The 144,179-nt window shown below is 39.2% G+C and overlaps 1 protein-coding gene across 2 annotated transcripts; it reads left to right on the forward strand.

Moving 5' to 3' along the window:
* Nucleotides 1-32,390: 32,390 nt before the first annotated feature.
* On the forward strand, nucleotides 32,391-117,291 carry LOC117419667 (muscarinic acetylcholine receptor M2-like). 2 transcript variants are annotated; one of them, XM_034032656.3, is made up of 2 exons: nucleotides 32,391-32,810; nucleotides 114,138-117,291. In XM_034032656.3, the coding sequence occupies exon 2, from the start codon at nucleotides 114,200-114,202 to the stop codon at nucleotides 115,676-115,678; it is 1,479 nt and encodes a 492-aa protein (XP_033888547.1). In that variant the 5' UTR covers nucleotides 32,391-32,810; nucleotides 114,138-114,199; the 3' UTR covers nucleotides 115,679-117,291. The 2 variants fall into 2 exon arrangements, with proteins under 2 accessions (XP_033888547.1, XP_033888546.1); XM_034032655.3 differs by lacking the exon at nucleotides 32,391-32,810 and adding an exon at nucleotides 37,648-38,149.
* The last annotated feature ends 26,888 nt before the right edge of the window (nucleotides 117,292-144,179 follow it).

The following is a 144,179-nucleotide window of genomic DNA, read 5'->3' on the forward strand; positions in this document are numbered from 1 at the left end:
TGTACAGGTGGTTTGTAATTGTGCACAATTTAGCACTGTACCACTGACTAACATAAATAAAAACTGACAGTATACATTTGTATTTTGTGCTAATTGTCTAGGCTGCCAAGTTTTGTTGTAAAAAGAAAGTGCTAAATTAAAAAGAGAGTGTGCTAGGTGTTCATTTGATTTTACTACTGTACTGTATATATTTGTGTTCATACTGTAATGTGTAGCCTACCCAAAACACATTAGTGTTATTTCAGCACAATGATTTATACATTTAAAATACAATGAGCACTATAAATGTATGTGTGTGCAATTTTATTGTATTTTTTTTAAACCCAACACCTCTTAATGTCAGAAAACATGTCCAGTTTAGAGAGGGACTACTGTATGGTTTTGAAAATATTTTTTGATAGAAACATATTTTTTAAAGTGGGGATGCTGAAAGCCATTGAACAAAACTGTAACCCCTGTATATGATGGAAGCCATGCCGCACCGCCAGCACCCCTAGTTCCAGCGCCCCTGCATGTATAGACGTTATCCTTCGGGACCCTCTGCTGCAGCAAACCACAGCTCAACTCCCGCTATTTATTTGAACAATGTCACATGACTCTCACAATATATAATGATAGAGATCTTGCTAAGAAGATGCAACAGATATTTAAAAGAGTATATAGTGGCTGTCTTCATTAACATATTTACTCTTAGTACATATGACAAAATGTTTACTTTGTTAAGTGTGGCAGCAAAAATGCAAATTGCAGTCTGTTTGTGTTGCGACTGGCCCATCTTAGTAAACTTACCCCTTAGTGTGCGCCATAATATGCCAAGTATCACAAGCGATAATTAATAAAATTGCAATAGTAAATACGGAAATCAGTAAAGTGCACACTAATTGCAATTATGGTGCACCATAATGTTTAGTGCCCTTTCGTAAATGAGGCCCTTAGACACTTTTGGGAGTGTTGACAATAACTGATTACCTTTATTTGTTTTACTTCTTGGACATAGCTAACAAAATAATTGCATCAAATCTAATGTAACATGTATTATCCTCAGTTTGTAGATGCCAAACATCTTTTCTATTCTTTTCCATGCTGTACTTCCTGTTGAAGGCACACATCTGACACAGGTGAGTAGCTTCTGGGAGCTTGATTCCTTATAGAAAAAAACATATTTTGTGTTATTTAGGCAATCATGGTGTTTCCATGCAAGTTTTTTTTTTAACTCGAGACATTTACACGAGAAATGTTTCCGTTCACTCAGTTTATTTTACTCGAGTAAACCGGGCTTTTCACCCGACGTCATGCAAATGAATGGGAAAGGTGGGGGTTGATATGTAAGAACATAAGAAAGTTTACAAACGAGAGGAGGCCATTCAGCCCATCTTGCTCGTTTGGTTGTTAGTAGCTTATTGATCCCAGAATCTCATCAAGCAGCTTCTTGAAGGATCCCAGGGTGTCAGCTTCAACAACATTACTGGGGAGTTGGTTCCAGACCCTCACAATTCTCTTAGTAAATTCGCTATGCGTAAAGTGCTTGTGCTGTTTTTGAAGATTATTAGTGAAATTTTGTGAAAATGTGGTTTCCATGCACAGAGAACTGGTACACAAGTGAATCTAAGCTGCTGTAATAAAGCAAAATACCCTGTGCCTGGTTGGTTAATAATGTGTTTTACTGATCTTGCCCAAATTGTTTTTCAAATGTCATTAGTGGGGTGTCATGTCGTTAGTAGTGAATACTGTTTCAACTAAAATTTATCTTACAACTCATTAATTAAAAATGAACTCGGAGGTATAAAATGAAACTGACCAACAGGTATTGCAGATCACCGTGGCTGAAAACCATATATATTTAAATAAAAAGGTGCTGAGTTAAAATACCACCCCTTTTTAAATAATTAACAGGTAAACTGTCATAAATGGGAGAAGGTATTGAAATAATGGCAAAACGGTTGCTAAAAATATGAGTAAAGGAAACTGCTTTCTGCAGTCAGATTTTCTTTCCAAGAATTCTTCAGTACCATGGTACCATTTCAATGCCTGAATGCTTTTGTACTGTATCACTGTGCAATGTTCCAGAGGTGATGGGGGAATCTGCAATTGTTTCAATTGTACAAATAGGCTGACTCACCCACCAGGCTTCAAAAGGAACCATTCATCTACGTCCCTTCTAAAATGTATCTGTATGTACCAATTACTTAGAACGGATAGCAGATCAATAACAAAAAAGTCACCTTTTAAGAAGTTTTTCATGTGGGTTCATTAGTATGTTTTTTAGAGAGAGGGGAAAAAGCACCCAATAAAAGTTGTCAAAGGTGAAATGTTTTGTAATCTTTTTTTTTATTTGACATTGTTTTCCCTGAAGAACAATTTATAGTAACACGCCTGGGACATAATGCTTCATTGACTACAAAATATATATTTTTATTATAACTTGGGTGGTAGTGGAGTTTAAGCAAAGTCAATTAAACAGATTGTTACTGCAGTCTAAGGCCTCATCATCATAAATTCATATGGAATTGGATTTGCCTGATTTAAATGTACTAAACTACATTTAACTGAGTACATTATGAAATGACACCAACTTTGCCAATTTGACAGTGTTCTTTTAATAATTAGTTACTCCTGTCTTCCTGTGTTTAAAGTGATTGTTGTTAATAAAACATTTCCTCAACTCTTACACTTTCTGTACTTCTGTTCATTTTGTAGGTCTTAAATGTCCAGTTTTGAAAGAAACACATGTGAAATAAATAATAATATAATAATATTTTAAAACAAACTGTTCTTTCAGTTAGTGTTGCACTTCCTTGATCATTTCAGCAGGAGTGTGAAATAGTCCCCTTACCTTTACTGGCTTCTTTCCTGTCATTAGCCAACCAGCTGCTTCCCCTGTATTGACTGACATGCTTTCATCCAATAACAGGCTTTGACACCGAAGACACTGCTGAGACTAAATGAAACAGATAAACCACGAATAAGGTATAGAAACTGAAAAGTTTTTTTTTAACCTAAAGTAGTAACATATATCACAACTTGTGTGTTTGCTATAACATGTGTGACAGGGTAAGGAGTTCCCTGTCCACTGTTTGTGGAATTATATTTTGCTGTAAAACCCAGAATGGGCACTAGTGGTCAAAAGTTTGTCAAAATCTTTGTTTATGGAGCTGTTAACAAGTGGATTAGCCACTGCTGAGAGTACTTCCATTTTAGTTTAGCAATCAGTGGCCCAGCTGTGTCAATAGTATAAAAAGCTTGGAGGTGCAGAGCCACGTCTCTCGTTTTGTTTGGGGAAAGCAAATGCTGTGAGCTTTGCTGTTTTATCTACTGTTCAAACTACGTATACTTAATGAGTAGGGAGTATTCTACAGACAGAGTATCAAAAACGTGTATTTATTATTTGTTCTGAGTGATTAATATTCATTTATTCTGTTTATTTCAAAGAGGTAAAGGGAGTAGCCCTCCGCTGATAGTTAGGAAGGCTTTTGTTTAGTTGGTTTTGTTTAATTACATGTATTTGGAGTTGGGAGTTTTCCCATATTTTTGTTAAATTTCCTTCAACACTGAGGGGTAGGTGTACTAAGATGGGCCAGTTGCAGTGCAAACATACCGCAATTTGCATTTTCGTTGCGACATTTTGTCGTATGTACTAAGAGAAAATATGTTAATGAAAAGAGCTGCAATATACTCATTTAAATATTTGTTGCATCTTCTTAGCAAGATCTCTAGCACTGCGAGAGTCGTGTGGCATTGTTCAAATAAATAGTGTTGTGGTTTGCTGCAGCAGAGGGTGTCTGAAGGATAACATCTATCCAGGCAAGGGTGCAAGAATCAAAATAACATTGTTTTTGTTAAATGTAAATGTACAATGCCTTCTGTTTCGCCTATATTTTTCCTATTTTAATACTGTTATATAATATATAAGAAAAGAACATCAGATTCTATAGTGGGCCCCCCACCTTCACCCCCCAAAAGCTTTTCATAATCATACAGTAGCCCCTCGCTAAACCGGACATGTTTGTCTAACATAAGGAGGTGTCGGGTTTAAAAACAATACAATAAAATTGCATACACATACATTTATAGTGCTCAAAATGTGCTTTCAAAAGTTTTGTAACAAATTGATGAAATTGTAAGTGTCGCAATTGCCGACAGCTTTAGTACATCTCATTATAATACTTGAGAACACTATCTCCACCCCATTTTTGCGAACTTATGCATTTATGAAAATTACATATTCATCTAAGGTTGCCAATAGCATTGCACTTCTTTAGTACGTTTCACCCTAGACTTCCAACTCGTTAGCGACTATTGTGACAGCCGCAACACTTTAGTGCATCTACCTCTGAGTGTGTTCAATAAAACCACTGCAGGTTCTAAAAATGATGGTGTCATTAATCTGCCTCTCACCTGCACTGCTTATAGCCCAGAGAGAGGTATTGTCCTCAGTACACCAATAGGGGCAAAGTTTGACACATATTTCAAAACTGCACATTTCAGACCTGTTGAGCTAATGGAAGTGCAAATCAGACAAGAGTTATGAAATAATTTTGTGAACTACAATTACTTTAAGGATTTGCTATTGCCATTATTACAAGAATCCTGGAACTGTTCTAAACTACACAGGTACTGTATATGACTGAAGGAATGTGAAATGTAATCAGTTTGTGATTCATTAAAACACTACCACGTGACATATTATAGTTTGCACTATAGCCACAAAAGTCCTTAACAACAACATCATATTTATAGCAATGATAGATATTCATAGCAACAGTATATATTCATAGCACTGGCACTTACCTCTGACATGCTCATGCCTGGCCACGGAACTTTCACAAACACTATGACAGAAGAGCTTCAACTAATTTTTAAACAAACAAGACCTATATTTCTGCAATATCTCCAGAAGCCGAATGTAGATAAAGTTGTGCTGCATGTGAGGTGTCTCCAAAGTTTATTACACACCAACTTTTTCATCTGCCAGAACTGACGTTTGTGCAGAGCTCCCAGTTAGCAGGAAAATGCATATGCATTTCAACAGAAAATCATTTGAGATGGTAATACTAGCAACTATTCGTTTTTATCGTTATTACTCAATGGGTCAAAAAATGAACTGGCAGATGTAACTTTTTGACAATTGTTTGTGATAAGAAGACACACACTATACATAGATGGCCTATTATTAAGGGGACAGTGATATTATTTTACCTATAAACAATGTGGTATCTACAAATGATATTTAAAAAATGAAAATGTGATCTTTGTTACACCATCATAGCATTGCTGGGATTTCTATCAGGAATCTTTTAGAAGAGTGGTGCACAACTCAGGCCCTCTAGATCCTTTACAGTGTTACAATCAGACCCTGGAGCACCAACACAATATCATTTTAAACTTTGCCTTAAACCTCAAACTAAATCCTAGTGACAAAATCACTTTTAAAGTAACAGATATACTATTCAGACCAGGGGCGCTGGAACTAGGGGTGCTGGGGGTGCGGCAGCACCTAAGTGCTAGGTTCAGATCAATCATATGTTATGAAATACAGCAGAACCCCAGAGTTACGAACACCAAACAACAAACGGACCGGTCTACCGAACACCCCACTTTCAACCAGAAGTATGCAATCACTTACCCATGAGTGCAATTCAACCACACAGGCACTCCTATAAGTGGCATGCTGGTCACGGAGAAGGCAAAATTACTGTACCAACAAATGCATCCAGAAAGGTGAGGCAGATTTCAAAGCAAGTGCAGGCAATTTGTTTTTGTTACAGTTACGATTTCAGGTAACTCAAATGTTCCACAAACTAGCAGCTCAAGCACACATCTCTGCTTCATTGGGCTGCTAGTTCAATCATCCCACTGCTTCCATTGAAATATATATACATTTGTATTTTATTTTATTGATTTATTTTCTTAGACATTCATTTTGATGTTTTGCACACTGGTGGATAGCTGAGATCTTGTCCTCCTGCAACTTACATGAAAAGATTAAGATATATAAAGTAAAATGAATGCAAAGATTTTAGAAGTACATGCTTACTTAAGCTTTATCATGCTTAACTGCACTTTGTTATGCTTTTACTAAGCAAACTTGTATAAGGGTCCTAGCATGATGCATACCTACAAATGGAAAAACAAACAGATAATCCTGCTTTCACTTACAAGGCGGTTTAGCGGAACCTAAACAATGTTCAATGTGAAATGAATGTGCCTAGAATATCCACTAAAAACTACTTTAGGGACTAAGGGGGGAGGTGGCCGAAAAGGCCATGTGTGCTGCGCACAAGGGAGAGCCACCAGGCATGTGTGGCGGAGTGTCCCGCCCCTATATATTTATTTATTTATTATTTGTATTTTTGTTTGCGGTGCAGTTCAAAGCGCCGCGTATTTGTTGTTGTTTTTATATTTTAAAAACCTTGTGAGGATGCGTGGCTGATCAGCTACTGATTATTTAACTAGCTGACAGTCACACATCCTTACTAAACTCATGCAGACTGTGGCCGATGGGTAATAAGATAATTAACAGCTAGTTAACCCCTCGGCCAGAATATAAGAACCTGCAGCTGTCCGTGCTGCGGGGAGAGTGTACAGAAGCGAGTACGGGGAGCGGAGAGAGCGAGGAGAATAAAATAAACAACTGCTAAGTATCGTGCTGGGTTAAAACCAGCACGCTTATTTGTTTCTATTTGTTTGGCCAACGTGCCTTTTTGTTTTGTGTTTTGTTGTTTGTTTAAATCTTTTCTTTTGTTTTATGATTTAATAAATACGCTGAGCGCAGTAGCATTCAGCTCCACCATTCCATCCATTGCCTTTTGTTTACTGTTACTTCCTGGTCCGTGACATCACGATACACGCCACTCAACAGCATCTCGGTCACACTCGGTCAGTGAAGACTCGCTTGAGAAACAAACGAAACTGGACCCACGACTTTTACCAACTGCTGTAAGAAAGGTGCCTATACTATTAAACTAAACTGTTTTTTAACTGTTTTTTGGGTATTATGAAAAAAATATGATTTACGAATGCTATTTGAAAAATAATAAAAAACAGATGAATGTGTTGTTCTGGAAAACTGCATTGCTGGTTGTCACCTGCTGCCGAGGGATTTAAAATTCAAACCACGACTTCAGAGTAATGAGGTAACTACCTTGGTATGTGAACGTATTACTACTGGATTAAATCTGGTAGTCATGCAAGAAGCTCTGCTGCAGCGAGAGACCGCGCCAAGACTTGAACCTGAAGGGTTGCTGAGAGACTGTGAGGGACAGAGAGAGGCTGAGAGAAAGGGGCCTGAGCTGCAAAACAGTTGAAATAATTCAGAGTCTGAAGAGTGGGAAAAAGACTGATAGAGTGGGTGCTCGAGGAAAAAGGAAGGCTGAAGGGGCTCCTGAGTGGCGCATCCGGTAAAGGCACTCCACGTGGAGTGCAGGATGCACCCTATAGCCTGGAGATCGCCAGTTAGAGTCCAGGCTCTTCCACTGCCAACTGTGGATGGGAGTTCCCAGGGGGCGGCGCACAATTGGCCGAGCGCTGCCCGGATGGGGAGGGCATAGGTTGGCCAGGGTGTCCTCGGCTCACTGCTCACTAGTGACCCCTGTAGACTGGCCAGGTGCCTCTGGGCCTGCCAGTAAGTTGCACAGAGCTGTGTGGTCCTCCGACGTTGTAGCTACGAGGTGGCTGCATGGCGGGCCTGCAGAGTGAAAAGAAGCGGACAGCTGAAGGACGCACGTGTCCATCATCTTCTCTCTCGAATCAGCGTGTGGGTGGCAGCGGTGAGCCGAATTGAAATAAAAAAATAATTGGGCTTTCCAAACTGGAGAGAAAATGAGAAAAAATAATTGCCGATACCAAATTAAAAAAAAGAAAAAGGAAGGCTGTTTGACAGTGAGTTAAACGACAGCTGGTGAAGGAGTAGTGTGTTTTATTATTTTGGTGTGAACCAGCCCGAACAGGGATTTGTTGTTGCATCGGTTTGCTGACAAATAAACCGGTACTGTTGCAACCCCACCTTGTCTCCGGTGTCCTGCTTCACTCAAACGTGACGAACGCTCAAACGTTTTTTCCCTTTGAAAAGTGAACAGTGTCTTGCTAGGTTATTATATTTATTTTTAGCTAAATATTATAATCAAGATGACTTTCTACTCGCAAAGTTTGTTGTGAAGGAAACCAAAAACCACACAATGGTTTCTTTGGCTACAGATGGTTTAACAATTAACCGGATCCTTGCTAATAAAACAGACTTAACATTTATACTCGTCTCTTGAAAAATGACTTGAGCTTGTAAATATGTTAACCCTTTTCCTCATCTTTCATCCTTCATAAATTCTTGATACGTGGGTTTGACTGCTTTTTATTTCTGTATTTAAAATTGTATACACTGTATGGATTTATTTATTCATTAAAATAATATGAATCATATTGCCATTTAAGGTCATACTGGAGGCGATCTAATTAACTCGTCATTGTCAGTCAGAAGAAATTTAAGGGTATATGCGAAGATCGAATTCACAATTGAGGGAAGAAAATCCATTCTACAACATTTTTTTGGTACCGACAGGAAAAAGGAAAATAATTAGAATGGATAATACATGACAGCATTGCAGACCGTCTCACGGCCAGGTTGTCCACTAAGAAAAATGGGGAAAAAAATGTAATGGCACTCTTGTAGTAACTGATATAGAAGACTCAGATGCTGGCAACTACTGTGCTTATTGGAAATCTCAAGTTGTTTCTTCTATAGGAAATCATCAGTCAAAAACCTTGGGTTTAACAGAATCCACAGCTGCCATGTGCTGCAGTTGAAATGGATGTTGAAAAATGTAGATATACATCTGTTTGTGTTCATTTTATTTTTTCCTTGGAGTTTGGGGTGCACAATAAATAACTATTCTTTAAGTGTCAGGAATCCAAGGTCCCTTTTTAAATATACAACAAATATTTTAAAAAAGTTCCCTACTTTGTAACATTTTACAGTCACTTGGCTGTTCAATTTGTGTGCGATGAAATTTCATGACAAAATGGGTTGACGCTATTGTACAATTTACCTCAATTCAACAGCCATTGGTACGTGTTTGCTAAAAAGCAACAGGTGTTATGCCAAATAATGTCTTCTGAAGACAATAGTCTAATTTGTAGCCAGTGCTCATGCAAATTTATTTGCACATGCCTAGTTTATGTTCTGTGTCAACTTCAATGTCTTCGTCTTATTTCAATGGTTTTGCATTAAAATTTAATGATAGAAAGGTCAACACAAGAGCCGGTTTCTCTGGAAGATGTGTGACACTATTCTGCTCCGCTACAGTAGTAAATGCACTAATTATCAGTACAATGTTCTCTGATCTTACAAAGCAAAGCAAAACAAATTACATGTCCAATGATCACGGTTCTACAATATATTGCACATTATTACTTTATTATTAAAATTGCGCTGGAGTGACAAATACGGCTTGGAGACACTATTTGGCAGGGACAGTATTTGGCATAACACCTGGCATCAGGGAAGGGACTCTGTGAAAAAGCAAATATCCTCTCCTGCAGTATTCATATTGCTTTGATATAAAAATGACACTGGCAGGGCGAAAGCCTTAATGTACAGTGTGTGTGTTGGGAATATAGGGTTGGCAGGGAGGGGGTTAAAATCCTCCCTGTGGCTGGAGCCTTGTTTGAATGATTAATGATTAATGATTAATTAGGCTCCAGCCACATGGTATTTAAAGAAGGGAAAATCCTTTGTTTGGGGTTTGGTGTGGAGGTGAGTGTAACCAGTGCTGAACTGTGCTGTGCTGTGGATACACTGTGTATTTGTCAGTGAAGGCAAATGCTCAAGCCTGGCATCAGTGTTTGTACAGTAGTGTTTTGTTTAAACCTTTTATTTTGGTCACCGTGCCTGTTTGTTTGTGTATTTTTGTTGATTAAACGTGCACACCCAGCGCTTAAACTGCAGCTTCCAAGCCTCTGAGTCTCATTCCTGATGCTATCCTGCTACATTTGGTGTCAGTAGTGGGAAGGTGCCCCCTAGAGACTCAGAGCAGGACTGCAGTTTAAAAAAAAAACAAAAAAACACTCACACACCATGGACCTCAATAAGGACTGGCATGAGGAGCAACAGCAGTGGGAAGCTGAAGGGGCTCTGTGGTGCTAAGCCTGCAGGGAGTTTGGGCACCTCAAGGAAGAGTGCCCCTATGAAGACCCCTACTTCATGTGGCATATCATAAGGACAAGGTCGAGTCCCCTGATGAGTGGCTCCGCCTAAAGGCCCAAGACCAGCTGTCAGCCCAAAAGCCAGAGACGGGCCCCTCTGCCTCCCAAGCCAACACGGCTTTGGACACTATCCTTGCAGGCGTGGATGACAAAAGGGGAGGAACCATTGCCGCCTCCAGTGCCAAAGGGGGAGGAGCCGTTGCCGTCTCCAGTGTCAAAGGGGGAGGAGCCGTTGCCGTCTCCAGTGCCAAAGGGAGAGGAGCCGTTGCCATCTCCAGTGCCAAAGGGGGAGGAGCCGTTGCCGTCTCCAGTGCCAAAGGGGGAGGAGCTGTTGCCGCCTCCAGTGCCAAAGGGGGAGGAGCCGTTGGCGTCTCCAGTGTCAAAGGGGGAGGAGCCGTTGCCGTCTCCAGTGCCAAAGGGGGAGGAGCCACTGCCGTCTCCAGTTCCAAAGGGGGAGGAGCTGTTGCCGTCTCCAGTGCCAAAGGGGGAGGAGCCACTGTCGTCTCCAGCTGCACGTCCAGAGGGTCCAGCGTCATATTCTTTATGTACATTACTATGGTCTGCAAGTTCCTGTTCTTGATGCCATTGCACCCTAATACTACTACTGTTCATGAGGAAAAATAAGTTATCATTTGTGTTATATTTGCAGAATCATAATGAGTAGTTTGTATCACCTTCAGTATTACAATAAAGTTTGATATGTGTATCAATACAAACTCATAGGGCTAAATTCTATTTACTTCAATTCGTCATTAGCACCATTTTTTCAGAAATGTAAAACGCACCCAGTAAATATACCAAACCAGAAATAAACAACTAAGACTTTTAATTAATTGACTCGAATTAAGTATTAAGTTGTTTCTTATTCATTTGAGGTTAAATTGCTGTATTTTCCGTTAAAAGAATTGCGCTGATGACGATTTAGCTTTGAGAATCTAGCCTGTAGTACAGTATTAACCGCTTGCACTATAAAAATGCGCTCTCAATCCTATATAATCATTGCGTGTACATTACCCTGATGCATTTAAACTTTTAAAATCTCTATTTTATTTTCTAAATTGTTTTCTGTAAATTGATCAGAACCTGAAATGAAAAATGCTTCACAAATGTTGTTAAATGTAGGGTACAATAAACCACCCTGCCCTTCTCAGAAGATGACATCATCTGCTGTAAACTTTTATAATAGTTGATTCACAAAGGTCGGTTACACATGCAGGCTAGGGAACAATATGTATTGTTTATTTCAAAGTTATGCTCATTACGTGGTCAAGTAAGTTTAGTGTAGTGGTAAGCTAATAATAATGTTATGAGTAACATACAATACAATACAAAAACGTTTTACAATATCAATCCTCTTTTCACAGATTAACGCTTAATCTGTCAACGTCCCCACTCACACCCGAGGACACACCCTGGATCTGCTCATTACCAGGGGCCTTGATATCGCTAATCTCTCCGTTTTAGATATCTCTCTCTCTGACCATTTCTTAATCACTGCTAATATTAATCTCTCTTATCCTTCCTCCGCAACTGACACTGTTATCTCCTTCCGTCCCAAGAATCTGCTGAATCTTCTGAAACTCTCAGAATGTCTCTGCATCCCATCTAATGGGTACTCCATTGACGATGCGGTGACCCTCTACAACGCCACCCTTACGCATATCATCGACACCGTTGCCCCGTCAAGAAAGATCGAAACTGCCCATGGTACACCCTCGAAGTTCAAGTGCTTAAGTCTGCCTGTCGCAAGCTTGAGCACAAGTGGAGGTTGTCTGGACTAACAGTTCACAGAGAGATCTGGACCGACCATCTCGCGAGCTATGGGCAAGATACTTTGTTAGGGTGAAATACTTCTCTGAAATCTTAACTATGGAACACGGTAAACCCAATGTTCTCTTTAAGACCATTGACCAAATCTCACATCCAGCCACCGACAGATCCAACTCCCGTTCATCCTCCTCTCTTACCTGTCATGATTTCTCCTCTTTCTTTCGGCACAAAATCGACAACATCTATTCTACGCTTGCCCACCACAAACCCAGTTTACTACTTGACCACCTTGACGCTCCTCCGGTTGCCCCTCCTGCCCTCTCTCCTCTCTCCATTGCTGACTAACCTTGTCTGTCTCTGTGCTTCTGATCTTGCTCCCTCCATTATGCACACTCTCAACCTGTCTCTGGACTCTGGCTTGGTTCCTGTCTTTCCCTCCCAGATGCAGAGATACTTTGTCAAGCATTTGTCTCCTCTCGACTCGACTATTCAAACTATATAGTAGTTTCCCGGCACGCACCATAAACCGACTGCAGCTAGTTCAGAATGTCGCTGCCAGGATCCTTACCAGATGTAAAAAATGTGATCACATCACCCCGTCTTACCAACTCACCTATAATGCCCTTCATCACACAGGTCCCGAGTACCTCCTCAACCTGCTGACCCACTATGTCCCTGCCTGCAAGCTGAGGTCCTCCGACTCTGGCCTGCTTGTTTTCCCCAAGCAAAAGTGCACCACACTTGGAGAACGCTTGTTTAGCTTCATGGCTCAGACTCTTTGGAACTCTGTCCCAGCTTTGGTGTGTGATGCTCCCACCGTCGCTCAATTTAAATCAACTCTCAAACCAACCTGTTCTCTCTTGCTTCCCATGCTCTTTAAGCCTGATATTTGCTATTTGCTGCTGTGTTGCTGCTACTATTTCATGTATTACGCTACTATCATGTGTTATGCACTTTCCATTGTATTTAATGTAAGATGCTTTTTTTTTTTTTTACTGTATAGCATGTATTATGCATTTCTCTGTATTTAAAGCATTATGGATTTTCTTGTTGTTATAATATATATATATATATATATATATATATATATATATATATATATATATATACTCTCTACATATGTATTGTAAAGGGCATTCACAGCCTGCAGCTGACAGAGCTCTGCCTGTGGACAGCCGAGGGGCAGGGGAGTGGGGCATGTGGGGTATTGTGTAATTGTACTGTATTTGTGTCCATAGTTTTTCATTATTGCTGTATTTTATTGCTCTGTTCCCTCCAATGTTTAGTTCAAGAGATTGATAATGTGGCACTGCTATTGTTGCGTTTTGGGGTGTGTGTCATCCTGGGAGCCAGTGTAGCTCTCCGAGGTGGGGAGGAGCTGCCTGTGAGTGCTGGGAAGGTGTGAGTGATTCTGAAACCACTCTGTTGGATGGTACTTGCCTGCTTGTAATACAGTCAGCACTCGGATATCCATTACCCTTATACACGTCAGTTGCACTTTATCGCCCTTGTATTAAGAATAAAATCAATCCCCATTATATATATATATATATATATATATATATATATATATATATATATATATATACTATAACAATTAATGCACTTACCCGTCACATGCGATTTTCTGACTCAGTCACCAGCTTTCTGATACAAAGCCCATCTCTTCAATGTTACAGTTTATCTGAATATACGTCACAGCCCAAGTGTTTTTTTTTTTTATTCTCTCTAATGCCAAATCAGTCTGTCTTACATTGTGCAGTTTCACCTGACGAACGAGACAAGCTAGGGTAATGTAACAGTTAATCATTAAAAAGTTTGATATACTGTAATGTATTTTATTTTTTATCTGTGATCTTTTGTTGCTTTTGTGTATTTTCATCTGCAAGTGAACTGTGACATTAGGGCCTTATCGAACACTATATTCTGCAATTTTGAATCCTGATTTGGGATAATGTTTTAATTCTGGAAACTTTTTTTTTATCTTTCGGTTTTGCTAAACTGCATTGCCTTTTACGTTTTATGCAGTTCTGTGCATGGATAACATTTAGATTTTATTTTGCTGTTAGGTTGTTAATGGGAAATTATACATACAATAGTACCGGATTTAAAAGTATGTACCGTATTACAGTTAATGTGTTGCCTCTAGGTTTGGCAAGTGATATTTTCATATCGTTTTGAATTAAAATACCACTTCTGTTGAAAATATAGTACTGTACCAACAAAACCAATACATTACACCCAAATGGAAGCCTACTTATTTTAAAACACAGCCCTTTCAGATATGTATTTTTGATAAAACGGACAAGGGTTGGAACAGATGTGCGTCACATGCGTTTAACCGTCACTGAAGTCAAAATTTTATAGGGTCGGATATGTGTGTGCTGACTGTAAAGAGCTTTTGAACCTACCAGTGCCTGCTGTCTCTCTCTGGTATAAGGAAACTATTCTTTGGAAAGCAAGCACACACACGTGTGTATAGATGTTTGAGACCGATGCTCTCGCAATGTTGGTTCGGTTAAAGTTGCTTTTAGAAAACGGCCCCCAGGCCTGCTTATAATTGGTGTGTGTGAGGGTTCCACATGAGAATGTTGAATCAGAATTGATTGTTGCATCTCACAATTATACATAGATGAGCATAAGCACAACTTTTACATTATGCAAAGTGCATAATCATGGTCCCAGGATGTGTTGATATCAAGTCCACAGCACTTTTAGGGATACGTATTGCATCTAGTACACAGTCTACCAATACAAGACCTGTATGAAGGGCCATTGCAATAGTCTACAGCAGCATGCAGGAAACCACAGGTCACCTAGCTCCTGGTCCCACAGGTGTTGACACTGAAGGTGAAGAGAGCCCTGGTTGAGTCAAACTCTTTGGGTTTGCAGGTCTTGTCCAGCAGGGTGGTCTTGCTGGGTTCCACTACTGGTATGGGCTCCATGGTCACAGCCACCACTGTCATCACACCATTAGGCATGCACACTGAATAGAATAAACCCTGAGAATGGAGTGAAGTTGAACCATGATGCATTCAATGAGAACTTGCTGCATGAGCCAATTCAAGATTGCCACACCAATCATGTCCTAACTGGCCTCTAGCCAAGTCTTGCAGCACCCTGCAGAATTAACTAGTTTTGCTTCAGTCAAATTAAGCCTGCTGACTACTATTACGTTAACACATGAAATTACATGGCACTTTGTAACCTGTCCCATCCCCCCCATATACTTAGCTGACAAATATGATATTTCAAAATCCAATACTGTACTACGCCTTATTTTATTACTCAATCCTAAAATTCTAGATAATGCAGAACAACTGGCCATTGCTGTAGATTTGTCTCGAAGACCAGTCTTTGTTCGAAAATGTGATCATGCTATGGTGCAGGCTTAATGGTAGAAGCCTTCACTAATAGGAGTAGAGAAATCACCTAGCTAATGCCAGTTGCTTGTCTGCAGACCTCAAGAGGCCAGGCAGAACATTTAGAAGTTGGTTAAGTAGTATTACGGATTGTTGCACTGAAACTGCAAGCAATGTGATCAGTGGAATATTCTCCATAGCAATTGAGAAGGAGTCGGGTATACAGCTAAAGCGTATGTTACAGAGCTTGCTTATAGTCAACAAATGTATACTGGCAAGGCATGGAAGCAGGGAGGTGCAGTGCACCAAGACAGAAAGTCAAGCCCACTTTGTGGAGCTTCTTACCTAGCAGCTGCTTTGTAGGAAATTGGCAATGCTGTACAGATGACAGCACTGCCGCGAGTGTCCCGATATTCATTAGGGTCAGTTCTACTCTTATAGAGAGGTCACAGAGAGAGATATCCTGGAAAGAGGAGACAAGTGACGCTGTGCGTTGAAAACCCCTTAGATAGCCATCCCAGTTTGAAGCACACCAATTGACAGAGGAGCAGGCTTTCCAACCTAGTCATGCTAGGATAACTGCAGATTCAACAAGACTGAGGTTTACTCAAATACCAATACACCCAAACAAAAAGAAGTCTCAAACCCAGGACTAGAGAATGTAATCCTACAAAACACCCAGTTCAGCCTATAGGGAGTCACTGCTAAATAGAAGGCATTCCTAGTGCCCCCCAGAAACTGAAGAGCAGCACCTCTAGAATAAACTTGGTCCGGTTGCTCAGAGGTTAGCTGGTGTTTGTCAATGTACAGAGGTGGTCCATGTTCCCACGGGTCACTTCAAAGACTATGCTCTTTTCAGTGCAAGAGCCCTTGATCAAAGGAAGTACTGGGGAGGCAAGAGAAGAGTTAAGATCCTGAAGTTATGCCAATAAAATCAACTTCACCTTCAGTAATGCTATCAGGCATTGACAGTTCAGTCTTTAGCAGAGTGCTGTCAGTCTCCTTCTCTGGGCAGCAGTGCACAAAATGAAATTTATAATTAAAGTTCAGGAGGAGGGGCATGCACCAATCTCCGCATCACCAAATTGAATCGTTCAATTTACACGTCTGCAATTAACTCCTGCTAGCATTATAAATCCCCTTTCCACTTACCCCTTGTATGCGTTTTGATTCATTTGTAATCATTCAGTCATGGACAACATTTTGGATTACTGCGTTTCGTCAGACGACGAATTGTTTGCTTATTCCCCGGATCAGAAATCCCTTCCTTCGATTCAACCAGCTCCTCCCGTGTCAGGAGTATCCACCCAAAGGCAACTGCGATCCGCAGTTGTTTCAACACCAGCATTTTCAACACCAGCATTTTCAGCCCAGATGTCTGCTTCCGCATCTCTTTCATCGAATCCTTCACCTGTTCGCCGCCGCAGCGCTAGATCAGCACATCATTCTGATCAATCTACTGTTCGCCGTAGCTCCCGCCTATATACCAGAGTGGCTCCACCTTCAGACATCAAAAACTGGACAATCCCAAAGCTTCAACAGTTTCTCCGCAATAAAAATATTCCTTTCAAATCGACAGCACGTAAGGAACAATTATTTAACTTGTATTTATCTACTCTTCAGGTTTCCCCTCGTCGCAGTCGTTATGACGAAACATCGGATCGTCGCTTTCCAGTTCCCTCCACCGCTCCCTCTGAATCAGCCTCCCAAAGCACCGCCTCCACTTCCCGAAGACCCAGCGGGCGGAGCTACCGCAGCAGCCGTCCATCAAAGTCTCACACAGCAGCACCTGGGCAAGTGAGTACTGAGACCTATTTACAGTCAGAAGCAGCTGCTCCCGCGATCCGTCCCGGGTTTTCAGTGTCTGCTGCGGGTGTTCTACAGGCCCCTGCCTTGCCTTCAACTATAACCTCCCAGGTTATTCTCCTCAGTCCAGACGTCCAGCAAGCCCCGACAGTCACTTCTAGGACCAATTCAGATGTCCAGCAGGCCCCCTCAGTGGCCCCTTTTTTGTCTAATTCAGGTGTCCAGCAGGCCCCTGCAGCCACTCTGGCCGCTGTGAGCATCCAGCAGGCCCCCACAGTGGTTCCTTCTCTGTCCAATGCAGGCGTTCAGCAAGCCCCTGCATACTTGTCTTCTGCCTTTCCAACTTTGGGTGTCCAGCAGGCCCCCACAGCCCCTTCCTTACCTTTTGCGGGCGTCCAGCAGGCCCCCGCCTTTCTGTCCAATCTTTCCTCTATCCCAGCATGCCCTTTCTCCTCCACAGGCTAGCAACAGGCCCCTCCTTTTCTTCTTTCTATGCCCAGTTCCCAGCAAACCCACACAGCAGGCTCCTCACTTCCATCTCAGCCAGGCCCAGCACTTTTTTCCTCTTCTTTCCCCTCAGTTATGGGCGTCCAGCAGGCCCCCATAACTGCACCCTCCTCTTTCACTCCCTCAGCAGGTAGAGCTCCCCAGTTTCCCCCAGCTGTCCAGTTTCTTAATAACCACCCTTTACTTCCTCCCTCAGCAAGTTCTGGTTTTTCTTTAAACAATGCCGTTGCGTTGCCTCCTCCTGAAAACTCCCTGATCTTCAACCCCAAGCCAGTCTCGCTTTCCTTGCGCCATCAGATTTTAGCATGTGCAGATATTAACTTGGTTTCCCTCCTTACAAATACCCTAGATTCAGCCAGTACCAGGGTGGTTCAGTGCACAGATCTTTCAGTTACCCTCAAAACTTCTGACCCCCGCTTATTCAAAACTCTCACCATTTCTGAATTTATCCTAGCTTTCAGTCATTTTAGAGATATCATCTGTGAATTCTATCCTGACCGGCGCCGTGAGCTGGATGATTACATGTCAATTATTCTAGACCTTTCTGTTAGATTTGGAGGATCACACTTCTTCGAATATCACAAAGCCTTTTCCGCAAAAGCCGCTGCTCGTCTCCAGCAATGGAACCAAAGGATTTACTGGGGAGCCTTGGATCAAGATTTATATTCTCGTTTTTTCACTGGTCTTCGGCTGTTGGCATGCTCCTTATGTAACTCCACCGCCCACCCCACCATTTCCTGCTCCCTTACTGCCCCTCAGCCCCCTCCCCTTCTGTCCCTGTCTCGCAATCCCTCTGTTTCATTCATTCCTTCCAGGTCTAGGGACGGACGAGGCCGTGGTATTACTTTTTCTGGCGGCTGTCAGATTTGCAATAATTTCAATGAAGAAGCCTGCTCCTTTTCTTCCTGCAATTTCCTCCACATCTGCAGCCACTGTGGGGAAGCACACTCACGATCTGTCTGTCCCCCCGCAAACCCCTCTTTAAAAACCAAACCTTCCATTGCCAATGTTCCAAAATGACTGCTAAAATTTCTTTCTACACCTGTCAACACTCAAGCCCTGGCCACAGAGTTAATCAAGCACCCTGACCCATCTTTTGTCTCCTATCTTATTAACGGTCTCACTAAAGGGTTTTCCACTGGTCTCTTTTCCTTTCCAACCTCTTCCATCTATTGCAATAATCTCCAATCTGCCATTTCTGATGCTGACACTGTCGACATTCTACTAAAGAAAGAGTTGGAAAATCAATTCATGATAGGGCCCTTTGAATCTCCTCCTTTTCCCGTATTTCGCATCAACCCCCTTGGCATTGCAATAAGAAAATATTCTGGCAAAAAGAGACTGATAATTGACCTTTCTGCTCCTCATAACTCCTCTACTCCAAGCATCAACAGTTTAATTCCCCATGAAGATTTTTCACTACAATATGCAACAATTGACCATGCAATTTCATTAATTAAAGTTGCCGGGAGAAATGCATGGTTGTCCAAGGCCGACATCTCAAATGCATTTAAAATCATGCCCATAGATCCGGCTCTATGGCACCTCTTTGGAGTACAGTGGCGTTCCAATTTCTTTTTTTCGGTTCGTCTGATTTTCGGCTGTAGGAGCAGCCCCAAGATTTTTAACACTCTGTCAGAAGCCCTGTGCTGGATTCTTCTAAACAACTACCACATTCCCTTCCTGCTGCATCTCCTGGACGACTTTCTCCTCATTGATTTTCCTCACGCTCCTCCTGCCCAGAACATCACCATTCTCAGATCTGTGTTTTCTAATCTAGGTGTCCCCCTAGCATCAGAAAAAACTTTGGGTCCTCTCACTTCCATCGAGTTTCTAGGCATCACTCTGGACTCGCAATATTTTTCAGCTTCACTACCTCAGGAAAAAATAGATCGCATCATATCTATCATTTCTACTTTCCGTGTAGGCCCTCCTCCTACCAAACGTGATCTTCTGTCCCTACTAGGCCATCTGAATTATGCCATGCGGATAATTCCTCAAGGAAGAGCTTTCATCTCCTATCTTCTCCAATTAATCCCATCTGTCAATTCTCTCCATGATGTTATATGTCTAGACTCTTGCTCCCCGAAGATATTCAACTCTTTACAGATGCAGCTCCTTCCCTCGGCTTTGGAGGATACTACAAGGGGAAATGGTTTTCGGCTACATGGCCCAAAGAATTCAGCATCATTCCCTTGTCTGAACAGTCCTCGTCATTGTACGAAATCTATCCGGTGGCCGTAGCCGTATTTCTTTGGGGGTCCACTTGGGCCAAAAAGTCTATCCTCATACACTCAGATAATTTAGCTACAGTCCAAATCATAAATAAAGGTCGCTCCTCTTCTTCCCCTTTAATGAAAATATTCAGAAGAATTACCTGGTTATCTGTCTGCCACCAGTTCATTCTTAGAGACCAACATGTTCCGGGCCACCTAAACCTAATTGCTGACTCTCTTTCTCGTTTACAATTTCAGAAATTCAGATCGCTTGCTCCAGAAGCCGACCTGCTGCCAACTCCAGATCCTCCCTATTCAGACCTGATATTCCCGTGAACCATCCTCTCTATCCTCTGGTCCTTCAAGCTCAAGAGACGGCTCTTCTCTGTATTGTTCCCCGCACCCTGCAGATGTACTGGTCAGCTTGGAATTGTTTTAAACATTTCCATTCTATATTTAATATTCCTTTTCCTTGTTTTTCAATCCAGGTAGTTTCATCCTTCATTATTTCCCTTCAAAGCAGAGCTATAAGAGTATCTTCTATCAAAGTATCAATTGCTGGTATTCAGTTTTTTCACAAACTCATGTTTGGTTTCCCTAGTTCGACAATTGGTAACTCTCAGATTTCATTAATTTTGAAAGGGCTTCAAAAGTCAGAGTCACCTTCCCCCCAAACCCACCTACCTATCACTTTTGACATACTTTCCCAGTGCATCAGCTTTATTCGTTCCGGTTAGTCATCTCAGTTTTTAGACAAAACTCTTGAAGCTCTGTTCCTCCTAGCTTTTTTGGGGTTTCTGAGGTGCTCAGAGTTTACAGCAAACTCTTATAAATTTAACCCTCAGATCCACCCGTGCATTTCTGACTTGTCCATACTCTCCTCCGATGCACTTGCTTTTTTGCTCAAAAGAAGTAAAACCGATCAGGAAGGAAAGGGATCCCTAATTTATCTGTTTAAATTAAAATCCCATGTCAGCCCCTATGAATCCCTTCTCTCTTTTTTTCAACTCCGCCTTTCTCAGGGTGCCACAGCTTCCGACCCTTTATTCATTAATGAAAACGGAGCTGTTGTTACTCGGCATTGGTTCATTTTCCACCTTCACCAGATCCTTTCCAGAGCCGGATTCTCAGCCAAACAGTTCTCTGGTCATTCATTCAGGATCGGGGCAGCTTCTTCAGCTTCTCTTCACGGAGTTCCAGACTGCATTATTAAGCAGCTAGGTCGCTGGTCTTCTGGGGCTTATCAAGGTTACATTAAGACAAACATTGCAGATCTTAAAAATGTTTTTTCTAAGATATGTGCTTAGTACCAGTAACCCTGTTTTAGGGCTTGTCCTTTAGTGAGCTAATACTCCTACTTGTGGCATTGAGACCGGCTTGTTCTTTTGGGGTCTCTGCCTCGTCCTCACGGCCAGGCGTGAGTCCTCAATCCAAGTTAGGTTTGATGCCAAATTAATGTTTTCTACGGAAATGTTTTTGTTTACAGCCATCGCATACATCGCATTTCTTTTAAATAAATATTTTAAATCAAATAAATTTGTGTGATTGGTGTTTTGTCCCGAATTACTGAATGAACATAATTTCTCTCAAACAATAAGTGCCAATAGGGGTGCATGTCTGTTAGTGTGGTAGATGTATGCAAATCCCAAGAAACGGTGACAGTATGCTAGCTTGCAGCAGACATTTTCTGGAGGTTAACAGCTTGTAAACTAAATTAAAAAATGTGGAGAGGCCTTCATGACGGAATACCAATTCCCTGGGTGGGCATAAAACCAGTTCACCAATCCTTTGATTAGGAGACTTGGTCTAATCAGTCAGTGTTCAGCGACACTTCCCAGCTCCAATACTTACCGACATCCTTAATCTGACACACAATGGTTGCAGGGTGGAAATAAGGCTCATTCTTAAGGATGATGTTAAAGGTGTACTTGATATTCAAGGTAAACTCCCTGACACAATTGCCAATATACTGCCAGAGAAGAACAAAAGGTGTAAGAAGCGAGAACTGTCAGCAACTGTGCTACAGGATAGACCGGTATAGATTGGGTCTTGCGCAATGAGTCACCTTTGCACTGACGCACAGTACTGCATGCACCTATCTGATTAATCACAGGGGCGGTTGCACTAATGAGAAAGAAAAAAAGGGATCGGAACTGGGATCACTTGAGCCGGATCATGCAAAGGTGTTTTACTAAGAGAATCTGGATATGGCTCTCGCTCCACTGATCCGTAAACCTGATCCGATCTTGGAGCTGCACACGTCGTAACGAGAGAAACTAACCAATGAGAAGCGAACATACGTGACGCGTAGTTTAAAGACCCCGGCTGTCAAATTTGTATGCAGATCACATAATTAATTTTATGAAGAGATGGACAAAATTGCATTAATTAAATGTAAATCTAGGTTAATGTATCCAAATATTTTATGTCAACAAGAAAACTTACATGGTAGCGTGGTGTTATTTACTGATGTCATTGCACTGAGGTTTCTAACGGTCTGGCTACCTGAAGTTTAATTTCCTATTAAACTGAAATAGTAAACTTAATGGTACAGCAAAATGACTTTTGTGCTTTTGAAATTTTATATACAGTATATATATATATATATATATATATATATATATATATATATATATATATATACACACACACACACACACACACACACACATACAAAAACAATGTTACCTTGTGCAAATAAATACATAAATAAAAATGTAATAATTTACCAAGCACGCTTTACATAATTATTACACCAAATTAAATCACAATATGTTTCTCATTTAAAATTATTTGGGGTGTTTAAATACACTGCACAGACTCCCACATCGATTTGTATTTTGTTACTGAAAGTTTATCAATTTTCCAAAAACTTGAGGCCATGTTTTACTAAACTTAATACATAAACAATTACTATAACAGACATTATTGTAATATAATGCCTACAGCACAATATATTCCTAATAGAGTTGAGTTCTTACGTGTAAACAGGAACACGTTTAAAGTCTGGAACTCACTGTCTGTAGTGTGTAAACAGTTTGTCAGATAATTTGTCAACACCTAATATGTACCGGTTAGTAAATGCACATCTCTGTGATTTATTTGTCTGTTAGAGGCAACTGAATGAAATGATTCCAATATATATTTTTGCTGATCAAAAAATAAATAAATAAATAAAACAAAGCTTTAAAAAAATATGAAGTTAATTATTTATTTAGAATTGGTTACATTTTTTGACATGTAGGTATTTGGTTTGTTTAGCAGTGTGTGTTTAAATTGTATCACTTTTTTTTTTTTAATGAACATTATTATAATAAGGCCTAATCTGCAATAGGACGTGATGCAAACATGCACTGTGCATACAAAAAAGACGGGATGTCCTGTTTTAACCTGTTTCAGTTTACTATATATATATAAATCACCCAGCACATTTATGTATTTAAAGCAAGAGAAAGGATTGCGCACGCTAAAAGCAGTAAACCTAATTTTGCCAATCATGCAACACATGCTGTCGCCTAAATTTCTCCATTTTAAAACATTCGATCAATCTCTGATCCAACTCATACCTTCAGTTATTTGGTGAGTTTGACTGTTTTCAAAGTAAAGTACTTTATTTCATCATTAGTCAATTAAAAGGTGGGTTGCATTTTTTTTTTTTTACATTTAAAGGGTGAGTCATCAGGTGGAAAAGGTTGAAAACCACTGAGTTAAAGGACCAATTATGGCAGTAGTTTCACATGGCCTCTGGACCATCGCAAGATTATACCCAAGCTTTAGATCTTACTCTTGGTACAGGCAGCAAAAGTGTCCACCAATAGCAGCATCCACCTTTGCTTGTAGAAGACAGTTGCCCGGATTGCATTTCTGATTCTGGCATGCTATAGGGCAAGCGGAAGAGGATCCTAGTGCAGGTAGAGTTGATCAAGAGTTACTTACTGCAGGGAGAGCAGCTTGTCAGTCTTCATCCCTTCCTGAGAAAGGACTGGCACATTTTTCCTTACAGATATCTAAAGATGACAAGGGGGATAATGTTACACAAAGCCATTTAGGTTCAGACCTCCCTATAGTTTAAAGATTATCTTAGAGCCTGTCACTCTTTACTAGAGAAGTAGATGGCTAGATCAGCTGAGAGTAAACCTGTTAGATATATTGGGCTCAAGTCACAACGAGTTAGAATTAAACCATGCAGTAAAAAGTCTGCTGAGAATTTGATACAAGCTTCTGAAGGAGTACGATGTAGAACCAGCTCCTGCAATGTGCTTAACTATACAGTGACAAATCCAGGGATTAGCAGCACTTCACCCCTATTAAAGTCACTGCACGCTGGGTGTGTATTTGAAGTCAAGCATGATGTCTAAAGTTATATAGAAATGCATTAGGACAGGGGTTTTCATTCGGAGGGAGGGGGTGGGAAGAGAAACACACAACTCAATACAAAAACGGAATTCTTGAACTATTTCACATTATCACTAAACTGCCGTGCATTAACGTTTCATTTGTTTAGCAGGTCAAAGGTTTCAATTATCATCCACTTCTACAAATGAGTAATTTAGCTACAGTGGAATTCCACTTCAATTAGGGTGGGTGAAGTCTGGAAATGTTGCCTACGGAGAGCTCCAGTTGCTGCTCATGAACTTGAATACCAATCTGTGAAGCACAATCTTTCTGCAGTTTACAAGTATAAATGCTCCGGTAAACAAATCACAATCATTTTGACACGCATTTTAGTAACACCAGAAGTGGCAGGTTGCATTTCTTTTCTGTGTTTGGTAGAGGACTGTACATCCAGATTCTGTGTATTCTTTCTAGAAGAAAAAAAGAAAGAAAAAATAAATAAAAAAAACAGCAATTGGATATTTACAGTGCACACTATTTTGGATTTGTAATCCAAATAAATCCAGGACGTAGGTTTCCGAAGAGATTCCCCCAGTAGTCTATTCTGTGCATCCAGCGACTTGTAATTTAATTACTGTTTGGTATTCTGTCCTAAACCAGTTTCAATTGGAACATGTTGACAAATTAATAAAAGGGGAACATTTGTTGAATTTGATTATTATATGTTTTATTGTGATTGGTACCATTCAGTGGAGCAAAAAGTGTAAATATAAAAACCACTGCATTAGGATAATGGACCAAAGGGTGAGGCATGTAATATAGCTAGTGGGACTGCAGGTCAAACCCAGGACTGGAGAGGTCTTACCTCCATGTAGTTCTCTTCACAGACGATTTCGCGGGGGTACCACTGCTTGGCCATGCTGCAGGTCATAGTGAATGGGTAGCAAGTCTCTCTGCTGAACTGGTTGATGTGAACGAAATGGAACCTCAAGCCAAACTCTGAAAAAAAGAAAGCCATTAGGTTTACAAGGCAACATTTTCGCTTGTAATAATGGTGGCATACATACGGCACAGGACTCACCTTGCTGGAGACATGACAAGCAAGGAAAGAAGCTCTGAATATCAGGTCGCAGAGGATATTAACGGAGTAGAGAAATCCACAGGATGCGGCGTATCTATCGTCCAGAGGGTGAATGCCATTGTTATCTAAAACAAAGACGTTTAATTGTATGTTGAGGCATCCTGCAAATAATTACAAGTTATTGTCACCGATCAAATAAGATTTTACTAATGGTATCAAAGTGGAAATTCCCTCCAATTAGGAAGCTTATTTTAGTCGTCATCCAGAAGTATCGGCCCCGACACTCATTAACAAAGGTTCCTGTGGGCAAAGAGGCGAGAGACTTATTCTCCCTTTCAATAGTTAGATAACTAGACTTTATTCAATACATAACTAACCAGTTCACAATCGAGTAGTTTTTACAATTAATGCCGAACACAACGTTGGTTGTACAGGCAGATACAGTGCGCTTTTCAAAGCAAGACCGTGCTTGGGCAGAGACAACTTGTAACATTTGGGTCATCCACCAAAGCGGTACGATTTGGACTTTGACATTTTTAGATTTTTTACCAAAATAAATAATTATTCTGAACTCCCCATGACATGAAGGACATATTTAACCTCCAAGAAAACATATTTTCCCATCTCAGGCATCAAAGCCCTATTATTATCAGCCATTTTCTTGTGATATGGACACCATTTGTCTTCAACCCCGTTACGGACACTATGGAAGTTGTCTGAATATGATTTTAAAAGATTCTTGTAATAAAATCAACATTTTCTTATTAATCATATGTCCCTCAAACGAATTCAATAATTGCAAATATAAAATTCATATAAAATCTCACACTTTTGCTATACTAAAGCCTCAAATTGACACTTTGTGTGTCAGCAGCCTCATCATTTTTTATCAAAAGTATGGTTTCACTTCAGAATTTGAACTAAAATCAACATTCTCATGATTGCTCTAAGCATTTCAGACTGAGCTCAACAAACATTGAATTCATATTCCATACCCTTCCAACATTTAATGTAACAGGGTTGAGATTAGGGTAACGGTGTTGAAGATGGTAACGGGGTTGAAGAGACAAATAGGGTTTCCATATAAATTGGTTTTGTTTACTCTCAAATTCACTCAAAGATGTTCTACAAACATTGTATTTCTTATATATAACCATGTAATGAGGACAATAGAGAGATCAATTTGAATTAAACTGAGTTTTATTAACCCAACTGCAGTAAAAAAAAACAAAACAAACAAAAACATAGCAGACATTAATAACAGGTCATCAGAACAGGTCAACAAGTTAGAACAGGTCATCAGAATTGTCTGCACATGGAGACACTCAGGAGCACTATGGTGCTGGTCTCACAGGTAGGTACATACTTTTAGTGTGTGTGTGTCTTGCTTCATGGCGTTCATCCCGAAAGTCTGTCCCACGCCTCTTTCAAGATCTCTACGTGGCGGGATGTCACAGGCTGTGGGGGTGGAATGATTTCAAGGACATCATCAAACAGGTACCAGAGGATGTCATCACGAACAGGCCAGAAGAATCTGTTTGATCCAACGCCATGCATACACTTTACTTGGACATGCATTTCATCTGTGTTAAGGATGATGCCTGGATATAGGTTTTCATCGTATCTGAGCATACACCACTGCCCAAGCAGCCCTGGACTTCCCCACTGGATTTCCTTCACTGGTTGTGGCTTTCCTTCACTGGCTGGCTGTGGCGCAGCAGTTGGAACCTTCCTGCTGAAACTGAAATGCAGTGTGTTGAAGCACTTGCAGTCGAGTTGCTTCTGTGTTGAGCACATGCAGCTGACATCACGCTATATCAGCTCTCTTGGAGCAAGAGTAATCACCTGGTGGATCCTCATTGTTGATGGCACTGCTGGTATCTGGGTTGGCATCTTCTCCAATGCGTTCTCTACGTTCTCACTCTTCACAAAGAACAATTTCACTGTTGTGTTTGTCTCAGTCAGGGCCTTGAAGAGCTCATGTGCATCAGGGATATCACGGCCCTTAGCCACCAACATGTCAGCTGTTCTTTTTAAGGTTCCCCCAACACCATCAGGAGCCCCTTTTTGCCATGATTTGACTTGAAAAAATTCCAGTGCCAGCCTTGAAACCTCTTCTGTCCAATTCCGTGCTGAAAAGGAAGAAGTTGCCTCTTTGCTTGTATTGTGTACAGGGGTCATCACTAAAAAAGTGCAGCACAGTCACTTACGGATGTGTGGCCTGAAGGTAATCCAGCACTGGATCCAGGTGTTACCATATTGCTGGAGGGCCTTTGTGCCTGGAGGGGGAGATGGTGCTGAAGCATATGGGCTCTGGTTTTTCACCTATGTACAACACCCCGTATGCAGAGTGGCCTGCTGGTGTGAGGCCCCAAAGTGGACAGCTTGTATCTCAGAGCTGTATTTACAGGTGTAGTTTTCTGAAAAGTCTACATGGATCAAGGCCTCATCCACTGACATGCATTCCTTCAGCTCTCTGCAGTAGGCATACTGCTGTTTAATGTTGAGCAAGTGTCTTTTAAACCTGTGCAAGTAGGTGTGGAGTAACAGGGTTGAGTGTGACGGGGTTGAGTTTTTTGGCTCAAAATGGCCACTGCTCCTCATGTGGTGAAGAACAGGAGACCACATGGCATGCATGAAATTAAGAAATTGCATATATTTTTGCAATAAAAAAGTTTTGATAAGTAATAGTTTTCTATCTCTATTTCATGTAACAGAGTTGAGTTGTTGAGCTCGACGGCCCCAATCTAACAATAAAAATCTATGAAATATAGATATAAAATAATGTGATAACTTGCCTGTCTTTGCACCATGTTGTTCAGAAGACTTCTATGATGTAGCTTCCAGTTGAAGATGTCACATAAGGATAAGTTCACTGTTTTTATGGGGGGAGATTGGTTGGCGTAACTGGGTTGAGGGTAGACTGAGGTACGCAACTAAATATTGTGATTTTAATCAATAATCATGCATTTATATGGAAAAAATACATTCTCAGCAAAAGAGCACAAATAGATGTTTAGATCAATGGCAAAATGTATGCATTATTTGGCATTTTTATTAGTCATATTCTAAGTACAAATTCAGTGAAGGCCACGGAGGACATGACACAATGCTTGGTGTCAGTTGAAAACAAGATATTTTCTGATATTAAAGATGAAATTAATGTAATATATCTTCCACTTCATTACAGGGGACAGTTCAATTTATATAAAAAAGCTTTTAAAATTAGATTTTGGTGACCCAGTACTTAAAATATACTTAAAAAGGTCAGAGGGACTCAAATCGTACCGGTTTCATGGAACGACCCACTTCAGACCATAAACGTCCCGTTTAAGCAATTCAAGTGTCACCTACAACAGAACATGTAAGAATTAAATAAACAGCACTTACCTGGTGGCGCTTGAGCCTTCACATCCAAAGGTAACAACATACACAATGCAACTCTCTAGGAGGGAATGAAATAGAAATGCATACAATAAAAATATGTTACCCAATGACACATGCTGTATCCTACATAAACTCGGGTGCACTAAGACACCGCGCGCCTCATGGTGGTCAAGTCTCAAGGTTTACCCGTGAAACTCACGGTTTTTCACAATTTTTTCACGGCCGTGCAATGGAGTCTCACGTTTGTGCATAAGTTTGCGAGGCTGCGAAACCCTTTATACAAGATACAGCGGTAAATCCAGTACAACTGTTCAAACGTATTATTTCATTTATTTATTTATTCATGTTTATTTTATTTAAAAATTCCTGTAGAATTGCCTTGTTGTCTCAAACGGACGGTTTGTCTAGGCGAGCCTTCTATGTTTCTGTACAGAGCACGTCATTACTCGGATAGAGAGACTGTCAGACTGTCACCGCGTCTCGTTCACGCAGAAATAAAAGAGAAATGGACATCAATGGGAATGCAATTATTAAAGTCGAAAAATATAATGTTCTTTATGATGGCAGTGTCAGTGGTTATAAAGACAATACAAAGAAAGACGCCATATGGTAAGAAATAACAGAACAATTGGAAATTGATGGTACGTCTATCTGTTTATTTCACTTTAATTTTGATCAAAATGACGGGGCGAGCGCCACACACTGGTTTCGTATTTCTGTAAAATGACACTTCTTTGTTTTAATTATGTTGACCAAAGATAATAATAATCACATTCACTGAAGATTTTATTTAAAATAAAGTATATTAAAACTAATTATCAGGTATTTACAAAGAAATGTGTAGCTGTATTATTTTTGAATGATTTACATGTTAAACCAGATCACATATAAACATTCACTGTTAAATGTCATTTTTTTTAGTGTGTGGTGTACCCAGACTGTTTCTTTGTTTTATTTGTTTTATTTCGTCTCCACAAAAGGAGAAAAAGCAGACAGTATTTTCATTTCAATACTAGCTACAGTTTTTTTTTGTTTTGTTTATGATACCCATCCTTCGTGCCAAAGCCAGCAACCAACCCACAAGAAACAGTTTGTGTTTTTAAGAAACCGATATACTCGCTTGCTAGAGTCGGACTGGTTAAGTAAAGCCGCCAAAATTAGCTTGCACCCAATCGGGGCGGCAGCACCTGATTTTAATAATCAGTTTATTGTAATTATCTTAATTATTGACAAACAGGAGCGTGTTCATCATTCGCATCCCCCGAGGCAAAGCCTGTGAATGTTGGGCAAAAGAGTTTTGATTACAACGGTATTTAATAATATAAATACACATAATAGAGTAGGCCTACACCTAATAATGCTGTATAGCTAAATAGAGTGAAATAGACTCTGCAATTTAGACAGTTTTACTATTTGATAGTGATGGGAAAAGTGAAGCGTCGTGAATTACACTGAACCCTTTGAATCATTGCCAAAAGGTTCACTGATCCGAATCACATGCAGCGCTTCATACTTTAGTGCCACCTAATGGTAGATCTGCACAACCCAATGTATTTAAAGTTAAGGCATTACCAAAATATAACGAAACGACATTGTGGACAACTACACCATTATTTTACAGAAAAGGCAATAACCGTTAACATATTTTTGATACACATTATATTAAGCAATTATTAATGCTCTCAGTTACTGCATCTTTTGAAGTGCTGGTTCACTAAATGGTAAGGCATCTTGATCTCTTTGGAGTGCTTCGTAATCCATTGGCAGTAATTTAAAAATGTAAAATTAATATTGTAACGCCCCAAACGCTCCACGGCATAAAAGACTGTAGTGTTTTTAATGTAAGTTGAGCGTACTCAAAACACTCTGCTGCGCTTTGAATACACGTTCAACACCCCCTTTCAAGACCACAACACGTCCTCAAACACAATCAAATCAATAAACAGTTTAATTCTAATACGTAATTCTAAAACAGCTAGCTTGAAAGAAGGCCATCCGTTAGCCATAGATCCCAATGTACTGTATTCGTGTGTTTGTGTGTGTGTGTGTGTGTGTGTGTGTGTGTGTGTGTTTCTGGGTGTAGTTTTTTTTCTTTAATGTGTATATAGTTAAATTTGGTTATTATATATATATATATATATATATATATATATATATAGAGAGAGAGAGAGAGAGAGAGAGAGAGAGAGAGAGAGAGAGAGAGAGAGAGATATTTGTTTGCTTATTTCAACTCTCCTTATTGTGATATACAGTACGTTTGCACAGTTACAGTTTCTATTAGTAAATTGTTATGTTTGTTTATTCAGTTAGCTTTAGCTAAAAAACGTTTGAGGAAAATCCAAATGTAATACCATAACTGTAAAAATCAACGTAAATGTACTGTGGTGTCCTGAGTGATATGTTGTTCTGAACGTAGAAGTAGAAGTAGAATTAGTGTTATGAACGTGGCCTGAGTGTTTTGAAAGTGACTAGTAGAGTGGTTTGAACGTACGTTGAAAACACTCCCCAGGCGATGGTATCATTCCTGGACTCGTTGTCTGTCTTGTTTGTTTGCCTTGTCCTATATTGTCCTATCTGTTACATGTATTCCAAGGGAACGGGTCACGCCGTTAGAGCGGGGAAAGGGTGTGTGTGTGTGTGTGTGTGTGTGTGTGAGAGAGAGTGCTGCGTTAGGGTTAGAGGTAAAAAAACAACTCTGCCCCCCCAAGCCCATCTGTTTGCCGTCCCTTCGCCTCCCGTCTTCCAGGATCCTAGAGTCACCACTGAATGGAACACAAGTCACTGTCTTTGAACTGGATACATGATACACTAAAAGGCATTATTCTCTGGTAAGGTTAAGGTATTTTATATTGGTATGGTATCACAGTATGTATCGAAAAAACAGTATGTATCAAAAAAATACTGTTCACGGAGGAACTGTGCATTCACAGCAGGTTTGGTCAAAAGGCTAAACTCCCTTAATTCTCCGTGTGTCTGATATGATTATTTAAAGAACATCAACTCACGGTCCTTCTTCATATTGACGGTGACTAGCAATGATCTTTTTCTCTCTCGTTGTCGCTCTCTATCGTCCTCTCTCTCTCTCTCTTCTCTCTCTCTCTCTCGCACTTTAGTATTAAACCATTGTAATTGTTTAATACTAAAGTGTGTTCAAATCTTAAAGCTTTACAGCGAAATTTATTGTAAAGGTTCTGGCACGGCGTCTTGAGAGAACAAATTTGGAATACACTAACCATTTAGCATTACTAATAAACCAACAAACACATACGTACGCTGTAGCCTATATACATACAAAACTGTAAGAATTCTAATAGTCAGTGGTCAGGTACACGAGAAGAGGGTATATAGAAATGACTGGATATCATTCAATACAGATTAAAAGTCAATTACTTTTTTATTTTTAATGAATTATGCAAGCAATAGATCAACCAACCCGATCACAATGCCAATAAATAAATCAAATATCGAATACCACTGTGGCCCTGTTGTATCCACTTGACTTTAATGGATCTCGTGACTGTCCATGTGTGTCGTTTCGTTTGACAACGAGAGGAAAAGGTTATTTGGGAAGATAAGTGTAAGCGTTGGGATTAAGGACTGGTGGTCATGATGTGATTATATAGTTTCTCTTAACTTTTGAGAAATGTTTGCTCTGCATCGAATAACTATTGCAGAATATAAATTATGGTTCTCCGGCTGGCGCTTCCGCCTCCCCTCGTGTGGAACCTGATGCAAATATTTTATGTGCTTTGAGTAATAGCTAACATAGAGTGGGCGAGAGACGGAGAAAAAGCGATGTGCATTTTAATTCCCACAACCCGATGTGAATAAATTAGCAGGCACATACACTCAAAGGTGCTGAAGACGATGAGCCATCATCTCAATGAACAATGCTATGAGAAGATTGAGCGACACTGATCCTGAGAAAATTACTTTTGTCTAAGGAGAGACTGTAAGTAATGCTCTCTAGCCTCTAGTTCGAACACTGGACTGCGTGAGGAAAACATTACAGAAGCGGTTCCTCACGTCTCCAAAAGCTTTATTCCAGACGCATTCCTAGATGGACAGTTTTGGCATAAAAGAAACAAACTGATTACATGTTTGGAGACCACGAGGCAGTACAGCGAGCTGGACCATCTAACCCTAAACCAGGTAGGCTGATATTGTTTTGGAGAGAAGATACACAGCGTATATTGACTTGTGTAATTTTAGGTTTCATTTTTTTCTGAATTATAACTTCTTATTGATCCAAATATTTAACTTTAATGCGATATATAGAAGTCTGAAAGGGCTACAGTCTGAAGCACGTGTATAGCTATGCGAGTGAAAATTTCTTTGCGTCCAGTTTTCCCAATAGAAAAACCGAAGGAAATCCATACATATTAATATATTGAATGTTTTTGGTTCAAAACACACACAACTTTAAATACACCATATTAAATATTAAAATTGTATAGATAAAGAGGAGATTGTGTTATAGTCTCCATGAGCAAAGGGAAAGGCTGATGAAACAACAGCTTTTAATATACAGACACATATTTTTGTTGTAGGCTACATGTCTATTACAGCGTATATGCTTTGGGAATTACCCAGTGCCTGTTGTTTACATAATTCACGTTTTGTTATATGCTTTTATCCGTAGAGTCCATGTTCAAAAGAGACAGTATCTGATTACAATTTGAAATAACTAAATCAATCTTGTGCTCACTTGGACCAAACTTTTTTTTTGTTAGGGCATTTTACGCATACATTTATTTAAATTGGAAGCAGACATCCAAGAACTGAACAATATAATCTTATTCTGTAATAATACAGAACAAAGTGTTCTGCAACATTGCGAGATAACCTGCTTTCTGTTGCCCTGAAGTGACGGACAGAAAAACAATCCATCAGATTATATATTAGGCGACACTCAAAGAAAATGAAGGTCAATTGAAAAATCTGTGGCGTGTGATTTGATTCATAGTCACAGAGCAATCACTGTTTTGAAATCACATAATCAAGTTGTTTCTTTTAAATGAAGTTCGTGTCGAAATAATAAGCATTCCCCTTGACCTCTCACTCCAGTGCTGGCGAAAGAGGTTGACCTTTTAGTCGTCTGGTGATGGTTTAGGCGGTGTTGCTGTTTCTGCATTTGTTGAACATTCGCGCGATGATGCCGAAACGTTCTCCGATCACACAGCTTGTGTGGGGACCGATCTGTCTTTCTCTGCTGAGGTACACAATCGATACACCATTGTCTGCTTCCGATTAATCTTTCTTGCAAGTTCAACAAAAAGCAAGATAAACAAAATATCGTTTTCATTTATATTTAGTAGGCTACATGGTTACAAGTACACTGCTAGTACAGACGTACAGCACAAGCACACTGATAGCAGTAACATTAGTCTGGCTGGTCTTTCGGGTGGATTTTATTAACTTGTACACCGCAGGGATACGACACAGCTGCTGGACTTTTTTTTAGCATTGTACAGCACCCGTACCAGGGGTAATCCTGGGTAAACCAAGGATATGTGATTGATACAATCCAGGGTGATGCCCCTGTGCTCTAAAAATCCATCTGTGGTTTATCGCCGGGGTAAAGGTTGATTAAACCAACGAGTTAGGAGGCTGTGTGGTCCAGTGGTTAAAGAAAGGGGCTTGTAACCAGGTTCAAATCCCACCTCAGCCACTGACTCATTGTGTGACCCTGAGCAAGTCACTTAGCCTCCTTGTGCTTCGTCTTTCGGGTGAGATGTAATTGTAAGTGACTTTGCAGGTGATGCACAGTTCACACACCCTAGTCTCTGTAAGTCGCTTTGGATAAAGGCGTCTGCTAAATAAACTAATAATAATAATAATAATAATAATAATAATAATAATAATAATAATAATAATAATAATAATAATAATAGTTAGTTTAAAATACATTTTCATTTCTGATCGGGTATTTTAAAGTTGTGTATTGATTAATAACGCTACACGCAACAGTATTATAATCAAAATAAAAACAAGCATAAATAGAGCATAAGTCACAAAGACAAAACACCCAGCCTATTACAAATAAGTAAACACGTTCTGGGTTTTCACAATAAGATTCACCATTGTTAATGAGTTAATTTAGTATATTATCTATGTAAAAACAAGGATTCGATAAACTGCCCCACTCCACAAAATTTAAGGTAAGTTAAAATGCAGCTTTGTCTCTTTCCAAGTGGTCCATTTCTTAAATTATTTAGTCTGAAGTGGAACTGGGAGAAACACGTTTAAGATGACTCGAAATAGACCTCTGCCGTGGGGTGCTCGTTGACGTTTACTTTAACTACTCGTTTTCTTTTACACCACTTTCCCAAAAGTCACACAAAAATAGGCACAAGTTTTTTTTTTTAATATATTCATAATGACAGGTTCATAATGTACTTCTCATCTATAAACCAGTGTACAAGATAATGTATAGGCATAGGTGAGTGTCTGTGATAAGCATTTCACACACACGCCTCACACCTTTGAATGCCAGGCCCACTCTTTCCACAAATTCCGATAACATTTGGCAAACCTTTAATCATACCTGCGTCACTTCATATTGCTACATTATAAAATACTCACACATTCAAGTTAAGCAGAGAACATTAAGCTTGTCATACCAATGAAGTTATGTTATTGACACACGTCTTTGGGTGTTATTAAGTGGTTCCACTACTCACTATGATCTGATGTTTAATGAGGTAGCCCCGTTGCGTTAGCGAGCTCTGGTGAGTTCACGAGATCCACGCTGTCCAGGGTGCTGAAATGCAATTCAATATAAACCCACTGCAGAGGTAATTAATATGACTTGTTCCCATGTTTTTAAAAAATGAAACCTGGTCTGTAGCGAAATTAACTGGATATGCACACGTCTGAAGTGTTATTGAGAGCAATAACATAAAAACTAACATGATCATAGTTTTGATACAATGCGCTCGTACATATTCATGAGGTTGTTACCTAACCATTTGTATCTAGTTGCAAGTATTTCTTTATTTTAGAGATGATGCAAGATGCTCTTGCGCTCACTCAGCGCAAAGTGACCTTAAAAAACAACGTTGTGTATTTTCTGATTGTATTAGTTTCTGCTCCAAATGGGATTTACAGGTGTTTTCATTGTATTTTCTAAGCGTAGCTGAAGTGAAGCCATTGTATAATGTATGTTACTGCAAATAATGTGTGCGTTTTTCTTTTTGGAGTGTATTGTATTGGGGTTGGTTCAAAAAGTTTGGTTCAAATTAATTTATTAGTTACTATTAGAAACTATAGAAGGTCCACAAATATAGGATTGCAAGCATATATGTGTGTGTGTGTATTATATATATATATATATATATATATATATATATATATATATATATATATCACACACACACACACACACACACACACACACTGACATATGTAGTACCGAGGTTTGATACATGAGGCGGCATTTGTGTAAATAGGACACTTGCTGCCAATATGTCTATTCCAGATAAACCCCATTAAGAGGCGCATTACACTATCTGTTTACGTATCCTTTTTAATTCTCTTGATATAATTTAGACAGGTTGAGTAATCCCGTACCCTGGCCGTTAATTATCACACATGCACCAATTTTCCCGAGACCAAGTGCCTGTCACTTTGAACTCTAAAGATTCTAATTCGAACATCTATCCGAGGCTAACAGCTAATGGGCAGCGCTCCACGTTAATGCTATTTCATCACTGCATTATCCAATACCCATCTGAGGCTAACAGCTAATGGGCAGCGCTCCACGTTAATGCTATTTCATCACTGCATTATCCAATACCCATCTGAGGCTAACAGCTAATGGGCAGCGCTCCACGTTAATGCTATTTCATCACTGTATTATCCAATACTGAACCCTGTAAAATAAACGTTTAAGAATTACACACATCTCGTGCAACTGATTTTAAACAATATAATAATAGTTTGGTAACATTTGTGTTTGTGTTTCTCAAAACAATCAAAATGAACACCTGTTTAAATGTTGAACATCCGGTAAGAGTACATACAGTTTGCATATATATGAGTAACCAAAAAGAGACACAGGCAAGAAGACAGCTTTAGCGGCTTCGAGAATCTGTTACGCAAGAGCATTTACGTCTGAAAAGCTGTACAGTGAAGAGTGGGGAAGACATACGCAAAATTATGTATGCATATATTCTTCAAAGACAATCAACCCTTTTTATAAAACTGTGTAATCCTATATGCATGAGGCTCTTTTTTAGAACGCAATTCTTAACAGCACTAAATGTGTTTTGGGGAGAACAAGGCATTTGATTGATCTGTTTATCCTCTTTGTGCTTTAGTCCTTGCAACTGCAAGAGCGACAGGTATGCAGAACAGTAAAAAAGATAACTATTGCATAATCAAAACGTAGTACGAACACATTACAGTGATGGTTTCTCATTGTGTAAAATCTCTTATATAATTTCCATGTACTCTATACTGATTAAAAAAAAAGTGCATGCACATACGGAGGTTCCTCATAATCGCACATTGTATTTGTAAAATGTGTATAAAAATCAACAGGTTTATCGGATTACACAAGCGGTCTGACGGGCACTATCAGTGCATAGGGGTACTCATTTTGATCCATAGCAAGACATATTCCAATATGAAATTATAATTACAGGTATATTATTTTGATCTCGTAGTAGTTTGTATTACAGCACTTAAAAGGTACATCGAAAATAGATACCGCAAACTTTTTCATTAAAGAAGAACGGTGGGGTTGAGTATTGGAGGATATCACAAAACAGAAGCAATAAATAAAGATAGCCTTCGGACATTCTTCTTTAAAGCCACCGAATCAGTGAACAGTGCATGTTGTCATTGGTTGCGAATCTGGGAAAGCAGCTCAGTCACCAGGCTCACAGAAGGACTACAACATTGGAATAAAAGAAAGACTGATAGCATACATTTCATTTTCTGAGACGGTCAGTGAACGAGAGGGAGGGGAGGTAAAGCAGGGGAATGAGAGATATCTGTAGAGTGGGTGTAACAACACACAATACCATCCTTCAAGACAAAACAGACATGAACGTTCTTCTCATTTTCTTGTGCAACAGAAGCAGCCTGGGTCGGTAAAATCTTGCATTCCGTAAGACGTATACTGCAGGCTTTCTTTCATAGCACCTTGGTGATACATTTCTGAAATCATCTCAACTTGGCTTTCGCTCGGGGGCGGGCAAGTAATTAGTGTTGTGAGCCAGGAGCTATGTGACAGCCAGACTCAATCAGAAGTTAAGTAATGCTGCCTCGTGCTAGATGCTTTCAAAACTCTTGTACACCATATCCTGGCACCCTCTTCTGTGATCTTTTTTTTTATTAGTCGCGCACGACTAATAAGCTAAATCCAACAAGGATTTTGCGCCACAGAAAGGAACAAAAAAGGCTGGAACTCCGATCCTCTGAAGTCAGCTGTTTTTATTTTTAAGCCACCTTCGTTGGAATGTGTCTGTCAGATTTCGCCTAAGGTAAATCCAACGATTTTATTTCATTTTATTTGAATGATCATATTTCGGTATTCAAAAGTGTCCGTCTTGTGTTTGGGGCTTCTGGCTTCCATCATACCTTGTCAAGAACTGTGTTGTTATCTATTTATTTATTTATTTATTTTGTCTGGTCTGCACACATTTTTTTTAAAGCACACGGATTATATATTAAAGTACGTTGTAAAGATAAAACAAATGTTCACTATCCTGGTTTCTTTTTTGAGGGGAGGGGTGCTCCCCATGTGCTTCGTGGTCAGATATTACCCCGGGTAGGCTAATCAATCTTATAATGGTAAGCTATTGTAAGTCACAAATTAAGTATCTTCAATGTGGCCCGTTTTCTTTTTAAACCCCGACTTGCTATATATTTTGGAAAACAGAATATTGCATTAAACTACTAAATGGTCATTAATTATTTGATCCTAAAACATGCATATATTACCTCAGGATCCTGATATACATAGATTGATTCCTCTCGATCAAAGCTTGCTTGACTGATTTTATATATCCATCTTTACTGTTAAAAGAAACGGCAAAATATGCTTGATTGTGGAAAACACACTGTGTTAAATCTCTGGTTAATGTGAGCGCAGTTTGTAATACATTCATTACAAACTACGTGTAAAACAAACTGCGTGTCCTTTAACGGTGTAGTTTTTTTTTTAACACAAGCCATGTGGATTTAACGTGTTCTTTTTTTTAAGCTGAACTGTAAATCAAATGATTAAGAATTAAACACTGTATGCAACAGATTTTAAAGACACAATATTTTATACATTCCAATACTCAACTCCACCTTTTGTGCTTCCAAAATATATGCTCAAAAATTACAACAATAAACACGGGGATGTGTTTGATATGTGCTACATGATATTTAAGTTTCAATTTTTAAATATTGTGTTTTTTTGTGTCTATTCTAACAAATTAGTCGATGGGGTCGGGGATAAAGTCAAAGAAAGCACATTTCATTTACAACAAGCACACATCCAGTAGAAAATCTCAGTCCCACAAGTGGCTGGAACACATGTAGCACAGAAGTAAGGGCTTTGAAACATCAGCGAACTCGCGTGTGTTATTTATCTCTGGAGCCAAGCTGTAAAGCACTGTTAGAAGTGAAGAGTGCATTTGTAATGCTTGAGAGAACAAAAAAAACACACTCTCTGTAGAAAATGTCTGGCTAGACTTATACTTAGCGGAGAGTGAAGGGGATCGGGTGCAGAGAATAGAAGTAGTCGACTCCCAGTTCCTTTAGGAATTTCATACAATCCACTGCTATATTAAAAATTAAATGAGCAGTCTTGAAACAGAGGTGAGATTTATTATACCAAACAATAACAGAACATGAGCACAAAACAGAGCAGAAACAAACACATCAGTATCTGGTAGCTTGGCCTTTTGCAGCATGCGCCTGACCCCATGCAGGCATGGAATAATGAGATTCTGTATTACACTCTGGTCCAGATGTTGCCATAGTTGGATACGTTTTGACTGCAGTTCATTTACATTGGCAGGTAGTGGTCGAGTTTTCCGCAATTGTACATCAAGGTGTTCCCAGACATGTTTGATAGGCTTCATATCGGGACTTTGGGGAGTCCAGGGAACAAGCTACAACCCCTATTGGCTCATCCAGGTGTCGCCCAGATGGTGCAATGTAAACTGCAAAACCCCTTGACAGAACAATGGCTTAAGATGGTAAAGTGACCGAATGAGACGTCCCTTACTGTATCAAATCACATGAGACCAATTCTGGGATTGTCAATTACAGATGATGTTTCTCTGTACTCGTTGATTATGCTTCGGATACAACACCTTGAAAATCGAGTGATGCAAGCTATTTCACTCAATGTTTTTCCTTCTTTATGCAAGTCAAGGTTGTTATAATAGTAGAAAACACTAGTGGAGGCTTTGAGTAAGTTGTTGATGCTCATAATGCATATATATATATATATATATATATATATATATATATATATACATATATATATATATATATATATATATATATATATACATACATACATGTGTATTATATATATATATATATAAATAAATATATATATATATATATATATATATTTTTATTTATATATATATATAGTGAGCAGAGAGAGGGTTAAATTCCTCCCTGCTGAAGAAAACCATTTGCACATGGGTTTAATTTAGTTGTTTTGTTTAATTAGAATTGTTAATTGTTCTATTATTAATTATCCCCTGCACCTGGTGATCATTGTAAATTAGAGCCAGGTGCAGGGTATAAAAGGAAAGCAGCCAGTTTGTTCTGGGCTGCTGAAGAGTAATAAGCGTGGTTGGGAGTGTTCAACCGTAAAGAGGATCAAAGGTAGTGTTAAAAACCTGGTGTAGTGTTTTTGTGGAAACTGTGTTTATTTTGTTTTGTTTTGGTGTTTTATTATTATTATTATTATTATTATTTGCAGACTTTATGTCAGGTAAACAGCTTAGCTTTCCTGCATATTAGACAGGGACCTGCATATGTGTTTTAGTTAAGTGCTCAAAAAAGAGCTAGGTGTTTATTTTGGTTTTTTGTGTTTATTAAAAAATAGCACAAAAGCGCTTTCAAAACCTCTATTTCTGTGTCTGGGTCAGTATTTTAAAGGGCGAAACGAACCCGAGCCGCAAGGCTTGTTTACTATATATATATTACATGTTTATTAAGAGTTGGTTTAAGAAATTTAGTATTTAGCACACACTGTCATGCAATTGCCTGCCCCTTGGATTACTGATTAATTTCAAATGGATCCTGACAAGTATTTTTTATTACACTGCTGAAAATTCCTGCTAGTGCTGGTGAGTCGGTGAACTAGAAAATCTGGAATTATTTACCGATTTCCCACCCCGAGGATGTATGTAAAAAAAGCTTTGCAGCAATCTCATTCATTTGGAGTGTTAGACAACAATTGTTTCAAATGACAGTAAATGGACTTTAAATATATCACGTTATTTGTCTGAAACCTGTTTACACAGCTCCTCTACCATAAATAAATCTCTTAAACCAGCAAACTACCAGCTCTGATCAATTGACCAATGCTGGAATTTCCTACATGCTATGTAAAAGTTGCATGTCCATGTGAAGGGTACAGTCACAACGTGGTGACAGTAGTTGCTACAGGTATGTTTACAATGACTACCAGCACCCAAAATGGAATGTTCTTTTTCTATACTGTCATCATACTGTAGTTTTCTATATTATGTGTGGAATTCCTGGAGGGGGTAGGCCAGTACCAGTTTGGTACGATTAACATTGTTTCATGGGTCAAAATGCCTCAAATTCAAGGGACAGATTAAAGAACTGTTATATTACTGAGACAGAAATACACCTCCTCATCTCCTGTAAGCCCGTTGCAAATCTTGTGTTAAGAAATGCATATCACACTACATCAAAACAGATAACGTAATGGCCAATGAAACTTGTCATAAAAAATAAGAAAGCTATGCAGGGACAGGGCACAGAGCTATATCAGTACTTCCTCATGATTGTCAAAAGTACAGACACACACATCTCCCCAAAGATTTAATTCTCCAAATGATCCCTAATTTGCTTATTAGGATTTGTAATTGTGTGTCTTAGCTTTGCCATTCAACCATCAAAAATGCAGTGTTACATTCTATCTAGCAAGGGAAATTGGTACTTGTCCCTGATGCTGGAAGAATATCACAGTCTTCTATAATGCTAAATATTTATTTTCTATATTGCTTAAAGAGAAAACTGGGAGGCAGTGTGGCCTAGAGATAAAGCCATATAGGAGGTAAATGGCCCAGTTTAAAGCAGCGAGACAAGATCCAGTGTTCAGACCAGCAAGCCAAGATCCAATCAATCAATCTTTATTTTATATAGCGCCTTTCATAGTGGACCACCATCACAAAGTGCTTTACAAGACGCAGTAACAAGAAAATCCATAATACTTTAAATACAGAGAAATGCATAATACATGATATACATTAAAAAATCATAATATATTAAATACAGTGGAAAGTGCATTACATGATAGTAACATAATACATGAAATAGTAGCAGCAACACAGCATAATAGCAGATATCAGGCTTAAAGAGCATGGAAAGAAAGAGAGAACAGGTGGGTCTTGATAGTTGATTTAAAGCGAGCGACGGTGGGAGCATCAGCACCAAAGCTGGGAGAGAGTTGCAAAGAGTCGGAGTTATGAAGCTAAACGATCGTTCTCCAAGTGTGGTGCACTTTTCCTTGGGGATGACAAGCAGTCCAGAGTCGGAGGACCTCAGCTTGCAGGCAGGGACATAGCGGGTCAGCAGCTTGAGGAGGTACTCGGGATCTGTGTGATGAAGGGCATTGTAGGTGAGCAGGAGAGTTCTGAAAATAATCCTGAAATTTACAGGTAGCCAGTGCAGCTGGGCAAGACAGGGGCTGATGTGATCATGTTTTTTACATCTGGTAAGTATCCTGGCAGCAGCATTATGGACTAGCTGCAGTCGGTTTATGGTGCGTGCCGGGAGACCACCATATAGAGAATTGCAGTAGTCGAGTGGAGAGGAGACAAATGCATGACAAAGTATCTCCGCATCTGGGAAGGTAGGGACGGACTTTGGAGATGTTTCTAAGATGGAAGAAGGAAGATTTGACCACAGAGGAGATATGGGCATCAAAGGAGAGGTTGCTGTCAAGAAGTACACCAAGGCTTGGTACTGTGTGGGAAGGCAGCAGCAGACAGTTTCCGAGGTTCAGGGCAGCTATATTTAGATTTTTAAGTTGAGTTTTAGATCCAACTAGAAGGAGTTCAGATTTGCTAGTGTTCAGCTGAAGAAAATTGGCAGACATCCAGGCCTTGATGTCTTGAATGCAAGCCAAGAGCCCGACCATGGCAGAAGGGCTACCAGGGTCGAGTTTTAAGTAGAGCTGGGTGTCGTCAGCATAGGAGTGAAACATGAGGCTGTGTTGGCGGATGAGTTGACCCAAGGGAAGCATGTAGATATTGAAGAGAAGGGGCCCAGTATCCTTGGGGGACACCACGTCCGGATAGGTAAGAGGACATCCAAGAGAGACAGGTTCCAGAGATCCCAGCATACTTCTGAAGGTGGTCAAGAAGAATGCCATGGTGTCAAAAGCAGCTGTTAGGTCAAGGAGGACAAGCACAGAGGGAGCACCAGCATCAGTATTGAGCAGGAGATCATTCACAATCCGGAGCAGAGCAGTTTCACACCTGTGATGTGGGCGGAAACCAGACTGTAGAGATTCAAGCAGATTGTTGTCCGTGAGATGTTTCATCAGCTGACTGGCTACAGCCCTTTCGAGAGTTTTTGAGAGAAAAGGGAGATTGGAGATGGGACAGAAATTAGATAAGACAGCCACATGTTTCCCTGAATGCGCATTTCTGTTACACAATGGGAACTGAGTTATTTTCTTTTTTATATTATTTTTTATGACTAATTATTTCGATTTTACAATTGTGTATGTAGGCCTACATATAACCAGTTTACAGCTGGTTACAAAATATCTTCTTTTGAAATGTTTATTTTATTATAGTTTTTCATTTTTTTATGTCATGCATTATATGCGCTAATTTTGAAAATAAAGACTTTTATGTTTGTTTTTTAATTTAAATACGATGTTAGATATGATGTTCATAAATACAACTTTTGAGTTGTATCTGATAGTTTGTGTTTCATTTTCATATTGAAGCTGTTTAAAATGTACCCATCAAAATGATTACTGCTGGCAGTTCCAGGGACAGGTTGAGAGTGTGCATAATGGAGGGAGCAAGATCAGAAGCACAGAGATGGACAAGGTTAGTCAGCCTGGGGTCCAGGGGGCATGTGGCAGTAGTTGATTTCAACAGTAAGCCGGAAACATCAGAAATGGAGAGAGGATGGAAGGAGGAGAGGGCAGGAGGGGCAACCGGAGGAGCGTCAAGGTGGTCAAGTAGTAGACTGGGTTTGTGATGGGCGAGCGTAGAATAGATGTTGTCGATTTTGTTTCGAAAGAAAGAGGAGAAATCATGACAGGTAAGAGAGGAGGATGGACGTGAGTTGGATCTGTCGGTGGCTGGATGTGGGATTTGGTCAATGGTCTTAAAGAGAACATTGGGTTTACCATGTCCCATAGTTATGATTTCAGAGTATTTCACCCTGGCCGCGGCAAGCGCACCCCTGTAGCTCGCGAGATGGTCGGTCCAGATCTCTCCGTGAACCGTTAGTCCAGACGACCTCCACTTGCGCTCAAGGTTGCAGCAGGCAGACTTAAGCACTCGAAGTTTGAGGGTGTACCATGGGCAGTTTCGATCTTTCTTGACGGTTCTGGTTGAAAGCGGGGCAGCAGCGTCAATGATATGAGTAAGGGTGGCGTTGTAGAGGGTCACCGCATCATCAACTGAGGACGAGAGAGGGATGAGTTAGAGGGGATGCAGAGACACATTCTGAGAGTTTCAGAAGATTCAGCAGATTCTTGGGATGGAAGGAGACAACAATATCAGTAGCGGAGGAAGGAGCAGGGAGATTAATATTAGCAGTGATTAAGAAATGGTCTGAGAGAGAGACATCTGAGACAGAGAGATAGGAGACATCAAGGCCCCTGGTGATGAGCAGAACCAGGGTGTGTCCTTGGGTGTGATTGGGGACATTGACAGATTGGGAGCCCAAGACAGTCCAGAAGTGTGTTGAAGTTGGTCACTAGGGGGATGGAAGGCAAGTCAACATGAATGTTGAAGTCACCTAGGAGTAGGATTGTGTCAGTAGAAGTGCAGATGAGGGAGAGGAATTCTGAAAACTCGGCAATAAAAGCAGAGTTGTTCTTAGGTGGACAGTAGATAACAGCAAGGGTGAGGGACATGGGAGAGGGGAGCTTGATGAGATGCTCAAATGAAGAAAAGGCAGGCAAAGAAATAACTGAGGAAGCGAGCACAGAATTTGCAATAACAGAAGGTTTGTCAAAGAGGGAATAGCCCTTTGGGGTGGCTAGATGCAGCGAGTGCAAGATTGGTATCGGTTATAGGTTCACTGAGAAGCAGAGATTTGTTAGTCAAAGAGCGACAATTGAGTTTGTTGCAGGCAGCGTAGGGGGAGAAGCAGTTAGTAGGGGTATGTGCAGCAGGTACTTACCAGTGTTCATTCTGGGAGTGGAGAACGAGTGAGCCGGCTGTGTCCAGGGGATCCAGACATTAGGTGTCAAGGTAAGAATGAGGCCTCTAGAAGCCATTGGGAGGGATTTGGAAAAGTTCCTCGCTCCACCTGTCCTCGCTCGGACTGCCACAGCTCAGACTGCCCCTGGACTTGTGGCCCTTAGACTGGCTGGCGCTTAGAATGGCTGGCGTTCTAAGACACCGATTGCCAATTTCTACTATCCTGTTGGCCTGGAGCTGCATACTTAGCACTAAATTTGCATCAACCTCACAATTCAACATGCCCCAAACGCAGTTTGGATAACTTAATTCCTTTTTTTAAATTTTTTAATTTAAGTGCAGGCTGCTTACCCAAGCAAGCAATGATTCTAACAAATAAACTACAATCCACTTACCTATTTCAATGTCGATTCAAACAGCAACGCGAATTCCAGCCAGGGGAAGAAGCAGATACCACACGTGTTTGCAGATTATGCTGTCAAAACTAAGTTTAGAGCAGTGTTTAGAGCATAGAGCCAAAATCCAGTGTTTAGAGCAGTGAGCCAAGATCCAGTGTTTAGAGCAGTGAGCCAAGATCCAGTGTGGCCAATGGGTTACAGCTGAGTTAAAAGTAGGTAGTAGTGTGGCCTTGTGGTTTCAACCTTCAACCATGTGGATATCCACATGATTTAATGTCAAGTTAATGCATTTAGTCAAGGCATTCACTCAGTCCAACACTAAAGACCAGCAGCAGCCTTGCTGTTGGACAGTTTAAATCTTCATAGCCGCTAACTGGACTAGAGAGACCATCTATGCATGTTGGTTTGAACTCAAATAGACAGCTCATCTCAGAGTAGGCACTTCTCAATCTTGAAGAGTAGGTGCAACAGATATCTCTTGCAAGCACTTTTCAAAAGCTTATTTAAAAGAAAGATAATCTTTATATGACGGCAGACAACTCACTCAGCATGTGGATACGGGGAATAATTCTTCAGCATGATTTATTGCAGCTTCTCTTGCCAGACGCCGCAACTGGCTGGCTTGAAGTAAGGGTTCGTAAGCAAGCGTTGCATTCATACAATAACTGCTGTCTCACAGAACTTAGGAATGGTATTCAACTTCATTATACACAGTGTTACAGTGTTACATTACTTTCTCTCCAACTGTATCAAAAACTCACTAATTACATATTAAAATACATATTTAATTAAAAATACATATTCTAAAATCTTACTTTTTTGTGCTTCTGAATTTAGATGAGTTACAATGGCACTTGTTACAGTAAGGCAAATGAGATATGGACTACCTAACACATTTTCAGGTCAGACATAAAAGGATTTTAATTAGCATGTACAGAAAACAGTATTTTATTGTATTAATCATCTTGGAAGTCTTTTCTGTTTGATCATTGTTTAGATTTAATGAGAGACATAGGAGTCATTACCCGCTAGATAACTGTTCGCTGACAAGGTCAGTTTTTGGTTATATTTTGCACTGGATCATATTTTCAAGATTCATTGACTGTCCTTTTTTTAAAAAGAAATTACTGTTATTGTGGGTAAAGTCACCTAAACTGGATGGGCTTTTAAATAAAGTTACAAAATATGGATGAAACCCGACAAACTCCAATCAGAAATAAATGTTGCCATTTATTATTCTTTATTACAATGATCGAAACAGTGGCAGATATGAAAAACTCTTTCCCTTAACTCTCAAACCTAATCAATAAATCACCCATTGTGTGGATTAATATAAATTGAAAGAGTAATGTATTAGAAAAACAGCATTTTTTTTTTACGCAAGCCTCTCAGACCTCTCGGAATTCACTTCCACTGCAAAGTCAACAAAGTCAATTCAATGTGACAACCACCAACTCAATCACGGTATTCTTTTAATTAACCTTTCAAACAAATCTAGATGGATTAGTTGAACCTGTATAGTATTACTAAAGCTGTATATAATAGAGTTATACTGTAGGACTGCAAGCGACTGTGCATGGGTTACGTTGGCAGTCGAGGTGTGTAAGCAGACCCCAGCATTCAGCCTCAGCCCATTCATTTCAACTTACGTGGATATTACCTACATACACAGTTGTTCGCCATCCTATTACACTATGGTGTGTGTGGGGGGGGGGGGGGTCGAATGAAATTTGAGAAATTTAACAAAAAAAAAAATCCAATTTCATTTTTAACTAACTTAAACATATCTGAAATCAAAATGCCCCGAAATGTGTTTTAACAAACCAAATTCAGCTACTTTTTTTGCCCAATGCCCATTTTAGATTTGAGTTTCGCCCTCAACTGATTTTCAGCCTTCATAATTAAAAGAATATATATATATATATATATATATATATATATATATATATATATATATATATATATATATATATATATATCTTTGCAAAATAATCAACACTTTATCAATTAAAAAAATATTCTAAACTGCTTTCCCAACTGACAGATGCTGAGATAAAGTGTATAATACATATAGTTTAGTAATTTCTCTGCTGCTATTTCAACTTCTATCTATCTTACTATGATAAAACAAAGGATTTAACTGATCAAACACCATCTCATTGATCTTTGAAGTATATGACCCTGAATATTGACTGTACTGAACTTATATTAACCAATATTAACCACCAAGAAAAAATAAAGATTCCCTGCTAAACCCAGCTAAACCCAGATACAAATACTTGTCCATAAGGCTGTGATCAAAGCACTTAATTGTATTATTACTTGTACTGTGATACTTGAAATGTATTTGCTTACGCTTGTAAGTTGCCCTGGATAAGGGCGTCTGCTAAGAAATAAATAATAATAATAATAATAATAATAATACTGTAAATCCTCAAATGTTCATAAAGCCTCATAAACTCACAAAATAATCCTCAAAACAATTTAAAACATATAATAGCCTGCTCTCTATCAATGTTATGAACTGTTACCATAGGCTATCTCTATAGTGATATTATTTGATCCAATCAGAGAAACTCATTCTGCAATATTGCAGAGGTTTTCATCAAATCCTTGACAACAATAATGTGTCTGACCCCAAGATAACCTGGCAGTCATGCTGAGTGAATTCTATTATTAAGAACCAGCAGTACATTATTTCACATGCAAGTCATTTATAACTGCTTTATTATAGGAATATGTATGTCGATGGCAAGAAACCCAACAACCATTCCATAATCCTTAGCAACAACATATTTGACCTTCAGTTCCAAAAGCAAAAAAAATCATAATGGTACAACATTGATTTCTATTATTATTATTATTATTATTATTATTATTATTATTATTATTATTATTATTATTATTAGTAGTAGTAGTAGTAGTCGTAGTAGTAGTCATAGTGTTATTTATTATGTGATTCAATAGATACCAAAGGAGGACTGCACTTTAGAAAATACAAACTCAGTTCCCAGGGAGCGGGCTTAGGTCGGCCAGGGTGTCCTCGGCTCACCACACACCAGCGACCCCTGGTCTGCATGGTGAGTCTGCAGTGTGAACAGAAGCGGTCGGCTTATGGCACACGCTTCGGAGGACAGCGTGTGTTCGTCTTCGTCGCTCAGCGCATTCAGCGCAGAAAATAATTGGCGACTACTAAATAAAAAATAAAAAAAAGAAAATACAAACTCTTATTGTGTATATCAGAAGGAAAATGTTTGTAAATCATGACATTTTGTCAGATTTCCCTTGCCTCTAAAAGAAGAAATATTCAATTTTCACGATATTGACATGTGATTAGTATATTACATAATGTGATGTATTGGGTGTTTTCATTTCTCAGTAAAAGATTCCGGATTTGTGATGCATTACTACTTTTTGACTGCTTATTTCTCCTTATCTATCACAAAAAAGTTTTGTATGTGGTATGTCCAGATTGCTACAGATACAGATGTAGAATGGCATTCAAACAAGTGCCATAGTTGTGACGATACCCCAAGTGTTGTCCTTTTAGAGAGCCCCGGTAGTTGCTCTCAATAAATAGAAAGTGAAATAGCGCTGGTATATTGATCAATATATTGGAACTTTAACTTTCAAACATGATCTATAAGTAAAGCATTGCTCCCCTTTCCAAAAAAAACACTTTTAATTAGTCTTGTAGTCTCAATTACAGCTTTGTAAAGTACAGTGCCTTGCGAAAGTATTCGGCCCCCTTGAACTTTGCGACCTTTTGCCACATTTCAGGCTTCAAACATAAAGATATGAAACTGTAATTTTTTGTGAAGAATCAACAACAAGTGGGAAACAATCATGAAGTGGAACGAAATTTATTGGATATTTCAAACTTTTTTAACAAATAAAAAACTGAAAAATTGGGCGTGCAAAATTATTCAGCCCCCCTTAAGTTAATACTTTGTAGCGCCACCTTTTGCTGCGATTACAGCTGTAAGTCGCTTGGGGTATGTCTCTATCAGTTTTGCACATCGAGAGACTGAAATTTTTGCCCATTCCTCCTTGCAAAACAGCTCGAGCTCATTGAGGTTGGATGGAGAGCATTTGTGAACAGCAGTTTTCAGTTCTTTCCACAGATTCTCGATTGGATTCAGGTCTGGACTTTGACTTGGCCATTCTAACACCTGGATATGTTTATTTGTGAACCATTCCATTGTAGATTTTGCTTTATGTTTTGGATCATTGTCTTGTTGGAAGACAAATCTCCGTCCCAGTCTCAGGTCTTTTGCAGACTCCATCAGGTTTTCTTCCAGAATGGTCCTGTATTTGGCTCCATCCATCTTCCCATCAATTTTAACCATCTTCCCTGTCCCTGCTGAAGAAAAGCAGGCCCAAACCATGATGCTGCCACCACCATGTTTGACAGTGGGGATGGTGTGTTCAGGGTGATGAGCTGTGTTGCTTTTACGCCAAACATAACGTTTTGCATTGTTGCCAAAAAGTTCGATTTTGGTTTCATCTGACCAGAGCACCTTCTTCCACATGTTTGGTGTGTCTCCCAGGTGGCTTGTGGCAAACTGTAAACGACACTTTTTATGGATATCTTTAAGAAATGGCTTTCTTCTTGCCACTCTTCCATAAAGGCCAGATTTGTGCAGTATACGACTGATTGTTGTCCTATGGACAGAGTCTCCCACCTCAGCTGTAGATCTCTGCAGTTCATCCAGAGTGATCATGGGCCTCTTGGCTGCATCTCTGATCAGTCTTCTCCTTGTATGAGCTGAAAGTTTAGAGGGACGGCCAGGTCTTGGTAGATTTGCAGTGGTCTGATACTCCTTCCATTTCAATATTATCGCTTGCACAGTGCTCCTTGGGATGTTTAAAGCTTGGGAAATCTTTTTGTATCCAAATCCGGCTTTAAACTTCTCCACAACAGTATCTCGGACCTGCCTGGTGTGTTCCTTGTTCTTCATGATGCTCTCTGCGCTTTAAACGGACCTCTGAGACTATCACAGTGCAGGTGCATTTATACGGAGACTTGATTACACACAGGTGGATTCTATTTGTCATCATTAGTCATTTAGGTCAACATTGGATCATTCAGAGATCCTCACTGAACTTCTGGAGAGAGTTTGCTGCACTGAAAGTAAAGGGGCTGAATAATTTTGCACGCCCAATTTTTCAGTTTTTTATTTGTTAAAAAAGTTTGAAATATCCAATAAATTTCGTTCCACTTCATGATTGTGTCCCACTTGTTGTTGATTCTTCACAAAAAATTACAGTTTCATATCTTTATGTTTGAAGCCTGAAATGTGGCAAAAGGTCGCAAAGTTCAAGGGGGCCGAATACTTTCGCAAGGCACTGTATATTTTCCTTGAATTAAAAGGAGCAGTTTTTATCTCTGTGGTTTATTTACAGATGCTGTAATACGGACTCAGTAATTGCTGAAAATTACCAGCCCAATTTCCCTAAAAAAAATCTACAGATAAAGGATCCAATTATCTTTTCCTTCCTTCTACTAAACAGTAATGGGGGGTTCCCTTTCCTGAAATTAATCACGGCGACCCGACTTCAGTGAGACAATGCAGCATTGAATCACAGCTTCCCCTCCAGCACAATCCGGCAATAAACGAGTCTGCTGCCTGGAGATGGCATGTTACAATAACTCTTGATATAGATTGTATTCATGGAAGGGTGTGTGTGTGTGGAGTGAAAGGAGGTGGGAGTGATATGGAGGAGGCAGCGACTGACTGAGGTTTCTGGAGGTATCTAGAGCCTCTCAGGGATGCTGTTGGCCAGCTAGACAGGCCTTTATTAACCAGTAGTGGGATCTGCTGCTACCCAAGGCTTGACACATCCATCAGGCTGTCAGAGGTGCTGATGAGAGGAGCCCCTGCTCTCTTTTTCAGCTGCCAGGAAAGGAAAGCCTCTACCCTCCTGGGAAGATAAATTTACATCAGCAGACCAGCCACCGAGAAATGGGTTTTCCTTCCCATTCTTACATTCCAACAAACATCCCTCTCTCTTCCATTCCTCCGGACTCTATAACACAAAGTAGAGCCAACTCCCCACTCCTCCTCAGACAAAGCCTGACTCTGTTGGGAGACTCAGATGCAAAAATCGACAAACCTTGTTTTTTTAGGGAATATCATCTACCTTTTTAATATATATACACTGCTGTGCAAAAGTCTTAGATATGTTGCAATTTTCTACTCTGATGCATTATGAACATCAACACTTTACTCAAAGCCTCCACTAGTGTTTTCTACTATTATAACAACCTTGACTTACATAAAGAAGGAAAAACATTGAGTGAAATAGCTCACATCACTCTATTTTCAAGATTTGGTATCTGAAGCATAATCAGCAGGTCCAGAGAAACATAATCTGTAATTGACAAAGCCATGACTGGAAGACCCAAAAAGCTGTATAACAAAGATGAGCAACACTTGAAGATAATATCCTTAAGGAATAGAAAGAAGACAAGCGTTGAATTGACAACAGAACTGACAGAAGGCAAAGGTGTCGTTGACCATCAAATCAACAGTATGAAGGTCACTCTTGAAATCAGGGCTTAAAGGATGTGTTACAGTAAGAATATCTCTGTTAAGAAAGGGGAACAAGACTAAAAGGCTAAAATATGCACAAGAACACAGAAATTGGACTATGGTCAAAGGTGCTTTGGAGTGTTGATGGATAGACAACGACACCTGGTTTGGATGATGGTGGATTTTGGGGATTTTATATGATATCAGCAAGAATCGCAAACATCTCAGAAATTGGCATTGTCAAACTGCTCCGTTTCCTTTTTGTTAAATGTGAACTATATAGATTTTCTTTTATCTTCTGCTATGAGCTTTAAACAAATACAATGGACTCTAATCTAAACCAGTTTGGCACAAGCCCTGTGAATTTTAGTGATTTGTTTGGAGTACTGATAATACTAAAACGTACCTTGCTGTCATTTTTATGCTCTAATCGTTTCATCATTCCTCATAGCCATATCTTTTTTAAAAGTTACAAATGGCAACTTGCACTGAACTATATACGTGCATGTCACTGTTTGCAGTCCTTTTTCTGTGAAGATGTGTAGTGTCTACAGCTGCTGGCAGCATGCATTTCATTGTGATTCAGATTATAAATCAGTCTGAACTACCAGGGTCTCAATTACAAAATTCTACTGTGCTTGTGCTGCCATCTTGGCTAAAAAATGAAGAGGTATCGCACATATATTATCTTAGTTTAACCCAACAAAATCCTGTGATTAAAGCAGCCCCTCATTAAACTAAACTGGAAATAAGTTGTACAAAGGAATAACTACAGTATAAAATCTGCATATATTGTAAGTAATAATAGTTGCCAAGTTACTAAATAATATGCTGCATTGATGTAAATGTGTTATAATAGAAATAAAATGTAATGTTCTACTCAGTAGGCCAGAGCTATTAATCTGCATCTGTCTATATCACGTAGACAGGCAGTCTATCAATCATGCAGTCGGGTAATTCATAGAAGTACCCAAACAATTATGTTCATGCACTATAAGATAGTCAGTCAAAATAATAAATGACAGTTTATGATCAGCTTGCAAATTATTAAAACAACAGAGGTTGGTAAATTGAAATGGCTGTTTACAAGTTTTAGGAAGAACCTTTACAACCACTAATTTCATATTTATAGATACAGATAGAGAGATGTGAATAGTGTATGATGAAATACTGAAGGGTAATTAGATCATTTAGGTAATTTTGGTAGGTACAGTAAAGCCTGACTAACAGGGACCAGAGGGAGTTCAGGTCATCAATTACAGCTGTGAAATCATTTAAATGACTTTCCCAACCAAGAAACCTTCTAAAAATATATAATTCAACACCTTTACATATTTAACATAAAGTACTGCACTGGTCTGTGAATACCAATTTTCTATGACAACAGGGCAGAAGAAAAACAGTACAGACAAGACCGGTTACCAAGGAGCTGTTCGGATATCAGAGGGGTTCGTATAACAGGTTACCAAGGGGCTGTCCAGATATCACAGGGGTTTGTATAACAGGTTACCAAGGGACTGTTCGGATATCAGAGGGGTTCGTATAACAGGTTATCAAAGAGCTGTTCGGATATCAGAGGGGTTCGTATAACAGGTTACCAAGGGGCTGTCCAGATATCAGAGGGGTTTGTATAACAGGTTACCAAGGGACTGTTCGGATATCAGAGGGGTTCGTATAACAGGTTATCAAGGGGCTGTTCGGATATCAGAGGGGTTCGTATAACAGGCTACCAAGGAGCTGTTTGGATATCAGAGGGGTTCATATAACAGGTTATCAAGGGGCTGTTCGGATATCAGAGGGGTTCGTATAACAGGCTACCAAGGAGCTGTTTGGATATCAGAGGGGTTCATATAACAGGTTACCAAGGGGCTGTTCGGATATCAGAGGGGTTCATATAACAGGTTAGTATAACATTACCACAAGAATGCACTACACACACACACAAGCACACACACACACACAGTACCACAAGAATGCACTTCACACACACACACACACACACAGTACCACAAGAATGCACTTCACACACACACACACACAGTACCACAAGAATGTTCAGACTTACTGCCTCAAGCCATATTAAGCGTTTTTTTTTTCTTTTCAAGATCCTGTCTATAATATAGTATTGTGCGAAGACAAACTGTCGATTTCTCAATAAGAGCTATCACAGGGATCTGAGTTGCTTGATCGAGAGCTGCAGTTTCTTTGGCATGTTTGCAATGGCTTAATGATTTGGACGTGATTGAACCTGACATCCAGGATACCAGTGGGTTGTGAGTGTCTGTGTATTCCTAGCATGATATGTTAGCCTTAAACACATTACAATTGTTTACAGCGGTAAAGCAGTCATTGTGAATCATTTTCATACCATAGTATTTGTTCTTTTCCTTAACCTTTTAATGCAACTGTTGAAGTGAATAGCAAAAACATTTTTCACTTGTTTTGGTAGAGGGTCTCCATCCTGTCTGTTCAATGCAAAGCTGAAGGCATGCATTTAACAGTCACAAAGTGGTAACAAATAAGCATAAGGAGACTGAACCAAGACTACAAACACACACAGAAAAACAAAACACTATCTCGAGTCAAATGTTTTCATGTTTTCAGTTTACATGACTGAAGCACAAGGAAAAGAATGCTTTTAGTCTTCCATTAGCATTTTACAGAGGTGGAGGATTCTTTTGCAAAACCAATTTCACACTTTTGTCTGCCTGCTCAGATTTATTTATTTCTTAGCAGACACCCTTAGCCAGGGTGACTTATAATTGTTACAAGATATCACATTATTTTTACATACAATTATATTATTTTTACATCCAATTACCCATTTATACAGTTGGGTTTTACTGGAACAATCTAGGTAAAGTACCTTGCTCAAGAGTACAGCAGCAGTGTCCTCCACCTGGGATTGAACCCACAACCCTCCGGTCAAGAGTCCAGAGCCCTAACCACTACTCCACATTATTCTTATAACCCTAGTCCCAACCATAACCTTAACCTACAGTAGTCATTATTAACAGTTATTACAGGGCAACTAGAAAATATAGTTGTGTATATAATTACATATGTAGTAATTGCTTTAATTTGCACAGCAGTGGTATAAGTACCTTTTTTGCAAAAACATTATTACAGGATTTCTTTTTCTATAGACATTTTTACTCACTGGTATATTACATTTAAATGTCACATTTCATTTAAGAATGGGTCACAGTAGCTGGTATAAAGAATCACTTGTTCATACAATCTTAACACAGCACACATACTGTAATGCAGCCTCAAAAATGCAAAGATTTCAACACATTATAGTCCCATTCCTTCTATGGAGCAGTGTGGAGTAATGGTTAGGGCTCTGGACTCTTGACCAGAGGGTTGTGGGTTCAATCCCCAGTGGGGGACACTGCTGCTGTACCCTTGAGCAAGGTACTTTACCTAGATTGCTCCAGTAAAAACCCAACTGTATAAATGGGTAATTGTATGTAAAAATAATGTGATATCTGTATAATGCGAAATAATGTGATATCTTGTAACAATTGTAAGTCGCCCTGGATAAGGGTGTCTGCTAAGAAATAAATAATAATAAATACTTTGGTCTTCAGTTTGTTTGGAAGATCATTTCAATTACATCTACAGATATATACGGTATTTATCAGAAGTTATTATTAAAATCATTATTCTTTTAAGTCTCAACATCAAATTCTCTCAGGTCTCAATGTGTTCCTAGAGTAACAACTAGACTACTATTAAAAAAAAAATTCTCAATGTAAAAGAATGACAAAGTGTAATAAAACAGTGTAAACACAGTAATGCATAGGTAAGCATTGTAAATCCCAGAGAGGTCTGGTAAAGCATATTAAAAAGCATGGCAAACCACGGAAAACTATGGCAAATTAATTGTATAACTAATGTAGTAAACTTTTCTAAGTGTAATTACTTTGTCTATTAGTAATATAAGCAGGATGTTGGTTGTAAAAAGGGGGCAGAGACAGTGCAAATGAGGGTTCTCAAATATTATAATGAGATGTATGAAAATCTGCTGGCAATTGCGACACTTACAATTGCATCAATTTGTTAAGAACTTTTGAAAGCATGTTTTAAACAGTCACAATTGTTGCTGGCATTTCACCATCCGCTTTTTCTCGTGCGTTGCCAGTTGTGCTCAATGCATTTTTGGCAAACAGCCAAATACCTATTTTTCCCGAAAAGCAGGGTGTACTTACTTGAAAAGACATTTCTATTTCATTTCTGGTTTCCCCAACGTTTTGGGAGCTATAGACTGCACACATGTGCTGCTAACCCCTCCAGCTCATTCTGAACATCTGTAAAGGAAAAGGAAACACACCTATTTCATTAATGTGCAGGTGGTTTGTAATTGTGCAGAATTTAGCACTGCACCCCTGACTAACTTAAATAAAAACAGACAGCCTACAGGTTAAAGTAAAAAGAAAGTGTGCGAGGTGTTCATTTGATTTTACTGTACTGTGTACTGTATAGGCGTACTGTACAGATTTATATTTTTGTTTATAATGTAATGTGTAGCCTACCCAAAACACATTAGTGTTATTTCAGCACAGTGATTTATACAATAAATGTATGTGTGTGCGATCTTATTGTATTTTTTTTTAAACCCGACACCTCCTAATGACAAACATATCACGTTTAGCGAACTGCTGCTTTCATCCCCATATGCCGCAAAGCATTCTCTAAAAAGTCATAAATAGCATTGCGCTTGTTTAGTACATTTCAGCCAAGACTTCCGACTCGTTTGCAAGTGGTTTGCAACTATTGTGACAGGTGCAACACTTTAGTACACCTACCTCTTAAATGGTTAAACCTGTGCACACACATACAAAGTGTCCTTAATATCACATAGCAAATGCAAAGTATCTGAAAGGTTACACATATTTGTATACAAATTGAGAGTTTAGCATATTATAGCTAAATGCAATCTGAAATGTTTATAGGAGGCTTGGAGTGTATGATAAAAGCTTGGTTAGACTGATGCAAAATCAAGCCAGTTATGTTCACAGTGGAGAGTGAGACAGAAAGACGGATGGACGTGATCTGCAGTTTCTTGCATTAAGATAAATAATAGTAAAAATATGACATAGAGAGGCATACCAAGTGGCCCCAGCTGTCATTCCCTGAATTTAATTTTGTGGTCTGTAATATATTTAATTTGCCTGGTCACTGTATTTTTGTATTACTATTATTCAGTTATTGCCTTTCAGTCCTGGTGAGCACCAAATAGCTAATGTTATTGAATATCTTCTTGTTTTTGTCATATTCATATTAATGTCAAGGTCAATTGAGGATTGCACAGATATAACTAAAAGCTGCAGAACACTGCCATCACAGGAATAATATTACAGAGAATAAAACCATAGTCCTAGTATATGGATCCATAATATTGGCAATTATCTTTTTATAGGCATTTGTGCTTAGAATTAAGCAAACTATTATATTTGGAATCACATATACTATAAAATAGATTTTTAAAGGGCATTAGAAAATGATTCAGTACCATCGGTCAATTAGCTTCCAGCTCCAGTGGGCTTCAATCAGAGAATAGATGCCCGCTGGAACGTCACAGCATCAACTGTGAATCAAACTTAAAATCTATCTGCACAAGTGCCGGCTTTTTCATTTTGACTTACTGTAATGAAAGCTCAGTTCACATCTATTGGCCAACAAATACTAAACAAAGACACAATTGGTCCAAATTTATTTTAGTATCCACCAAAACCAATCAATCAATACTTTGCACTGATGAATGCAACCAGTCCTGTACCTGCCAATCACAGACTGTCAGCTCGACTGGAGCAATAAACTGAGCCACGGATAGTTCAGTAATATTGCTCCATTCAGTTATCTGGCACTGTCCAGATAAACTATAAGCCCCTTTGACAAGTAAAAAGTTATTTGTTTAATTATGTATGTGATGCTTTATGAACATTTTTTGGACTATTTTCCTTACCTAATGAATCATTAAAAGTTCAAGGTAAATCTAGGTTTTAAAGTATTGTTTTTTTTATAAGAAAATAATGCGAAAATTTTTTTTTTCTAATATCAATAGTGCCCTCTCGATGAAGGCTCTGCCTTGTGGTAGTTGCCTTGACTTTTATTAGAGCCCTCGACTTCGACGCATAACTCCAGTCACGGACTTAATTAATGCTGAGGATAATTTCAACCAGTCTGCAACTCATCAGAAAAGATTCCCATTGAATTAATCTTTGCAATTTTGAGCTGTATGAAACATGCTACTGCAATCAAACCAAAAGCTGGATAATATACTTTCATTATGATAATGATATGGTTATAGCTGTTGTAGACTTGCATTCACTACATAGATCTTGTGTGTCCAGATATAAATGAACATTGAAGATATGTCACTCTCTGGCATTCAGAACCGGGCAGACTTCATCTATGGGTCTGGCCTCTGAACGGGACCGTCTGTTCACCTTAGAACAGACGGCAGAATGCTAGGGCCTACAAATGGAGGTATTTTCAAGATTGGTGTCTGACCAGGGGTCATGACCCTATCTCTTGCCCTATTGCAGTCATTTTACAATTCCTGCAAGAACTGCTAGAGGTGGGGTGAATTCCCCTCTACGCTGAAAGTGTACTTGGCAGCCATATCTGCATGCCATGTCCTCATGGACTCAGTATCCCCAGGTGCTCATGTCCTGGTGACCCCTTTTCTCAAGGATGCTCGGTGGTTACGTCCTCATATAAAGGACACCCTCCCAGAGTGGAGTCTATATGCCGTTTTGGAGGCTCTCACTAAGGCCCCTTTTGAGCCTATGCAGTCTATGAAGACAGCCTTTTTGTTAGCCATCACCTCCGTTAAGCAGGTCAGTGAGCTACAGGTTCTGTCGGTGCACAGCTCCTGTTGCATGTTTGGGACAATGGAAACAAGGTATTGTTACATACGAACCCCGCTTTCCTCCCTAAGGTGGTTACGGCTTTCCACTTAAATCAGTCAGTGGAACTAGAGGCTCTCCATGCCCCTTCGGTTTCTTCAGAGGAGGATCGGAGACTAAACTCCCTCTGCCTGGATCGGGCATTGAGATGTTATGTTAGCAGAATGAGAGCTCTGCGTCAGTCTGACCAGCTCTTCGTCTGTCATGGTGCAAGGACCCTGGTTGAAGCCCTCTCCAAGCAGCGGCTGTCTCACTGGATTGTGGACACAGTTTAGACTGCATATACTAATGCCAGCCTACCCCCACCTGGGCGGGTGGCCGTGCACTCTACCCGAGGAGTGGCTACATCATGTGTCCTCTTTAGAGGTTTAAACGTTTTCTAAGCTACAAAAAAATCCATGAAAATTCAACATGTTTTTCCTTAGTTTTACTAAGAATGCGCCTCACAATTTGGCCCATTTTTTGTGACACGTGATAGTACATAAAGGTGTTATCACATTCGCAAAATTATCATTTAGTAATGTGGTTTATTATGAAGTACCCTGTTACCATTTATATAAATTTTTATGACTGTGGATATTGTCCTACATTTGAATTCAATAACTGTACCAATAGAGAGCATCAAGTATGAAACCAGGTCTTATACACAAAAAAATAAACCATGTACCTTACTTAAAAATAGACTGACCTGCTCACAGAAGCAATTTAGCTTACAGATATTTTTCATTAAGATGGCCGGTGGTACAGTGCCCTTTTGACTCCTTTTATTTTTTTTACTATTTTGTTGTGCATTACTTCAGTAGGTCAGCAGTGTGGAGTAGTGGTTAGGGCTCTGGACTCTTGACCGGAGGGTTGTGGGTTCAATCCCCAGTGGGGGACACTGCTGTTGTACTCTTGAGCAAGGTACTTTACCGAGATTGCTCCAGTAAAAACCCAACTGTATAAATGGGTAATTGTATGTAAAATAATGTGATATCTGTATAATGTGAAATAATGTATAATGTGATATCTCGTAACAATTGTAAGTCGCCCTGGATAAGGGCATCTGCTAATAAATAAATAATAATAATAATAATAGGTCAGTGGTTTCAAAACTTGAGAGTTAACACAAAATAAAATTAACACAAAATAAAATTAAGTACTGAGTTAACCTCAGTACAAGGGCGCTGGAACTAGGGGTGTTGGGGGCATGGCAGCACCCCCTGGCTTTGCATGGATTCCATCATATACAGGGGTTACAGTTTTGTTCAATGGCTTTCAGCACCCCCACTTTAAAAATTATTCTGGTGTCACTGCCTCAGTACTCACACTGCAGTGCAGTGTTGGCTGGGATTCATCAGGTTCTTACTCAAATTACTATTCAAATGTTTTCTGTTGCGGTGACCATGCCCAAGGCATCACTGTTTTTTGTATCTCTGCCCAGTTCTCTGTATATTCTGGTTGGAGACTTCAACTAATGGTGTAATATCGTATGGTATTTTTACATTCGGACATTCAGCCAGGTTAGCATCATTAGTTTAACAGTAGCTGTACACAGCTCACATTCAACTTACTGTAAGTCTACGCACAGTAATTAACAGGTGTGAAAAAGTTTGATTCCAGTTTCAGCTTTCTACTTTCTATAATTGTAGCAGTGCGATTGCCCTGCACGTGTGTATTTAGTGTTGGTATAATTTGTATGGGCAAATGGGTTTATTGTGTGTCGTTTTGGAGTTGATTTGTTTGATTGAATTGTTGTTTACAGACAGGCGCTCGATTGAGACTTGCTGCCTGCTTGGCTTGGTTGAGGGGAAGGGCAGCAAGTGATTGGCTGAGCTGGACCTCAATCAGCAGGTGGGCAGGTCTTGACCAAGTGTCCGTCGGTTTAAAAACATCAGCGGGAGATGGCTCGGGGCGACTGCAACGCCATGCCAGAGGGGAGCTGTGTATACTCGGGCGGAGAGGGTCCGCTCGGCAGGAACGAACGCTACGCAACCCTGAGACTGCAGGCGGTGCTTGTGAAGGCAATGCCCAGCCAAGGCCGTATGAAGCAGCAGGCGTCGTAGTATGAATACCGGCTCATGAGTAGGTTAGTTTAGGGGATAGTGATCCAATGTGATGTATAGCGAGGGTTACGTAGTGTAGCCGGTTCCTGGAGCGGGACGCCTCGTTTATAAGGCTAGCGCTCGCCCTCTGGGGCACCTTTTATTTGTAGTTTTTGTACTGTGTTTTATTTTGTATTTTTGTACAGCTTGCTGTATGTGTCCTCTCTGCGTTACCATGGCTGGTAACGTCACATGACCACCTTTACTTTCGTTTCTGTTTTGTATTAATAAATCCTGCGCACCTGTGCCGGCGTTTCAACTCCACCCCCCCAATGTCTCTCTGTGTTGCTTAAACAGCGGCTCCCCACACACGTGACACGAGCAAGACCCTGTCACAATAATGCATTGTTTTTAATGGAAGGCAAAAAATCTACAGCCCTAGGCTGTTTACTGAACCTTGGCTTCGCCTTGTGCTGAACACCACCCCTATGCCCAATACGCCATACTTGAACACCCTGTCTTGTGTTATTGCTTGTGTGGATGTTGGGCCATATTTAAACATCCCTGCATGTGCTGTTGCTTTCATATGTGTCTTAAAACCATGTGTGGGTTTCCTCTACTACCCTTATATTGTGGCATATATATTGTTTGTATACCAGTGTAGCTCAAATTTATTTTTCTTTCACTGTTCAAGTTTCTGAAATATGTTTACTTTGAAATAGGTTATTTGTTTCTCCAATAGCTGGAGAAACATTTGAGATGCATCCGATTCAAATGAGAAGAGAGAGAGAGAGAAGTTCATTGAAGGGAAAAGGGTATGAAGCTCCATACATTTATCATTTCTGGGGGCAAAAAAATGATTAAATACCAATAAAAAACAGAATTTATTTTTTAAAATTTTTACTCTATTGACTCAATCACAAAACTGAATTGTCGTGTTACTTGTTTACGCCTACAGTGGGGGGTCAAATGTGGCAAGGAGACGACATTTGCCATCACACCACCATATTCAATTGGATTTTCAAGTTCAGGGTGAAGGGTCCTAATCACACATCAGCTCTGTACTGTATTGGATTGTTTATATCACGTCGATATGTTTGTTGTCCCTCAGAATGTACAGATCAAAACAGTACATTTCTAAGAAGATAAGATAAGTAGGAATCCTTTAAGCACCTAATGTATGTCAAAGAAAGTATTAAAGGAAGGTTGGTGTTTCTTCTGTGTTTCACTTAAAACCGGACATTAGGGCATCCAGGCTTGTTAATTCCTGCCACCCAGACACAGATGCCAATTCCCGGACTGTCCAAGTCAAACCAGGACATGTGGCAACCCTAATGATCACCCTTCACTCAGAGGGATTTCTTGATGCCAGAATTGCTCTAAAATGGCTACAAGCAGTGCCATGCTAGGGTTTACTGGGCCCTGGTGCAAGACTGTGAAGGACAGACTCAGACACGGTCAGCTGGTTCAGTGTAAATGGAACAGGTTTTAGCCTTTTCACAAAATCATTTAGTTCCATTTCTGTTCTAGTATTGTGGCTGACAGCGATTTGGGGATGCTGTTTGTGCATTGTGGCGATTTATTATTTTTTTTCAAACAGATAAGTTTGTATTCATATCATATAGAATAAACTGTAACATTAATATTATGGGTCAAATATATAAAAACAATCTCGCTATACAGTACAGACCATCGTAAATCAAAGCTACGTTCATTGTAGCTTTGCCAGTAATTGCATGCACATTTGTAATCTACCTATAGAATACAATGAATTAGCAGTAAAGCTATGGCCAAAAGTTTTGCATCTCCCTGTATAATTAAATTATTTTGCTTCATAGTCGAATGAAGCCTGCTGAATAATGCTACGTTAACATATTGAATTACATACCGCTTTGTAGTTTTCCATATTTAATGAAAAACTGACAACAATTAAAAAATGTGACATTTCAAAATCCAACATGAAATACTGTACTATTATTATGGCTTCCAGTAGACTTTTGTGATATCGTTCTGTAGTTTCTTTGATTACATGATGTTAAATAAAATCTAAATTATGTTAATGCAAAATGCAAAACTTTTGGCCACAGCTGTATCTGGAACTCTGAGCAGCCCGGGCTGTTCGACTGAACAAGCAGAACAAGTTTCGCCAAATCAGATTGTCCAGTTCTGTTCAGGCTCTCGAAATTACACCTTAGTATTGCATCTCCCAGCAGAGCAATCACATTACCTTAACACTGACCTATTGCCAGAGCACTCGCTCTGCATCCTGCCCGCCTGTGATTTTCGAATTAGTGTTTTGATTGACAGTCCGCCAATACTACCTTGCTATGTTTTTTTTCTATTCCCAACGCAGTAGATGGCACCTTTATATATATATTCCGTCTAGTCATTAAAGTGGGCTCAGAAAAAAAGAAATTGATTCAGGACTGGGCCCTCAAAGGCTGGGCCCAGGTGCAGTTGCATCCCTTACACTCTCCCTGACGCCAGCCCAGAGTCCCTGAATAATGCGTGCAGGCTTACAGGTACTGTGTTGTGGTGAGACTATTTATAAAAGTGTGCCTGGAGAAGAAATGTGTGTTTTTAAAAGTTTGTAGCGATTTCTGTAATATTTTCTAGTGTCTAGTTCATCAAAATTGAAAACACTGGAATTAGTTGTGGTGTTCTATGACATCTGTACACAGGATGAGATGTACTGGAATGGATTTCTAATATGTGATTTATAATGACACAGAAATGGCCTTCTTCAAATCTTGCCAGCTTCAATAACAAACAAAGTTCAACAAAGATATCCGTACAAGGTATTTAATGAAGAGCGCAACGGGGAAGCAGTCAGACCCAAGGTGACGTAGACGGTGGCTAATAGATCCATGCAATTACGGTGGGACTGTTATGGATATAAATACCATTGCTAAGGGACAAAAAATATATACATATATATCATTTTCTGATGCATTACATTGATTTTTATGTCTAAAAAGAAAATGTATTATTGCTGCCAGGAAAAAAATGCTTCTAAAAAATTAAAATGCTTCTAAAAGCTACCAAAATGTAGTTTTTTTCTGCGTTTACCATCAGTTATCTTTCAGCCAATCAGAACACAGATAGTCATTTATTGTAGAGCTGCACAAGCTTTTTAGTGTATGACTCACGAACAGACTCAAGACTTAACCTCAAAAGCAAACATGCTCCTTTCGAACTTAATTATAGTCTGTGGGGAAAACAGACAGCATTTTACATTTCAAAGACTATTTTAACGAATTCATTGACTGGTTTTTAAAGAGAGTGTTTATTCAATGTTTAACCTATGAGAAGGATGATAAACTAATTAACCCTAATTAAAACAATTGAAAGTGTTTCATGAACTGCAAGCTTCACTGAATTAAAAAATGGACATTGCTTAAACCAGTCCTAAAAGTCCTGTGATTAGGATCTATTAAAACTTCTTTACAAAAATACCCCAATTCCATTATGTTAATTCTCTGCAAGTCATACTAGACCATAATTAGGAAAACTGAAACTGAACATAAGCAAATGGTTGTTACAATTTTGAAAATTCAAACTTATTTTTGCTTGACCTTTTTACATATTCTGTCTGTAGTGTTTGCAAGCCTCAGGCACCAGCAGCTGTGTGATTGTCTGAATTAACATAGTTAGAGCAGTTATGATGTCTGTTCACGTACCGTATTTTTTTAGAACTACAATTTCTGTCTGGACAGTTTGATTTACAATGAATGATACATTAGAATAGCATGGCAAAACCTTAATGAGGGCTATTTTGAATCCAATTCTGTGGGGATGAGGTTCTGCGGTTAGATGATGTTTTATCTAGTAAAGCACCTCGGCAATGGACAAGATAACAGGAGATGTTCTATTTAATTCCCTCAAAAGGTTTTCAAATCACCGATTGAGGGATAAAACATTGATCAACCCTATGCTTGTCTTCTTTTCGATGCATTTGCCGCAGTAAAGGAGTGACTGAGTCCTATAATGAAAACCTGGCTATGTCATCCTAGGGTGGTTAGACACTATTTTCAACTTAAAGATCTCTGATATCGTGGAATGCAGGATGCACCCTATAGCCTGGACATCGCCGGTTTGAATCCAGGCTATTCCACTGCTGACCGTGGAAGGGAGCTCCCAGGGGCGGCGCACAGTTGGCCGAGCGCTGCCCGGGGAGGGGGGCAGGGGGGTGGGTGGAGGGCTTAAGTTGGCCTGGGTGTTCTCGGCTCATCAGCAACCCCTGTAGTCTGGCCTGGCGCCTGCGGGCTTGCCTATAAGCTGCCCTGAGCTGCGTTGTCCTCCGACGCTGTAGCTCTGAGCTGGCTGCATGGTGAGTCTAGTGAGTCTGCAGTGTGTAAAGAAGCAGTCGGCTGACGGCACACGCTTCGGATGACAGCATGTATTCATCTTCGCCGCTCCCGAGTCAGCGTGAGGGTGGTAGCGGTGAGCTGAGCATAAAAATAATTGGATATTCTGAATTGGGAGAAAATACAAAAAAGAACTGGCGAAAATTATTTAAAAAAAAACTCTGTATAGTAAATAATTTCACATATTTTAGTCTGTATTTCTCATATTGTATGGGTGGTTATGAGAGAGTGCTGTTTAAAATTCAGTGTGTTAGGGCTACGATACATCATTTAAGGGACTTCAGTGAGATGGAGAAAATGAATTCATATTTTTAAGCTAAAAGCTACCAAGAGGATTTATAAAGAATGTTAAAATGTAGGCTAACAAGGGAAATTGGCCCCCAAAATTAAGCAGTTGCAAACCAGTGGTTGCTAGGATACTTATTTTTGTTTTGTTTCATATAACCCAGTGCAATTTTGAGGACCCCAACCATTTGTATAAAAAAAATCCCAGACTGCTGTTGGATCAAGAGAGTCCATTTGATTTTGATGGAAAAATAGAGCGAGGCTCGTGTGTGTTTCTGCTAGATAACTCAGACGACATCGCCACAGCTTAGCAGCTTTAGATAAGCCTGATTTTACTGAGAGGGGGCCACTCTGTAATTGTAATGCATCCCTCTCCAGTTTAATTTGGTTTTAAATGTCAGAATATGAACTCTATCGACCTGTTTGTCTGTACAATTATAGCTTTCTAATCTAGTAGCTTGTTTCTGCCAAAGGAATGTTGGACTGTGTCATTGGCAGCTTGGATGTTTGTGGAGCTACTGAACAGTCAGTAGTGAAGAACAAGAGAATTAAGAGCCAGGAGACAAGAGAAGGGTCCTGGCTGGGGGAGGGTTTGATACATGTCTAAAAGTGACTGAATCTTATTCGAAGTAGTATTCAATTATTACAAAAAAAACATAAGATGCAAGGTGACTAAGCAGGTCGAGTCACTTGCCTTCACATCTTTTACCTTTTTGAAAGTGAATTTGATTTATCAACTTAGCCCATTAGTACACACCACAGCATTACAGCACAAGGGATCCTCTACTTGAGGGAAGCCCAGAAATGAACGGCAAACCATGTCATGTTTAATTCTGTTTGTTCAGGCACTTTGACATATACACAGAATAAATATGATTAAGAATGGCAAGGATTGTTCCTCAATGGGCGGATGTTGGTTTAAGCCTATTTTTTTGCTTTCATTTTCAAATGACCTACCTCATGGCCATTGTGTAATCGTACTATGGCACTCCAGGGTGTGTGTGTTGTTATTGGATATCAGCATGTCTTGGGTTGGTTGGAGCCATTCGGTTTTGCCTTGTGCCTCACAGCGCACCCAAACACACGCGTGCCTCACAACGCATCCGAACACACGTGTGCCTCACAACGCATGCTACATTGCTTAAAAGTCCAGATGAGCAATCCACTCCAGTCAACACATTACTAGAATCAGAAACACTAGTTTACAATTGGAAACACTTCATACAACCATCTCAGCCTGTCTTCTGGGCACGAGCTACAAATAAAAGCTTACAATACCTAGATAAAAAAGTAAATATCAACCCCACAAGCCTCATTAATTTGAAGATTTAACTTTGCCCAAAACATAGGTCATAGGATAGAAACACTGGTACAACACTTCACCACGGAAATCCTTCAAAATGGTCAGCTTTACCCAAAACAGGTGTGTGGGGTAATTGTTGTGTTATGTACAGTAATTAATTTTATTAGGACGTCTTTGTAAATGTCTCGTAGGCTTATATTACTAAATGAGTAAATGAGGTATTTGTGGTATTTGTAGCCTTCTTGTTCTTGATATTTTATTAGAGAACGAATCAATATTATGTTATTGATGCAGTGGTCACATGTTAAAAAAATATATTTTATTTCACTAGACATACACAGACTGTTCAATTCAGATTTTTCTGTGCTATCCCTCAAGTTGCTTTAAATGAAGCGCTTTTTTGATTTCAAATTTTTTCTTGAATAATTCATACAAGCAATATTGCTTGTGCTCAAAGCTGGATATTGAATGGAAGGTACTAGGTACACATTACACGTTTCAGCATGTAAAATGATTAAAAACCTTTTTGAAATATTCCAAGACGATTACAATGTAATGTTTTACATTTATTAAATCGTCATTAAATCAGGGTTTGGCCCCAGTCTTAATCAACATTCTTAGGATTGGTATATATCCTATATGAGTTAGTGTTCCCTAATCTAATTTAAGACCCTTTCACACTGGCATGCTGTACCAGGGTTGCAACCCGGTGTCATGCGGGTCGGCTATGCAGTTTGACACTGCTTTTTGAAGAAGCAGGGTTGACCTGGGTGACAGAAACAAGTACACAATGGACGTGTGCAATGCCCTGGAAGCAGCAACGTTCACATGATCACCCTCAAGATGAATCGTCTACCCAAATGCCGATTAGAGCAAATGTTTCTTCATCCCTGCTGCAATCTGGCTCATGGTGTGTCTCAATCAACAGAAATATGGCTAAACAGAATAAACAGTAATGTTCCTTGCAGAAGTGAAACCTTCACGCAGGTGTGGCTCTTTGTTACTTCGTCCACTTATGAACGACCATCATGCATTTTGCCTCGATCAACCCGGGTCAAAGCATGTCGACCCACATCCTGAGGTGGGTTGCTGTTGACCCAGGTGCGACCTGGTTACATGGTTTTACACTACGTGGGATTATGACAAGGATAACCAGAACTCGGGTCGGGGCCCAGGTAGGAGCGCCAGAGTTATACAAGTAGCCCATCAGGTCTGTCGCATGTATCGTAATGCATTGCGTATTGCGACCTGCATATCATGATACCTATTGTATCGTGGCATTAGTGTTTTGTTAAACAGCGTAAAAAAACATCCGTTTACTCTTGTTCACATTTCGTGTAATTGATGATTGAGTGGTGACAGACAGAAATGATCTCTTCACATTCTTGATTATGTAAATAAAAAGTTTGCTGGGGAAAGGACAACAGATATTGCAGGTATCCCAGTGAATACAGTACCAGTCTGGCCATCATCATTGCAGAAACTAATTTGGGAAAAATGAAGAACAAATATCATACCCAAGTATCCGGCAATGGTATTAAATATATAACATTCAGGGTGCACTTATGGGACAACCTGCTTATTAAAATCTGTGGCCTATTTGCTGAGATCTTTAGTCCACAAAACAGGGTTAACAGGCAATAAGTGTCACACTCCTAGACACTCTGTATTCCTTGAAAATGGGTAATATTTTGAGGAACAACAGCACTTTTAAGATGGGCTTTTCATTAAAATCCTTTGCATTTACCTATTCAGGGATACCAATATATTTAATAGGTACTGGGATAAAATGGGCAATAATAGCCACAAGGGTGCTGTCCAGATACTTTTATATAGGACAGTATATACCGGTATACTGCCTGGCCACTGTTAGGAGCTGTTGACCCAACTGTTTTTTTCCATTGTTCTGGTGTGGAGCATGTTCTCCTAGTAAACCCTTTGTCTCTTGATTACTCTGGAAGATAATGCTGTAGTTTACTTTATCATCGTTGTGGATCAAGTCCATCCAACAATAATGAACTTGTACCCTGATGGCAATGGCTACTTTCAAGATGATAATGCACAAGTCAGAATTTTGTGCAAGAGACTTCTTCCATGGCCACCACAATTGCAGATCTCAGTCTAAATGAACATGACTGGAATTAATTTGGACACATATATCACACTATCTTCTGCCTACCTCTATGTACCCAGAATAGATTAACATCCCTCAAGAGATCTTCCAGCACTTTGTGGAGTCTATGCCACATCGTGTCACATGGTGGCCTTACCCGATATTAGGTACCGGTCCTAATAAAGTGGACAGCCAGCGTATATTAGTAGCTCTACTAAATTCAATGTCACGCAATTACTAGGCTACTCAAAATCCAAACCAAATGAACAGTTAAATAAAAATAAAATTAGAGTGACTCTCAGAAAAACTCTCAGAGAATTGCATTTCACATTTTCAATCGGCAGCTGACTCCAGCTGATTTATTGGAGAGAAGGCTTTGATTAGCAACACAAAGATTTTGAATTATGTATACAGTTAATCCACAATATCCAAATCCATAATCACTAGCCTAAGTGTGTATTCTGTGAGTCATCAATTCTTTTACGTCAGCTGAACTTTACAACAGTAGTCTATTTCATGTGTAATATATTACTAAAATAAATCAGGCCATGGTAATTTTGCACTTTAATAGAGTTAGTTTATGGGTTCCCTTAATCTTCTCATGTCTCCTATTCAACAGTTTATAGTAAATTCATATACACTAGTCATAGTCCAATACAGAAAGTTTATCATTGTAGCCACTAATGTGGCCATCCATATACATTAGAACCAGAGTTGCTGAGCCACAAGTTTAATTAACTATTTTGAGAGCTCATTTTTCTGTTACATATGTTCCTAAAGTTACTTCCATTATTATTTTCATAAATGGATGACAGTAGGAGGATTTTTGGATGTATGTGGAGGGTGTTGGGTGCAGGTTGAGACGGACTGTACTTCTATATATTGGATAAAGAGGTGTTTAAACACCATTAACCCAGTTTGTGAAATCTCTACAACATAGAACACAGAGGCCAATATTTTCAAAGAGTCTACTCCAGTCTTTAACTCTAACTTTCTTTAAATAACAGTAATGTACAAAACTGAAAAACAAACTACTTGAGAATACTTGAGTAACCTCTAACTAAATTATTTAGGTGTTTGATATTAGTCAATAGTTGATTTTGTAGGCTGGAGTAAACTCTTTGAAAAGATGTCCCTATAGGTTTTGGTGTCACTGTGGGAATTGCAGGTAAACAGGCAGCCAACAGCTTACTGATGCTTGTTCATCTAATGGAGCGATAAGCTTCTTCACACTTGTATGGATTTGAAGTCTCTTTTTGTTTTCTATAATACAGTGTCAATGATTGAATTGTATGCGAGTGCAAGCCGATGAAGGCTAGTCTCCACTATCTCTTCCATGACGCCAGTCGTCTATCACAGGACCATACAGATGCCAGGAGAGATGATAAAGGCTGAATGGGGCCTGAACTGCAGTGCCTTGTAGGCTGGCAGTCCTGGCCAGTGTACTGCGCACCTAATTTAATCAGCCAGCTGTCTTTCCTGATGATTCTATTAAACAGATAGCCTGTCATTCATTCCACACTGTGTGCTAGTTGAGTGTAGCACAGGAGACAGGGAACACAGTCAAGCAATACAGAATGTAGGAGGAGAAATTGTGTTTTGTAGAGGGGCAGACAGGTTGATAATGGATAAACAGATATACAGACATTGATTGAGAACCTCCCTTAACTGGTTTGTGAAAATCTGCCATATCGAAAATGCAGTTTGTGATCAATTTTGGACTTCATTGGCACCAAGCCTTATTTTGTTTTGATTTATAAAGTCGAATGAAACCTGCTGAATAATTTGATTTATAAAGTCGAATGAAACCTGCTGAATAATGTTATGTTAATATATTGAATTACACACTGCTTAACGAAAAATTAAAAAATGTGACATTTTGAAATCTAACATGAAATACTTTACTACTATTTTGGCTTCTGGTAGACTTTTGCAATATCATTTTGTAGTTTCTTTGACTAATGATGTTCAATAAAATATCTAAATTATGTTCATATAGTTTTTCTTTTTTTTTTTTTTTTAATTATGACTCAATCCTAAAATTCAAGGTGATGCAAAACATTTGGCCATTGCTGTAGAGTGTCATTAAGAAATATGTTTCAGTACATTGTGAAAATATAGAATATGTCCTGTGCACCAGTCGCTTCTGACGACATGTACATTGATCAGCAATTTTCTTCCGTTTTCTAAACTTTAAGCACTCAATCATACATTTTTCAAGGAACAATTCAACAAAGAAGCTTTGTTCATCAATGATGTTTTATAATGCATGACTGCTATTCCAAATATGTGTTTCCTTTTGTGTCAAAATGGATCTTGTGACAAAAAGCTTCTGTAAAAAATGTCCAGTGTCCCCAAATGACCATACACAACTGAGAGAGACCAGGACAGAATGGCAGAGGGTGCTCAAAGAAAGATTGAGGTGAGCTCACATTTGAAACTGTGTAAGCTCACGTGGCAACTGGCAGCAACATTCCTGCAAATTTAAATCTAAAAAAACAACAGGCTTTTTACTGGCTTTGCAGTTTAACTTCACCAAACACAGACATTCCAAAAGCTCTCATTCTCAGGCCAGCACAAACACAGCATGGAATTAAATAAAGAAACAGAATCACAAACTCTGGCATTTCCTAGCATGCCAAACTCAGCATTTCATCACAACACAGTGCTCACCACAAATTGTAATTTTTTTAATCAAATAGTTACAAGTGAATGCACATTTACATATTACAACATCTGCAGTTTTGGAAAAACTTTCATGGAACTTGTAGGTAAAATTGACAACCTTCTGTAATGGAATAGCAATAGATATTTAAGGAGGCAGTTTGTCTGCCTTCTGCTGAAAACTACATGCATAGAATGTTAACACGCTGGCCAGCCAGCCTGGATTGTCATGAAATGTAAACTGTGTAAATAGTCTCATAATAAAGTAATACAGTGCTACCCTGTTATAAAGCGGCTGTCGGGGTCCATTATTAGGAGACTGCATTATTTGTGTTTGCCTTATAACAAGTATTGGCATTTTTGTTCCCGAAAGGATTTACAATGCCCACAAGCCAAATTATTATTGTAGCGTACGGTGGAAAATGAAGGAAGGAGACACACACAATTTGCAGGTACTTGAATCCATGGTTTATTGTGACGATTATTCTCTGGGCCACACCAAAAACAACAAACAGGCTTGCACTCTCACAGCAGCTTGTCTCACGCGGCTCTGCCCATCACCCACCAATCCTGGCTGAGGCAAGCTTACCGCTTCCCTGCTAACAAACACACACACACACACACACACACACACACAAACAAACAAACAACAGAGTCTGTAGACCAGTACTGCAACAGTATAAATCCTGGGTTGTTACAATATATACAGTATAATAGAAATTGCTGCTTGAGTTTCACCTTTTCTTACTCTGTCCACTGAATCAAGTTTGATTTTAACAGAGAACAATTTTCGTTTTTTGCTGTCTGCCATGCTTCGTACTGTATATCTGCAACGTTCACCCAACGTTTGCGAGTCAAATTGCATTATGGTGGAAATGGGAGCCACGATCTTATCGTGTTAGAACCGATTCCACACTATAACAGGTCTATAACAGGGTAGCACTGTATATGGGTTCCTATATTAAAATATACTATAGATTACAAGATATATTGTAAACATATGTAAGGCCCTATTCACACAACTTTAACTCATGAGTTAGGCAATAGATCTTTTCCAAAGACTGAGATACAATTGAGTAATCAAACAAGCTTTTAAATAATCATAGCTTTGTGAGTTAGCCTTAATATATTGTATGAATATATTACAAAGTATGTTATAATAAAAACAAATGATATGTCAAGTGGAATCCCACTTTACTTGTAATTTGAAACCTGTGATAGCACAACACATTCCAGCTTGGATAACCCAACGTGACGATGAGAACACTGACTGCATACCAACAGCTGCGTGCAGCACAGCGCTTTGACTGATTCATTTGAAGTCAAACTCGGAGTGGAAACAGCGCATAATTGACTGTATTCAAATCCAGGACCTTAAAAAAGATCCTATAAAAGTACACTAGATGCAGCCTGTCATCTAGCTTTTGCATGAGTTAGTCATACTCCTTGCAAGTATAAAGTCCTCAGATTTTCTCTATTCGTATTATTCTTACATTAGACGCACCCTGTAGTTGCCATTTAAAGATATTAAAATACATTAATTTTTTATTTTATTTTAAAATGTACACACACCAGAAAAACCTCAATAAATTGCCACAGCCAGCTTGTTACCAAGAGGGACCCAGGAAACATGAAGTAGACAAATACACATTTAACATAACCAATATCACACACCTTTCTCATTGGTCAGTGATTGCATATACTTTGAACAATAAAGTAATTATGACACAGATATTGAAATTTACCCAATGAAAACACATTTCCAAAAAGTCTATTGTAGAGATAAACAGACTGACAAATTGTTTTTTGATCAAAAACACTTTATATGAAAGGTATACACCCAATACAATCATATAAGCATTGGTTACAACCATCTTTGACACAAGTCTCCATGGCTAATGCCATATGCTTGTATTATAACACAGATATCCAGGGTTCAATTCAAGGAAATGAAAATATCAATTTTATAACAGGAAGAACACATACATTTATACACAAACATTGTGAGTGATTTCCCTCCCATTTATTTGTTCAATATCCAATCATTATAGTTAACACCGTGTTACACACCTCCTGTTGAGGGGGGAATCTGCGCACATTGATAGAACATTCTATTACATGTAATAACTCTTAATTAAATGAACTAAATTAAGTCCTCCTTAAATTGCTGTAGAAGCCAGTTTAAACTAGTCTGCTCTTTGTGGTTGTCTACCCTCACACCTTGCCCATGCATACAAACTTCTTTCCATATATCTGTGTATCTAAACTAGACACCTGTTACTTTGGCTGTCTGCCCAGGCATCTTATTTGTGACATCTGAGTCTGTGACAGGATGCAGGTGTCTGGTTTGCTTCTGTAAAGAAAGCCACAAAATGTTCCTTCTGAATTTTGCTTTAGCTTAGTGCATATTTAATAATAATAATAATAGTAATAATAATCTTTAATTTATATAGCGCCTTTCATAAATAAATATCGCAAAGCGCTTAACAAAAGTGAAAAACAGAAAAAATAAAACAAACATACACAATATATTAAAACAGTTAGAATTAAAAATGCAATGACAATAAAAGTCATAAGAATGCCAATTTAAATAAATGAGTATTGAGGCGGGATTTAAAAATAGACAGAGAATCACAGATCTCTGAAGGGTGTTCCACAGCCTAGGAGCATAGGAGGAAAAAGCCCTGTCACCCACTGTATGCAGTTTAGTCAGGGGGACAACCTTAAGGCCAGCATCGGAGGACCGCAAAGCACGACTAGGAGTGTAGGTGGTAACTAACTCAGAAATGTAAGAGGGAGAGATACCCTTATTGGCTTTAAAAGTCAACAGCAGTACTTTGTAGTCAATGCGGTATTTGACCGGTAACCAGTGTAATGATTTCAGTATGGGGGTTATGTGACCACCAAAGCGAGACCTCGTCAGCACCCTAGCTGCAGAATTCTGAACATACAGGAGCTTTTGAAGGGTAATTCTTTGACATCCCAGTAAGTAAGGCATTACAGTAGTCAAGCCTAGAGGATACAAACGCATGTACAACCTTTTCTGCTGCAGACAGCGACAAGACAGGGCGCAGCCGAGCAATGTTCTTTAGATGGAAAAAGGACAACTTGGTAATATTCCGAACATGCGGCTCAAAGGTTAAACCAGGGTCAAAAATGACCCCCAAGTTTCTCATTTTAGAACAAAACTCTGTTAGCACCCCATGAATGGTGATTTTTTTGATAGCTGGATTTCCGCAGTTGATGCGGGGTTCCTAATAGCATCACTTCAGTCTTGTCGCTGTTTAGCTGCAGAAAATTCTGTTGCATCCAGAGCTTGATGTCAGCAAAACAATTGGTGAGCAAATATAAAAACTGTATAAAATAAAATGTATAATCAAGACTACAAATACCTTATGCAAAAAGCCATTTTTAATTGTTGAGCAAGCAAACAAACATACCCTTCGTGATAGCCACTTCTACAAGATTCATGAGGATCTTTCATCCAACCAGAGCGCACATTTCATCTGCTGTATTCCACGACACGTCCTGGAGAAACCCAATTTGTGATGTCAACGTATCATTTTCAGTTTTTACCGTGATGTATTCTACAAATCAGCACGGCTGACGTCACCTACTTAAAAAAAGAAAAATCATACCTGAGCCACCTCTCGGAATACCATTTATTTGCAAAGCCCATTTAAAACAGCTACATTGGCCACCTATCTCAGCCACTTAATGGTATTCTCTTCCTCATCGTTTTCCCTCCTTTTTTATAAAAACTGACAATGAACTAAGTAAAGGTTGGTAATAATAAAAACAAATATATACAGCTGTTTTTTAACTTGTATATCAATAACAAAGCAGTATATAATAGTTAGAGGGCTGCAGGCATCTATGTATTTTGGTCAACACGTTAACAATTCATAACCCTTTAATACTTCACAATGGGGTGATGATAAAAGCAATACAGGGCTTCATTCGGGATCAAATTCATGGTTAGCCCATGTGGACTGTTAATTTTGCACCTTTCCCCAATTCACTGCCCTCCATACTGTACCTGCTTATTGGTAGAAGGACAGTACAGACAGTATATACTGCACTGTAGCCTTTTAAATAAGCAATTCCATGAACATTGCAGTGGTGGTGGTGATTATGTATTCTGGCCCCTGTCGGTCAAACTACTGAATATAACTACTGAATATAACTACTCAATATAACCTCACCTGTAGAAGAGAATTTTTGCATAGTGGTTAAAATACTCACTTGTGGAGCGAGAGATCAGAAGTTCACGTCGGCCTTCTCCCTGTTACAATATCATGACATTTTACTTTCATCCGAAACTGCTTCTGATTTAACTCCGAATCTCTGAAAATGAGTACATCACAAACAGCACTGTAACCTCATTACATATAGTAATCTCTTTAGTTTGTTACTGCCAGGGACCTCACTGAGAGGAGAAGCTAAATACTATTAAACGAGTATACTTCCCTGGAGAAGAAACAACATAACATATATATTTCCTCAGAGACACAGGGCCTTTCATAGTCCCCCCTATCCTCCCCCCCCAGCAAAATAATTCAGGAATCTCTGTCCTTCACAAGTATTACAGTGCTCAAACCAGAGCTTTGCTTGAAAACCCACAAAAGCACGCAAGGAAATACTTTGGAATGTTTTGCCTATTTCGCAGTCTGGAGATCTCATTTGATCTGTCAGATGTGTGTTTGTATTAAATTATTATTTTCTTTTTCAAATTACAGTCTGCAGATTGAATTTAGACCAAGAAGCCAATCTAGTGTTATAAAGTCAGTCAGATTATTATTCTGCCTAGAAAAATATTTCCTTTCTTTGCAATTTAGTGTGCATCGAAAGTGAGGGACAATGACATTGGCTGCAGTCAGATGCCACAAGAGCTTCCCTCTCAAGATACTTTACACCCAGGGTTGGGTGCCTGGCCAGTAGTGTTAATTGCAGTGCATTGAGAAGAAACAGTACCTACCAGTTTTGCCTCCCTAACCCACAGCAGCCTCCTTGCAAAGCATATCAAAGTCTAATAAAACATAATTAAAGCATGGTTTTTATGGTAAAGGCATAGTATAACCAATAGAAAGCATGGACAAAACAGCAACATTACCATGAAAATTGACAGTGTTAAACTTTTGTAAGGGCTCCAGCAACTTTGCACATTCTTGACTGTATGACTAACCCTGCACACCATGCAGCCGCGCCTTCACCTGGTGAGCCACTGTGAGTCCCCTGATTTAGAACTTCCTTCATAAACAGACTTCACTGAGCTTTAAAGATGCTGATGAACATTCAGGATTTTCTGCAAATATAATTCAAGAACATTGTTTTTTCATTGTTTTGGAACAGAAAAAAAGAACCTTGAAATACATTCTTCATTAACATTTTTTTTAATGAAAACTTGGAAAACACTACTCCCAGACATTAAGATGATCTTCCTTTTGAAATATATATATATATATATATATATATATATATATATATATATATATATATATATATATATATATATTACTGGAATGGTAAGTCGGTCAGGAATAATAGATCTCACAGATAACAGCTTGGGCTTCAGTTGTGGCTACAGAGGGCAAACTGACATTATGAAACACGACCTAATCTTTACAGTATGTTGATCTTTGGAGTGCACCTGTTAAAGTTACTGTTGGCCAGGCAAGTGCAACACTAACTGAAAGCATGGCTTGCAAACAGATTTTTTAACCAAGTGAAGTACCACATACACAAATACAAATTCAACTTTACTATAAAATGCGTTTCTTCAATACTGGGCTTTTGAGACTTGGTAACAAATGGAAGTACACCACCAGGAATTATTTTGTTAACAGCAATCATCAATATATTATATAAAACAAATAATCTTCATTGTTATTGTACTATAGTTAGATTTGTTGGTTGTTATTCGTTTTTATACTCACAGTATTTATACAATTGTATGTATTGGTAGACCTCGCTTCAGATTGCCACTTGTTTGTATTTCCCATGTTAAAAGAACACATACAATGAAATCAGTACGCTGAGGCACGTGAATGGAAGCTGAATGGTATCTAAATGAAATAAGATGCCAGCACTTAGACATGCCAACATTCTGCTTTAAGAAAGTTATTTGCTGTCTACCATGAACATTCATGAAGTACGGTAGTTATTCAGTGAATAAGTAGTTCTTCAGGATATACAAATAACCCACTAACCCCAAAAGAACATGTATGGACTATTCTGTTTATATGATTTTAAGTTATATAGTGAAGAAGGTATGTTTAAACAGCTGAATTCAGGGAACGTTCCTTAGATCAAGGTCTGCTTAGCAACACAGGAGCATTTGGAACAGTGTGATTTGCCTGGCCATTCTGATATTATATCTGAATGCATGCAAATTAGATTCCAATATGAGATCAAGTTTCAAAAAATTAAAATTCACCCTGGACTACCGAATACGAACACATTTTTTGATACTAGATTTCACAACAATTTACCACTTTGCATAATAATGCACATACCTTTTCCTATTTCCATTTATAGCCACAGCAATGAGACATGTCAATATTCTGCTGCTATTTGGAGTATGTTTTCTTTTTCCAAGAACTGAACATACCCTCTAATTGAATCAACCAGAGAAGAAAATAAGAGTTACTGATTCACTGCTTATGAAATCAAAGTACAAATGTGATCCTATCAGAGGTGCGTACTGTATTTGTATACCGTATATATTTAGCATTTTGTTAATCTACATTGAATGGTTAGCGGTGGCTAGAGACTATACTGTACAATCCTAGGAACTGCAAGAGCACTGATTGATTCATCTGTCCATGTTATCAAACACCTTGCAACAGCTGTGTGCAGTTGTTGTTGCTGTAGAGATAGTACCCTACCCCACTCAGACCCCTTCCTTACTGAATATCATAATATTCCTGAATAAATCTTCAACAGTAGGTAAGGTATTCTAATGAGCAGAGCATCTCACAAGAGCAGGGTTACCCAAAAATGTTAATTATTTCTTTATTTCCCATTTGATCGCAGTTAGACCCCTGGCTCATTTAATATCTTCATATATCTGAATAGATAACCGTATTCCACCTTGATTTGTTAGAGGAATAGGGTTACACAACGGACCGATTATTCGTATTGAGTCTCCACAAGTGAGGGTCATTGCTGTTGATTGGGCAATCTGCACAGAGCCAAACAGCTATTTCTTCACTTGTTTCACTTTGAACAGTAAGTGACCCCACTCAACACCAACGAATCTGATTTTCAGCACCTGCTTTCTGTGAAGAGCAGAATATGAATCATTGAAGAATCAGTTCATACAGCACTAACATGAACGTTCAGGGAGTACTGAAGTTATTCAACGAATGAGGATGGAAGAATAACCCAGCAGGCCTAGAAAAGCATTCATGGTGTATTCTGTCTATGACTAATTTATAGTAAAGAAAGTAGAATTAAACAGCTGAAGTCAGGGAATTAATTACCTTAGATGGAGCTCAGTATCTGCTGAGCAACGCAGTGTAATTTGTATATTCTACCAAACGCAAGGTAGATTCCACCATGAGATTTGGCACAAAAAAAAAGATTCATGTGGGACTAGCAGATAAAAAAAAGTTATTTGATGCCAAATCTCTCAATGTTGCCACTTTGTATAATATGCATCTGCTAGATTATTTTTACCATTTTCTATATTGTATTTATCCATAACAAGATATCCACATTTAGATGGGCTGTCTAGCTCCCAAAGGGGGTCCCAGGAGCATTTGCGAGGTTACAATCCAGTTAATTCAGCAGGTTTTTAATAGTAGTGTATAATACTTGCAATCGTATCTAACCCTGATGTAACTATCAACACTGTTATCTGCTCTTGAAATGCCCCAATATCAAATCGTACTGTGTTTTGTATTTGCTCTTATATGGACTGAAGTCATTGTATTTTGTATCTTGCTCTTAATTGTACTGTAATTCTTGATATGTATTTTTGTATATTGTAAGTCACTCTGGGTAAGGCCGTCTGCTAGTAAGTAAATAAATAAATAAATAAATAAATAATAATTTGAAAAGTCTTGGTTCCAGGTCATCAGCTTCATTCTTTAAGTTGGAATAGCTCAAAGACTTTTATATAAAGTACTTCCAAGCATTAAACATTATTAAATGTTGGCCTTTGTTGGCCGTTTGTCATTTTACTAGGTTTACGCATCAATGATTTTGAGAAATAGACACAAGAGAATTAGTGGGATTCATCGGGGGTAGAGGCAAGGAAAGAACAAAGGGAAGTGCTTTGAATTACAATAACCTAAAGCCTGTCTTCACTTGTCTCATTGAAATTGCTTACATTTTCTCTTATCTAGGAGATTACATTCCTTCTACTGTTCTGATCTCAAAATCTGCATTTCAGCTGTGTGCGACTGAGTTAGGACAATAGTTAGTTCTAAATTCATCAGTTAATAAATGATCCATCTTTTTAGTTAAATGGTAAGACATTCATCTTTGAACTCTGAGGTTAGCGTTTGGGCTGAGATGCCAATTCATTACAATGTAAATAAATTAAAATAACCTTTCTCTAATAACATTATTTTTCGCAAATGCTTTTTAGTTTTGTTCCCTCCCGGTCTGTATAGCTGTGTGGTTTTACAAATTTAACAGTACTTCAGATCACTTGAGATAACATTTATGAAGATTTCTGAAGCTAAAAACATGCAATGCATCATCACCACAAGAGGTAATAAGCTTGAACTCCAGGAGGAAAGAGAGGGAGGCTGAAATAGGTTTACTTCAAAACAAACTGCTCTTGTTTCCAAATAAGACTGAACAACAAGCAATGTATAGTATTGGGGAAGTTACAAACTGTAGCTTCCCAGTACGTTTTACAAAGATATTCTTTTTAGGCTACAGGTCGAAATGTTCTTTGAAGATCCAGCTGTCAAACCCACCTGTTCCCTCCTCTGTCACCATTTTCTAGCAAGAGTATATAAAAGTGCATTCTGGTGTCAAAGTGATGCTTTCGCCAAACTTATAAACATACAATCAGGACGTAAATATAACTCATTCTGCTGAAGCACTTTCTGATTTCCATGTTATGGGTAAGCTGTAGTCATTTTTTTGTTGTTGTAACTTCATAATATTTTTCATATAAAATGTAATCTGTTACCACATTTTGTGTCTGAGAAAGGAACCATTACAGTTACAAGTTACTGAAAAATTTAATCAGATTACAGTAATGCATTAGATGTAATGTGTTACTCCCCAACACTGATAATTACCAAACAAACTGTCACTGTTTAAAATCAAATCTGTGCTCTGTATGTAAAAGTATGCCTGCTCATGGTAGATTTAAATTATTCTGCCCAATTGCCCTTAATCTAAGACTAAAACTGTGTTCATGCTATCTGGGATTGAACCAACACAGTAAGTAAAAATGATCCCTTGACATCATTTCCAATGTTTACAGCTCATCATACAATTTGCGTCCTGATTGTATACTTTTAAGTTTGGCGAAAGCACAAAACAAATATCATGCTGTTTGTTTGGGCGAGTGATCTGTCGTCTTCATTCAATATATTTGTGTTAAATCGTTGCCTTTTGGGAAGAACTGAGCAGATTAAAGATCTTGGCACAGGGTTAGACTTTAGGTTGACCATAGTGGCATAAATATAAATTGATTGTGTTTAGCAATAAAATATTTTGGATTAGGATGAAAATGTCTTGGTCTGCTACTGCTCTACCAAACCTGGACATTACTTTTCACAAATTGTATATTTCAGTTTGTTCACAAAACTGTTCTAGGCTATTGTTAAAAAAAAACATTTGAACGCTGAACTGTATTTTATTTCAGGTTTAATATGTTTTCTATGCACTGTAGTTTCGCATAAATGTTTGTAAATATAAAGGTGTTTTTAAAAAGCCTTTTCAGGTAATATTTTAGGCAGCTAGAAATGTATGTTGCAGTTTAAAGTGAGTTTGAAAATTCTTAGATCCTAGCTTTTAGGGGATAAAGCCCATGCGTCTTAGAACCAGATTGCACCTATGAGGTTTATAAATGATGAATAACTCATGAATTTATGGTTTATGAATACAGCCTGATGCACATGTTTCTTTTCAACTGGGCTAAGTGCATTATAATATTACACTTATATTGCCCCTTTCAGCTCAAGTCATCTTAAAAAGCTTTGAAAATCAGAAGTAAATAACACAATAACAACAAAATATCACCAGCGACTGAAAAGCAGCAGAGAGTGTCTAGATATCCGGGTCTTAGGAAGCTGCACAAACCCTGTAGCCTGTAGAGTAGATGGACATAGGGGCATAACAGACATGGGATGAGAGAGCAAACATATTAGCAGCCAGTGCAGTAAAACCATTTCTAGTAGTAACCCATCTTATCCATAAAACCATTAAATAAAGCCGCACCCTGGAGGTAACAATAGTCTTCCCGAGGGCCATTTCATTTTCCACTATGAGCTGAGTCTAGAGTACATATTGAATATATGAGTCAGTCAAAAGAGAGGTAGGGCTGGATAGTAAATATGACTTTATATACTGTAAAGCCATCAATATTTGCAAGCCTTTTGTGTTTTTCACAAATAATAAAAAAAAAAGCGTAAACATTTTTGGCATGAATATCACAGAGAGATCTGGGACACAGTAAACCCAATGTTCTCTTTAAACCATTGACCAAATCCTACATCCAGCCACTGATAGAACCATCTCCTGTTCATCATCCTCTCTTACCTGTCATGATTTCACCTCTTTCTTTCGGAAACAAAACTGACAACATCTATTCTACGCTGTCCTGCCACAAACACAGTTTACTACTTGACCACCTTGACTCGCCTCTGTGCTTCTGATCTTGTTCCTTCCATTATGCACACTCTCAACCTGTCCCTGGATTCAGGCTTGGTTCCTGCTGCCCTCAAACTTGCCCGAGTTACGCTGGTACTCAAAAAACCTTTCCTCGACCTGACTGTCTTATCTAATTTCCATCCCATCTCCAATCTCCCTTTTCTCTCAAAAACCCTTGAAAGGGCTGTAGCCAGTCAGTTAATGAAACATCTCACGGATAATAATCTGCTTGAATCTCTGCAGTCTGGCTTCTGGCCGCATCACAGTACCGAAACTGCTCTGCTTCGGAATGTAAATGATCTCCTGCTTAATGCTGATGCTGCTGCTCCCTCTGTGCATGTCCTCCTTGACCTAACAGCTGCTGTTGACACCATAGATCATAGCATTCTTCTTGACTGTCTTCAGAAGTATTCTGGGATCTCTGGAACCTGTCTCTCCTGGATGTCCTCCTACCAATCTGGATGCATGCAGTCTGTTTTCTATGCTGGATGCAGTGGTGTCACAAACCCAGTCACTTGTGGTGTCCCTCAAGGGTCTGTTCTTGGGCCTCTTCTCTTCAACTACATGCTTACTTTGGGTCATCTCATCCGGCAAAATAGCCTCACGTTTCACTCCTATGCTGATGACACCCAGCTCTACCTAAAACTCGACCCTGGATGTCCCTCTGCCATGGTCTGGCTCTCAGCTTGCATTCAAGACATTGAGGCCTGGATGTCTGCCAGTTTTCTTCAGTTGAACTCTAGCAAATCAGAACTCCTGGTAGGATCTAAAACTCAACTTAAAAATCTCAATATAGCTGCCCTGAACCATGGAAACTGTATGCTACTGCCTTCCCCAACTGTACAAAGCCTTGGTGTACTTCTGGACTTCTTAAAGCACTGTTTTTTTGTATTCAGCCGATGAAGGACTTGTAGTCCAAAACGTCCTGATAATTGATTTGTAATCAATTATTCTACCTTTTTAAGTACCTGAAATATCCTTTTCTTTTTTTCATTTTTCCCATTGATCATTCTGGTACACAGCAGTTTTCCTTTTTCTCAAACTTTACATGTATGTATATATATGTATATATATGTATATATATATACACTATATATATATATATATATCTATATATATATATATATATATATATATATATATAGATATATATATATATATACACTACCGGTCAAAAGTTTTAGAACACCTCCATTTTTCCAGTTTTTATTGAAATTTACGCAGTTTAATGTCTCAATGTACTCTGAAATTAAAGCATAGAACAAATAAACAATTGGAGATAAAAAAGAAATCATGGAATCGTTTTGTTTAACAAAATTTAATCTAAATTTTTGACTCATCAAAGTAGCCACCTTTTGCAGATATAACAGCCGAACACACTCGTGGCATTCTTTCTACAATGGAAATCAAATATTGTTCGGAAAGTTCTTCCCAACACTGTTGCAGAAGTTCCCACAAATGTGTTGCACTTGTAGGTTGCTTTGCTTTCACCCTTCTGTCCAGTTCATCCCAAACCAGCTCGATGGGGTTTAAGTCTGGAGACTGTGCTGGCCATTCCATGATTTGAAGCCTACCGTCTTGTTCTTTTCTTCTAAGGTAGATCTGACATAGCCTGGAGGTATGTTTTGGGTCATTATCTTGCTGCAGTATGAACCCCTGACCAACTAGGCGTATACCAGAGGGTATTGCATGGCGCTGCAAAATGCTGTGGTAGCAGTTTTGGTTCAGGGTGTCACTCACTCTGTGCAAGTCGCCGACTCTGGATCCAGCAAAAGAGCCCCAGACCTCCATGTTTGACAGTTGGTGTCACACACCGAGGAACCATCCTTTCGCCTACTCGACGGCGTACAAAAACCCTGGATGATGAACCGAAGATTTCAAATTTTGATTAATCGGTCCATAAGATCTTCTTCCAGTCTTCAGTAGTCCACTGGTGGTGCTTCATGGCCCAGGCAAGCCTCTTTTTCTTATTTCGCCATCTTAGCAATGGCTTTCTTACTGCCACTCGACCTGTCAAACCTGCAGCTCGAAGTCTTCTCTTCACAGTTGAAACTGAGACTTGCTTACTTTGACCAGTGTTAAGCTGTGCTTGAAGCTGTTGTCCTGTGAGCCGCCTATCACGCAAGCTGTTGACTCTCAGAAACTTGTCTTCTGATTCTGTTGTGGCTTTGGGTCTGCCAGACCTCTTCCTGTCAGAGTTTCCTCCAGTTTCCAAGTGCCTTTTGATGGTGTAGGAAACTGTACTCACTGACACCTTGGCTTTCTTTGCAATTTCTCTAAAGGAAAGACCTACACTTTTAAGGGTTATAATGGTCTGTCTGTCTTCCTTTGTTAATTGCCTTTTTCTCGCCATTATGAGAGCAATATACTACTTCCTGCTGTACAATACTGTCCAAATAATGCTTAAGAGGGTGTAGTAACACAGTCTGTTCCAACACTGCTTTTATACAGACAGAGGGTTTGTAAGTAATCAACAAAAGTTGGGACACCTGTAGGAATTGTTAGCATAGACTTTCAAGGCTTAATTTACTTCCATTGCTGCAGAACAGCTGTAAGTTGTTAACCCATTACTTGTTCCCTGAAAAAGGCCTTTTTGTATAACTCTGAAATGTACATTATCTTTCAGTTTTTGGTAACCTAAACTTTTTTTTTTAACCTCTGGCAGTTTACCGCTTACCTTTGTACCATTTCAGGTTATTCACTGGACTTGAACTGCTTAAACTTTTGACCGGTAGTGTGTATATATATATATATATATATATATATATATATATATATATATATATATATATATATATATATATATATATTCGTAATACTAATATATTGTATACGATAACGTATTACAAACAATATAATGTGCATGATAATTAATATTACCAAATGTTTGAGGGTTTGTTTCCAAACACAAAAATTACATAATAAATTGCTCACAAACAATTATGGATTTGCAGCATTTGACTGATCTTTTATGTCAGAACCCTCCTGCCGTGTGAACTGTGACGCACAATACATACAGTATAGTTGTGAATACACTCGGGTAGCTGCATTGGAACAAAAAAAAAGTAAACGCAGTGCTTAAAAGTGTTTTTTGTATGTGATTGACCCCAGTGTTTTGTTTACACGTTGAAATCCCTAGTTATCAGAGTTACAATTATCTGGGAGATCCTGTTGTTCATGATTGTTAGGCTATTATCTTGTTTATATTAAGCGATGAAATGGTTGAATCGATAGTATGGAAATCTGCCATTCTCCTCCTAATGACGCCATTTAAATCAATATACATTTTAAACAAGGTATAAATATAAACATAAAATACATTTATCAATATATTCATGTTGTTAATAATAAACAATCAATCAGATAGCTAGCCTAATATAAACATAACTGAAGTATCTGTGTTTTTAAAAATGTAATATCCTAATAATAATAGCTTGTTTTATGTTTCAAAGTCTATGTATATGTGTATAATGTATCTAAAACGTGGTCCTACTTGGGGATGTTTGTTATAATAGTAGAGAATTGTTCTTATACAAAAACCACAAATAAAAAAATAAATAGCAAACCAAAAACGTCCTTTAAGATATACAGAGAGGACTACAATCTAAATGAAGGGATCTACTTTCCATTACATATAAATATCATGTTTTAAAATCAGCCTTCCAGTGAAAAAATTACTTGACGGTAAGAGCTGAGAATTCTGAAAGACAGGAAATTGTCATGTGAGGCTGTCACTGCGCCCTTACCTGACTCATGTTCTGACAAGGCTTTCCAGCACACACTGCTTAACTGATAAAGCAGGTGGGTTCACTTCAGACCACATGTGTAGTCACCAGTGGGTTGCTGAGGATTCAAAAGTTCTCTGAAACAGAGTAATACATATCCTATAAAAGATTAAATTACATTTTAAAATTTTTACACCATGTCCCTTTAGTGGTTCCGTACATTACTATGCTACACCCACATCAAATTTTCCACCATATCAAACACATGTTTCTGTGGCCTTCATAAAAAAAACAAGAAATAAAAAAGCTGTAATAGTTATGACAGTTGTAAATATTTGTCTACTTGGAAAAGTACACAATAAATAACTTGTCTCACTCCAGATGTGTTAATATTCCAATAATTAGTTTTTCCAATTCTATGACAATATGAAAAAGCAGTGTGTGCTTTTTCAGAATTGTCAGTTATTACAATCAAGTAAAATGTAGTTTTTTTTGTGTTTAATAAATAAATCAATCAGATTGTTTGATGATTTTATTTAAAAGCATTTGTCTACAATGTGTTTATTAATGTATTTATTTATTTATTTATTTATTTATTTATTTATAACTGTTTAAATTTTTATTTACAAAGTATAGTTTGACACATTTGGGGCTACCCTGGAAAATAATTCAAACTAGTCTCACTTTGACACGAAGAGGTGGTCAGATGCTGTTCTGGTATTTGTTCTTATTCAGGTCAGCTTTGGGTGAAGTAAATTGTCAGCACAAGGCAAATAAGATTTCGGCTTTCTATAAAAGTCAATGAATAGTCCCCAAGGCGATGGGTTGACCCGATCCGATGGGGTTATATTTCGGCTTGGGATCACAACATAAAAATGAAAAAAAAAAACGTTTTTTTCTTGGATGTACACAAAAGATTTACATGATTAAAGCATAATTCATTTCAGGATGTATTAGACTAAAGCCTGTCTGCATCTGTGTAGAGAGAAAAGAATAAGCGTTGAAATAAATGATACATTATTAGTTTAAACCTTTTCTGTACATCCAAACAAAAACCAAAGTTTTTATTGTTGTACACTGCAGTTATACTTTCTTTCAAACCTATAACTCCCATAATTTGTTCCAATCATGTTTGTTTGTTTTATGTTGTTCTAATTAAACAAGCAATTGGTAAGACTGAATGGAAATAAGAATTTGCCCTTGTGGCTGCATTTGCGTAAGTTCCACCAAAAAAATCTCAACTATAGACTAGTCTGTCAGGCAGACAAACTCAGACAGTTTCACAGTGGGCAAGCAAACAGGTCTCAGTTACATAAGGAATGGGTTGGAGGCAATATATGTAACATATTAGAAATGGATGTGATTAGGCAATGGTATATAATAAAATATGAGATGTTGGCAGATCCTGCCAGAAGTGCTTTAAATCACCCAGTCATTTATGCATACTTTCTATCAACAATGGCTGCAGTAAATACTGCATAAAATTGAAGACAGGCCTAATAACGTAATTGTTTTTTGTTTGTTTGGAATACAGTCAATTATTTATAAAGAGAAAAACTACAAAAAAGATCTTCAGTGACTACAGAGACACTACAATGGAAATTCAAGAGTTGACAAGTATTATCTCTTTAAAGTGTTAGAGAACAAACACATTACATTACCTTTGTTCTCTGTATCATTACATTATGTCACATATCACACAGACTTCTTTTTCATTTGCCATTTTTTGAAACTGTCACGCAAATTCTGACGAGACAGTAAATAAGTGCTTGGTATTTTTGTCATTTGTAGCGAATACGAACACCTGATTTTTGTATCCGAATACATGTAAAAAAATATTCGTTTGAATATTTGGATATTTGTCCCAGCACTACTACAAATCCACATAAAACTGTCAACAAAACCAGAGTCAGAACAATTCAATAGAAAAGTGAATACAATTTTATTACCCAACAATTATTTCAACAAGTAGTTAATTATAGGTAGGGCTTCTGATTTTCAGTTTTAACCAATAAAAAATGCTAAAACAGCCCCGGTAAAAAAAAAATAAAAAAAAAAAATCTGTGCATATTATTATTATTATTTATTTCTTAGCAGACGCCCTTATCCAGGGCGACTTACAATCGCAAGCAAATACAAATACATTCAAGTGTTACAATATAAGTCATACAATAAGAACAAGAAATACAATAATTCTCAAGTGTGACAAACCACAATTCAATAATGCATAAAATAAACACCAGAAAAACACTGGAAATGGTTACTCAGTTCGTTGATTTTACCCCTTTCCCCGAGAAAAATAAATAAAATACACTAACCTGGCAGTTGAATAACATTCCTCCTTCCTGATTTGTATCTTGCATTGATTCATTTTCTTTAAACCCACCCCAACTACTGAGTGGCAGCAAATTCCTACATTTCTATTGGAGGATTGTAACTCGCTTGCAAGATTTAAAACAAGATTGCAATTACTAGAAGCGGAGGGTTGTTCTCGCTTGCGAGATTTAAAGCTACATTATAGTTCGATCAAAGGGAGTATTTACACGCTCGTGACATTTAAAACTGAATTAAAAGTTGTGTCAAAATGTTAAATGCCTAAACACACAGAAACCCTAAAAGAATGTGCCCATGACCACAAGGATTTTGTTGTGGAAGACAGCAAAGGAAAGAAGGTACAATTGAAGTGTGCAAGTACTGTCCAGTTCATACATATTGTGAATTTTGGAAAGTAACTGAAAACAAAAATTTCATACAGTATTTAAAAAGTGAAAGCCCCGAAAAAAATCTACATTAAACTCGAAAATAGCTAGAAATAAGCACCGAAAAATGAAATTAATAAAAACCGAAACACATAAACCCTAATTATAGGATGGCACATTTCAAACGTAAAGGGCTTGCAATTTCAATTTAGCATTTAATATTGTTTAAAAGTTATAACAATTATACATTAACATAATGTAAAAAAAAAATATGTAAACACCCCCTTTCTAATTATTATTTCACATATATTCTGGACAGGTTCAGGAACAACAGCAATTTCACAATCTCCTAGTAAATCTCCATCAATTACACCAACGATACATGTAAACTTTGCGTGTTTTTGCACTGTAAAGGTTTTGCTTTTCTTTCATTTAACCACTGCTCAAACAAACTTACAGCCCACTTACATTCTGATTGATACTTCTCAAAAACTGAATGCTGGCAATGATATTTAGGTATTTATCTGTTTTAGGGTGTCAAAATGACCACTAACTTGGTTCACATTCCTTTGTTTTTTGCATTTTTATTTTTCTGATACCACTTTCATGTTGTGCATCTATAACATAGTCCTCACGATTATCTTTACCTACAGCAGACACTTTTATCTGTGTAAGTGGGATCTGAAACTCTGAGGAACTCATGACAACATTCCCACAATGTGAAAGACAAACATTTTAACTGTTTGAAGCGTAACAAAAGAGCAAAAAACAAAACCAAATCAACAATGAATAGAATCTCATTATTGAACAAGTATTAGTTGGGAAGAAATATTTTAAGTGGCAAAACCAACTCAAAGTGTTGAATCAGTAAAAAAAAGAATCCAGTCTCTCTTGCCTAACAGCATTCGAAGACAGTAAATCATTTTTACTGATTAAACTTATCATTGTTTATCCCTTAAATATTGTTGGTGCGTCAATATTTTTCTTCTAAACATGCAGTGTATTCAGATCATCCTATCTCCTACAACAATGCTGGTGTTCTCTTTCCCCAATATGCCACTCATTTCAATCTGAGCACCAGCATTATTGCAGGAGGCAGCGTGACCTGATTACACTGCAATGTTTAGAAGAAAAACACTGAAGCACTAGCTAATTATTATTTTTATTTATTTTTGTAATTTGTACAACTTGTTTGTATGCCATAATGTTGCTTAAATCAATTTCTACAGAAATGATATCACATTGTCACAGTGCAACAGGGCTCGTATTGATCCTGCGAAAATAACCATTGCAATCACTTTATGTTGTAGCCAGCTCTCCAGATAAGATTTAGGGGTCATTGAGTAATTTACTTTCCAATTTAGACACTGTGAGTAAAATGCAACATTACCTTACCTCATGAGTACTTTCAACAACTACTGTATGTATGGTTTTCTTTAATTTTCCACCTGAAAAAAAATATCCAACAATGTCTTTTTCAAAGGCATTTAGTCTTTCCTTATTAATATGAATAACATTATTGTCTGGGAAGTTCCTACTCTCCTACTCTCGTTCAGAGTCTCTTCCCACTAGTGCTGGGCTGTTACAGTTTTTATAGTTGTTTTCTGTACATTTTCCTTTCTCAGTCTCTTGCTCTCCCTTCTCAAGTCAACACATTTAAATACAAAATTATTTTTTTTAAAACCTGTACCAATACTGCACTAATGCCAATAAGAAACAATATTATTGCATTCCTTATTGATCACTTTGCTATAGCAATATACCGCACAAAAGCATCTCCAAACACAGAATATTATATTTATTATATAGATTTACCTTCCAAAATGGCTGATGTAGAGGTAAATTGGTAGGTTAGGTTGAGGGGAATTAAGACGGTGGTTATTCACCAATCACAGGATGCGGGGCTGCTGGTTATTCCTAGGCTCAACAAAAGCAACACGGGAGGTAGGGCTTTTTCTTGTAGAGCTCCTAAATTATGGAATGCTCTGCCTTCATTTGTCAGGGAAGCTGGGACCATTACAGTTTTCAAGTCAAGACTAAAAACACACGTTTATAAAATTGATTTCTTATCTTAGTGGGTTTTAATGTAACTTTAAAATTGCTGCTTTTGTATTATGTGCATACTGTTATTTAAATATGTTATTTAAATGGTCTGATTGTGGCAGTTGTATGTGTGACATGCTCTACAAATGTATTGTTGTTTGTTCTTTTTTTGCGAGCTAAAACAACGGCACTTATAAGCGCCAATCCAATTCAGCAATAAACTGCCTTTCCAACGCCAAAGAAATCCCTTGTTGCAATGTCTCTTTCATCCCGCTGAACCCATGGCAAGCCATCGCCAGAGTATAAATAAGACTATACTGGGTGTTGCGTAGCTTCAAGTATAGCCAAGAAATAAAATAGAACATGTGTATATTCAGAGTGTGTCAATGTGACAGTGTTGGACATGCAGAAATATAATACAATATGTTTGTGCTAAAAAGAATTATGTGTTTTTCTTTTTTTTCTGAAAGTTTTGAATAATACATGCGCTTTAGAGTTTAGAACAACTCATTAGTGATGACATAGTCATGTATAAACTGCTAAGCTTTGCTGAATTAGAAAGTCTTACTAGGGAATTCCTTTTCGCCTACACACTAGGAATTTGAGCCTCTGATTCCATGACTCCAGGCAGTCCGAGCTGTGATTAAATAACTACGCATATTCAGACTGACTGGTTTACGGGGACTGGTGACAATTCAGATCTGGGATTTTGATGAAAACCAAATGTGTTCCATTAGCACAGTATGCATTAGGAAATTGGCAGAGCAAACAGATGTTTACTGATGTGTGAATACTGAAGAGTGACACGAATAATTTACAACTTCAAAAGATGTTTGTGGAAGCAAAGTGAAATGTCTGTTTTTTCTCTCATTTAAGCAGACTTGGTGATAGATATAATGGCTTTTGCTAAGAGTGGGGTATTACATTTTCCATGTCATCTAAAAGTATGGAAAGGGTAATAGAATAAATAAAAGAGGGCTATCCACAGCCCTCTACATATATGGCTTTCTACATATATGTACAAACATAAGTGTGACGTGCAGACAGACTATTGGAAGGACAAACATCAACCATATACCCTTCACATGATAATTTCACAATGGGTTCTCTAGTGTTACAGCAGTCAGAATGTCAGGCAGCCTTCAAACTTCCAAATTATGATGGGGTGCCCGACAAGAATCACAGGGGTATTTGTGATTATTTACAAAGTATAACATACTATACAAACAGTTGGACATACAAAGAGAGCCTCTTTTTTTAATACATTTTAGAGTGACCAATTATTATTTTTATTTATAAATTTTTCCCCCCAGCACAGGCGTTCTGAGAGCGTGTGAGCATCTTCCAATCTCACAAGTCTAAAGCCAGAATCGCTTTTACACAGAGCAATCCAAAGGGCGGTCTCCCGGAGAACAGAGATCAGCCCTGCTTTTTATCCACTCTGAATGTGCTCGGTCTCCGGCCAGTAGGGTTCACTGTTGTGCGATGAGGACGGCCTTTTTTTACCACTGATACGATCAATAATCTGTATTACTGTGGCGGAGTGTCCCGCCCCTATATATTTGTGCACTGTTTTTGTATTATTGTTTGCGGCGCGGATAAAAGCGCTGCGTATTTGTTATTGTTTTTATATTTTAAAAACCTCGTGAGGATGCGTGGCTGATCAGCTACTGATTATTTAACTAGCTGACAGTCACGCATCCTTACTAAACTCGTGCAGACTGTGGCCGAGGGGTAATAAGATAATTAACAGCTAGTTAACCCCTCAGCAAGAGTATAAGAACCTGCAGCTGTCCATGCTGCAGGGGAGAGTGTACAGAGGAGAGTACGGGGAGCGGAGAGGGCGAGGAGAGAGAAAACCCATTTAAAAACAACTGCTAAGTATCGTGCTGGTGCTTTATTTCTTGGCGTCTGCTAAGAAATAAATAATAATAATAATAATAATAATAATAATAATAATAATAATAATAATAAAACCAGCACGCTTATTTGTTTGATTATTTGTTTGGCCAACGTGCCCTTTGGTTTTGTTGTTTGTTTGAATCTTTTGTTTTGTTTTATTATTTAATAAATACACTGAGCGCAGTAGCGTTCAGCTTCACCCGCCCATTCATTGTTTTGTTTCTGGTACTTCCTGGTCCGTGACGTCACCACACACGCCACTCAACAGCTGCTCGACCACAATTACCTAAATAATGTCCTTAGCAAGTTTGATCACAATGGGATATGCTGTTCTCTTGATATATGTAAATATGATAGTCGGAAGGGCAGCCTCTGTACACCCTAGATTAAGACACCCGACACACTCAATAAATTGTACTTAACAACATCCTCAACTAATTTAATCACAATTGGGTTATCTAAATATATGTGAAACGGCACCTTACCATATCCCCCAGCAAGGATATACATCCCTAGATTGTGAGACTGTTGTTATATTTTGAAATCCTTTTGTCATCCCACCTTAAAGCACTCAAATACACTGCTATTAGACATGAAAACAGACAATATCATTTAAGGTAATAATACAAATACAAAATATTTTTCCATTGTAGAAATCCAATGCTGTCCCTCATACTTCTGAATGAATTCTAGAACACTCCATCTACTGAGTGTATACCATCTGTATATATCACAGTCAGCATTACACAGGAGCATGAAGGTGGAGTTCATAAAATACATTTATTGAAGACAGCATTGGAACACACAGCTTTGGAATAAAGACTGAGTGGCTAGCATATCAGATATAGTATTAGAGATGTGATAAAGACTGAGTGGCTAACATATCAGAGACAGTATTAGAGAAGTGATAAAGATTGATTGGCTAGGTTATCAGAGACAGTATTAGAGAATTGAGCTTTACAGCAAGGCTAGAGAGGATAGCAACCTAATATACTGTATAGCACAATAAGACAAAACATAGCCAAACCAATTACAGGTGACAGCATTACCGGTAATGGCAACATAATGGATTTGGAACAAATATTGCACAGTGGTCCGGTAGCTCAATGTTACTGATATAATATGGTGCTACAATTGATTATCAGTGTGAACCGGTTAATCCCATCGGGATACCAATATGTGGTACGATTCTGGTAATGGCTTATCCCATAGCAACTTCACTAGTACAGAACCATTGCATAGTCATTGCAGTTCAACTGCACTGCCATTGAAGATCACTTGGCAAGAGTATAGCTGTACAAGCCATTAACAGTGTGTATTGTTTCATACCATTATGGTATGTCCAATATGAAAGTCACCACATGGTTTATGCTATTGTGGCAGCTCATAAGCTTCCATTGGCTTCAAGTGCAGAACCATTGCCATTGTAGTGTGACAGCCCTGCTTATTGAAAACCAATAAGGCATTTTTAGCAGTCTTACATCAGGAAAGGCCTGATAATAGAAAGTATTATGCACAAGATCCCTTCAGAATATACAGAATAATTAGGTTGCAGCGCCTGGTTACCAAGGGAATAGTTACACTCGGCCAACATTAATAATCACAAGTGTAATCATTCCCGAGGTTACCAGCTGATGTTGCTGAATTATTTAATTTATGCAATGCTTTGGATATTAAAGTTTCCTTCCATCTGTGGAATTTTAAAAATGACAGATGCTGTAAGTTCAGGATGAATAAGGTGGCGTCATGTGTTTGAGCTGAACCATGGCACATACATTGTATCTAATTCTATTGTGATGCAGGTTTCATCCAGGGCTGAAGTATAACTATGGCTATAATTACACATTTAGCAGTATAATGGCATGGTTGATGGTATATTTACATGGTTTGGGTTGGAATTGTGCTGTTTCTGTGTAATAAATGGTGGCTATCTGTGTTTGGCAGAAACAAAACCTGAACATTTTTCAAGCTGATTTATCTCGAATTGTTACACCATTTTCATTATTATTCATGCAAAAAATGTCCGAGAAAATAATGTAAAGGTAAACACAACCTAAAGACATCTACAAGAGTGATAGAAATAATCTAACACAATGGCGCGGAAACACTGAGGCAATGACAGGCTTTGTTTCATCCCACAGAGCATTCCAGGAAGAGGGTCATTTATGGCTAAAGGCTGCTTTAGCAAATGAAAGGCTGAATGGAACAACATATCTTTGTCATATCTAGCCCCATAGCAGCAGCATTAACTTAATGTACAAGATGTGAATACAAGCACACATGCCTAGAAAAGAGTGCAAGGGCAAAGGAACATTTTCTCAAAGGAATACAAATATTTAATGGTATAAAACCACCAAGAAATGACAGCGCAAGAGCAGGTACATTATTGTTCTGATTGATTCCTGGCTTACAGTCAAAAGCAGACGCAAGGTAATACCGAGGTTAGGATACCCCAACAAATATCGCTTGTAGATATAGTTGAGCATCGTAAGGTGAGGACGATACATCAGCATTTATTTTAAAATTTGTTTCCAGGTTTATTCAAACATGCAGCCTTACGCGTGTGAGACACCTACATGTGTATTCCCCTCAAGTGTGCAGCACTGACGACACACGCAAGCAAACTATGGAAGGCCATCCGAGTCAAAAATGCGTTATTTAGTACACGTTCTCATTTGACTTTAGTACGTGTTGTAATTCATATTACTATGCGTACTAATTTGGCCAATCATATCACTGAAAATGAAATGAGAACCAATCAATTTAAAGAAAATAGTACATGTAATAAATTATCCTATTAAAAGTCGTCGTACATCTGCCATTCCGGCCCAGTTCATGGCGGTATATGGACTTGGCATTGGGTAAAGTCTAGTGAAAGATGTATAGACCCGGACCCTCCGAGACGAGCATCAACCGGCAGTTCCAGAGCCTTAGAAATCGCTTTAATTCAGTGGTAACCCCATTGTAACTAATATGTAATTTTAAACAACTGCTGAAAGATCTGACATTTAATCTAATATTAGCTATGGTAACTCAACATTTTAGTCTAAAACTGAAATAAATATAATTAGAATATAAAAAAAAAAATTAAAAAGATGTTATCCCGAAGGTGATTGGCTACTCTTGTAATTACGCTGTATGCCTGTAAGATGAAGATAGGGCAGCAGTGTGGAGTAGTGGTTAGGGCTCTGGACTCTTGACCAGAGGGTCGTGGGTTCAATCCCAGGTGGGGGACTCTGCTGCTGTACCCTTGAGCAAGGTACTTTACCTAGATTGCTCCAGTAAAAACACAACTGGATAATGGCATCTGCTAAGAAATAAATAATAATAATAAAATAATAATGACCAACCCAGACGTAGGTACTATTGTAAAATGACCAGCCCATACTGGGTACTACTGCAAAATGACCAGCCCATACTGGGTACTACTGTAAAATGACCAGCCCCTACGTAGAAAATGCATATTTAATTTACATTTATTTAGATATATGTATTCTGATTGGTCCAAATCAATACATGTACTAAATATTCGAACGTGTACTAAGTAACGTTTTTGACCCAGATGGCCTTCCATAGCAAACTATGTCTTGCTGTTTTTATCTTAAATCGTGGGTTACATGATTACGAAGCACATACTGAAACCCAATGCACGTTGTGTTTTTCCTGTTCATGCATTTAGATAAAAAGAACGGTAACATGTCTAATAAATCATTAATTCTGGTGCAGACTTGAGGTGAATATAATTAGTTTTCTAGTAACTAAGCTACGACAACAGGGGCCCCTTGCTGCCTTGGGGCCCATGCAACTGCATGGGCTGCGTGTGGCTAGAACCAATACTGTATTTAGGAATATGTATAGAACAAAGAAAAGCACTTCTTAACTCTAGAATGGACCCATTTTTAGGTAGCTATAGAAACAACATAAAACTGCAGTACCCCACAATCATTTTCAATTTGACAGTGGGAAATAATGTATTGGTGTCTGTTTTGTCATCTTATTCACAATTCAGCCTTTTTAAGCACTGCAGTATATTTGAACAAACTCTTTTGCAAGTTGTTCATCAAGCATGTCATTTTAAAGACTGCATGTACTGTGCATTAGCTGCTAAATTGAGCTCCTTGTCTTTGGATCGTACTGAGGCATCATTGCATGTGGGACCGCAGACTCCATAAACAGAGTTGATTTCTTCTTTGTACTGAAGCAAAAGTTGGTAGTTACATTGCAAAAGATGGTTTACAGACATGCCAAATCTCAACCATTGTCTAGCCTCTGTTTAAATAGCCTCACTCATAAAAGAGAAGAAATCACAATGCATTATATTTGAATATTCACAATTCACTATCCATACTTTCTGACCTCTCTGGACAAAGAAACTTTTTCACCAGTTCACCATCATGAAAGGAAAAAAAGGAGAACCATTGATATTATAAGAATAAGAAGATGATACTGCATTATTTTAAAAATCTGAATTGAGCACGACAGCTAATTTAACCAGGCTCAATTTGATATATAGTTTTGGAACTAGATTCAGCACCCTACAGCTTTAAGTTAGTCAGAAATTCAGCTTGCAGGCATAGATGCGACAGATATCAAGAGGATCGGCTGTACTCAGAAAGAATCAACCTTTGTAAATTGACTGGCAACCAGCAAGCCCACTTCAGAAGACATACTTTATTAACAAACAATGATTGCATAAGCAAATACAGTCGAGATTTTTTTACAGAGCACGTAGAAATGGATGTTAACCGACTAAGGAATGACAGATAAGAAACTCCCTTTCATTCTTTTAATTTATACTGCAATACAATGCAATTTATCATACTTACATAACAACTCTTGTACCAACGTATGCACTGCTGTGATTGTTCCCTGATATTTTGTTGGCTCTGCATGTGGTAAATTTAGAAAAACTTTAGTCAGAGATAAAACATGACCTCTCTCTCCTTAGAAGCTTCTACAAACAGTCAAAGCAAACTCTAAAGCATGTAAGGTTATGATTGTTAATTTGGATTAGATTTAGGGTACTTGTGGCAGAATAGCATTAGGAATGAGACTCAGAGGCTTGGAAGCTGCAGTTTAAAGCACTGGTGTGCTTGTTTATTAACAAAACACAGGAATAAAAGAATAGGCACAAGGGCCAAAATAAACAGTTTAACAAAACTGTTCATTCTGCCACAGTTCTCTTTTTTATAATAACTATTTCCATTAAAAGTGTATCATTGCCTATTTTCTCACCTATCTTTACCCATAACATTCAGAATGCTATGGTAAACAATAACAAATTAGGTCAAGTAGACAAATGTTTCGGCTATTGCTTGCTCCTGTGTACCAGGCGAAACGTGTGTCTACTTGTTTCTTATAGTACTTGTATCTATCATTATCATAACACAATTTTTACAATTCCCTAATCATATTCTGTAGATACTTTGTTTTTTTTTCCCGATTTGATGTTAAACAGTGCTCTCTTTATAATACTATAGTCAGGAGCCATAGTTACGATGCGGTGCTATTTGTGTTCCGCCTTATAACGAGAATGAAAGTGTTCATGGATTATGGGGCAAATGAGAGCCGCCTTATAATTGGCGGTATAAAGTGTTATAAAGAGGGGGAGCACTGCATACTGGAATTACACATGTGGTTTAGCGTTTACTATGCAAATACTAAGTAACCACACATTTCAGCAAGGGTGGTTACAGACACTCAATGTACAGTTACGTGTGTGGGTCGTCACTGAATAATAATGTGTCAGACTGTGGCAAAGTGGATGGTAAGGGGAACAGGTGTAGCGGTGATGCGATGCAGGAGTGACAGACAGACAACGATAATTTGGTGAATAAGTGTTTATTGTGCTGTTTCCAGGTCTGGCGACCGTCAAATAATAAATCCCCGGCAGTACACAACAATGTGTAAAGCACGGGGAGCGTGAATAATCCCACACAGTCCTGAACAGAAAAACAAATGCACGGTCACCAGTCCTGGGTGAACTCAGTCGTGCAGGTGCTCTGTGCAGTGGTGCTCCGGATAGTGCTTTTGTGGCGACAGCTCCGGAGGTGTGCTTTAACTGTCTAGTAGTGCGACAAAAAGACAGACAATTATAGACAGACAGAAATAACACACAACCCGTAACACTTATTCCTTTTTTATATTTCTGAGAGCTCCTCTCTCAGTCCTTCTCTCCTCCTGTTTAACCCAAACGAAGGAAAAGAACAGCGTTACCCTGGCCCCTATATGTAATCCCGCATGATATCTAGGTAAACGGTTGCAGCTGCCTTATTACTTGCAGCTGCCCCTTGTTTACCTGTCAAATCAATACGGTCTTACAACAGAGTCTCGCTTCCTTCCAGGCTGACCCACTTCCCGGTCCCGGAAACGAACTGTCAGGCCAGCCCTTCCAGATACTTCTCCTCCCGTTCTTTAGCGCCCTCACAGGTCGGGAGGAAGATTTATCACCAGAACTCATTGTATTTCTGTCACACAGACACAGAGCATTGGGTGTTAACACACCGCACAGGTGCACGAATTTAATAAACACAGGTGCTGCCACTAGGATACCAGCAATGGTAGCCCTAGTGTCACATTTAATAAAGAAAACAAATCAAAGCTAAACATAGAAGTTTGTCACACAAGGCGAGCGCTAGCCTCATTAAAAGAGACGTCCTGCTCCAGGAACCTACTACACTACATTACCCTCTCTATACTGGTTGGGATCCTAAACTAACCTACTGCTGTTGCTTCCAAAGCCCCGGCCTCTCAGCGACTCTGGGTCTTTACGACAGTCCTCGCTGGGCAGAGCCTTCACAGGCACCGTCTTGCAGTTGAAGGGTTCCGTAGTAGTTATCTTGCGGAGCGGACGCTCTTCTCCTTGATGTCTGTGTAGCATGGCGGTGCAGTCGCTTAGCGCCAGACAAGTCTATCTGCTTGGTTGCCTAGCAACGCATCTCCTGATACACGTCCCAGTTGCACACATCCGCATACGAACCAGTGACAGGGTCCACCCTGTCACAGTAACCTAATAGTTTAATTCTTGCTAATTGCCTTTTGTTGAGACTAAAATTAGACCTGTTGGTTGAATGACTAAATTAGATATTATTGGACAAATGGGAACCACGTCCATGCTGCCTTATACGTTACTGGCTCTGCAGTATACAGTGCTGTCTTATTAAGGGGGAGCACTGTAAGCCAACAAGAGTCTAGAACAGTTTCATTAATTTCAAACTTTTTTTATTGCACCAACACTGAAAGTGCAATATGTTTAAACTATATCCACAGAAATATATTTTGTATACATATTATGGTGCGGTGCTATTAAACGCTGAAAAATTCTGCCCTTGGCATAATCTAAACCTTGAAGTCCATTTGCCTCACAAATCTTATCTCATTACAGAGCACGTCCCTTGTGATTCTGGTCAAGCAGACAGATCCTCAGTAGTAGAAGTTGTGGAGTAACGATAGCTATGTTCTCTTGGGGTGCTTGTGTCTGGTTAGAACTATGAATTTGTTTGATATTAATACAATTAATAGCTAAAGGCAACACTGGTAACTCAGGGCTGTGATCTTCTCCTCAAACCCACTCTGCATGCACAGTGTGTCTCAGAATAATGCAGAGTATATATCTTGTCAAGCTTCTGTAGTTCAACTAGAGCATACAAATTGTAAAGTAAAATGAGCAGAAAATAAAACTACTGTCTAGACCAATATATATGAATGAAAAGCCTATTTTTTATGTGGCATTGGGTGTTTACAGATACAATTATATGCTGTGCTGGTCATATGCAGATTGTATATCATATTGTGGTGTTTTTTAGACCATTTTTAACCAGCATGAAAGCGTCTCACCAGCCAATTAGCAGTTGCTGTAATTTCCAGCAGGAATTGGATAGGTAGCTTGTACAGCCCCCATCTTGTATTCCAGGGTTCTTCACAGTAGTGGCAGTCTGTCACTCCGAAAACAAGCTCAGCTACTTCATACCCCCTTTCCTATCTGCAGCTATTTCCATTAACCTGTTATTATTTTTAGCACAGATTACATCTTATCTCTTCCTGTCCAGCCTCTTGTTTACGTATGCTGCTGCTCTGTTGGCATGTTTATTCGGTAGTTTGGTGTGAGACAGCACATTACTTAAAGTACACAGTGCTAACAAAATAATTCTAGTAAATCTTACTTAGTACATACAGTATTGCCATCATTCCGTAGGTCTCAGATTTTCTACAATCAGGATTTGCTAATAGCAACCTTGACAATGCATCCGCATTGCTGTGCTTAGTTGAAGGTTTGTACTGTATCTCATATTGGTAGGTAGACAGTGTTAATGCCCGTCTCTGCATTCTAGCTGCTTCTAAAAAAGGAATTCCTGTCTGATTTTCAGCAGAGGTGTGTGGTCTGTAATGAGAACAGACTGCCTGCCATAGAAATATGGGTGGAATTTAGTCACTCCAAAAACAATCCTAATGCCTCTTTCTCTATTTGAGAATAATTTTACTCAGCTTTCGTTAACATCCGTGAAGCAAAAGCTATGGGTTTCTCAGATTCATCCTGCATTACATGAGAAATTATCGCACCTACTCCAACAGGAGAGGCGTCGCATGCCAGGCAGATAGGCAGTTCAGCATCATAATGCACTAGTACAGTGGAAGAAACTAGCTGCTGTTTAGGTTCCTCAAATGACATTTTCCTGACCAACACCAACTTTTTCCTTTTTCTAATAGCTCAGTCAGTTGAATCAAGGTAGACAGGTTCTTAATGAATTCACCATAGTAGTTAAGCCGGGCAAGAAAAGATCTCACTTCAGCTACATTTTTAGGAGTTGGGTACATTCCTGCTGCATCTATGTAATGTCCTAAGTAAGTCACTTTGGGGTCTATTCATAAAGGGTTAACACCTGTCAAAATGAGAAAACAGGAGTACATGATCAGATCTATTTAACGGCAGTAGCTATTCATAAGAGATAATTCAGAAGCAATGTTAATACCCAGCTAGTTTAATCTATGAAGGCATGTTTTTAACAAATTGAGAGAAAGGTTAACGATTGCCTCGTTAGCATAAAGTTTTCATCGGTCCTGAGCGTCAACCTGCTATTCATAAGAGTGAACGACAGCAAAATGCTGTTGATAACTAGGAGTTACTGAACACTTTCTACAGTCAAGTCTAAACTAACGACAGCCTCGGCAGACTTTTTTTTTAAAGACATATTTTATTACTACACTGGCTCTGTTATATAGTTTGCCATACCGGTGATTAACACTGTGTGGTCAGGTGCAGTAAATAAATCAAGTCCACACAATCCTTTCTCCCAAAACAGTCTGTGGGTTTTAATAATAATAAAAATAACAACAAATAACACAATAAGTCCACCCCTTTACCAGCGATGGTATTGGGGGGTACACGGCAGCTCTCTTAAAAAATAAACAAAAACGGGACTTTGTCCGACCCCACGTTCTCTGTGCACGCAGTGCTCTTGGTCCAGAGAAGCGTGGTGCTGTGAGTGGTGCGGTGCGGTGCTGTGCTGTGCAGTGCAGGGACGTGCTCTTTATATTGCCGGTCCGCGGCTCACTCCTCCTCTGCATCACAAAACACACGTAATCCAACAGATCATAAAAACAATACAGGCTCCGGCCGTTTGCTTTTCATTCTCAGCGCAAGGGGAGGTTTTGACATAGCTGCTTCCCCTTTGTACCCAGCAAACTCCTCCCTGCAGCCAACGCGTCGCCATGGTTTCTCCAATAGAGGGCTGCCCCGCAGCTGACTGCAATGGATTCGTCCTGAGTACTTGCAGCTACGCGCCCCTCCTAATATGGTCACCTTCCGGTTTCCACCTACCACCGAGGTGGTAGATCTAGGAGGCAGCTTACCTTCCCCCTTACACAGCGCCCTTTCCAATCGGGAGGGAGATTTGCAGCATCGATCCTTTCTCTCTCTATCACACACTGCCTATTTAAAAAAAAAAAAAATCTAGCTTTATATGAAGAAAAATGTTTAATATAAATATATACTCACACAAGAACATATTATCTGGCATTTTCAAGCGGAGAGCATGTGAGAGACTGAGAATAGACAGTTATTTTATTATTATTATTTATTTGCCGTGATCCCCGGCTGACAGCGGTCCTTTTTTTTATTTCTTTTTCCTGTGTTCACAATAAACAGTTTGGACGAATACTGCCTGTGTGAATCTGTTTATTTTCATGGAGCATTACAATATACAGTATAACAGTGTTGCTGATGCAGTCGGTGGGAAATTTGGGCTTGCTTGGTATTACAAAAAACACTGATCGAGCGCGATCAATGTTCGAAAGGGAGTCTTTTTTCGCGCACCACAAAACGATCCATTTTGTGTACAGTGTGTATCAGGTTCTGAAACCTTCTGAAGCGAACTTCGCAAGGGATGAAGTTCATACTTTTTATATTAAAAAAATATATGATGTGAGGCAGATCCCCCAGGTGATCATCAATCATAGTTGACAGAAAATTCTGGAAGATTAAAAATGTGCTTTCTCTGGAAAAATGTGCTTTCTTGATGAGAGAAATTAGAAAGCTGAACAATAAAATTCCAGGATTCAGATTGTGTGGAACTGTTTGGAAGGCCATCTGTGAACTTAGGTACAGTATTGACTAAAGATGAACACTTTAGCTCAGCAAAGCTACGACTCAGTTCAGTTACCAGAGTCCACACACAATTACCTAGACAAGGCTTGTGCTCAGTAATACTCAGGGAAATAACACAGCCTAATCTGTGGCCAAAGGTTTTGCATCACCCTATGGAATCAACTAGTTTTGCTTCGTAGTTTCTTTTATTATCTGCAAGTGATGGCCAAAAATGAAACATTTACTACGGAAGTGGTTTCACGTTTAATGTAAGTTTCATAGGGTATATTTGCAGAAATGAAGTTGTATATTGCCACATCCTTTTTTATGTGTATCAGATCCTATGTAAGCAGCAATTTTTGCTCATTTTAAAGTCATTTTTCATACTTTGTATACATTTTCTTTATGTGAGCATCTTCTTTCAACATTATAATCTTTGCAAAGTAGAAAGCTTAAAAGGTCCTACACATGATTTGATGAACATGGTAAAAATAAAAATGTGGCAAAAGACTATTAAAGATAGAACTACCACCTTAGAAAACATTTTTGGCCATCACTTATAGGCAAAATGTCCATATAGACCCTTATCCTTTGTTTATTTGTATTTATATTAAATATTTCACCAGGAAAAACTCAGACAGAATAATCTAATTTATATAAAGCAGCTGAGCTGAATCAGACCATTTTATTACATTCACAGCTGGGTGCCACCACTACAGTAAACTCATGCACACAAACATCATAGGAAAAAACAAATATTAACATATATCCGTCTAAAGTAATAAAGCAACCGCTAAACTAATGAAGCAGCTTGAATGTTATTTTGTGTTGATTCATGAGCCCCCTAACTTTCTATTGGGAAGGCTGTCAGCAATGTCTTCTTTAAGATCAATTAGAATGCACAGAAGAATAAACAAAGACTAAATCAAATTTGGAAACTGCAGTCCTGAGACAGTACTATGGGCACATTTGAATGTATTAGGGTAGTTGTTTCAGAGTTGACTCATTATAATTAGGGCTTCTGATTTTCGGTTTTAACTGATAAAACATGATAAAACACCCCTGATACAAAAAAAAAATAAATGAAATTGGTGGATAGCCAACAAACACCGGAAAAACTGTGGAAATGGTTAATCTATTCCCATTAAAAAATAAAACCTACTAGAAAAATAATAATAAATACATTTCCCAGTGCTGCTGGGCAATATCCCGTCTTCCTGACTTGCATCTATTGATTCGTTCTGAATACTTTAAACCCGCCCCAACTACTGAGTGACAGCACATTCCTACATTTCTATTGGAGACTCCACTTGCGAGATTTTAAAACGAGATTACAATCAGGATTGTTAGCGGGATTTAAAGCTGTATTACAGTTAAGATACGGAGGGTTTAAAACAGAATTGTGGCAAAATGTACAAAAATGCCTACACACAAAAACCCCAGAAGAATGTGCCCATGACCATAGGGGTTTCTTTGTGGAAGACAGCAATGGAAAGAAGGTACAACTTAAGTGTGCAAGTACTGTCGAGTTACTACTATACATATTTTGACAGAAAAAAAAAAACGCTCAAGCATTTTGCAAAGTAACCAAAAACACTAATTTCATACAGTATATCAAAAACTAAAGCCCCGAAAAAAAATGATTTACATAAAACTCGAAAAATGGTTAAATATAGCACTGAAAAATACAATTAATAAAACCCGAAAAACAGAAGCCCTAATTATAATTCAGTGTAGCTAACAGTGCTTCTGATGGCAGACATGGCCAGCAGGGGCCGCTGTAGTGCAGTGAGGAGAAACTTTGCCTCCCAAACCTGCGGGAGCGCGAGAGCCAATACCTGTACATGCTTTTACCTAACAAGCCATTCTGGGAACCCGGTGTTTACTTATAAACGGACCTTTCCTTATTGTTCAAATAATTCTAACATGGGTATAGTTCTAGGACGTGGTTATATATACTGTGCTCCATAAAGAAATTAATTTGAAGACAGACTGTGTTATAAATGAATTATTTGTTGAAATTGTTTTAAACAGTAAGGTGAAGGATCCCTCTATTGTTGTTACAGCAGACACACGGGTAGATGAGACATCAGGGTTTGATGACAGGGGCGTAGCTAGGATTAGATTTTTACTGAGGTTGAACAAACCTCTTGCAGATCCTGTTCATGTTACAAAGGTAAAAGTTATCATCTTATAAAGCCTGGAGACTGTTCATGCAAACTGCAAAGCAATATTAAGTCCCTTGGATGATGATGATGTTAATGTTAAAATTTGATGACCCATATTATTTCAAAGATTAAAACTAATTGTCTCCCAGCAAAACCACAGCAACCTAAAATGACCATTTTGACACTGTCAGAAATATGTTATTTTAAAAGGACAAGAATATAAGATCACTATTAATAAGTAGATGGGTTCATACCTTTATTGACATGCATTTGGTTCACTGCTACTTAAGTTGCCTTACACTGCTGTGACTGGTAACTGCTGCTGACTGGTAAGACTGGTGCTGATACTGCTGTGACTGGTGCTGACACTGCTGACACTGTGACTGGTGCTGACACTGGTGCTGACACTGCTGTGACTGGTGCTGACATTGCTGACACTGCTGCTGACACGGACTGGTGCTGACACTGCTGTGACTGGTGCTGACATTGCTGACACTGCTGCTGACACAGACTGGTGCTGACACTGCTGGGACTGGTGCTGACACTGTGACTGGTGCTGACACTGCTGGGGCTGGTGCTGACACTGCTGGGACTGGTGCTGACACTGCTGGGACTGGTGCTGACACTGCTGGGACTGGTGCTGACACTGCTGGGGCTGGTGCTGACACTGCTGTGACTGGTGCTTGCACACAGGGACTGGTGCTGACACTGCTGGGACTGGTGCTGACACTGCTGGGGCTGGTGCTTGCACACAGGGACTGGTGCTGACACTGCTGGGGCTGGTGCTGACACTGCTGGGACTGGTGCTGACACTGCTGGGGCTGGTGCTGACACTGCTGGGGCTGGTGCTTGCACACAGGGACTGGTGCTGACACTGCTGGGACTGGTGCTGACACTGCTGGGACTGGTGCTGACACTGCTGGGGCTGGTGCTGACACTGCTGACACTGTGACTGGTGCTGACACTGGTGCTGACACTGCTGTGACTGGTGCTGACATTGCTGACACTGCTGCTGACACGGACTGGTGCTGACACTGCTGGGACTGGTGCTGACACTGCTGGGACTGGTGCTGACACTGCTGGGGCTGGTGCTGACACTGCTGGGGCTGGTGCTGACACTCTTGGGGCTGGTGCTTGCACACAGGGACTGGTGCTGACACTGCTGGGACTGGTGCTGACACTGCTGGGACTGGTGCTGACACTGCTGGGGCTGGTGCTGACACTGCTGGGGCTGGTGCTTGCACACAGGGACTGGTGCTGACACTGCTGGGGCTGGTGCTGACACTGCTGGGACTGGTGCTGACACTGCTGGGGCTGGTGCTGACACTGCTGGGGCTGGTGCTGACACTGCTGGGGCTGGTGCTTGCACACAGGGACTGGTGCTGACACTGCTGGGGCTGGTGCTGACACTGCTGGGACTGGTGCTGACACTGCTGGGGCTGGTGCTGACACTGCTGGGGCTGGTGCTGACACTGCTGGGACTGGTGCTTGCACACAGGGACTGGTGCTGACACTGCTGGGACTGGTGCTGACACTGCTGGGGCTGGTGCTTGCACACAGGGACTGGTGCTGACACTGCTGGGACTGGTGCTGACACTGCTGGGGCTGGTGCTGACACTGCTGGGGCTGGTGCTGACACTGCTGGGGCTGGTGCTGACACTGCTGGGGCTGGTGCTGACACTGTGGCTGGTGCTGACACTGACTGGTGCTGACACTGCTGGGGCTGGTGCTTGCACTGCTGGGACTGGTGCTTGCACTGTTGGGACTGGTGCTGACACTGTGACTGGTGGAAAAGGAGAGCCCAACTTTCAAGAAATATTCAGTTATTTAACAGGAAATACCCAGATGCACTTAAAGGGAAGAAAGGCTAATTTTCGGAGACAGTGCCAGCGTTTTTTCATTACAGGTGGCTAACTAATGTACAAACACAAGGTACACAAAAAAACAACAAAGGTGAGCCACATTCTATCAGTATGTACATCAGTATGTTACTATTTGTTTTAATATTAATTCAACTTTTTTTTGTTCATTAAAAAAGTTGTATTAAACAAGATAACATATTCAAAACATGTTGTAATCCCTCGAGAATGATTGTTGTTTTTGAAGCAAAGGAACTAAAACCAGTATGCTTGAAGGAAGGCATCCATTAGCCACAGATTCCAATTTACTATATTCGTCTGTTCGTGTGTTTCTTTGTACGGTTACAGTTTCTATTAGTACATTGTTATGTTAGTTAATTCAGTTCACTTCAGCTGAAAAACGTTTGGGGAAAATACAAATATAATACCATAACTGTAAAAAGCAACGTGTTTTGAGCTTGAGAGTGATTTGAAAGTGCCTAGTAGTGTGTTTTTGAGTGTACACTACAGGTGTATTGCCTGTGCATGTACTGTTTCAGAGCGGGAGAGTAAACATCAAGGAACAAGTGACTAAGAAAATTCTGAAAAAAAATGTAAGCAGCGCTCAAAAACGTGATGTGTCAAAGACAACTTCTGTGTCGATCCCCTGTCTTTTACAATAGTTCCACAAATGGGGGCCCACAAATCTGTTTGGCGCCAGGCCCACAAAAGGTTAATCCGGCCCTGGCTGTGGTAATCGTAGTTAGAGCTCTGGACTCTGACGGCTGGGTTTAAGCTATATAATGGCTGTTCGTGAACAATATTTGTGTAACTCTATAGTACTTTGACAAGGTATTCACCAAAAACAACAACAACAACAACAACAACAACAACAACAACAACAATAATAATAATGATAATAATAATAATAATGTGATGTTCCCACCTCTGAACGCTAGCTCTCCTTTGAACGTTTACACAGTTTCTCACTCAATTCTAATATTCTTTTGTCAATATAAATCGATGATAGGAAGTAGTACAGTACTTCAGGCGGGGAAACCGGTCGCAGAGGTCCTGGTGCTGCCTAGCGCACAGGCCGGGTCGCTATAGATGCAAATACACAGCCACTATGCTATAATAAAACGCTATGCTATGGCAGGTAGGGTGATACTTGGACGAGCTGACTGTCCAGTTAAAGTGGCGAGAAAAAATAAATAAAAAAAACACAACCATACAGCCAGCTATCCCGGTTTAGCTACACATTTAATGTCATCATAAAAACAGGTACTTGGGTTTTTGCTGTGCTGGCGTTAAAACATTCTACATGGAGAAAAGAAAAGGTTTATCAAAACGTATTGCAGCTAAACATCACATTGCGCAGGGGAAAAACAATAATATAAATTATAAATTCACTTAACATTGATTCTTACCAAGAGTTGGCTTCTTTAGAAGGAAATGTGTAATTGGTTGTTTTTTTCTCTGTTTCATGTTAGTGCTGCACTGTAAACCAGAGTACAGAGTAACTTGGGAAACTGACTAATGAGAAACGTCTTTGTGGCGCGAATTTTACATACCGCAGTGTCTGTACAGCCCGAGATAACAGTAATGTGAAGAAATTGAAAATAATATTTTTATATAGCCTATATAGGCTATATACAAATATTATTTTTAATTTTTATATATCAAATTGACACAATTAAGAAATAAAGTGGGTACGTTTTGGGTTTTATCTTTTTTTTTTTTCGTCTTCACAATTAAGAATTGAACCGATTTTTACCGAGGCGGCCGCCTCTGCTGCCTCAATGGACGCTACGCGCCTGGATGAAGCTGTTCAAAAGTCATTTGTTATCACACATGAATTTGTATGGTGTGGATGTAGGTCATGATAACCTACTTTCCGTCACCTTTAATGGGCAATTTATAACTTTGGTGGGGACTGCAAATTGACTCACAAACTATTGACGGAAAGCATATGAACTGCATTAAGACTGATTCTGCTGCTTCCATATTAGAGGGTGGCAGAGATGAATTCAGCATTTCTAAGTTGAAGGGTAAGCCCCATCTTTTACAATATCCTCAATGACATTTGCACTGTAATGAGTTGCTGGGGTGGTTTTATTTTAAGTTATTTTTGTCTGCAAAGCACCTACATCATGAATTTACAAAAACTACTCTCACTCTGCTTCTAAACCCAGATCCATCCACCACTTGACTGATAGGGCAGTGGGATTAGAGCCTAGGCTATGGGATCTGTTTCTGACAGGCTTGCAGTGATTTCCTGGGGAAAGCAGACACCCTTATCCAGGGCGACTTACAATTGTTACAAGATATCACATTATTTTTATATACAATTACATTATTTTTTACATACATTTACCCATTTATACAGTTGGGTTTTTACTGGAGCAATCTAGGTAAAGTACCTTGCTGAAGGGTACAGCAGCAGTGTCCCCCTCCTGGGATTGAAGCCACGACCTTCCAGTCAAGAGTCCAGAGCCCTAACCACTACTCTACACTGCTGCCCTCTTGCGTGTCAGGGAGTGGTGAGACTTCCACGTGAAACCGGTGTGATTGGTAGAATGTGCCACACTAATAATGCATAGGTTTCTTCCTATTATTATTTGTTTATTTAGCAGACGCCTTTATCTAAGGCAACTTACAGAGACTAGGGTGTGTGAGCTAAATTAATACATATTAAAAGTGCTACCTAAGCTAAAAGCCTCATGTTCCCAAAAGCTTGTGCCCATCTGGAAGGTCAATATGACAATATTGTGAAAAACACAACTTGTCACTAACAAACTTGCTGACCTGAGGACTGTATTGTAGTGGACTACCTGACCAATCCAAACATCTGAAATGCATTTTTAACATTCCAAATGTATAATCAATGACAGATCAAGCAGAGGTGATGGCTTGATTATACCTGTGTTCAGCAGGAATACTTGGGTTGCAAAATGGTGCCATAAGCCATGGATACATTGCCCTGCACGCTTTACTAAAGCTGCAGTAACTTCAGGTATGGCACCGCTTACAGCCGACTGGCTAATACCTGCAGCAGCACCTACAGTCCTCTCAAAGGAACCAGTGGCAAAAAAGTTGCAGCCATGATCTTTAATGCAACAGGCAACGCGTTATATCTTCCCATATCTCTTTCCAGATCTGCCTGCAGTAACTGGCAGATATCAGATATATTTTAGATTAGGAGATTAGATAAAGGGGCATTCAGAACAGAGAATTGTGAGGGTCTGGAACCAACTCCCCTGTAATGTTGTTGAAGCTGACACCCTGGGATCCTTCAAGAAGTTTGATGAGATTATGGGATCAATAAGTTACTAACAACCAAACGAGCAAGATGGGCCGAATGGCCTTCTCTCGTTTGTAAACGTTCTTATGTTCTTATGTTCTAATTTGCTTGTTAGTCAGAGTCGATGTATGCACTCACTGTCTGACAGGTGTAAAAAAGAGACACAGGTTTGGAAAACAGTTTTAATATCTTTGGAATAATTTGGAAACAATCGACAGTAGTGTGCTTTTAGTGCTCAGATGATCCCCTGGTCACATGGTTAGAGGGGTTACATTTGGTGACAGAAAAATCAGTTAAATGGTGTCAAGTTTGATAGGAGGATGAGCAGGACAATTATCGACAATGAGCGCAATACGGAGATGCTGTGCTTTGAGAGATGTGTCCTCCTGTCACCAGTCATACTGCAACAAACCATGAGCTCAACCCAGTCTTTTGCAACTTTGTCTCCAAAGTGCACGGATTTCTTGAAAACGTGGGAACCACTAGGCAGAGCACGATAATAAATTCCTGTCTCGTCAGCATTGAACACATCATCTGACTTGTAGCGCTGAAAAATAGCAGGCAGTTGATTTTAAATCCAGTTTGCAGAAGAAACATCTGCATCTTCTCTCCGTGAGCTCTCTTGAACACAATCTAGTATCGCTTCTTCCAGCGATCAAGACACCCATTGATTGTCTTAAAGTCATCAACATTCTGGTCAGCAGCAAACTTGACAGCTTTGGCTTTTAAGATGTCTCTGCTAACAGGCAGGTTTGAGGCTATGTCAGATTGAAACCATCGAAACAGAGCTTCATCAACATCAGCTGCATGACTGGTGCATTGGCGTTTTCGGGTGACATTTGGACTGTTGTAAAACAGTGTTTCGATTTTTGTAAATTTTTCTGACAGTAGGTGGATTGATTGGGAACTTTTTTGCAACCTCAGCAAACAAAAGTTTTTGTGTCTTTCACAGAGATGTAATATCTCTGCCTTTTGTTTGCTAGTTAAATCAGTTTGCTTGTGAGCCGACATTCTCAATGCTTCGCAAATAGCACAATGATGTTGGTGTTTTGTAACTGAATTAAATCCTGTTAAGACCACCCACGCAGCATTTGACAGGCTGCACAAAATGTCAGTTTATCAGCCGAGATGATTATTGGCTGTTAGTTGTGCTGGAAATTAATTATATCCTGTGGTTACTTGGTAAAGCCCGGCCACGCAGCATTTGACAGGCTGCACAAAACATGACAATAAGTGGGTTTGTGAAATTATATTAAGAGAGGTCATTTCTCAAAGAACCTATGTGCATGGCAAAAAGATGACGCAAAGCCTGGCTCCAAAATCACATTCCAGCGCTAGCACCAGCTCTTTGCGATGTCATGAAAATTGGGCCCATCATGTTTTAAAATGAAAATCCATGTTTGCTAAAACATATATTTCTTTAATAACTGCACATTGAGACCTATATGATTGTGCCTGGTATGGCACATTTATGGAATTACTTTGTTAGCTACAATCATTTCAAAGAAGAGAACAGTCTAGCATTTGGAGACTTTTACTGTTTTGTTAAGCTGAATTGACAGCAATTCAAGCAATTTCTTGGCAAAACCAGAAGCTAAAAATGTTTTTTTTTTTTTAAATTGACCTATTTTTTCTTGGTCCAGTTTCACCAGCTCCTCAATAAGCCATTGCTGACATTTCCTCAGGGTATAGTAATATTCTGTTTTAGTACATATACAACTACAAGAATACATTTGCATACAAGAATACATTTGCATGTTATTGGTATTTCAAGACCTTTTTATCAGAGTGTGACAGCACTGGAAATAAAGTGCGGTATTGAGATAATCTGGACATATATTTCAGGATTATAGCATTTCACATTGGGTTTCTTGCTATTTGTACTTTCAGTCTCCATAGCTATGAAAGCTTACCACAGTATTTTTGCAGTTTCCACATGGTTCTATTATGCATTTACCATAATATACCATGCTTTGTAATGCTTTTACCATACCTTTCTTGGATTTACAAAGCTTAATGTAGGGGTCTATCTAAATCGCAATTTTGCGGAAATCATGAAATTTAAAGGGTCACTGTTAGGGGCCAATGCATACCGAACAAGTATGAAGAGGGACAAAAAAAAAACCTTGTTTAAATGAACTACTACACAACGCAAGCGACGCAAACTACATACAGTATCTTCCTTCTGTAGATAGCCCTTTTTGATTCCTTCACGTCCTGTGTGCATTGCACTTAAGCAAAAAACAAACAAACACAGATGCCATTAGGTAAACGAGTTTTGGGGCTGTTTTTAATCGATTTCCACATCTTTATAACTTGGCAAAGCTTTGCCTGAACTTCCAACCAATTCAGTGGATGCAGACGTGCAGTCTCAATGTATGGGCAAGTCAACTGCAGGGGGATGCTGCATACTCGCCTTTAACAAATGCCAGCACTCTGTTTTAGTAAGGAAGCAAGTACCACTGTTTCTAGACTTTATAGTGTTCTGAAATACTGTCTACTTAGGTTTATTTAATGTTTAAACAGGTCTGTGAAATGTCAGCGAAATCCTAATTTTATTCCGCAACCTACCTGTGAAAAATACATAAATTTACCGCAATTTAAGTAGACCTCTACTTATATGTGCTTCACCATGTTTGCAGTATGCTTTATTATAGTTGGCTACACTTTTGCTAGAAAAAAAATGATAAGGCAAGCACTTTCCCAATATTATTATGGTAAAACTACCTTCCGTAACCCCCACCACATATATTTACCCATGTCTTGCTGAGTCAGAGAGATGCTGGCATGAGTAAATGACTGGAAGGACTGGGAATGGAGCCCAAGCCTCTTTCACACTGAGGCGTCTTGTGCCCTGTTGGTTTGTTTAACTTCAAAATGTGTCTTGCAAGAACATTCCTGTTCTCTGAGTGATTTTAACATATCGGGCAGAGATTACTCACAAGTGGGAAACAAAGGAGAATACAAATGCCTCTTTTTGATTTACCACAAAGGTTGTTGTGCCACCTACAGTTTAAGACTGAAAACAATTCAGATCCTTACATATCCAGTATACCAAACTCCATCAATGTGATGCTTAATTTTAAAAGAAGCACAGCAGTACTATACTAAATCATTTGATTTGCAAAACTAATCTTTCTCTTTCACTCTCTCTAGGTGTAGGTGGTTCCAGATCTCTGTCGCATCAGAATAATAACTGAAAGATAAAAGAATCTGAAATGGAGAACTCAACATATTCCAATGCCTCCTCTGGCAATGTGTCAGATGCCAACCTTCCAGAGAGCCCCTACAAGACAGTTGAGATAGTTTTCATTGTCCTGGTAGCCGGGTCACTGAGTCTGGTCACTGTCATTGGCAACATCTTGGTTATGGTTTCCATCAAGGTCAACAGGAATCTACAGACTATCAACAACTATTTCATCTTTAGTTTGGCATGTGCAGACCTTATCATTGGGATCTGCTCCATGAACCTGTACACAGTCTACACCGTGATTGGCTACTGGCCACTGGGGCCTGTGGTCTGCGATCTGTGGCTGGCCCTGGACTATGTGGTCAGCAATGCATCAGTGATGAACCTGCTCATCATCAGTTTTGATCGCTACTTCTGCGTCACCAAGCCACTCAGCTACCCCGTGAAGAGGACCAACAAAATGGCAGGCATGATGATTGCTGCTGCCTGGGTCCTGTCCTTCATCCTCTGGGCCCCAGCCATCCTCTTCTGGCAATTCATCGTCGGGGGACGGACCGTGCCTGAGAGAGAGTGCTACATCCAGTTTTTCTCCAATGCAGCGGTCACCTTTGGGACGGCCATTGCTGCTTTCTACCTACCTGTCATGATCATGATGGTTCTCTACTGGCAGATCTCTAGGGCCAGCAAGAGCCGCATCAAGAAGAATCACCGGAAACCCTTGGCCAACCGTGAGACCGTCTCCCCCAGCCTGGTGCAAGGTCAAATCCCCAAACCCTGCAATAACAACGTGAGTGCAGAGGAAGCAGGCACGGCCTTAAACCAGGACCAGAGCCAGCATCTCCTAAACCAGGACCAGGGTAAGCTGCAGAATGGCAAGGCTCCATCCTCTGCTGGGGAAGGAGAAGGTGAGGAAGGAGTGATGCAGAACTGTGGCCAAGCAGAAGAGAAGGAGAGCTCCAATGACTCCACTTCTGTCAGCGCTATGGCTTCCAACCTCAAGGAAGAGGAGATGGTGGGTGCCAGCAAAGAGCCACCAGCCATCCCCAGCCAGCCTCCTCCTCATCATCAGGCAAAGGCCGAAGGCTCCAAACTCACTTGCATCAAAATCGTCACAAAGTCCCCCAAGGATGCCACCTCCAACACTACAACAGAAATTGTCCCTGGCTCTGAGAATCAGAACATAGTAGCTCGCAAGATCATCAAGATGACTAAGCAGCCTCCCAAGAGAAAGAAGGCACCCCCATCTCGAGAAAAAAAGGTCACTAGGACCATCCTGGCTATCCTCCTGGCTTTTATTGTGACCTGGACCCCCTACAACGTCATGGTGCTCATCAATACCTTCTGCTCCAGCTGTATACCCAACACTGTCTGGACTATTGGCTACTGGCTGTGCTATATCAATAGCACCATAAACCCAGCCTGCTATGCACTTTGCAATGCCACCTTTAAAAAGACTTTTAAGCACCTGCTCCTCTGCCAGTACAAGAATATTGGGGCTGCCAGATAGGAAGTGAATATGTTCTGAGGAGTGTTAATTTAATATTCTTTTTTTTGTTTGTCAAAAGAACCCTGTCATAGCACTTTATAGAAACACAAGGGCATCCAAGCCAGAAGAGCTAAGTGGATAGAGCCTTTTTTATGTATTGAAGAGAACTGGTGGACTTTGGTATTTGGGTTTGCCATTGGACACGAACACACACACACACACACACACACACACACACGTAGACAAAGAGACGTAAACACAAACAAACAGGCACAAACAGACTCATTCACACATTGCAGAGGTCAAACCCTAAGAAACAAAATGACAGTTTCAATATCTTCATATTGTTGAAACAGTTGTGTAGTGTAATACTCTTATTCTTTTACCTCAAGATTTATGTTTAAAGGTACATCTAAATTAAACTATTATGTCATTAAAATTTAGGGCAGACCTTTAAAGAAACTTGACAATTTGTCTAAATAGCTATTTCTTAAAAATAACCATAACCACAGATGGAAAAAGTAAGGACCAGAATTTTGAACATGTGTGTGCATGTGTTGTATGCATTGGGAAACAAAAACAGATATATACATAGCAGATATTTGTGAAAATGTCTACACACAAGCACACAAACACACACAGACACATTGAAAACACATGAGTGGTTGGTCACACTCTCACAGAGCACATACTATAACTAGTGTGAGCCTTTCAAAAGAGAGTGAATAACTTCAATGTTACTTCTACTCGACGAAAAAATGTAATCTAAAAGGGACAATAGGGCTGATAAGTACTTTGGACTATATACAGTATTTCTAACTCAGTACGAATATAAAAATGTATACATATATAAATACCGTAAGAAAAGTGTGAAACAATGCGAGGATTGCTTCTAAAAGCTTGGTACAGAAAGTATGTCTGAAAAGTGAAAATAGCAAGTGTATGTGAGTATGTTTCTCAATTTTGTTTTTACTTCAATTTGTAAAAATTAAGGATTTTATTGGTGTCGCTAACAATTCCACTGCTTCTCTGGTTGTGGTTTCTGTGTTGCACTTAAAGTATTGGTTAGGGGCCCAACATAGCGAAGCTCTCCATGATGGTCCACACCTATTATACTCCCCAGATTCTTTCTTTCCAGTCATAACTTTACTGAAACTAGAAGATGGTGTTGGAGGACCATCACAGAGGACAGTATTCAAAGTTTGAAAAGCTTCTTAAAAATTAAATGCTGAACTAAACAATGACAATGGAGGCACCATTCCCTGCAGCATCTCATTTTTCTTGGAAGTCCCTGTACTGAATGGGTCTTTCTTAGCTTCTGAGATCTGACCTGGCTATAGTCGTACCACCCCTAATGACACTACATTGAAGCAGGGCTGTTAATCTGAGTGTCATTTGTCTCCTAGTCCAAATAAAGCACATTCACACCCACCCACTCATTAAGAAAGTGGTCAATTGTTCACATAAGTGCCTGAAATATAGACAAGGGGGAGTTAAACTGTTTCTGTTCACATACTGAAACAGCTTACTAGCTTCTGAATGCAAATTCAGGTACGTTTTTGAAGTTTTCTTGAGTTGCCGTTCATCATATCTATCTATCTATCTATCTATCTATCTATCTATCTATCTATCTATCTGTCTATATATATATATATATATCTATATATATATATATATATATATATATATATATATGAATAATAATATTCCAACCATATTATTTAATTGCGTCGCGTACACCTGTTTTCTTTTATTTTTTTGATTGAATGTTGAATGATCTATACACCCTCAACCAAAAATACATTTAAATTTATGTTTGGGACATCTGGGTACAGTAAACTGCATATAAACTACTGAAAATGCACAAAGCCTAATATGAACTGGATTAACAAAATCTGGATCACATGGGACCCACCTAACTTTTATTAAATATTTCAATAAAGTATGAGCTAGTGGGTGTCAGACCAAAATAATCATTAAAAAAAAAAAAAAAAAAAACATATTTATGATCTTTTTTTTTTTTTTTTTACCAAAAGGATAATGTCAAAATTATTAACAAAATTATTAAAAACAGCAAAGCAGAAAAATAAATATGAAGCTGCTCACTCATATTCTAACAAGGAATAATGATGGAGTCCTGGATCTAAATATCAGCATTAAACAAATCAGAAATCAAATAGTATTAATCTCTATTGAATTGTTCCACGCAAGAATTGTACTGTAAGCCTTCTAGGTTTTACAGATACCATTAATCAAACATTGCACGTTTTCTCAGATGAGCTCATTAAGGGGGGAGAGAGAGAGGGTGAGAGAAACTAATTTAACTATTGAATATTCTAAATTACATATAAGAAATCAACCAATCCCTGTCAAATATTAATGTGTAGGGAGTCTCTTATTGTAAGAAACATAATTTCACAAAGTTTGAACAATTACACGAGATGGCATCTCTTATACAGTATAATATAATATAATATAATATAATATAATATAATATAATATAATTGCTTTATCTAATAGACCATGTTCAGAAAGCAATACTACACCAGATTATGCATTGGGATCAACCTGTTCAGAAACGATCAGCTTTTTAAAAACCTGGTTTGATTAACTATAAAAATGTGTGGTACTCTTTTTTTTGATTGCTTAAAAAGATTAGTATATTATTGTATTTCAAAACACTTTTCAGCCTTAAAGAACATTTGCAAACACTCTTTCTGTCAGAAACAGCTAGTTAAACATTTTGTTAAAAGGGCCCATATCAATTTGGTTGCAAATTAACCTGAGATTGTCCAGAATGTGTTATTTATTTTTAATATAAAGTAGATCTGAAATTTCTGACATCTGAAATTTCTTAGCATCAGATGGACATTATGTCACATTAGGATTAGCTATACAGTTTAGTTATTGTTTTTCAGTGCTTCAGATTTTTCTATACATTTGTAGTGCTTGATAAGTCAGGACATGTAAGGACATGGAGATCTCAAAATTAGATGTAGTGGAGACAATAGTTGAAGAAATTAGGTTTGTAGATATTTATTGTATATCATTTTTATAACAATATGATAATGTTTTGTTGTGAAAAAAAAAAGAGGTTAAAACATACTCACTAAAATACACTTTGTACAGTATAGCCTATTAATGCAAAATGTAACTAAGGGGGTTATCCATCTTCATAATCTTCAAAGTATTAAAATAAGTCTAAGTAACTTATTTGTTAAACCAAAAAGCTTAAAAAAAGCTATATAAAAAATGTGTTATGTAAAATGTGTGCTTGCAGTGTATTCCTATTAAAATATACATATTTTCCCTGTTAATTATATTTGCTTTCTCTACAGTGTACTAGAGGTTTACTAACAATCATTGAAGCTAGTCTGCCAATTCTCACTGTTTGCAGAACAGATATGCTGTTCTGCTTGCTTCTGATAAGCTCAGACTGGACATCAGAACACAGATTCCTCTCCGTCACAGACAAGACCCTGATAAATTGAATGCCAATGCCATGGTATGTCAGTTCCTCTGATTAATTTAGCAAAACTACCTCAGCTTTTTTCACAAGATATCAAAACTTGGATACCCTATGGTACTTTAGTTCAATCCCAATTGGGCATGTGAGTGTCCAGAGGACATTTGTAAATTTTTTTTTTTTTTTTTCTGGGATCAGATGCCATGAAAGCAAATGGAAAGAACAACAGATACTTTGTCACTAGTTTGTGGACCTGGTAAAGGTGAAGACATGTACTGGAAAAGTGTGAGGTAGTTTAAATGCTAACAGACAATACATTGATCCATATTTCAGAACACCATGGTATTATAACTACTTGATTAATTTATCAGATAAGTCAAATTTGAATTTTCTGCGATTATGGCTTCAGTGCAACTACGTGGTTATTGTCCGCGAACGAGCAGTTACGAGCAGCTGAATTGACAGGGAACTACTTATCATGCTGGAAGGAGAAGAGAGTTCCCATTTGTAATGTCCCTTACCCCTCTGGGATTCCAGTTAAAAGGAATAGCTAAATAGGGGAAGCAGCACAATCAAATTACAACTTGCCATTATGACACATTGAAGGTTACAGGATCTGTTGGGAATTTGTTCGAATTACATGACAAGGTTTGTTCAACCCCTTTCATACACAAACATAAATAGATAAAAAGACACACACACACACACACCGTTTTAAACACATTGTTATTATGATGGAAAGGAAACACAGGATATTCAGACTTGACAAAAATGAAATGCTACAGATAAAATATACAAGACAAAACAGAATGCAGGATTCTTGAGTGTCAATACATTATTAGAAGGTAAGCTGGACAGCTGAAATAGTTTTCTGCTGTAACTGGATGATGTGAAGACCTTCTTGTATTCCTCTACCAATATTTTACTGTTTAATCAGTTATCCAACTATAGAACACCATAACTAACCCTCATGTACACAAATAAAAAACACAACCCTACTTCCAAAATGAGTTACTCAGACGTGGCTATTTCCCAGAGAAACATAATGTGTCCCAAAGGAAACAGGCCATTTATTTTCAACCAATGGCGAATCACTTTACTGATCAATTAGAATATCCCTGGAAACAAGTCTCTGGCAACTTTATAAAATGATGTTTATTTTTTTAAACAGCTACAGTAAACAGAACGATGTATATGGCTCACACTCCTTCAGGGGGGTGTTTCCTGTGTCAAGGTTTTTTTTTTTTAATCTTGTCTCTCAACATTGCTCTCTCAGCATGCAACTGGGCCCCCACTGCCATCTGGCGGGAATGGGGAGGGGGGCATCTCCATGCCTACCTACCCTATTTATTAGCTAGAGACAAGCATACTCGTTGATCTTAAATCGGTCAGCCATTAAAAAGAGAGTTGGTAGAACTTTTTCATTAAAAAAAAAAAAAATTAAAAAGGTGCCGAAAAATAAACTGAATATCTCCTATCATGTACATAATCATTGCTGTCTTCGATGTCCTTTTTGTATGACATTTTATAAAGCTGTGCATCTATTGTAAAATGTTGGATAATCATGTAAATTGTATGTATGTATGTATGTTACAATTGACATGGGCCGATGTTTGTCTTTGACACTAAAGTTGGTAAATCGATTTAAAACATACTGAGTTGCAGACATCTGATGTGCAAAGAATGGCAAAGAGTGTCCCCTTTAGTTACTCTCCTGCTGTGACCCCACTGGCACAGGGAACAGCATGGCACAGTCTGTGAGAAAAGGTTTAACCTCTTGAACTTCTTTTAAAATCCCTGCTTTGAATTCTCAAGCCACACTGGCATTAAAAATGGTTAACAGGGGACAACATCAGGGACAGAGAGGCAATAAGTCATGTGGTTATAGCTGAGGGACTGGGGTCAGCGTATAATAGAAAGTAGAGCCTGGGGACTGGAAGGAAGTGTGATCTAGTGGTAAGGGCTCAGGACTAGGAGGCTGTGTGGTCTTGAGGGAAGACCTGAGTAACTAGTAGGCAACGTGTCACACCACTGAGTACTGGAAGTGTTCAAAGCCAAGGAGAAAGGAGCATTGTTATTTAGTGTTAGATTACTTAGTTGTTAGGGTTGTGAGCACAGCCTGGTGGCTTGAGAGAAGCACGTGGGAGACAGTCCTCACCCCATGCTCACAACTGGAGGATCAGGAAATACTGTTATCTTGTCAACAGAACTGAGGGCTGGGAGAGATTGTGGCCTTGGAGTTAGAGCTAAGGAGTGAGAAGCATTGCTTTGTTTTTGAAGAGAATTTTTCTAAAGATTCGTACAGGTTACCCCTTTGAGTTGCTCAAAGTCTCTAGTACATCATTGTGCCCTCATTGACTGTGGCTTGTGATTTTGCTCATATGGTAGACTCTGTCTGTCAACGGCATATGTTTTAAAAAATAAAAAAAACTATATACATATATATATATATATATATATATATATGTAATACTTATAGAGTTCAGTTAAAGTGTACATAAATGTATTTAATAACTATCTGAATGTGATATTCCAAATGTTGTTCTTCTTTTTTGACTAAGGGTGCAGCATCTGTTATTTGCTCTTTCAAGGTAATATTGTACTAGAATATACTTACAATGTCTGTGTTGTGTCATATTCTTTGGAAAATAGTTAATTCAATTAAAATTCAAATATAAGACTGAAGGCTGTGCTTTTTTTTAATATGTGCTGTTATATTCAAATTCTATATTTAAAGAATGGATAAAATAATCCCCCTTGACAATCTGTAAAATTATTAACACTAAAAGTTAAACTTTGTCCAGTCAACACACATTTTTCAATTCAATTGTATGTTTGTCTGCTAAACTACAATTCAGTTTTAATAGTCGGGTCGCCAAGTAATTCAATGATATTCATTATATCTGCATGCTTTTATATATTTGGTGATGGGCCTCACATCACACACACATAACATACACCCCCCCTGCCACCGCTGTAATTTCAAGTTGAAGACCTTCACAGTATTACAGAACAGTATAGAATAAGAAATAGCAATGACATGTTTAATCTCAATTTGATAAGCGATTCTCCAGATATATGCAATGTGTGACATACAGATGGATGTATGAACGGACAGACAGACACCTCTATTTTTCCCCAGAATATTTATCCCCAGATAATCTAACAGGGTGATGTTACCTGCGTGGGTCGTCACCAGCGTTCCCTCTAAGGCTAAAATGCACGCATTTTTCGCAAATAACTGGCAACAACCTTTGTACTCAATTTACTAACTTTCACAAGTTATTATCATAAATATCAACCTCAATCGAGACTCCAGCCTCTCGAGGTAAACCTATTATTTTGAGACCATTCTTACAAAGCATTAACATAAGCATATTTGTGTCTGTCTTGCAGCTGATTCTCTGATTTCCCTCTGTAGAAATTCACGTCACATTAGTGTAGAGCTTGCTCGGGCTCCAGTGAATCCAGGAGTACAGGCATCTGGCGATTCTGCCTCTATAGAGTGCTGCCCATGAACTTTGCAGTTTTGAACTCAAGTGTTTTGAAACTGGTAAAAATGTAATCAAAATACTAATTTAGAGTCAAAAATACATATTTAAGTGTATAATATAGTAATTGAAGCATTTATTTTTTTTTGCAAGTTGAGTTTATTCATCATGTGACTTCACTCACGTGTCTCTGCTGAAACTCAACATGACGGCTGCACTAACAAATAAAAAAATCTGATTATCTAGATGCATTTTGCTGTCATTCCATTGATCATGTATGAGTCAATACCATTAAAAGGTCATAAACATGTAGTGAACAAGAAAGCAAATAAAACGTCAGCAATGGCAAAGCGCTGCATTCTTCTGTGCTGAAAAACGAAGGTACTGTACTGCGCCCAGGTGGGGCTTTCCCGAAGTAAGTAATCGAGCCAAATTAATTGCATGTTTAATTATTGTTTAGTTTATTTCTTTCCATGCTACCTGCCTTTAATAAATCTATAATTAGCAATATTAAACCATGGCCATTTCTTAATTACATTATATTATCTGACGATGAAGAAACAAGCTCAAAGCTATTTTTCTAGCTATGCATTACTTAAAGGAAATTGATCTCTTTCCTGTGTAAAGGATGTAGTCACTACACTACACACTGTTTGTTTCATAAAGACATTCTGTCTGGAGATACACCTCTTGTTAAATTTAGCAAATAACAAGGCAGAATTAGCAAAGAAACAATTGAGAGGATTAATTATGTGAGTACATTAAAAGGGGCGCTATTTAAATTACAACTGGGTGATATACAGCACTGAACCTGTGTAGAGCAAAGAGTCAATCAACAGTATGCCTTTTCTTTATCAGTCAGTGTATTTACATGGCCAGTAATATTCCACTAGTATTGGGAATACTGAATAATCCAAATATATATTCCGCCATGTAAACAGCATATTCAGAATATGCAGAGGAATATTCCACCTCTGCATATTCGGAATACTGGAGGTGGCGTATTCCACTAGTATGTGGAATACTAGTGGAATATAAAGCCATGTAAACAGCATATTCCAACTATGAAGCGTAACCCACAATAGACACGTGTAATAACAAATACTCACAGCAGTAAACATGACGGCACATGCACATGAGAAAACACAGCTACTTTAGGTCTGATGAGGAGACATCACTTTTATTAAGGATTTTAAAGTCGTAAAACAGCTTGATGGCAAGAAACAGAGATGTGCAGAAGAGTTTAAAAGAATAATGGAAATAATCATGAAGGGGGATTTGAGTTCATCATTGATGTAAAGTTTAGCACAGTACTATAAAGCAAAAAAAAAAAAACCAGAACAGAAGTGGGGAGAATCTATCAATTTTTTCTTCAACCTTATGAATGACATTCTGGGTAATCGCCCTTTGTCTTCATCGACCTGGTGTAGCATGTGAAAGTGCATCTGAGATAGTGCACCCCTTCAGCGCGTGTGCACATCATGCGATGTAAGGGGAGACATTGGAAAAAAAAACTTGAGTTTAACATTTTAAAACTAGAAGAAACAAGCACATATTGTACATTTTCCTCTTTGCAACCTTTGTCCACATCTGTACTTTTATGTTATTCACACTTTTTACTCATATTACAAAATTGATGATAAGTGTATAAAAAAACTAGGTATTGTATGCAATGTTTTATTAAGTGTAGCGCTGTATATAACTAGTAAGTAGCACAGATTACAAAACAAAAAGGAAAAATGTATTTATTATATAAGAGGTGCACTATCTCACAGGGTGCACTTTTGCACCGCTGTGGTGTGGACATCGGGTTAGAATAGAAAGTTATCGTGACAGCAATATATATATTAGGTGTGGCCAGGTATGGCTCATGCGTTAATTAAGCAAATAACATCCCAGCATGCTTAGGGGCATATATAAAAATGCTGGACAGGCCTGGTTGCCTATCATTATGGCTAGCATGGCTGCAAGAGGAGACCTCAGTGACTTTGAAAGAGGGGTGATTGTTGGGGTGCGTTGGCAGGAACCTCAGTGTCTATAATAGGCAGTGGAACTAACTGGGCTCTAAACTTACTCCGGGGGCTGTTTGTATTGACATTCTGGGCAGGACTTGCAAAATGTTTCTATTTCTTTATAGATACCAATCCAAACAAACCTTTTAAGGATCCCGTGGGTGTTTTTTTCAATCCCTAAATGTGCGCCAAATAGATGACTATGCGTTAAGCGTAACACAACAAGGCCATGTGGTTTTCGTACTAGCAGCTGTTCCACTTCGTTTTCCCCTATATGCGTCACCCGATACAGCAGATCCTTCTTTACCACACAGTAATCCCCGTTCCCTTATTCTTTCCCTCTACAGGTACCCCGTTTATTTCCACAACACTTTTCCACAGATTAACCAATATCGGATGCCTGGCTTGATCCCGTCCAAACTGTGAGTTTTGCATACTCCATTGTTCAAAAAGTTCTTGTTCACCTTTTGTTACTTGGACCTCCCCTGTTTTGTCCAGTATTCCCTGCTGAAAACTGTTGCTATTCCTTTACCTCCCCTTTTTATACTTTCCCTGATCAATACACCATTATTGTCAGCTACCTGTATCATGCCTTTATGTTTGTCTGCCCGTCTTTCATTCCGTGTTTTTCTCATTTTTGTATTGTTTCCAAGCAGATTGAGGTCAGTGAATGGGAATACCTGCTCTAGGCTCTCTTTTGGGTCAACTTTACAGTCTTTTAAATTTAAAGCCAGGGTTGCCAATGCCCCTCTTAATTTAACCATTAAAACCTGGATAGTCTCTCTCCAATATCAGCTCATGTGGCAGTTTTGGTACCACGCCCACTCTTATCTTGCTTTCTACTCCCTGCAACTCTACTTTAGCATGACAGATTGGGTAGAAATGTGTATACCCGTGTATGCAGGTGATACCGGTCTTGGAGTCTACAATCTAATTCATTACACCTCTTCTTCTTGAGCCGGTCATAGCTGTGATGGAAGCCCCTGCCACTTTCCAACACATTATGGAAAAGGCAGTGGGGGACATGAGGTATATTTAGATGATCTGATTGTTTTTGGGAAAACCCTGGAAGAACATGAGGAGCAGCTCCTAAAGGTCCTGGATTGTTTGGAAGCCTGTGGATTAAAACTTTCACTTGACAAATGTCAGTTCTGCCAGACATCTGTCAAATATCATGGCCATATTGTATTTGACCAGGGAATTGTAACTGACCCTGCCCTGCCAAGATTGAGGGTCTTGCCACTCCAGTCCTTTCTAGGATTGTGTGGCTACTATAGGAGGTTTGTGAAAGGATATTCCTCCATAGTACAGCCATTACATGAACTGACTACAGGTTATGCTCCCAAGAGAAAACATGAAGAACCTGCTCGCCCTCCACAGAGAGTAACTTTAAAGAGAACAAACCATTTGGAGACCAATGGACTAAAGAGTGTGGAAATGCTTTCATGTTATTATTGATCGACTTACCAACTCGCCAGTGCTGGCCTTTGCATACCCAAACAAGCCTCACATACTCCCCTAGATGCCAGTCTGGGTGGACTCGGGGGAGGTTGTACCAGGAACACCCATAGGGATGGAACTTATGCAAGTAGAAGTCTGTCATGCACAGAGAAGCACTACCCTGCTCACAAACTAAATTTTTTGGCACTAAAGTGGGCTGTGGTGGACAAGTTCAATGAGTACTTATATGGAGCTCGGTTTCTTGTCCGCACAGACAACAACCCACTTACATATGTCCAGACAACAGCAAAGTTGGATGCTACTGGACAGAGATGGATAACTGCACTGTCTAATTATGACTTTAATCTACAGTACAGGCTGGGACGCATCAACATTGATGCAGACGCCTTGTCAAGACGACCACACCCCCCTGAAGAGGAGGATAGCAACTGCGTTGAAATACCTGCTCCAGGAGTGAAAGCTACCTGTCACATTATCACAATGAACAAGTGTGAAGCTGACCTCCAAGAATGTGCTGCACTTAACCTAGGGATCTCTCCTAAAGCCCTACCAGCTGCCTTTGTAAATTTTACTGGATTGGGCCTGTCTGGTTTGCCCTAGTTGAGCACAGAAGATATCCAGAGAGTGCAACAGATTGACCCTGTGATATCAAGTGTTGTTGCAGCTGTGAAGTCTAGAAGTAAACCTGTTCCAGGAACCTTCACCCTGATGAAGCCCTTTTACTGAGATCTTGGGACATACTTACCTTTTGATGCTATGATAGTATTGTCCACAGCGTGCTTGAAATTTCAATATGATAATGCAGAACTTAACTCTAGAAAAGTCTAGAAAATGCTGGATTGTAGGTGAACATTCTTAGAGAGTATAAAAGGGTTAGGCATAGGATGATTGTTGTTATTACCAATAAGTCAATATGGGAAAAAGTAAAGAGCTATCTTAAAACCAGAAAATTATTCATTGTCATAAAGCTGTGTACAAGAAGATTTCCAAGCATATTTGTTCTGGAAGAAAGAAGTTTCTTTCACCAAGAACAAGTAGAAGAATTATGAGGAAGTTTAATAACAATCCAGGATTGACTGCCAAAGATATTCAAAGTGGCTGCAAGTGGGACTGGGGATTCCATTTCAACCATAGGTCGAGCATTGCATGGTGAAAGTCTCAATGGTCGATAACCAAGGAAAAAACCCACTCTTAGGAAACATCACAAGAACAATCGCTTAAAGTTTGCAAAACGGAATTTGAATGATGGATATGAGTTCTGATGAAAGGTTTTGTGGAGTGATGAAACAGAAATCGAACTATTTGGTCACTCTGATAGTCGTTACATTTGGATAAAGTCTGGTGAGGCATACAAAGAAGAGAACACTATACCTACTGTCAAGCATAGAGGTGGTAATGTTATTCTATGGGGCTGTTTTTCCTCTAATGGCACAGGAAATGTAGTTCCAATACATGGTAAAATGGATTCCATACATGACAAAAGATATTGGCCAATCATCTGAAATGCTTTGCTACAAAACTTGGTTTAAAGCGCAACTGGACGTTCCAACACGACAGCAATCCAAAGCACACATCAGAATCTATTTTAGAATGGTTAAAGAATAAAATCAAGGTTCTGAATTTAATTTAAAACATTAAAGCTGTCATATGTATTTTTAATACCTATGAAGGGGGGTTATTATTATGATGATAGTAATAATATTGTAATGCATACGAGAATTGTGAAACACATAAATACAAAACTGCTGGCGATAGGTCGTATAACAGAGTCAGCTGGGATGTCTGTAAAAAGCAGCAGTGCAGTATCCAGGACCTCTCTATCCAGGCACACCATTTTGAAACTGGCAGCTGCAACAGAAATGGTGTGCTATTCCCAGGAATCAGAATCTTTTCTTTGAGTTTCAATAGGGCCTATTTGGCGCTCTGTAATTGGCTCAGATTCATACAGAAAGTTTTTTACCAATAGATTTTAGCTTCAAAGTCACTTAGTTCCAGTGTTTTGGTGAGATGTGCTATCTTCGTTTACACCTGCCAGTCGAGTGCTCCAACCAGTGACGTCATGGGAAAACTTTTACGTGCCGGTTGCCGTAATTTTAAAAGTCTTTTTATTGTGCTATATGATAAATACAAGGGTGTTTTGAGTGGGAAATGTTATCTGTTAATTTTAACGCACAAAGTCCCGCCGTTTCCCTTCCCATTTAAGGATAACAAGTGCAAGCGTGATTATACACAGCGCTAATGTGTGTTGGCAGAGGTGCTGTGCCCATACTAGCTGCTTTAAGGAAGTGTAGAGCACTAGAATTGTAATAGGTTAATGGCATCAATAAGACATTAAGTTGCTCTTTAGAGAAACATTTAAAATGTGATTCTTAATATCTATAGAGTCAGAGCAGACACCATAAGTGTAAGTGCCAGTTTGCTGTGCCTTAAGAGTTTTGCCAGCTATGACTGGACTGTTCCGAACATGTTCAAGGTGATCTAAGTGATGCCATGCCACGGCTAAGATGTCAAACAAACAATTAATCAATAAACACCAGATGTCCGGTTAAAACATGCACTAGCAAATCCTACATTTAACCACTGGGCCTTGGTTAAGCTCTGACTTAGAAGAAACTACTCCACATCACAAAGCTACCACTCAATATTGTCACAATTTCTCCTGAAAGGGGCCCAGGATAAATCTAGGATATTTCATGAAAAACCATAATACAGGATTTATGTCATGGTAGACGCGGAGATAACGAACCTGTCTTTGGGCGAGTTAGTTATCATTCTGCCACACACCGCCCATTACATTAATACCGGATGCCTATAAATATGATATCAATAAGAATACTGTAGCTACCCAAACTCATTTGAAGGTACTGTACAGTAATCTATTAACATTTACAGGGTAGTAACGGAGAGGCAGTACAGAGCTTTCGTCAGTTGTGTTGGATCTAGATAAGTGCACATAAAAATACAAATAACTCATGGAAATGTAGCCACATGAGTGGTATAAAATTTCAGATAACACTCATAGCACCTGTTGGCACCTTCCCAGTTTTGCTCACAGGGGTCAGCAGGACAGTGAGCAATGCTGGCACTATTTAAGGTGGAGGCCCTTTAATACAACCACCAATAGCTATTTATTTTAGTCTCCTTAGCAACTGTTTTTTCATGAAAATGTGATGAAATTGATGAAATAGCATTCAGCAGTTGTTGCATGTGCTGTGTGAAATCTGTCAACCCTCTTTTGGCTATTTGTTTTAGTTTATATGAGATTATTTATTTTCCTTGTTGGGACATCAGGTAGTAGAGATGCTAATCAGCTAATCTGAGCGCACATTTAGTCTGCTGTATTGCTGTAATACAGTGTACGCATCACAGAGAAACACAATTCATTACATCACCTCTGAATTCAGTTCTAACTGCAAAGTCAAATCAAAATGGTGACGTCACAAACAGACACCTTCCTCAGCCACTTAACAGTTTTCTCTTCATCAACTATTTTCATCTTTTCAGTTAAAAATGACGATGGACTAAATCAAGGTTGGTGATGAATGGAATAAAGCTAGATATATTGAAAATGAATATTAGCTATAAAGTAGTATATAATTGGTTATATTGTAGGAGGTCAAGCGATTTATGTATAGGTTATATTGATATACATAAACAGGCCTCGTCTTTCATGCTTATATTACCCACATCCACAAATGTTCACCATCCTATAACCCTGACAGATCAGTTTAAAGAGCACTGCAAGTCCAGTGATTTACTTTGTAAAGGGCTGCAATAAGTCGCTGGTATGGGGTAAACCCACACATGCTGCATATCTTATGTAGAGTGGAGGATTATGGTAGTGATCAGTAATGGGGAACACAGTAATATAACAAAAAATATATATATTAAAAAAAATGGCAATAGGTGCATAGCATATGGTAATTACCCCAAAAAAGCTGTGTGTTTGTGTCTTTCGCTCATTCATGCAGCATCATAGCACTCTGTGATGTGAAATTAAGAATGTCATATGGGCTTCTTTTTTATTATAATTTGTTTATGCCAGTACCAAAATTCAGCACTCTATGGGATAAATGTAAGGAAATGTGCAAAACTCCCATAATGCTGCTGTAAATCGTGTTTAGCCACCGCAAAGTCTGATTTTACTGGTCGCTAAAAACGCAGCGTATGTGAAGAATGGTGTTCACCTGGCATTCTGCACCCGCTATCAAATGTGCACTTTGCCATCATTAATCCATTACATTTTTATTGAAATGCATTCAAATGAAGAAAAGAGCAGGGAATTGGGTGGGATCTGGATACTAAGCGGTCGCAAACATTATAACGTGATGTAAGGATTTTGCCTTGCACTTAGGCAAATGCTGACCTTCCAAAAATTTTTACAAGGTGTAAACCATTGTAGAAGCGAGTAACTAAGAGCTGTACAAAAGCACACACCTGCAGAGACCTGTCATTGGCTTCAGAATGGCTGCTGTGGTGCACTTCCTGATGCGGAGACACTGAGGAGAAGGGCAAGACAAGGAAGACCCATAGTTAACCCTTTCCTGGATCCTGGTAACACTCATTTTTAAACCAGAACTAACAATACTTTTAAATACTGTTGTATTTATAAAGTAATAACCCATAATAACACAAACCCATATCGATTTGAGTGTGATGTTTTTGAAAATGTCTTGGAAACACTTGCACAAAACAGTGCTCATGGCACAGTATCTACAAGCTGTGGACTGTTTTCCCACGTCACGGTGTATAAAGTAAACATTTTGGAAAGAAATGCTATTGGGATATCATTATGATTTATGGTTATTACCCTGAAGAAAACGTTACTACCCTGAAGAAACCAGAAGACCAGATACTCAGCAGCAATGGCAGTACCTTGGATTTGTAACAAATATGGACTGATCTGTGCTTACGCAAAATAAGAATTCCAAGAATATATAAATAATGGTGAATAGTAATTTAAAAGAAAATCTTACAGAAAGGTTGTGCCTTGAAGAAACTCTACCAGAACTGTTAACTATTATTACTAGCCCTGATGACATTGCAACACTATCATACTGACCCAAAATGGGATCAGTCCAACCTATACATTGTACTTGTGGCATACAGAATTGCTTCAATTAAAATAGAAAAAGAAATATTAATTCCAGTCCATTTATTGATTACTGCAAAATCTTAAATGGTAAGATATGAAAAAATATAATATACAGCTCAAGTTATTTTTATAAGAAATCTGTGTGACCTTTCCCCCAAACAAACAAGCAGACCTACCATAAATACCAACTTTACAAATACTTTTTTTAGAACATCACACCAACCCAGTAATCAGAATGGTATCAGTCCAACATATATATTGTACCTGTGGCATATTTCTTCAAAGAAAATAGAAAAAAAGTAAATTTCAGTCAATGTATTGATTTTTGCTAAATCTTAAATCAACCTTTCAATCAAACAAACAAACAAGCAGGCTACCAAAATAATAACTTTACAGAAAACATAACTTCTTGTGTTCTCAGTATACATGCACAAATGTAAGTGCTACAGATGGATGGGTCAATGTACCGACAGACAAACACCCCCATATATCCCCATGGTCTGATATTCCCAATGAGTTTTTTTCAGATGTACACAAACATATACTTGTGACATACATATGGATAAATATACTGGAAAACAGACACCCCCATACTGTATATCTCCAGAATCGACTACTCCCAATAACTTATGCAAAATAATATGAATACAAAGTTTCATCACAATTGGATAAGCTGTTTTACACATAAATGGAAAAACATACACCTGCCTCCAAAAATATCCCCGTCTCCAGAAAATTCATTCCCAGCGGGGAAAATAAAAACAGAAACAGCAAAAAAAAAAAAAAAAAAAATCTTCATAGAAAAAAGACCAAGCTGCACAATGAATATCTTGCACAAGTAAAGTTTAGTGGACATGATTGATAAAGAATGATAGCACAGTACATGCAATTCACCCAGGGCCTTTTCTTAGCAGAGGCTGTCAAATGTGACATATTGTGCTGAATTATGTGTTTCTAAGGAGCTGCTCACTAGGGACTATATTGAGACCATAATCTAACTTATACCACATTGACCCCAGACCTCCATAGACGAAAGCTAATGCTTTAACACAGTTAACACTAAACTTTGAGCATGGCGTTTTTTGTATGGGTACCTTTGACATTATGCCACTGTATACTGTATATAGATCAGGCCATAAAGTGTCTGAACTGCTGTATTTGAGCAGACATTTGCAGCAGCTATGCAGCTAAACCATACATCAAGATGGCAAGGGTCACAGGTCATTCTCTTTACACACTTAACAATTCTCCAGCAAGCCAGGGTCCCTCGTGATCAGCCTTCGACTTGACCCAGGGGAGTGCTCCGGTCACTTTGCTGTCTAATGTAGCACTTTAAGTACCAAAGTATACTAGTGCTGTTAATACTATCTTAATAATCTTTCCCTCTCTCTTTATCTGTATTAAAAGGGATATTTTTGGTCTTGCTTTTCAAAATATTAATGTACTATACTTTATATTGCAGTATTACAGTACTTCTCAGTGATTTGCCAAGTTTTTACTGAACTATTCCCAATGTCCTTGATTGTCATTTTTTTACACATCATTAAAGTGATAGCTAACAGAATAATTCCGTTAATCTTACCTGTTTTGCCCTTCCTTTAGATACATATGGCCCAATTTTGATCACAGGGTAAGGCACTAACACCAAGGCAAAGGCTGTAAGTATCTCACTTTGGTTTTGTTGAGTTTATGCCTGCACTACCGCGAGGTGTCAGACAAAAAATTGGGGACTGGTCTTAAAACGAAGAAGACCCGCTTGTTAACCCTTTCCTGAGTCCTGGTAACAGACATGTTTTTAAACCAGAACTAACAATACTTTTAAATACTGTCGTATTTATCAAGTAATAGCCCAAAAAATAACACAAACCCATATCAATTTGAGTGTGATCATTTAGCAAATGGCTTGGAAACACTTGCACAAAACAGTGCTCATGGCACAGTATCTACAAGCTGTGGACTGTTTTCCCATGTCACGGTGTATAAAGTAAACCTTTTGGAAAGAAATGCTATTGGGATTGGTGACTGAGTGTTTGCCGTGCGCAGGTGTTGTGACATCACGGACCAGGAACACACAACCAAAACAATGAATGGCGGGGCAAAACTGAAGCGCAACGGCGCTCAGCGCTTTATTAAATAATAACAAAAACAAAAGATTTAAACAAACATTAAACACTACAAAACAAAAGGCGTGTTGTCCAAACAAACAGAAACACTAAACAAGTAGTATGCTGGCTGCAAAACCAGCACACGTAGCAATTGGTTATTTATGTTCTCCACAGACTTGCGTCTCTCCTCTGACATTCTCTCCTGCACACAGACAGTTGCAGGCTTTTATATTCTGGCCGAGGGGTTAACTATCCATTAAAATGTAGAAACGAGAGGAGGCCATTTGGCCCATCTAAGCTCGTCCGGTTCCTGGTAGCTGATTGGTACATCTTTGTCAAGTTGGGTCTTAAAGGATCCAAGTGATTTGGCCTCAACAACATGATACCCTCATACCCTCACCACTCTGTGAAGAACTCTACTTCCCTCTATTCTAAGTCTGTCTCCACTTAATATCCAGCTGTGTCCTCTCGTCCTGGTTTCTGTTCTTTTATCAGACTTGAAAGTTTGCTCTGATAGACAGTTAAGTTTGTGTGTGTGTGTGTGTGTGTGTGTGTGTGTGTGTGTGTGTGTGTGTGTGTGTGTGTAATAGCACTGAAAAACAAACTTGTGTTCTTAAATTCTGGTACCAAACTTTATTATTAAATAATCTGACCGGTCATAAATATAACATTGTTACATCACACTGGATTTGGAAGAAATATTGTATTTGATGGGTTGCACAATGATAACAGAGACTAAACATCCCAAAGCACAGGCAGAGGCTGACACACACCTGGTCCCTCACAGATCAACAGTGCAAGACTAAGAGGCCCAAAGCCTTCTGCCAAATTCTTGTACCCTGTTCTATGTGTACAAGTATAATCTTTCTTTTCCAACATCTTTTAAATTACATGTAATGTTGACGGCCAACCAAAAGATTAATACCAGCCCCACCCTTATAAAGCTTACCGTAATATTAGCATACTAAATAAAGAATAATAAAGAGCATTGTAAAGCATAGGTAATCATTGTAAAGCCCAGAGAGGTATGGAAAAACATATTCAAAATATATGGCAAACCATGGTAAATGCATAGTATAACTATGGGAAAACATCTTTCCCTGTTTTGAGCCCTGTACAATCAAATCATACAAAAATTGCCAAACCAACTATTCTTGCTGAACAAACCTGAATGCAACGAGGGGTCAATTTACCAGAACAGTATACTCCAGAGAGGTTTAGCACAGATCTCTTTCTTCCTGTCCCACCTCATCCTCCCTCACAGCATTCATGACACACCTCATTCGAACAAACAGGCCAGCTTGACAGCAAGGGCCTGTCACCTCCTGTCTTCCTATCAGCTCCCATGTAATACCTTGTCAGTCTTTCCAGCACGGTGAGGGATGAGAGTGTAACATTGGCAGGATAACATGATACAGCGCACATGCTTCACACTGGGAGTAGACCATGATACAGCACACACGCCTTACATTGGGAGTAGACCACGATACAGCGCACACGCCTCACATTGGGAGTAGACCACGGTACAGCACACACGCCTCACATTGGGAGTAGACCACGATACAGCACACACGCCTCACATTGGGAGTAGACCACGGTACAGCGCACACACCTCGCATTGTTTTTACTGTATCACATTCTCTAGACATTCTGCTAGATGAAAACACAGACACCATCACCAAATATGGAGCTGTTTTACCTCATCTAACATAAAACCTCTTATTTCTAGGTTGCGATTGTGGCAATAAATTATTATCAAGTAGTATAGTAAGAGAGAGAGTGTGGAGGAATACGGACATCCCAGTTTTTTGGTTTTTTTCCAATAGCGAGATGTAGTTCAGGTAAACTCAAATTACAAATCTAGCTATTACACACTCAATAGTGTTAAATTTACAAATACTTAAAGAAACATAACAAATTCAATGACAAATGTTTTGTCTTTTTTCAACCAAGTGACACAAATGAACCACTGGGCAAGCATTTAAACCTTTTAATATTAGGGATTATTATTATAACCCTGCTTCCCTGAAATACAAATGTAACCATTATCGAATGGGATATATCTCTTACAGCCCAAATTACCAGAGCATTTATATCGAAGTTGCTCCTTTAAGAGCCCCATATGTGTCAGACGTCGTCTCCGCACCCAGGAGATCAATAAAAGTGAGCATCAAAAGAAACTTATATTTGTATGTAAAACTCACTAGATGTGATCGAAAAATGACAAACTGTTTTAGAGCAGGTGCAGTGATTTTTTATTGTGCTGATTAACAATTGACATCACGAAGATGCTGCAAAATGAATGTGTTATAATAGTGATAAGTTCCTTTTGATGTTTGGTGTGTATATATTGTAAACGAGCGGCACTCACTCGGGTTCGTTGCCCCTTTAAAAACACGACCCAGCACACAGAAATGGCGTTTTCAAGCGCTGACGCGCTATATTTTAATAAACACAAAAATAAACAAATACAAAATCAAAATAAACACCTAACTCCTCTTGGAGCACTAACTCAACTTTCAGGAACACACTGCCTAACATGGGACAGCTAAGCTGTTTTCCCGTCCTTACAAAAACACAGGGTTGACACCGCACTTACTTTTTTTAACTCTGGCTACTCGGAGACAGAGCACCTCTTCTGCCTCCTTCTACTCAGCAGCCCTGAGCATTCTGACTGCTCCTCTCTTATACCCTGCACCTGGTTCTACTTAAATAATGATCTCCAGGTGCAGGGAATAATTAAGCAATAAAACAATTAAACTAAACAAAACAATTAAACAAATCAATTAGCAAATTAAATAAAACAATAAAGCAATACAATCAAACAAAAAGGTGCATTCCACACAGGTTTCTCTCGCAGGGAGGTTTTAACCCCCTCCCTGCTGTCTCTTACAACCCGCTATCTCACAATATATATATATATATATATATATATATATATATATATATATATATATATATATATATATAGTGCCTATAGAAAGTCTACACCCCCTTTAACTTTTTTCACATTTTGTTGTGTCAGTGCCTCAGAGTTTCATGCATTTAAATTAGGATTTTTCCACTTATCTACACACCATATTCCACACTGTTAAGGGGAAAAAAGATTTTTATTGAGAAAAAGATTATATATTAAAAATACAAAACTGAAAGATCATAATTAGATAAGTCTCCACCCCCCTGAGTTAATACTTGGTGGAAGCACCTTTGGCAGCAATTACAGTTGTGAGTCTGTTGGGATAGGTCTCTACCAACTTTGCACACCTAGATTTGGCAATATTTGACCATTCTTCTTTACAAAACTGTTCAAGCTCTGTCAAGTTCCTTGGGGAGCGTTGATGGATAGCAATCTTCAAGTAATGCCACAAATTTTCGATTGGATTTAGGTCGGGGCTCTGACTGGGCCACTCAAGGACATTTACCTTTTTGTTCCTTAGCCAATCCAGTGTAGCTTTGGCTGTGTGCTTTGGGTCGTTGTCATGCTGAAAGGTGAACTTCCATCCCAGTTTCAGCTTTCTTGCAGAGGGCAGCAGGTTTTCCTCAAAGACTTCACTGTACTTTGCTCCATTCATTTTCCCTTCTATTCTGACAAGTGCCTCAGTCCCTGCCAATGAGAAACATCCCCATAACATGATGCTGCCACCACCATGCTTCACAGTAGGGATGGTGTTCTTTGGGTGACGCACTGTGTTGGGTTTGTGCCAAACATAATGCCTTGAATTTAGGCCAGAAAGTTCCATTTTAGTTTCATAAGACCACAAAACTTTTTGTCACATGGCTACAGAATCTCCTGAGTGTTTTTTTTACATACTTCAAACGGGATTCAGGGTCTGGCCATAAAAGTCTGTAGCTCTTGCAAAGTTGCCATTGGCCTCTTGGTAGCCTCTCTGATCAGTCTCCTTGCTCGGTCATCCAGTTTGGAGGGACGGCCTGATCTAGGCAGGGTCTTGGTAGTGCCATACACCTTCCACTTCTTAATAATCGTCTTAACCGTGCTTCAAGGGATATTCAAGGCCTTTGATATTTTTTTATACCCATCCCCTGATTTGTGCCTTTCAACAACTTTGTCCCGGAGTTCTTTTGAAAGCTCCTTGGTGCTCATGGTTGAGTCTCTGCTTTGAAATGCACTACCCAGCAGAGGGAACCTACAGGAACTGCTGAATTTATCCTGAAATCATGTGAATCACTACAATTTAACACCGGTGGAGGCCACTTAACTTGGTGTGTGATTTTGAAGGCGATTGGTTACACCTGACCTAATTTAGGATTGCTATTACAAGGGGGGTGGACACTTATCCAACCAAGCTATTTCAGTTTTTGTTTTTTATTCATTTTCTACAAATTTCTAGACTTTCACTTGGAAGTTGTGTGGTAGGATGTGTAGATCAATGAAAAAAAAACTATGTTAATGCATTTTAATTCCAGGCTATAAGGCAACAAAAGGTGAAAATTTTGAAAGGGGTGTAGACTTTCTATAGGCACTGTATATATATATATATATATATATATATATATATATATATATATATATATATATATATATATATATATATATATATATAATTTTTTATTTATTTAAAAAAAAAAATTTAAATAAAAATGATCTTGTAAGCAACATTTGAATAGTGTGTTCAATCATCCCTACAACACAGTATAATAGTTGAAGTTAACTATTGTAATAATACTAATACTAATTAGTATTATTGTTAACAGCCTGCTGCCAATGCTGTAATCCCTCAGCCCGCTTGTGGTCTTTGTTTTAGGACTGCAGAGGAGACTGCTGTTCATTCCACCACATTCACTCACCAACCATTTTTAAATGGGAGAAATCCCCCAAATCCACACTGTGCAGCACCTTCACTCCTGGATAATAAAGATGGTTTACCATATAAAAGTATATCATAGTTAAAACAGCAAAGTGTAATAAAGAATCCTATTAAAATGAGTCGTGTTCTATTCCTGTTAAGGTTTTGTTTTTTTTGGTTTTTTTAAAGCAGGTGCTTTTTCAATTGTAATTAACTTTTACAACATCATTCCACACCTGATCAGTGACCAGTGATAAGTTTCTTAAAAAGATGTATACTTTTTATTTTGGTAAAAGTTGTTTAACTTTAATAGAACATAAACACTAATACAGTGTATAATACCCATTGTATTTTGCACAGAGAGGCCCTGGCATCCAAGTCATTGCAGTTAAATCTGGGCAGAGTGTTAGATTCAATTGTCAAAATAATAAACTTGATAAAGAGACATCCAACGGAAGCCAGGTTGTTCAGTGCTCTTTGTACGGAGATGGAGGCTGCCCATGAACACTTGCTGTTCCATACAGAGGTCAGATAGTTGTCCAGGGGGAGGGTACTGGATAGATTGTGGGAATTGAGGGAGGAAGTACAAGTTTTTTAGAGCCCCAGCACCTCCATTTCCTTAATGCCCTCAGTGCTTGGGCAACAGATATTTTCACTCTCTCATGCCTCGGTACTGACACCGCGTGCACGTAGTGCGACCATGATGGCGAACATACAAAAGTTCCATGCCTGCACATCATGCGGCAGGAAGCTTCCTCCAGAGCACAGGCACCCCCTCTGTGTCCGGTGCCTGGGCATGCAGCACGCCTCCTCTGCCTTGGGAGATGCCTCATTTTGTGAGATCTACGCAGCATTCCAGCCTCGAGTGCTATGCAGCAGACTCGCCAGGTTTACCGGCGCGGCTTCCCCAGCTGGCTCGATTGAACTGTCCGCAGCGCTGGGAGCCTGGGTTTCTCCCATCCTTCAATTGTCGCAGAGCCCTTCGCAGAACATTCCCTGTACTGAGGCTCCGGTCGCTCAGGCTTGCAGCCGCTCTAGATCTCAAGTGCGGAGTGCTAGGCAGGCGAGACAATCAAAACAGGCACAGGACATCTCCGATCTAAAGGACCAGATGGCTCAAGTCCTCTAACACCTACCGCGGAACTGACCCAGCCTTTACCGGTGGTCACCCCAGATGTTTCAGAACCGGACCTGGCGGTGGCTGAGGAAGACCAGGATGCAATATCAATTGCAGCCTCCTGCGACGGTAGCCCTTTTCCTCAGGAAGAGGAAGGAGTAGATACCCACGAGCTGACCTTTGAGACAGGTCCCAGCTCCGAGGCAACCTTGGGCGCCATGCTTTCCCCTTTTCCAAGCTTGCTGGTGTCCACCCATGGCACGCATGGTGACTTGGAAGGTCCCAATCACCACCTCCCCGCTTGGCGACAGCTAACAGCCGAATCTACCCGCAAGGACGAGGAAGTGCCGGACGTGGGGCCCCAGCGCAACAGCGCTACCGGTGCCAGTTCCACCGCCGCCCCAGACCGCCCCCTCAGCAGGCTCCGCCAGCAGCCCATGCAGGGCCCCTGAAGGCTTGCGGCCTCAGACCCACCCCTTTACACAACACCAGCTGCAACATTGGCAAGACTGCACCTCAGACTTGCCACTGTACACACCGGTTACGCGCTTCAGTTTCGCACAGGTCCTCCTCCCTTTCGAGGGATCACGGTTACATCCATGAGTGACCCTCTTCAGGTCTCCGTCCTCAAACAAGAAGTAACTGCATTACTTCTCAAACAAGCCGTCCGCCTCGTAGAGCCCACCTCCCAAGAGGAGGGGTTCTACTTGAGATATTTTCTGGTGCCAAAGAAGGATAGCGTCCTTCACCTCATCCTGGACCTGAGACACCTCAACAGGTTATTGAGGGACAGGAGCTTCCAAATGGTCACACACCGTCACATTCTGCAGTCTGTCCGACTGGGCAACTGGTTTACCACCGAGGACTTAAAGGGCACGTATTTTCACGACCCTATTCGTCCGGCACACAGGAGGTATCTCCGCTTCGCTTTTCAGGGAAGCATCTTCAAGTTTTCCGTGCTGCCATTTGGCCTCTCCTTAGCCCCCAGCACATTCTCAAAGTACGTGGATGCCATCCTGGCTCCCTTGCGGCTGATCTGTTCCCAGTCGCAGGAAGGAGCAATGGCCCACACGGCTATCGTGACGGAGCATCTGTCGAGGCTGGGTCTCACCCTCAACGATGCCAAGAGCCAATTAGTACTGGTGCAAAATACGGTTTACTTGGGACTCCGGCTGGACTCCCTTGCAATTTGAGCCTACCTGTCAGATGGCAGAGTAGTCGCCATACAGAACTGTCTGTCCCTGTTTCAACAAGGATCGATAGTACGTCTGGTGTTGTGCCAAATGTTGCTGGGTCTGATGGCCGCAGCCACATCAAACCTCCAGCTGTGATTGGCTCAATTCCAATCACAGGCATGGCTCAATTCCTTCCGGCCACATCCCAAGCGCGACAAGCACCGTCGGCTGACCGCGTCTTGTGCATGTTGGGAAGCCCTACGCTGGTGAGGCAAATCTCTCACCTGCGTGAAGGTGTAAGGATGGGGGCGATGCACAGCCGTCAGTTGGTGACGACAGTGTAACCCTGGTTCCCTGAAAGAGAAGACAACCACCAACCTGCTAGGTCGCATCGGTCACCTTCGCGGGTTCAAAAGAGGAAGTGAGCTAGTGGCTAGTGTACTACAAATCAGCTAATTCTGTGTTCTGCTTCTGCTGTTTGTTATTTGATCATGATGAGCAGTTGAGTTTTTCTAGTCGTACAGGATTTCTTGACTGGATCTGTACTCTGATCCTAGAATCAAATTTGAGCAAGCATTCTTTAAGTCCCTGCTTGAAACTGTCCTGGCTGAAATTGAAACGGTTTGATATCCTGCACGTTTAACTCCAACTGTTGATCAATCAGTCTTTATTTTATATAGCGCCTTTCATAGTGGACCACCATCACAAAGAGATTTACAAGATAGTGAGGAACAATGCATAATACATTAAATACAGACATTTGCAGAATTGGAGAAGGCGTGCAAGGATTTCTCAGTACATGCAGTTAAAGATCTGTCTGGAGTGGAAATAGTTCATTTGTCCTGTCTGGCGACTCCAGTTTATTTTTTCCCAATTTCTGTGCCCTGCCTTCCCAAATACCGTCATTGCATTGCAGTTGTTGCTGACTGTTCATGTGTCTGTTGCCTCAGCAGAATGGAGTTTCAGCAAGTTGAAGCTTATCAGGGGTTATCTCCAGTCACAGATGTCACAAGAACGACTGAATGTCTTAGCTCTACTCTCAATCGTACTTCACAAATTTGCTTCTGGAAAATCAAGATAGAAAGTCTTTTGTTAATTTGACCTATTGTAGAACGGTAAAAGGTGTGTCGAGTCTATTTGCTGCAGGTACATTCTGCCAACCACTGCATAAGATCCAATACAGGCTACCTGTGTTGTGTAATAAAAATAACAGGAAAGCTGCACCCTTGTGAATCTCTTTACTCAATTATAGTTGAGTGCTTCTTAGTATTCCAAACTAAGTTCACTTTCACTAATGTTCCTAAATGAAACTGCCATTGTTCAAAACGTCGTTGAATCAAGTGCATTTCATTAAAATAAAATGAAATGCTTTCCACCATATCAATAACGCATAGTTGTCTTGCAATTATTTATGTCCTGTGTTTTGCATAATGCCTTTGTAATTCCTGCTTAACTTGACTAATACAAGAGCCAAGGTAGCAGAATAATAGAATAAATGTGTGTGTGTGTGTGAGTGTGTTGTTTTTGCATTGCAAATGTGTGTGTGTTTTGTTTTTTTTAATTATTGTGACTGTCTCTGATTAATTTGAAAATCTAAATTGATTATTTTGTAATTCAATTAGCAAAGTACATTTAGATTCAAGGAGGATTACTTTTTGCATTGTTTTACAAGAATTATATTGATACAATATGACCCTTACAAATCCTTGCAGGCATTTTACTGCTTTGTCATGGTTTTTAAAATGTTATTATTATTAGTAGTCGTAGTAGTAGTATTTTCAAAATAATTTATTTGGAATCTAGACTGAATGATATATATATATATATATATATATATATATATATATATATATATATATATATATATATATATATATATTAAAAGAGTGGTAGTGTGGTGCTGCTGGACACTGGTATTTTTCTTCACAGACTGGAGTGAACACGTCACTGATTCAGGTGAATAATTTTATTTACAACAAAACACACTTATTTAATTGTGCTTATTTGCCCTGTACGGGCCACTAACTATCTCACTTCTTCTCCCCTCTCTATGCTGCTGTGAGGCGACCAAGTGGTGACAGGCTTAGCCTGTAAACGTCCCAAGGCCACAAGACAGGTAAGTTGCGTTTGGGCTCCCACTGGTTGAGTGAGCCAGGAACACAGGTGAGTAGTGGTTGGGCTCCCTCTGGTGGAGTGTGCCAGGAACACAAGTAAGTACAGGTTGGGCTCCCTGTGGTGGAGTGAGCCAGGAACACAGGTAAGTACAGGTTGGGCTCCCTCAAATGAGTATCTCCTGGAACACAGAAAAGAACAGCGGCATCCTCTGCAAGAGGCTGCCTGGAAGACAGCGAGGGAAAAATCCACAATATGCAATAGTGTTCCGACTACAGCCAGGTTTCCGAACACCTGCGAGTGAAGCTGAGTCTCTACTTACAGCGACGAGGTGTCGCTTTGTCTTCCTGCCGTGACTGTGTGGAAAGCCAGGAAGAAACAGCAGTAATAAAAACTATTACAATACCACAGACTTGTGTTTGGTAGTTTCCTTCAAACGTACACCCTTCCTGCTTAAAAGTGTATCGCTGCTCCAGCAGCCTGTAATCCAAACGGGTTAAGCCAGTCCTGGTCCTGTAAATTACTCTTGATGTGTAATCGCTGCTCCTGCAGCTGGAAACCACACAGTATTTTTAACCAGTCCCGCTCATATAAACAACACACTTGGTCAAAGTATCACTGCTCCTGCAGCTGGTAAACAAACAGTGTTAATACCGTGACTGCGCCACATAAATAACAGGTCTCCTCGTAGACAATGGAACACAGTATTACAGTCCAATCCACACTGTGAAACAAAACCAAACCATTCAAAACAAAAGTCTGCCTCACCAAGAGGAAAAACGGTCTATACTAGAGTTTTACAAAATGACTACGACAAAACAAAAGTCTGCCTCACCAAGAGGTAAAAACGCTCTGTGCTAGACTTTCACAAAATAGCTACGACTGAAACGAAATGCACTTACTATCTCTTTCCCAACACAGGAATACGTCTCCAAGGCTTGCACTTCAGGACAACCGGGCAGAGTTCCCAACAATCACTCAAGCCCCGATTGTTCTGCCCAGCTTCCTTTTAAACTGTCTAACCCCGCCTTTCCAATCTATACTGAAGTTTCTGGGTTGTATAGTTTTTCCTCAGTGACGCCATTTCTTAAAGGCGCCACTGCTCCTTCTTCACAATATATACAGTGCCTTGCGAAAGTATTCGGCCCCCTTGAACTTTGCGACCTTTTGCCACATTTCAGGCTTCAAACATAAAGATATGAAACTGTAATTTTTTGTGAAGAATCAACAACAAGTGGGACACAATCATGAAGTGGAACGAAATTTATTGGATATTTCAAACTTTTTTAACAAATAAAAAACTGAAAAATTGGGCGTGCAAAATTATTCAGCCCCTTTACTTTCAGTGCAGCAAACTCTCTCCAGAAGTTCAGTGAGGATCTCTGAATGATCCAATGTTGACCTAAATGACTAATGATGATAAATAGAATCCACCTGTGTGTAATCAAGTCTCCGTATAAATGCACCTGCACTGTGATAGTCTCAGAGGTCCGTTTAAAGCGCAGAGAGCATCATGAAGAACAAGGAACACACCAGGCAGGTCCGAGATACTGTTGTGGAGAAGTTTAAAGCCGGATTTGGATACAAAAAGATTTCCCAAGCTTTAAACATCCCAAGGAGCACTGTGCAAGCGATAATATTGAAATGGAAGGAGTATCAGACCACTGCAAATCTACCAAGACC

This window comes from Acipenser ruthenus, chromosome 14, assembly GCF_902713425.1.
Source record: "Acipenser ruthenus chromosome 14, fAciRut3.2 maternal haplotype, whole genome shotgun sequence".
Classification (NCBI taxonomy): domain Eukaryota; kingdom Metazoa; phylum Chordata; class Actinopteri; order Acipenseriformes; family Acipenseridae; genus Acipenser; species Acipenser ruthenus.

Excerpts from the sequence above, each read along its gene's own strand:
- LOC117419667 (XM_034032656.3), top strand. The coding sequence starts at position 114,200 with ATGGAGAACTCAACATATTCCAATGCCTCCTCTGGCAATGTGTCAGAT.